Genomic DNA, 144,179 nt, shown 5'->3' with positions numbered 1-144,179 from the left:
CGTTTCTGGATCAATGGGCACTCACAATAGATAGGTAATAGGGAACCAAAACCTGAATCAGTAGCATTATCTGAGGGGGGCATGATGAGTGTTTTGGTTGCTTGATTGGTTTTTGGTGGGGGGGGCTGAGGCTTTTTTGGTGTGTGAGTTTCCAGAGACACTGTTTCATCAGCAGGTTTCATGGGGATTTTAAGCATTAGAGGCTCAGACAGGTCCAGTTTGAAGAGACTTTATTGATTTACTCAGTCTCCCAAATATGAGCCTCAATGATGAACTTGAACCTCTGCTGATCAGGTACATTTTGAGTTGCTTCCAACATTTCTCCTATGACTTCATCTATGTTTATAGTAAAGTTTCATGAAAACAGTAATACTAATCCCTTTAGGGGAAAAAAAAAAGAGAAAAAGAGAAAAAGAGAAAAATCCTTATCTTTCATATTGTCATATCCACTAGGCAATCACTGTGTACTCAGCAATGTACTCCAGAACCTGGCCTAAAAATAAGAGAATTGCAAGATCCTGCTAGATTTTATGCTAATTTATTCCTCAAGGAAGGCATGTTACTCCTTATGACTTCCCTTGTTATCTTTAACAATTTCCATAATTTAATTGTGGGTTTGGTTTATCATTTGGATAACATGGCTTGAGTGCGGTCTTCCCATATGCAAGAATTTCTTTGTATTTTTATTGTGTCAAGAGACAATAAAAGCAATGACTTCTATCTAAATTAGAAGCTTCATTTTATCTTTTAGTTTGAAACCTACAGTCCACTAATATCTCTTGACAGTCAGGCACAGGAGAGCTTAATGATATCAATCATGCATATACATATATATATATATATGTATCTCAGCCTTGTGACTTCCTGACTCAGTGTATCCACCTAGCCTGTGATTTGTGCCATGTTACTAATGTATCCTGTGTTTCTGTTTGTTACACAATGCAGGGCTCGCCTTGAAAAGGGAATTGGAAGGTCTCAAAACATGTGTGGGTTTAAGAAAAAATATGAATATTTATTACTATTATTTATGTATTTTTTTTTCTATGTGGAAAAAGGTGCTTTTCTTAGGGTTCTTTTACCTCTTATGGCTGAGAAAAAACAGAAAAATCTGCCAGCAGCTGGAGCTGTAAGTTTATGCAGTAGCTCACACATTAACAACACTGGAAATACCAGTGTATTTTATTATAAAATAACTTTCTTGGAATTATACCCTTACATGTTTGAAAAAAGAAATTGAGTAATACAGAAGTAACACTAAATCTTAAAAGGATTACCTGAAAAATGTTAGCTCAGAGGGGTTTTCTCCTTGAATTTGCTTTGTTTGCAGTCAGTGACTGCACTTCTCCATGGCAATATCTGTCCTGTGAGTATAGAGCCCTCAAGGGTTTATCTAGTCTGCTCTCCCTCTAGTGCTGATGCTAATGTATTCACACTCAGGAGATAAAAGGGAAACACATCTGATGGCACAACAGAGGCAACATTTCATTGTAGCAAACTTCTTTTCCCAAAAAAAGTCCCAAAGACTTCTTTCCAATTCTTGGGCACCACCTCTTACACAAGTACTACATGTGTTGATACCTTTAAAATGCTCAGTGCTCTCCAGCCTTGCTGAAGTCAATGGGAGCTGAGGTGCATTTTCTTCTAAGAGAGACCAAAGCCTGGCCCAAGGGACGGCTCTCCTGATGTTCAGAGTCATTACTGACACAGTTCAGGAGCCTTCCCCATGAAATGTGGAGGTGCAGACCAGGCACACCTTCAGACACAGAGCAGGAGCGTTTTCCTTCATGCTCAATCTGCCAGTTCTCAGCTCCTCAAGGCTCTCCTCAGCCTCTAGCTCAGCAAAACATGAGATGAGTACCTAACTCATACTCATACTCAACACTGAAATGTTTAGTATTACTGTATTATTAAGATGTATTCTCTCCTTTATCCTTTCATAGCTAAATTCTCCTCCACTTGCCTGAGACCCACAAAAAAAGGGCTTGGAGAGCCCTTGGGAGCTTCCCTGGGCTGAGAATTCTCAGGAATATTCATCTGCATTTCTAGCTTTATCCATCCTGTAAACATTTTTACAAATAAAACATTGTTCAGTTTATTCTCAAGGAGAAAAAGGGGGTCAGTAAAGTGGCAAGATAAGGTTCCACCTTTTACTTTAGATTTTCCTTATTTTTTTAATATCAATTAATTTTCTAGATCTGCTGTATTGTATTTTTACCAGAATATCCTACTGATTTTTTAATATAAATGGCTTAATTTCAGCTACAGGCTTCTCAATGTTATTAGCCTATTTAATACTATTTTGATTTTAATCTGTCAGTGTAAATCAATAGCACACTGAATATTTGAGCCATTATGGCATCTTCATTGTTACCCTAAGCAATTATTTACCATATTCTCAGATTTATTTCTTTTTTAAAGCAAATATTTTCTTTGTCTCTAGGATGTTCCTGCAGCTTGTTGATTAAACTAGAAGTTACAAAGTTTGACTTCAAGCCCTTGGGGTGCTCTGATCCCACACTGAGCAGAGCAGAGCTTTCCAAAATAAGCTTGCTAACGTCAGAACCTCTTGTTGCTAAGAGAAGAAGCAAGTGTAGCCTGGTAAAAGCACGTTGTTTCAACAAATCCATTTGAACTGGCAGCCAACCTGTCCAAAGACAATGGAAGTAGCTTTAAGCAAAACATACCAAATTGTTACATCAGCCTGTTTTAGTGGAGCAGGAAAATATTGGAAGGCTATTGAGGAAAATAGTGTGGGGGGAAATATTCTCTACTGAACAGAGATTGGACAATGTGTATGTGTTCTATCAGTCAGAAAACTAATGGAGGTGAGAATGACTTACCTCAGGCTAATAATGTACAGTACATGCAAGTTCTCAAAAGAATTTCCTATTAAACTTCTTTTTATTACCACACTAACCAAAGGCTCCACTACTGCATGGTACATTACTTTTGAGAATTAAATATTAATTTAGATCAGAGGTATATATTCCCATTCCAGCTAGGAGGAATGCTACACAATACTGACCTTCCCCATGAGCAGCACGTAAATTCATCCATACTTGACAATATATACAATTTACATTCGCCTGGTGGATCGCCTGGATGAGTCTCTGCACTGTGGTCCTTTATTTCTCTTCAACTGCTAATTTATTAAAATGAAACACCTTACAGTCTTGTGTTCTCACCTTCTTAAAGATACATACATGCCTGAGAAGGTGAAATTAGAGTCAAATATAAGAGAATTCTTAGCCTTCACAGATTAAAAATGACACAGTTTACTGGCTAGATGGAAAATAAAATACTTGTGACTTTTTCAGAGGTTCTCAAACTTCACAAATAAATGGTAGCTAACATATGTTTAATAAATGGCAGTGGAATACAAATTATTGACCCCTACTGTGTCATCAGACAAAGCAGAGGAAAATATCTGTGAGAAATCATATTTCTATGTTTGATTCATTTATCATGTATTTTATAGAGACAAGTTACATGTCAGTGGGGCTGGCTTGACTTTTCCATGCAAAATTATTGTATCTCAAAAATATTGAAAATTCAAAAGTGCAAGAAGAGCAGGTCTGCTTGTTTGTGTGTCCTACCTTTGCTGGTTTTGGTTTGTTTTTGTTTTTTTTTTTTCAATTTCTTGCATTTTAATTCCATTTAAATCACTGCAGGATGGAATGTCATCTTTTGATGACCAATTTGCATAGTTTTCCATTATGGATACACATACATATCCTTTATGGAAACACATAGATTTATACATTTATACATTTATACATTTATACCAAAATCATTTTGCTTTAAATCCCTAAAGTAAGAAGATGATATCTGTGCTCAAAAGAGATAAAGAATATTCCAGTTTTAGAAAATAGGCCTTGATTCAAAATCTCTTATTTTGATGCTCTTTATATTGGCTTAGGAGAATTGTGAATCCTCTCTTATGGAACACATACAACTGAGACTGATTTCAGGAACGTTCTCTCAGTTCAGGGCAGCTCTGCCTTGCTTATATATGTGATCATGCTACTTGTTATGAGGAAAAATCACATCAAAACCACCCCCAAACTATTGCTCTTATCATTCAGCCAGCACTGGAAGGCAAAATCAGTTTTTTATGACCCCCAACTAATTTCCCTGGGAGTCCATAGAAAGACTTGGGATTTCTCAGTGTTCTTTCCATCAGATGCAGCATCTGTCCAAGTAGAGCTTCCTGCTCTCTTGGGAGGGCATGTTCCCCTTACTATGTGTTTCTTCTGATTTTAAGACTGAGCACCCAACTCTCCCTTGATTTTCTCAGTTATTAAACTAACTAATTAGCACTAAATCTGCAAGGTGTGGTAGTGGAAATCTCTGTGTTAGCATAGTGTACTGTTATCTAGTATGATGAATTGCAAAATAATTGTCCCTTAAGTACGAGTTTAACTCAATCATGATCTTTTGAGATCACTCGCAACACATATCTGAATGAGACTCTAAGTACAAATAAAAGATTTAATAGAAAAAAAGTTTGTAGAGTTTTATTTCAAGATTTTATATACAAGACCTTGAAGGTGAAATGTACAGTTACGCAATCACAGGGCAAAGATTTAATGTCCCTCTAATTGTGAACATGACCAGTTCTGTTCATTTACCTGAAGGAGGAAAGGCTGTTGAATGAAGTGAGCATTAATCTGGGCCTTGGGAGACTGCAGCTCAGCTCCGTGCTTTTCCAGGCATCTCCTCTGTGACTATGTATGAATCATATATACCCAGATTCTGCCATTAAAATCTTGTTTAATCTCAGTCAATTGCCTAAATCAAAGAACTAAAAATAACCCTATGAAAATAACCAAGGATATTTGATATCTCAGAATATTCCCTGTCCCACTTAAAAAAAAATCTATATCTATAGCTTTGCTCACAAATGTCTCCTTGGTATTGCCTACTCTTGATCTGCTTCAATACAAAGCTCATTTCTGTCAAAACCTTATGCTACTCCTTACTTACACTTAAATCCTCATTTCTGTGTATCAGAACTAAAATCTTCCATGCTTTATTTATTTGCTTAAAAAAAATGGCTGACTTTAACTAAATTAGAAGAAAGCAATTCCATCTGAGAAATTTATATTAATCAAGTTTCGGTGCTGAAATCAATGCGCTTCATACTTGAAGAGTTTATGTGAATAACTAATCAAAACTAGCACTAAAATTCAGGAAACTTACAAACAGCTAAACTGTTTGTAAGTAACACATAAAGTAACTATCTGAAACATTTAAGCAAAGCCAAGTACTAGAGGTTTTTTGAATAAATCAAATTCTGTCGATGGCAATAAACACAATTTTTCAAAATACAATAGAATATATTACTCCATCGAATTTTTCTGAGAAAAAAAGGCCTAATTAGTTTATTTGATTCAGCTTTATTTGATTGTCTTCACAAACTCCTGTTACAGCAGTTGAATGTGAAAATACTACATGCAAAAGATACATCCCAAAACAAAAATACTCTGTCTACACATCAATGCACAACAATGACATTCTTTTCAAAATTAGGCTGTAGAAAAAGTGTTAGAGATGTTGAAAAACATGAAGTTTAAAAGCAGACATAACCTCATGCTTCCATATTTTTTGAACTTTATAATTCACAATTCATATCTTCAGTAAAAACTTTCTTTTTCAGATTCAGAATACAATTTTTAAATTTCAATTTTATGTTTATGAAAAAATGTAAATACCTAGAAAAATTGGAATTCAGGACTTTCAAACAATCAAAATGAAATATTGTATTGGTCAATTACAATTTTCTGATTTATTACTGGATCATGCAAATTCTTGGAAATTTTATTTATTGTCTTGGTGCAAAAATTAATTTTAGACTTGAAGTATGGGAGAGATTTTCTTCCTACTTTGCCTTCCTAATAACAGTTAAAATTGATGTTTTGGTTTTTTTCACTAAGAAATACCGGGTTTCATTTATTTGGCAGCTGGCATTCAAATAGCAGTTTAAATTCAGCAGCCATTGCACAAATTTTGGAAAAGCATGTTTACCTTTGTCCATGTTCCATTTCCCACAACAGATTTTAAAATTTAACACATGTGAGTTAACAAGAGAAGTCTTTCTCTATTTCTTGTCAGCATTTTATAACAGAGTAGGATTGCTGTTTCTGAGACATAGAATTGAACATTTACTCTGCACTAAGTTTGTTCAGCTGTAGCTACATCAGGGAAAACAAGAATCAGGACCTTTCATCACTGCCCATTACAAGACATGGAGTTTGCACTATAGCTTCATTCCCCACCACCTCTATAAGTGCCAGCTCTGTTCCTTACTTGTGTTCACCTGCTTTTTAATTAGCACCTTGCACAGCTGCACACCTGCAGCAGCTCTGTTCTCACTTCACTGCACATTGCCCATTATGTTTGCACAGCACACCCCACGCAAAAATAATTTTGTCACTACATCATTACACCTCCTTCCCTTTCAGGGAATCCCAGCAAAAGTCACCTGCTTATAACAATGTTATTATTGGGGAATGAGAGCTATTAACTTTCTTTTTGAAAACATTAAACCTTTTCACATAAAAATCTTGCATATCCAATATCAGTTTTGCAACTGTTAAGATCAGTGTAAGGGGTTGAAAAAAAAACCAAAACAGAAAGACACAGTTTTCTCTTTGGATCTCATTAGCACACATGTCAAACCACAGCCAAAGGTTTTGAAATGTTCCCACCGTTGAAACATATAATTTTGCATTAGGTGTATTTCTTGTAAAGTCACACCATCCCTGTTCTGTTGGGCTGATTGCTGCTGATGAGGGGTTCTTTTACTTTTCTGTGTTGCATCACATTTTGTGTAAATCACATGCACACACAAGCACATGTCACAGTCACCCATGAGCCCAGCTGCTCATGAATAACTTAACTGAGAAGCAGTTCAGCAAACCTCAAAAACCATGTGAACTCCAGGGGAGTCTGATGCTTGGTCACATTTTGAACTGTCGTAAGGAACACTGTTTTCCTATGCATTTCCATACAGTGGAAGAGCTGTGCTCCTCTGAGCCTCTCCATATGACAAACATCCTGTCACAGACTGTATTTTCCTCAGAGTCCCAGACAGGTGTGCACATGTTCATTTGTGTTTGTATGTCTGCAGGAAGTGCAGAGAATGATAATCTGCCCTAATACTATTTAAATCACTGTGACTATAAATGATAAATTACATGCAAAATGGAACTTTTCAAAAATGTCACAGTGGTTTTATTTTTCCTCTCCACTTATTTGGTATGTCTTATTTAAGTAAAAATAGTGAATATTCTGTGATTTTCTTAACCCCATAAGGTCTGTAATTCTGTTGCTAAGTGATTACTTAGGTCTCTCTGAAGCAAGTAGGATAGGATGATAAGTGCTACCCAAGCAAAACTATAATGTATTACAATCATTTTGTGGTCATAATAATTTCACCAAAGCTATCAAGGACTTCTTAGGCAATCATACACTCTAAAAATCAGAGTATTGCAGTTTTTACAAAACACAATGGAAAATTATGGTGGGGAAGAAACTGTGATCAAAATTACTAAAATGAATATACCTACAAAAAAAACAAGGAGCAAGGTTTATGTGGAATGACATTTTTTTACCTGAGCCATATCCTTTGCTTAGCAGGGTGTGTTTGTGATACAGTGGTACATCACTGATATGTCAGCTAAATTCTGGGCTGTTTACTGATATTTTTAAGAAAGGACTGTGCAACTGATCCTTGTAGAACAGAACAGTCTTAATTCATTTACTCTAATGGGAAAATGGGACTAAGAAAATATACAGGCAATTTAAAAGCAAAGACATCAAGGAAATTGCAGAATATTTGAGATCAGAACTTTCAGCACTGAAAAATCCTTTAAAAATTAAAAAGCCTGTTGAGGGGTGTAAGTATGCAATAAAACTTAACTGCTATACATTTATATGCAAAATCCACAGACATTTGCAAAGTAGAGATGATGTTGCATGTTTACAACTCAACAATAATCAAATATTAGTTTCACAGTATGCTTCTTCTAATAATATTTCTGTAGATTAGCATTAAAGGATTTCTGTCAATGAATACACTTAGCTAAAGCTCAAGATGATCATTCAACATAAATATGTCTAAGGATTCCATTTAAAATGTTATTTTAATATTAAATGAAAATAAATGTAGAGTGAAAAATTTAATGAATTTGAAATTTATCAGTTGAAAATAATACCTTTAGAATGGGAAAACTCCATTCTATTTCCTGTCCTAATTCTTGTTCTAACTTGCACAGAATATTTAGTTCCAATGATTGCACTACTTAGCAGATACATTCCTGCCCAAGAAACACAGCCAAGCATTGAGATTAAATCTTTATTTAAATTATAAGATAAAAATAGTGCCATGTGCTTTTTTTTCTCCACACCCTATGTTATTAAGACCTAGATATCAATCTCTGTAACAACGAATCTGTGATAGAAGCCAGAACTCTAAAATCCTGTTTAGAAAACACACATCATGTGGTCACAGAGTCACAGAATGGCTGGGTTTGAAAGGGACATCTTGTGGTCATCTGGTCTAATCCCTCTGCCCATGCAGGGCCTTCTAGAGTTGGCCCATATTCAGGACCATGTCCAAAGAAATTTGAAATATCTATGAGAATGGAGACTGCACAGTCTCCATCACAGTGAAAAGTGTTTCCTGATATTCAGAGGGAACCTCCTTGTTCCATGTTGTGTCCATTGGCTCTTTCTCTGTCATTGGGCACCTCTGAAAAACATCCTGTTTCTGTCTTCATTATAAACTCCCTTCATATACTTACACACATGAACAAGAGCCCCCAAAGTGCCAGTTCAACATCATGTATGACAAAGTTTAGCTCCAACCTGCTTCATCACTTGATCCATGTTTAAAGGCTGGAGTAAGGTGCAGACAAATATTGCAATACCTGAACCATGGGCATCTGTCCTTGGGAAGGTGAGTCCTGATACAGGTAAACAGGTGGGACTTATTAAACTTTATTTTTGTAACACTGCAAATCTTCCTGACAGCCCCTCTACATCATTTCTACTTCTTGATTAGTCAGTAGAAAAGCTCAGTACCAGTTTAAACGTGGGCTTCTCCCTATGTTTCCAGACACTCCAGAGAAGGAATAAAGTAGCTTATATATGTGTACTTGCCCATATTGTCAAGACTTCAAACACAGTTAGGCACAATACATAGAAAAATGTCTCTGATGAGGCCCTTCAGCAGTTATGCACACTGACGAGGAAGCACTAGCAAGGAAACTGCCTGAAGCTACCTGGTAGGATATGTTAAGCCTGTCCCATTTGGTGAATCCAAACCAGAGTCATGCCTTGGTTTTTGCCCCAAAGCGAGCACAGGGTCATGCTTTGTAAAAAGTAGGAGGATGTAATTTTGGCATGCATGCAACCACTCACCTTTTCAATACCCTAATAGTTGGAATACTTAGAAGAGATTCTTGTCTTTAATCAGTGATGCCTTCTTCTAGGGAAGTGTCCAGCAACCCAAATATGGAATTGACCAAGAGAGAGCACACTTTGCCTCTGTCTTATAGCTGGACAACTATATAGACAAGAGATAATATTTTCTTCACAAATATTTCTTCTATATCACTCTATTATTATTCATAATAAAAACTGTTTTAATTATACTAATCACATATAATTAAATAAATCTACTTGTCAATCTACCTCTATTCTTTGTTCTTTCTTCAACAAATGCATACTGAAATGTTTATATGAAGTCTGAGAAAAATTGCTTCTCATATGTCAAATAAATTAATCCTATAGAAGAGATAGATTATGAAAAGTACCACACACACACAAATACTGAAATGAATGTACTTATTTTGCAGTGCCAATGCAAGTAAGTCCTGTAATTTTTGCATACAGCCTTGGGAATGACAACATCAGTTATCATCAATCAGAGGAAAGAATACAACAAATACCAGTCTGTATAAAGAAAAATAGTCTGCACTGTTCTGACCACTACCAAAATAAAACACAATGGGAACATAGATAATTTATATTTCTATGACTTACAGGCTTAGATACATAGAAAATTTAGGCTTTTAACTGGACTTCATTGATTAAAAATAATGTCCCAGTAATTAGCCAAGACCTGTACTCTGAAAATTCATTCATAGTATCTATATAAAATATATTAGCAACAGAAGTGGGAGACTAGCTCTTAATAACCTATTTCTTGAAAGAGCTATTCTGCTAATGAAATACATGCCACATTCTCAAAATACTTTTTCTCTCAAATGCTTTGTTACCCTTTATCACCCCAGATGAAGGGGGGCAAAGGTGGGGATTAGATTTTGCGGACTCAGAGCTGACAATGAAAACTTCTGAGGAACAGTTGAGTGTTCAATCTGTTCAATCTTGCTCTTTTGGTTACACAATCTGGTTTCTGCATTGTAAATGGAAGATTTCATAGTCCCTGTTTGATTGAATTCTTATACCTTCAGGCATAAAAAGGACGCCTTGAACAGCAGTGCAAATAATTTCACAATTTATGGCAACCACAATTGACTAAAAGATACTCACACACACAAAGATGAGAATTTTTCTGTCAAAAACACAGCAAACCATTCTCCAGCACAGTAACACTTGAATCTATTGAATGAACTCATAATTTTAAAATGTTATTCAAGTTTCTCTGGTATCTCTGAAAAACTTGTGGAAGAAAATATGTCTAGCACCTACCTGTGAGTTTTTTGATATAACAGACTATGTTCTTGAGAACCTGTGAATTACAAAAATTTTTACAGACACTTTTCCTTGTTCATTCAGCCTCAATATGGTTTCAGTAGGTCTGAAATTGTACTGGTATATCCAAGCTCCCCTTATAAATAAATGCAGTTTGGACTGTTCTAGTTTTTAGGCTGGTGTTTTACAGCTTCTCTGTGAAGTGCTTTCTGGATATTCTTCATATTTTAGTTCTACAGAGTCATAAATACAGAAGGGAAAATGATAATGTAAAAATCCATGGATTATGGGCATATTCCTACTTTCTGCCAGTCAGTAGCAGAGCTGACTGCTGCAACTGGCAAAAAATGGGTATGGTTCTCCCAGGTTTCAGCCATACAAAATGGTGCACTCACATGCTCTCTGTATGAAAGTCATTTTAAATCAATTACCTTGGTCAAAGGAAAAAGAAATTTTATTTTCAGTAACATAGAGGCACACAATAAAAAAAAAATCCATAGATATCTATATGTAGCATTCCAAATGTGCATAAAACTCGTCTCTAAATCTCCTCAAAGACTGCGGATGGGCTAATATGTAATTAAAATATAAGAGTTTCTGTGATTTTAGTGTTTGGGAGGACCATTATTTTCTTTCATTATTTTCTCTACTGTTCTTACAGTGAAAAACTATTTTGATAAGAAGAAAGGGGCAAACAAAACAAAAAATTGATTTTATCTCAGAGTATTTCCTCACATATGAAACTGTTGTAATGAGTTGCTTATTCAGGCAGAACATATTTTATCTCTCCCTGTTTAAATTAGTGGTATTAATATCTATTGGGTGGGCTAAATATATAATTGCAAAGTGTACAGATCTACCCAATGTTTGGGGCTTTTTTAATAAAGGAAAATGAATTATAGCTTCACTGGTCCTTTAACACTGTAGATTCATGTTCCCTACACATCAGTGTGTTGGGGAAGTGTAAGATGCATTGTGTCTCCAGAAAAGCAAAATAATTCCATATTTCAAATCTGTGAAGTTTTATGGATGAGAAAACAAGAATAATCACTGCTGCATGCATTTGTGTCAGACAGCCTCATGGATACATATTTCTGCTGCTGAAATCTTTATTTTTTTAATGTGCCAGATTATTAGATCATACACAAGGCAAAGTACTTGAATTAATATCTGCTAAGCCAAAATAATTGTGGCCGTTGTTCCCTCTTAGAGGTCTGTTTGTGGGAATTTATTGTTCCTGAAATATAGTTCTAGTCAGAAAAAGGCGATATCAATTATTTCAAGGTGTCTCCTAAGAAAATGAATTCACATAATACCATAAGTACAGCTGAACAGATGTAGAAAGGGTAGTTTTTGGGAGTAGGCTAGTTGAAAAGTATTTTGAAATGAGAAGGCCACCATTTTGTTTCTGTGAAAAACAAAGAAACACAGAGGGTTCTACTGAAGCAGCACAGAGGCTGAAATGAGCTTTTTGACTACAGAGCAGCCAAATAAACAAACAGAAAACCCAAACAATCATTTGCATGTCCCTGTTCAGAAATGCCTCCCAGCTGTATAAATTCCTATGGGAGCTTCTTAGAATATGTAGAATGGAAGAATTAATCAGTGTTTGGTTAAGGTGCTTGCTTTGGACTTTATTGTTTATAAATAAACCAATCTATTTGTTTGTTTATTCCCTAATGTACTGTGTCTTAGAGCAAAACCTGATTAAAAATGTCTTAGAAATTAAGTACATGTGTTTCTATGAATGCTAAACATATTTTATAGCAGTTATTAAATCAGTTCAGATTAAGTAGATAACTGTTTTAGACAAAAAAATATTGTGGGAGGGTTTAATAATCCTATACTAAATGATGCAATTCCATTAAATTATGTGGAAAATTAACATAAAGAAGAGTCATCAGAGCTGAATTTCTAATACATTAAAATCCAAGTGTAGAATTTTTTTGTGTTTAAAAGAAACAATAGGATTATTATGCACAGGTCATTTTTCATTGAAATGCTATGTATGTTAATACCTACTGCAATGGATTAGAGGCGTTCTGTTGTTTAAAGAAGAAAAAAACTGACTGAGAATTTAAAAATACATCTGTCATGCATATAAGGCACAGACTATGAGTCCATAATAATATGCATTGCCATGAAAATGTTGTAACAGCTGTAAGGAGTTGTGCTGCCAGTTTGCCAAATGAAAAACAAAACCTATTCCAAAGCACAGAGGACTGAAAAATAGAGCAGGCTCTGGCATGCACTATGCATCACATTTTATACTTGGATTGGTCAAATGGATACTTGCTCTTACTTCACACAAATTTCACTGAATTAAGATTTCTGAAGCAGTGAAATAAAGGAATAATAAAGTGCATACAGACTCACAAGTAAGAATATTCAATATTCATTTCTTCCACAATTACTGAAATGTGAATATAGCCATTTACACCAGCTGTGTAAATGGAAAGATGCTGTACTTTTATTAGGCCTTTTCCTCTGAAAAATTTCTTTGGACATAGATGGAAATTTATAATTCTGCTTTGCTTCTGTAAATGTCATTTAATATGGTAATCACAGAATATTGCCTATTTTTTTCTGGCATTGTTTTTGCCATTAGAGGTCAGCAGTATTGTAGAAAATTTATCAGATTTTACTGTATTTCAAAATAAAGAATAACAGTATGAAATACTTATCTTAAATACTTTCAGAGAAAGATAAAGCAAGAATGCAGGAAATTCAAATAAGTGCACCAATAAACAAAATCACACTATCACTATTGTAACTGTAATATCCCGCTGGGATGTAATTGTCCTCTAATGACTGCAACAGTCTGCATAATTTTAGCTTAAATTTCAAGTAAGATCTACATTCATCCCTAAATATTAGACTGAGGCCATACTTTTTTTTTTATGCAATGTCCAAAATAATGCAATGCTACTTATGTAACATCAACCAATACCTATCCATGGAGGTTCAAACTGCTGATGAATGACAGTGAGTCCAACAACTGCTTTGCCTCACCTGTCACATAGAATCTACTGTCCCAATCTTAAATTTCACCTTTTCCTTTTATTAAAGATGTTTACTTTTAAGCTACAGTATTTTTTTAATTTCTTCAATATAAAAATTTAAGCAGAGCTTTTATTCAATAGCTAAAAACTTTGATATACCATTTTTCCCACCTAGTTTGTGCATGTCAAGGTCACTACAAGTGGTACCTTGTGGAGATGTAACACATCTCTGGCACTATTTATTTAAGAGAGCAGGGGGAAGAATGGAGAAAGGAGTGAGGGGGAAGACTTCTCCATTAAACTTTGCAATAAAACAGAATTAGGATTTGCCTTGTTTAGAAATACAGCTCTGTGCTTATTTAATTAGAGACAGTATTATATTTCTCAAGCAGGTAGAAAATTGAAGTTACAGCAGCCTACCTTCATCAGCGCCTTTTCTACCTTAGGGATTTATTTTCACTTCTTGTTCTCCGACAATGAATTTTCATTTTGTTTTTGTTTTTGTTTTTTGCACCAACATGGAGTGCTGTTACATCTACTTTATTCTGTGCTGAAAGCAATTTGGAATGCAATATAAATCAAATGTCATCTCGTAAGAGGTGACATAATAATGAAACAGTCCTCTTCTACCCAAGGACTTTTTGCCACACAGACATAATTTCTTTCCTTTAAATATCTCTTTCTGTGATTGCCAAATCAGCAGGCTAAAATCTTAGAATCCAGAAAGTCAGTTATCCCTATACCATAAGCCAGTCACCTTTCACCAAAAGAGAATTAGAAAAAAGAGATCGATTATCAGCTTGGCAAAAGGGCATGTACAAAAACTGTGGAACAGCTTGGGATGATTCCTGTTACATTCACAGGTTTAAAGAATGGTCTTATGGCACTCTTGTTACAGAGCTCAGGAGTGGCAGCATATGTCCAATTACTAAATTTTGTAAGAGGAGTTCCTGTGCTACACAGTTAAGTCCCCAAGTACAACATCTTTGAAATAGTCTTTTGAACTACATAACCAAAGTGTCCCTGTCTGTGGTCTTGCATGACTGAATAAAGGCAGCTTAAAGCTGTAGAAATAGTTGGAAAGAATGATCAACAAAAGTAGCAGAACACTATTTGTTAGAAGACTGGAAGGCTAGTTGGATAGCAATGAAGAGCAAATACAGAAGTAACCAAAAAACCAAAAAATAAACAAAGAAACAAACAAAAAACCACCTCCCCCAAAAAACCCGAAAAAGCAAAGCAAATCAAAAACAAAACAGAACAAAACAAAAACAAACCACAAAAAAACCCCTGTATTAAACCTGTATTTAAATGTCCAGATATATACATAGTTGAAAATGTGGAAATGTGAAAGTTCTGGTCATTTGATTTCTTATTTTGTCAAGAACTGTTAAGAAATACACACATATATACATATATGTGTATTTATATATAAGCATATAAATGTAAGCATGAAGGTAGAATGGAAGGGAACTCTGGAGGTCCCAAATCAATGAAGTTCTGAAGTGGGTGTCGTTGCTCTGGTTTCATCCAGCCCAGGTTAGAACAGCTTCATGGGTGGAGAGTTCAGAATCTCTCCAGGCAGCAGGTCTGGTCTTATGTTCTTAACCTCTCTGAATCTACAGACATGTACTTATTATTCATCTGTTACTGAAATATAAGACCTTTATGGCAAAGAAAAACCATCACTGTTGTCATGGGTCTTTGCTTTATAATGCATTGTTTATTTATATAGAGAGTAATTAACTCCCTGTGATACAAACTGAAGAAACTGATAGACACTATATAGGAAAATCTTTCTTCCTGTAGTTAAGAGTGGAAGGATTTGACTACAGGAGCTGGTACTGAAATTTTCCCAGGTACTGACAAGAATGAAAGCTTTGTAATCAGCTCTTTTTATCTAGCACTGTATAATATCACACTCATTGCAAAACTGGTCTCCAGTATCACAAGGACACCTTGAAATCCATGTTCCTCTGAGCTAAAGAAGTCCCTGCAATACTAGCAGCAATCTGTAGCAATAGTCCAGATACACACAAAAACGCTCTGGGACAGTCTAACCTGGATTCACCGTCATGGCTTAAATTGAGGCTATTTTTGTTCAAATTGCCCATCAGTCTATTTGCGTGTGCAGTAAAAGAAAACAGAAATAAAGGAAAATAATTAAAACAAAACCCAGAAAAGTCATGTAAAATGAAATTTGGGGGGGTTGTATATGATCTTGATCCAGAAAACTTGGGGTTTGCATGGTCTCTTTGAAGGGGCAGAGTGGAAATTTATCTACACGTTATCAGTGTGTAGGTGTCTGAAGACCATGATGAAAGGGAATTTATTTTTAAAACAACTTGCTGTCAAAACTAGCATATGTAATTGGATCAGGGACTATTTAATTACAAAGCCTTATGACATACACTAGCACAAAAATATCTATTAGAGTGATATTATCCCTTCTTAATTCATCAGGATGGCAAGAGTTTTTGCCTAAAGCTTTCTGAATAGCTTCCAATACAAAGTTAATCATGTTTATCATCTATTTCAGAATTAGCTGGATTTGTATTGTATTGTAACACAAATGTTTTGAGAATATTTTGGAAAGCATTTCAAAAGACAAACTTAATCCAATTCTGTCTGGCAGTGAATCCATATGCTGAACCTTGAAAAACCACATTACTGCATGAGTCAAGTTTCTCTCATCCTTTCACCTAATTTTGTTCTCTGATTTTTATGCCAGTTATAAACCTAGAAATATTTACAGTCAGTGCAATGTTTAATAGAAAATCAGTTTTCTATTCTAGTATATTCAGTGATTTAAATATTTTCTGTTATACACACACACAGTAAGGAAAAATTTTCACATAAATACACTTTAATTTTGATGTTAGTGAAAGATATAGTTAAAGACTTAGATGAGTTAAACACACTCGGAGTACCCTATTACTAATTTTTGTTCTTCTTGTGACTAGAAAAGGGCATTTAGAAGTGTCAAGACCAAGTGGTTCTTTTTGCTTTTTCTCTCAGGCAGCTGCAAAATTACACGAGAAGGAAAAAAGTAATTGAGAGTGTTATATTGAGAGATGTGCATGTTCGTGCATGAAGTTCAAACAAAATATGCTGGCAACACAGAACAAAGTTCACCGGCTAATTCCAAATACATTCTTTGGGTAATTTTTCAGAGGGCAGTGATCACAGAGTTAGCATAATAAAGGCTCTTTCAATAAGTAAACTTCTAAAGGAGCTAAAAATTCCCTTCTCTTGAAACCTGGATGCAATGCCAAGCCCCTGCCAGCACACTGCCTTTTTGGGTGTCTGCTATGGTCTGTGTGCCTGCTGCTACACTGCTCCACAAGATCTCCTGACCTGCTTTTTTTCTGTTTGTTTGGGTCTCCTGTGCAATTTCTTTCCTCTCCATGCCACACCTTGGAGAAGAGTGGGTCATCTACTCTGTCAGGCTGCATCCTGACTCTTGTTAAGAGTTCCTTTGGATAACAAGGATTCTCCTCATACCCCACTTCTGAAGGGCAAGTCATTGCAGAAAATTTTGATCTGCTGGAGTACTCTCATTATATTTCCAGGTCTATAGGTGTGGTCTGGGAAGTGAATGTATCTGGCACTGGCAGGATCAAGATATGCAATTTAGGTTAACCCCCTTGAAGACCACAAAAAAACAACGCTAATGCAGAACTCCAAAAGGAGAAGGAAGCTTGGAAATGTCCTCAAGTGGTAAGCCACCACCATAAAAATTAGAGAATGTGATTGATGCCATCAGGATTCAGTCCCGCTGGAAACGCTGATATAACAAAGTTAGAGTTACACTGGGAGAGGCGTATCAGAATATGCAAATTTATGCTAATTCAGTTTATTCTGGTACTAAACTGGAAGGAATAATGTGTGAAAATATGTATGTACTTAAACAGTCACCCTAATATCTTAACAGGATGACCATGAACTGATCAATCTCGTACCTTTGATGTGGTCTACCTGCCTCTACCACACAGCTATTTTCTAAATGACAATCTACACATCATGAATTCAAACATCCCTCTATTTTTGAGTATATTTTGCATAAATTTTTATATATTCTTAATGTGCAGTTTCTTAGGTCTTCCTGTTTTAATCGATGCAATAGTAGTTAGACCAAAAAAAGAGTATCTGGTGGTATAGATCCACTGTACATCCCCAAAGAAAACTTAAAGCCAAAACACATACACAAGAGATGGAGAGCAGCTCTACAAAATGCTTTTCAGTAATTCTTCATAGAACAGCCATAAAAAGCATTAAGTGTAGAGATGGGTGAACACAGCTGTGGATTCTTCTGTGATCCTGTATCAAGGGCTGTTCTGTGGATAATCCTTTTAGAAATGCTCTTTGGCCTGTGCCAGCATGTGCCAAGTTTCTGCATCAATCATGACATTCTGCCTTGCCCAGATAGAAGCCAGTCAACAGCTAATGCGATTACATGGCCAGGAGAGTTTTTAACAGGAAAATGGTTTAGAAACTTGCAATTGGATTTGAACTGATAATTCCTTGATTGAAAGGTAGCTTTTCATGTACTGATGCTGAATGACTATTTCTAGCAATGAAGACAGGGGACAAAAGTAAAAAAATATTTGGCTTTCTCTTTTTTTTTTTTTTCCTAAAAGCTTCAGTTTGTTGTACTTGTCATTTGGTTTAAAAGTCATTTAGAAGTCAAACATTTCTCTGAATACAAAGAAAGATCCATTTGGATGCAGTGGACATATGCTGATTGTTAGATATTGAAGATTAGATTGAAGATATTTACTGTAAATGGGCTGTGAGCTTTGCAATCCACATTGCAGCTCTATTAGAACAATCAAAGATATCCAAGAAAGTGTAATTATGGTATAGTGAAGATTATCCTATTTGCAGCTGAAAATTGCTTATTAACTGCATGTGAAAATGTAAAATATTATATCCTAGTAGTTTTATTCTATTTCATTTTAGCAGAACTAATTTTATCTCAATAGCCAAAATTCATTACTTAAGACCACAGGCTGAATGCAAATCACACTAATTGGCTAATTGTTCCATTTCATTCAAATGAACATCAACTTATTAAACACCAACTTGTTGACTGATTTCCCTGTCACAGGTCATTTCCCCGCCATTTTTTCTGAGTTTACTATGGAAAGACAGGAAACAGACCATGAAACCTGAAAGTTTTTCCCTCTGAACACAAGGGCCTACCCCAACATTGAGTTTGAACTGTCTCACTTCTCACTGATCAAGCACAAATTATAAACTTGGTTGGAGCATTTAGAAGGCACTGTAAATCCAGGAGAAGATGCAGCATGAGGATGACCCAAGTGAAAACTTACAGAGCCTACATTTGCCTATTTCCTTTCACCTATCACAAACAGCACTTTAAATGGAAAGTCTTGGAACTTTTCCTGAGTCATCTTACTACAATTTATCAGTTAGCAAGTACTTGATAATTTCAGTCAATCAATATTTATTTATTGACTGAAAAAAAATCTATTTTTAGTCTCTCTGCAACTGTAAGCACTTGCATTTTACCCACACTTCTAGCCGTGAGAACCTCTCAGGGAGTTAGCTGGCTGCCTGTGCTCTGAGGAGCTTTAGTCCTTACATGTACTTAGGCTGAGGCTTGCCTGACTCTCAGTATATCCACGCTATGGTGGAATATTTTGGCTTCTCTGCAGCACAATACATTGGGGAAACCCCTCATATTAGGTTCCATTCCTCTCTAAGGTTGCATTTGTCTGTTGGTCCTTCATCATTGGAGAAAACTAGAGCTGTTTTTCTATAGTGGCTTTTTATCCCTTGGACATCTCAGCATTCCTTGCTGTGCTACTGAAATTAATACTTCTTTCTTCAATGAGTTTGAGACAAGTATCGTTTTCCCTATATTTTTATGCAGGGTTTTTAATACTACTTATTAGGTTCTTCTCTTTTCAACTATTGCCATTAAATTTATTGTTGGCAAAGAGGCTGGATTTTTTGCATTAAAAACTGATATACTCAAAATCTTTTTTTTTAATAATAAGACAAACCCCAAGAGTACCTTAAAAAAACCCGAAACCATACCTCTTATGAATATAACACACCTGCATCCATAAGTGCTGATCACTCTCCTTACAACCTCATTAGTGTATCTGAACCATCTGAAGTGCCAAAGTAATGTATGGCCAAAGATTCAGCCAAACACATGTCAGCTCTAAGTGTTTTTATTGATTTGCATCAGACCTCAGACTACGTTCAAACATGATGATAAAAATGGGTTACCTCTTCTTAAGGAGGGGAAGGTAGCAGCAATGTGCAGGACTTTTCCTCCCGGACCATCACTGCATGTTGCCTTAAGAGATAATGGGAGAAATACCAGCTCAAACTAAACAGGGTAGGTGGGTAATGCTTAAGAGAAATTCATGAGATTTAAACCTCATCAAAAGTTTCAAAGGGCTGGTTCACATCCAAGAACTCTGTTTTGAACTGTTGCAAAACAAAATAGGGATCTAAAAATAAGACTCTGCATTGTGTCTACCATCATCTCCCTTGTTCTATTTTTTCCCAAATAAAATTTCAATGATACAATCCATTAGGAAACAAGGAAAATGAAGGAGTTTTTAGACCCTTTCCCAATGAACAAAGAGGTGATTCTAATGAGAAAGGGTAAGCAGACAATTGATTTACAGTCCAAATAAGCCAAAGGAAGAAAGAAAATAAGTCAAGTCCTTCTACCCTCCTGGCTTTCATAATTTGTTAATTTAAAAAAAAAGAGAAACAACCAAACACAAAAAAAAAAAAAACCTTTAACTAAATTAGGTTGGTTACTGAGGATGCCTGTTTCCTAGTTCATCTTAATAATTTTTATTTTCTTAATTAATTTTGAGAATATTAACATGAGCTTTAATGTTGAGGTTCCTACTTCTTTGTAATCAGATTAAGTAATTTCAATGTCTTTCATGTGTTTTCTAGTTCTTCTTTCAACTGCTTTCATAACTGCTTGCTTCTATTTATATTTCTTCTACCGCAAAGCCAATGTCACTAAGATACTTCTGTTCTTGCTTATAATAAATCTGCTATTTTTGGAAGGAGGCTCAGCACCGTTTGTGCTGATTAATTGCTTTCATCTCTTTCATCTTGTCTTCCAATTTCCATCTCTTTTATTTTGCATTAACCCCTTCCATTCTCTGGACAGACATCTAGTGGAGCCAGGCTATCATGATGCTGACAGCTCCCTAACAATAGCCAGAGATGCTGGAATATTTCTGTGTCACAGGCTGCAAAAAAACACCCCCATCTTCTTGATACAAACACATTCACAGATAAGCTGTGATGAGTCCCGTGTTTTTCTTTCACACTACTCGTTCCAGCCTAATTGAGCAATGGCAGCAGGGAGACATTTTTCTCCTAGCACTCATCAAGATGTAATAACAGGGTTCCTATTGTTAAGCAGGCAAGCGTTGCTTTTGTTGGCACCAATAAGAGTTTTAATGTAAACATCGGCCTCAAAAGATAATATACTCATAGTTAACAGAATACAAAAATGTCCAATAATAACAACATGCCTTAATTTTTAATTCTATCACATGATTCTGAAATTGTCAGTATTTTAAGCCATAAACTTAACATCATAACTTAAGTTAGAGGAATCCTATAAAAGACATAGACATCAGAATACAAAGTGGATTTCCCACTCATAAATCTTGTTTAAAGTGAATCGTGAAAACAGCCAGAGCCTTGCCACAAAGAAACGGATGTAAAACTAAAGGTCAGGAACCTGGCTCTCTGCCTCTGCCTTGGCCAGGAGAACCAGTCCAGCAAAGACATGGAAGCAGCTCACTTTTTGCTCCTTCCAAGAACAAAGGGACAGAAAGGGTGACATTGACATGCCACATGTAACCAAACACAGTGCCTCCTGTTCTTTGGTATTAGCTATCAGACTTCATTTATTTTACTCCAGGCCTGCAGGTGTACAAAACACTCTGGGAGTCCAAAATTCCTTTCAGCATGGTATATGCTGTCTCTACTCGTAACAACAGACCTCAATAAAAGATTTATCATGATTTATATATAACTATTAGTTGTTTAATAGTGTAAGTCTACCTATTACAACTTTCTACAGGACAGATAATTTTAGGGGTAGTAGGAGGTGACAATAAACTTTGGTATAGCGGCCTTCTCTCTCCTGGTTGCAGAAAATTAATGGAATCAAAATGTCACTTGATATTTAGTCACTACTATACAGAGCAAAATTATACCACAATGAAATGCAAGGCCAGAAATGAGTTTAAAAAGCAGCTCTAAAATGTCAAACTTGTTCACCTAACACCAGTTAATTATGCTCGTACACATAACAAGCCTGATCACCAGTTACTGAGGTCACGGGACCTCCACTGAGCCAAGTGTCTGATTTTGCAGATTTCGGTTCTGGCTTCCAGAGCACTGTCCAAATGTAAAGTTTTTCAAAACATTACTTAGTTCATTAAAAAAAGTCATCAGTGGCCTGACAATAATTAGCCACAAGATCCACAATATCATTAGTTCAAGAGAGGCTGGTCATAATGATGTTAATTTTTCTATTGCTCACATAAAGCCAAGGGTGATGATGGCCAGATATAGTCTATCTACTTTGCCTAAGTCTTAGGGCCAGAGAAAGTTTATAATATGATTACAGACCTGAGCACACTGGTGCATTATGTCAGATGCTTTTTTTTTTTTAAATGCCATCTTCCAGATTCACAATTTATATTTAAAATGCCTCTAGTACCACGGTTGTAAAGCATAAAATTTATTGTGGAATCAATGAAGCAATGTCTCTCCGAGTTTACAGTGTGGAACAATGGCTTGAAATAGCACAAATTGCCTTGTATTTCCTGGGGGGAATGTTATTGCTGAAGTCTGGTGACAATTCTCTTAACATCAATTATTCCACTACTGATTCTACAGTGTCACTACTAGGTAATGATCCACTCATCCACGCTGGATGTACCAACAGCTTTTGGCAAATGTTTGCTGAGTGAGTTTAAAGATATTCACTGCATTTCATGGTGCTTACCATACAATATGAATGCAATTTTTGTAAGAAGGCAGTGTATACCTGTTGTATTTAAATTGTCAGTGATGGCCATGTGTTTATACTGCACCAGAAGAGGTTACTGCTGGCTCCAGAGAGACAGCACATAAATCTTCCTCACCTCCCCAGAAAGCTTTCCAGCTTTCTAATATGTAATGAATACTGCAGCATAAATACAATGTGCCACAGTTATCTTTCTGTTTTCTGACAAATTTATGACCATGCTTTCCTCAAGAAAAGTTGAATAGATTACTTTGTTGTTGGGAGAAAAAAAGAAAAAACAGAAATAGCATTATTTACTAAAAACAGATGCTGCCACCTTCTTGAAAATAATTTTGTTTCATTTGTTTAACATAAGAAAAAGAGGGAGAAAGGATGGACCAAGCAATGTAGAATAAACTGTACCCTACCCTCTGAAAGTTGTTTTTGGCACACAGACAATTCACAAACCATTTCTTAGTAGTGATAATTAGCAAGTCAACTTCTGTCTGTTTATTGGTTTTCCCGTTCAGTTGCTTTATCTATCATGGTACATTCAATCATTTTCTTTGTTCCCACACAGTAAATTTACCAGCACTTGAATTATTCTGGCACTATTTATTTATTTAGTTTTTACTGTCCGCAGGGTTTTGATGTAGCTATTTTTGTAACATGAGTGAAATTGCATTTACACAGAGTATTTTTGATCATTTGTCTTGTCACATCCTTTGCAACCCTAATACTTGTGTTTGGTACATTGAATGAAGTAGTATACAAGCTAAATATAGTCACCAAAATAAAGTACTGGTTCATGATGTGGGATTACAGTTCCAGTCCCATGGTAGCAGCATTCCCAGAGGGCAGAGAGATGTTCAGATGAAAGAGGAAGACAATAAGTTTTGGATAGGATAGCTTTTTACAGCTTCCAGAGAACAGTTTTTTTGTTTGTTTGTTTTTTTTTTTTTTTTGCTAGTCTGTGTTTCTGATTTACCTTTATTGTCACAACAGCTTTAAGGACACATCATGACAGATGTTCCCCCAGTTGTACACAAGAATGTTCATGAAAGAACTTGTACACAAGAAATGTTCATGAAAAATTAATGTTGCATTCTGCAAATGTTGAGGCCTCCAGATATCAGAAAACCTCTTCTATTCCCCCTCTTCATGAGACACTATTTTTCACTAGGTGTCTTTCATTCCTCATCTGCACTCTTACTTTCTACTTGTTCTTACATTTTAAAGGAAATTTTCATTAATTTCTGCTATCTCTTCAATCAATTATGTTTTTTCTTTTCTTTCCTGTTTTTTTTCTGTCCTTTTTACTGAGGGGGTATGATGAGGGACTTTTTTCCCTAAGTGTACAGATAGATTGCTTCTCTCGTCCATGATGCTAGGAGGGCAAATCAAGGAAAAGTAAAGAATAAAGAGCACAATTGAATCAAAAATACCTGCTTCTCATTCGCAAATACAATCAAGATGCACATTTCAAGTGCAACTAGTAAAAACTCTGTAACTACAGCAATAAAGCTGTAAGAAGAATACAAATCAGCCACTAAGGCAAAATTATTCTGCCAGACAGAGTGCTCTGGTGAAAGTTGAACGAGAAAGCAGCTTGTAAAACACAGTGTCCTCTTCAGCCCCAAAAACTCAACAGTTCAACTGCAGAGAGATATTTATCAATGATAATTCATACTTTTCACAGACAATTTTACACTGCTGAATCTAAGGTCAAGGCAAAGAATAGTCCAGGCTAGAAGAACTCAGTGGATAAAACGAAGCTGTCAGAAAAGGCCGAGGAATTAAATTAAGGTCAACTCTGCCATCTTGATTCCGTCTCCCACCATATCATCTGTATTAGCATTGATGTTATTAGATGTTCATTATTCTTTGGCTACATACAACGAATAATTGCAGTACATAGTGTAGATTGTGTTTATTTAATAGAGATAAAGGCAGTAACTTTTCAAAGCCTCCAGCTGCTGTTAAAATAAAACTTAAGGCACTATGATGAAAATCACCTCCATTACCAGAGCAGACCCATGGGACCAGGTCCTGGGTCATGCAAATAAACGTAATACTTTAACATAAGACACAAGCCTCTGCTTGGTACCTCTTAATTTTGAGCACTTGGAAACTTTTTATTTCCTTTATGTGTCATTGTCTGTGTGTATTTTCTTAAATGTAAACTGAAGCAACACAAAATAAAACAGAAACTGTTGTATCATGGTGATGGTCAGTATGGGTCATCAATAGAAGGCTGACGACATTCAATGTGTGTCTACTTTGACCCTGATTTCTGAAGCACGTGACTGCAGTCACAAAGCCTTTTGCAGTCTTTACCCACTACTTTCCTCCTTCTCCAATTTTTCCAGAGCAGGCTTTTCCCCATGAGTTTCCTGGGTTTTTTTCCTTTTCAATTCTTCTTGACTCCATAATGATGATTTCCTTCTTTCAGCATCTCACTCCCAATTTGTTCATTTTGTCTCAACACTTCCCTAATAACCTGATTTGTCCCTGATGATCCTGGCTGACAAGTTTGGGTTCCTCCCTACGCTGGCCCAGGTCTGCTGGGCTCAATATCAGTCTCCTCCTTTGCTTCCACCTGACAGTTCAGGACTTTCCACCTCTGCATCTGAGGCTAGAAGTCAAAGACAGATTTTCATAAGACTATCCTCTCTTTCAGAGAAGAGGCCTAATACAGAAGCTTTCTCTCTTTATTAACTCCACAGAATTTTCCAATTAAATGGCTTTTTTGTCTTGCAAGCCTAATTCTAGCTGGTAAATGCATCATCTAGAGTGCCTGGGCAGTGTGAGCAATGATGGGAGTTCCCTTATATATCCTGTGATAGAATCTTAAGTTTTTTACTGATGAAATCTGGGTAATCTACCAAGTGGTTGCGTATGGCAGTCCTTCAAAATCTAAAATGGCTGGATTTGGAAAGGGACAGCAAAAGATGAGGGAAATTCAGCACAATGCACTACCTCTATTTTTACAAGCAAAAGTTCAAAAATTAACATTGTGAATATTGCTACTGTATTTAAGCAATTAGCCATACTTATAGGTGAAGTACCTGTAAGAAATAAATTTTACAGCATTGTAAGCATAATCCCTTCTTATTACTCTCATGCCCTATTACTAATTAATGTGTTGCTTTTAAAATATTGGTTATTTATCATTAAAATAAATGTCCCTTATGTTTTCTTCCACATGACAGAAGTTAATGGTAAAATTATCCTAAATATGTATATTAATGTGATCTTTCCTCATATATTATACAATAAGAGTGCACTAATATATCACTTATTCCATAAAGACCTCCACTCTATGAAATTATCATTTTTCCATTTATTCAGAGCAAAGCAACAATTAGATCCTTGTATTAATTATAACCCTGGCTATGTGCTGGTGGCTTCCATTGTAAAGTGCTAACTCTTGAGTGATGGTGTCTCAATAATTCATGACTGATGTTCACTTGATAGGGAGATGTAAGCAAAATTTTCTTTTTACACTGAAAATATTTAAGATAAAGAAGGCTCTAAAGTTCAGATTTTCCAAGAATTTAAATGAACTTAAGTCTCTCTTTGATATTTATGGTGTGTGGGGTTTTTTTATTTAGAACATTATCTGATCAACAAAGGTATAATGTCATATGGATGTATTTATATTCAACTAAATTAAAATTTATTTCTGATAATTTGCACATTTGATCACCATCAAATAAGATTGATAATGTATCACTCACAAGAAGAAATTTTATTTGAATGATTCATTTATAAATTTAATCTGAAGGTAGGCACTCAAGCGGAAATTACTGAATTTTAAATTATGAACATCAATGTGAACTCCCATAATTACAAAAATTTCAAATACCATGACGTAACTGAGCTATGTGATTTCATACTACACACTCAATGTATTTTCCATCTGATTATGTGGTTTCTGGGGGTTATACACTATATGTCGTGATTTATTAGAAAAGCTGGTAAGAGCAAAGAAGGCATAAAACTCACTCATGTATTCCACCACTACATTTTCCATGTATTTGAGCTAGTTTGTAGGTCCACTTTGAGTCATGTCAACCTCCTAAGGAGGTAAAATACTCTCCAAAGTCCAAAGTATTACTGCCATTAATAAAAAAAAAAAAACAAAACCCAACCTACCAACCAACCAACAACAACAAAAAAAAACCCCCCAAAAAAAAACAAAAAAAAAAAAAAAAAACAAAAAAAAAACCAAAAAACAAACCCACCAAAAACAACAACTGAAAAAAATCCCACCACAACCAACCTGGAAATAGTAGAATGGCGTAGGAACAAAAAAGTTATGAAGTTTATCTTCCCCTACTGAAGAAGGCTGGACCACTCTTAATGGAGGCTTTTCTACACTCTCTTTCAAAGCCTCTAATAATAGAAACCCTATTTATGCACTAGGCAGCTTGTTCATGTTATTAATTATCACTGTGTTTTAACTATTTTCTTTTCCCATTTAATGTAGCCCTCTCTTGTTGCAAATTTAGTCAATATTGTCCTTGTGCTATGCTGGACATGGAAGTCAGATGAAAACCACAATGCAACAACTTGTATATACTGGAGGATTTACCCTTAAACACTCTTATTTTCCTAAATTAACTCCGTGTTTTCAAATTATCTTCTGAGATCATACTGTCTAATTCATTTGGCATTTCTAGCTTACCCTGAACTTATTCTAACTTGCCTACATCATTCACAGAGAATAATTCCTAAAAGTAGACATGCTATTTTAGCTGAGGCCTCACCAGATCTGGAAAAAGCAGAAAAACTGCTATCTGTATTATGTACAACACAGCTGCTAATACCTCCTAGAATGAAATTCGCTTTTTCTTTAACCACATCAAACTATTGATTTACATGTATTATGCTGCATATGCACCCCTTCAAAATGCTTCTCTGCTATTCTCTTCTGCCTAAAGAGTGATTCCTTATTTTGTCTTTGTGATTTTTTTGGCTTTGGATTGATTTTTTTTTGATCCTCTAGTGTCTTACTATGCATTTTTCTTTATTGGATTGCATCTAACTGACTTCAGATAATTTCTCTAACTTATCATATTCATTAACTCCTCACTTTTTTTTTTTTTGGATTTGAGGTATATTGCTGTAGCAAAATTTAATTAATTCCTTACTTAAAAGTTATAGCTTTCTACATAGATAGTTATCCTTCTTTCATTCTATCTTCCCATGAGACCCTACCTAACAACACTAAATTTGCTGTCTTCTTTGCTGAACTATACTTCCATCTTTATCCTCCTCTTCCATACATGCAGCCTCTTCCTGGAATCACAAATACATCAGAATCATTTACATCACCATGTCTCCTGCCTTTGGATTTTCAAGTGGTATTGTCTGGCTACTTTGAATCACACCTAAAACTGCTGGTACCAACCATTTATTCGAATAAAAATATTGTGTCCATCTGACTAGTAATTATTCCTTGTATGAGAAGCAAAATTACTCTTTCAAAGATACAGACTTAATTAAAACCATCTCCCACAACCCTGCTATTTTGATGCATTACATGGCTGCACAAAAATAGCTTCGTCCACACCTACTCCTTCTGTTTGGCAGTTTACAGTATATCGTTACCATTAAATTAACCTTGTTTTTTTCCCCTTTCATCTTCACCCAAGTATCCAACCACACTGCCTCCTCCTGAACTTCAGAGCAGGTATGTGTACATTCTTGCTCCACAGAGCAACAGTTCCCTGTGTTTTTCCTTCAGCACGGGCAGGGCTTCACTCTATATTTAAACCAGAGAGAGCATTATAACTATTTCACATAAACTTGCCTGAGTGATTTTCAGGGAAAACAAAGAATGACCTGGTGAAGTGACCTGTCTGTGTACCAACCCAAGAACAATGCAGGCTAGAAGTGCATGCAAGGAGAAGCTGGCAGGGTTATGGATTAAAATGGATGAACATAAAAAGGCAGCATTTTATTAACACAACAAAAGGCCGCACAGCATGGCCAAGCGAGCAAACAAGAAAAATTGTTACAGCCCTATAATTATAATGTAAATTGAAATTAATAATAGTAGAAATACTCATCTCATGCTCTTCTAATCAAAAAATAGTAGATTACAGGGTAATTAGTAGGGAATTTATATATGATTATTAGGCTCTGGATTACATAGTGAGTAATTACAGTAGCAATGTGTAGGCTCTTCATGCCAAGGACCATAGAATCTTCTGGCAAAAAAGTACATAAGTTAAAGGTAGAACATGTCCTACAATTGTATACATGATCAGACATAGGTATTAAAAAAAAAATCAGTTTCTCTAAAATAAGGCAAAAAATAAGGCATCTAAATAATTTAAATATTATTTAAATATTAACTATTTTTAAAAAACACACAGTAACTTATCAACAGAAGTTTTAGCATAAAATGCTAGTCATGATTTATTGAATTACTGTGATAAAAATATCTGCTTTGTTTCTGTTAATTTGAAAAAAGGACAATTCAGTGAAAATTTTAAAGCCTAAGGAGTAGGATGAACATCATATTTTTACAACTGTCACTTCCACTTAATTCCAGTGATCACTGCATGGAACCATCTCTGTCCTTTCAAAAGAGGTCACATCCTTAAAAATTTAAGCCCAATGTGAATTATTTCTGAAAATGCAAAAATAAAATGTGTGAGATTTTCTAATTTAATCAAATCTAAAACTAGCTTCCTATATCCACATAGGAAGAATAATAATATGATTTTCTGGTGTTGTACAGTATACAGCAACTGTCTTGGGTGGAACTGGCAGACACTGAGCATTAATAAAACTCAGACCTTAATTTAGGAGCCCAAAGTGAATTTTCAGTCTTAACTATAGCAGCCTTAAAATCAATCCTCATAAGAAATTACCTTAAAGCACTATTTTAGTATGATTATTTTAAAACAAGGATAACTTATTTCCTGGTAAAACCAGATGAGTAGATAACTTCTAGGCATTAGAGGAGAACATTTTTCCAGCCACTGTCATTGCCATTCCATTTATCAAAGTCTGCTGCCTACTGCAATCCAAAGCAGTAACAATGATCTTAAAAATCAATCTAGACTCTGTAACAAATGTGAAAAGAGAGCAAAAGAGGAAAAGGAACACAGCATTCATTCAGCATAATTTAATCAGAAGAATATAAACGTTAAATGCTAGTAAAAATAAAATCAGGTCTGAGGGAAAGAGCATTTAATTAGAAATAATATGAAAAAAGTCTAGAACATTCTTGCAGCTGCCTAAACCAGCTTCACTTTTAAGTTCTAGTTATAAATGCTAAACAAGATCAAAAGAATTGTTCTCAAGCAAACAATTTGACATAGGCTTCATTCTTATATTAATAAGGACCTGGGAATCTGCTAGACAATATTAAACTGTCCAGTGCTGCTAAGCCCTATGGAAGATGTGTAAGAAATTGTGCCTGAATTGTACCCGAATTCTGCTTTTCAATTAGCATTTGTCAAAAACTGTGAAGAGCACTCATAGAACCAGGAAATATATAATTTGATCTGTGAATTTTCCATTACTCCAGGCAAGAATTATTTTTGAAACTCTACAACTTCTTGATTTCTTTTGAGAGTTAGCTTGGGAGGAGACCTGGCATGTACATTTCTACCTCTGTGCAGTGCACAAGACTGGCTTTGTTGCTCCTCTGACATCACCCAGCCTCTTTAATTTGGTACAAAAATGTCATAGTCAGAGGACTCCCACAGAAAAGAAGAAATAATTATTGAGTAGTCCGTTTTCTAACACTAGTGATGCTGGGATCAAAAACCAGGGCTGTTCTCAACATGAAAAGATTAGGAGGCCTGAAGCTCTTTCTCTTAATTTTTCATATCTTCTGTGCAGGGCTTTTCTTCAGGGTCTTTTGCCAGACAAAGCTTAGTAGTGAGGTGACTCCAGTCTTGTGAAGAACACAGTGAGGCCAGAGGGGGAAGTGGATACCTTGGGCTGCAAGATGCACTAAGCAGCTGACTTTATAATAACTTACATAGCTTTTAGCATACTCTGTCAGCATATTCCTATTCTTCAGCTGAATTTTTAATTAATATAGCTTTAATTAAATAATGATTAAATTCACCTGTTAAACACAGAAGCAGCATTGCTGCACTATCCATCATTGCACCACAGTCAAAAAAGGCCTGTCAGTTGGATATTTGCATGCCTTCACTGTTTCCAAAATCTTGATTAACGATACGTATAGATTCTCTTTCATACTTCACAGTGAAAAAAAAATTAAAACTTTTTTTGTATTTTTTATACTTTCTAGGAAGACCCAGCTGTACACTATGCTCATTTATCATCACTCAGAGCAATAATTAATCAACACAATATTCACACAAAGAGAATTTTGCCAAACAAAAAAATAAGGTTTCAGTTGATAATATACATATATGTGAAATGGATGAGGATAGAAGAGGACTGGGGCATAGAACTTCTGTTAAATATTTATATTCTTGCAAAATAACTAAAATATTGAATTATCATTACACCAACACCTTTTAAATACACATATGCATTACAAAAACTGATACAAATGTGACTACAGAAGGTGAAATAAATCTAAATCACCAGAAGGAAAAACAGTTGTGAGTGGGAATGAATGAAATATGCCAGAAATTGTTAGGGTTTACAGAACTGAAAAAAAGATGGAATGCAGGATAAGTAAGTTCTTAGGCTACCAAAAAACAAATAGTGACAGGTCTGCTACAAAATGTTTATATTCCAGAATAATGAAATAGACAAAAGTTTAAGGAGAAATATAGAGAAATACAAGTGCTAAATATTTCCTGAGGAAGAACATAACACAGTGAAGTTCAGATGGGTACCACAGGCTTTAGGCTTCAAATCAACAACCATGATAGATTTCATATGTCATGTTATGTTATGTTATTATAAATAGTGACATACAATTGCAGAAGAAAAGAGGTTGTTAAATCAAGAAAAAACAGAGATATTAAATAAGGGAAGAGGATTGAAAAATATCAAAAAATCCACAGGAAATATAATAGCACCTTGATAATGACTGTTGAAAAATTGATATGGATGTCCAATATTTGTAACAATGTGTTTCAAATGAAGTTAGTAAAGAACTACAAATAATAAAAAGAAGTCAAGATTAGCAAGATCTTAAATTTGAGATACTGCTGTAATAGAACTCCAGCAAAATAAATAGATGTAAAAACGTGAGCTTTCTTTTTCAATGACATGAAGACAGGGTCTTTGCAAATACTTTCAACAATAAGGTTAAAATAAGAAGAAAAATAAATAAAACACCATGTCCATGTTGCAAAAGGTGGATAATGTACCAGAGTAATGCAAAAGAAATACAATATAAGTGAAATCACTTGGAATTTGACAATAAACCATGGAGTTTATTGTCAAAGACTACAGTTTGCAATTCAACTGTGAATGAAGTCCTAACAATGCTAGAAATCACCAAAAACAGGTTTCACTACCTTTGTACCTTTTCTGACTATTCTTATTAATTTTGATGAACCAGATTATTTCCTAGGTACAACAACCAATTTCGTCACCACTGTAGATAAACAAACATAAGGTGTTCTGTTTTTAAGAACACAGGATCTTAAAACCAGCTTTGGATTACATCTAGACTTAGAATACAAATGTCCTGCCTCCACTATATTCTGTAGAGAGTCAACAGCAAGACATAGAGTGAAAAGAATGGTCTGTTAGGTCATTATTTTATGTGGGTTTCTTCAGCTTCAGCACCATCACATGTGGCTCACCTACCTCCTCTTTTCCTGATCACCTCTTCCATCTTTCTGGGAGTACTATTATTGTAAAAGTGTGGTGTCCCAAACCAAGGAACTGGTGAGGCTGGAACAAGCTTTCCCTTTCTATGGCATCGCTTTTCAGTCTGATGGCTTTGCCAGGACTCTTCACTGTGTGGCTGCCCAGCTGAGGGGACAAGTGGAAGGGGCTGAGGGAAAAAGAAACAATTATCTGATGACTGCTTAACTTGGCCTGAATCTCATTTTACCCCAATGGCTGAGATGACAAGGCACCTGCATTTCCATCTTGACTCTGTGCATTAATAATTTGCCAATCAAATGTAAATTCTTAGCCTCGCCCACACCACACTTGCCCTTGCCTTCTCTGACCTGCACTCCCTCATAGATGACTACTAGTTCCTTGCTCAGCCCACTGGGGTCTGCAACTCTGTTTTCAGTATTATGTTAGTGTAGTTAGCAGTACTAACTCTTTCTTCTTTTTATGCCACAGAAATAATCATGATCTTCAGGGACAAACAGACAGAATTTTACAGAGGAATAATAGAAAACAGGTAATTCACTTGCACTCACAAAGTTGGGTTTTTTTCAGAAAAATGTTTTCTATATGAAATAAATGTGCCTGTTTTCAAAACCCAGTGAAAAAATTCAATTCTTTTATGAGATTTCTAAAAGATAAACAAAAATACATCATGACACTATAGATCACAATTATATACTTTTTATAAGGGGAAAGCATAACTCAAAGAGACACTCAGGTAATTAATATATCTTCAGAAGGAAAATTTTAGACCGTTAATAAATGTTTAGTTTAAATTTGAAACATTTTGTTTCAAACTGCAACATGACAATATAAGTTGTGACTCTAATCTTGTTTTAAAGTTGCCTGGGTTGGGTAAATGAACTACTCTAAAAACGTCTCATTTTCACTAGCACACATCTAGATAACACCAGGAAAACTGAATCAGAATGAAATAATTTGTATACTATTTTATGTTCATGTTTACATTTTACAAAAGTGAAAATCTAAGAATAAATTGTAAGTTAATAATTTGAGTTATTTTTTGGAGGAACGTATAAGAATTTCATAACAACTATTATGTAAGCTGTTACTTACATTACTTCTTTACTGTAATGATATAAAACTTTGCTAAATAAAGACAAACAAAAATTAGCAGAAATCTTTCTGTGGTATATAGTAAGAGGTTTTGAAGGGCTCCAGAGGTCATAGTTTTCCCCACCTTAAAATAATTCCCTTCTAAGAATTTATGAGGCTTTATCACAGAGTAGGTATTCTCATGGCCTTGACAGATTGTCACAGCTTCAGCAGAAACACTGAGAATTCTCAGAATTGAGGCTGACCTCCATCTCATGCAAAGAATTTTTTCAGGATATTTTTATCACTGCTATTTTATTTTGAGATACTTGATGCATAGTCACTTCCAGTGACAAATTACGTTATATATGTAATGAGAAGGAACCCAGTTCCTTTAGATTATATTGATGTGTGAACTAATAGGAAATATTTGGGAGGCCTTAACACGGAGATCTACATGTGCCAGTGATGCATCATTTGCCAGCATTTTATTTCTGCACTGCACTGTAAGTGAATAGTTGAGCTAGGATTACTAGCTTGTGGCAAAGATTCGTTTGTGGTTGATGGGTTCTTTTTCTAGGTGGTTTTGGCTCGCTATAATAATGAGGGGGAGGAGCCAGCATGAAAGGACTAGCAGGGGGGAGGAGATTTGGTCAATGGATGTTCAGGGGGTTAGGCCTTTGTTTGGGTAATATGTTGGTATGAGTCATTGGAGGCTGACAGTGGCCATCAGTAGGCTGTATAATGTGATGTTAGCTCATAGGTGTTTGCGTGAGGAGAGGAGGGTTAAGGGGAGGAGAATTGCAGTTGGGGCGATGATTTGTAGCATTGTAGGAGGTTGAAGTTTTGTAGGTGATGGGAGCCGTGGGTTCTGGTTGAGGCTACTAGTAGGGCCAGCCCTGAGCCTACTTCGCAGGTGGAGAATGTTAGTATGAGGATGGGTAGGATGGTACTCTCATCACTCTACTCTCATCACTGCACTGTAAAGTTCATTTGGCAAGACATTTATTCCTATTTTCAGCAAATCTATAAACCCACAAAAATACAGATTTCTAATATCATATTTACTTTGCATCAATTGTTTGACTTTTTTTACTGCTTTGTAAAATCAAGATTTAGTACTCCTTTGGAAAATAATAAACTGGAGAGGTGCAAAATGAATTTTTTAGTTTGCAGCAATCCTGTGTCATGAGAAGACCTTTTCCCTCTCCTTAATCATTACTTGCTGTCAAAAACCATCACTGTGGCACTTAATTTCTATGAGATATTCCCTGCTAAGTGCTTATTTCATGCTTTTTGGATTAGCAAAAAAACAATTTCACACCCAGTGAAATTAGTGCTATGTGTAATAAGAATCTGTGGTTTGAAGCTTCATTCTGCTGAATTGGCCTGATTTGGTACAATAGGTTCCTGGAGAGCCATACCTCTTTTTTTAATGGTTCAGTGAGATCAAAGGTAATTTTTTTTCTTCTTTCACTCTAGTCTCATCGCAACTGGAAAAAAAATTAGAGGAGTTTTGTCACGGTCTGGTTGACCCAATTTGAGGAGCAGGGTTCACCCTGATTCAGGGTTGGCGCTTTATCACAGTCTGGCGATAGCGCTGGATCGCCGGCTCAACCAAGATGAGCATTGCCAGGGCAGCACTGCGCCTACCGGTGCAGTAAAAGGAGGGGGTACGACTGCAGTTGCCCAAAAGGTAATTTATTAAGGCAGATAACAAAAACAGAAGCTGAACACAGTAGCCCTAGGAGGTAACACCTTGTGGGGGGCAGCCAACAGAAGACCAATATTACAGGGAACAGAACATTATACAACCTTGGTAACAGAATGAAGGACCTATGAACAACAACGTGACTCTATACAGAAAACCAATGAATCAATCATTAACACATAACCTTGTATAGAAACTATGACTTAACCTATATTAACGTAACCCATAATCCTGTGCGTCTCACCATAACTTATCTAGATGTTTTCTTTCTTAGCATTCTGCTTCTTAAGGCCTTAAGTTGATGCCTTCTGCATGGTCAGCCAGGGCTAATTCACTACTGATTTCTGCCTGAATCACTCCCACAGAGTTTCAATTTAGTAAAGCACTTACTGTTAAGAATGAGCTTAACTTTTTGTTAGTCAACAAAGCGCTTTAAGGTTTCTTTTGTTCCTACTGACTCCAAATCATACACGAGTTTAAACAGAAAATGTATATAATTGATTTCATAAAACAAGACCAAACTGTGAAACACACTTTAAATGGATTTATCCAAGAAAAGCTGTGATCTGATTATATTACAATTAATTAAAGATTTTTCCTTCTTAAAGTCCCTGGGTATGGCTGGGGAGATAAAATTTTCAACCTTTGAACCTGATCTAAAGTTAAAATCTTTCTCTCAAAAAACTTTGAACAATTATCAAAGTTTTCATATTATGTTCAGCAAAATAACTACTGATTTGAAGAAATAAAAATCCTTTGTAATGTAATGAGATTAAGATATGCAGTATTTGTAATATTGCCAAATAAATGCTACCTGTACTCTTCAAATCATTTAGTGAAAACCACTTCTCACTGAATCTTGAAAATAATATTATCAAGTATTTTCACATTTCTCTCAAATGTGCAAGTCATCTTTGGGCTTTTTATTTTCCACAATCAAACACTAAAATGTAAATCTTAACAGAACAGCCCACTACACTAGTAAAGATCTTGAATATTTATAATGAGTGTAAAAGGTACCAACAGTAATGTAACTTTCACTCCATCCCAAGTTACAGAATAGAACAGTACTGAGTAAACCTGCAGAAACATTTGATGTCTCTATCGTCCCAGTTAACCTCTTTACTCCACTATCTCTAACACTGTCACAATATAATTCTCACATTTTCAGCTTTTAAATTCCTAACTTCTGAAAACCTCATGCATGCACCTTCATTAAATTCCTCATTCTTCCTACATAACAGTCCCTGGGGGCACAGGTTGGGGCAGTCAAAAATTACTAGATAGTAGTTTACTATCTAGTAATAGAAGAATTACTACTAGATAGAAAAATGAGGTGATCAGCTGTCCAAACTAAAGAGCATATGCTCAGTCAGAAACACCTCACCAGTGTTACAGTCATCTGTACCCTAAAACTTGCACCTTGGTATTTTTAGGGAAGAACTTTAATCTCTTCATTATTTCTATGTGAAATCCCTATATCACTTTACCCACATCTCTTTCTGCATTAAAATAATTTTCTTCCTTTCAATACTGTCCAAGTTCCATCTGTTCAAATGCAGATACTAAAAACAACTGATGAAGCTAGCTAGATCATTGCTAAAGAACTTCATTTTTTCCCCATTGGATTTAGAAAGAGATGTGTATAGTTATGCACTACCACATGTGCATTTATTACCCATTTCTCCTAAGGGACTGGAAAAGGACAGAGCTGTCCAGGAAAGTCATGGCATGAGCCATGGTATGATCAAATCCAATTTCTGTCTTCAGTGGTTTCTACAGATTGGGTTTCTCAGTCCCCAGTGAAATGTAAATAAATCTGCTGTTCCCCACTAGAAGTTCAGAAGGAAGCTGAAAAAGGAAACTCTACAAACACTCTCTTTCAAAAAGTTTTCCCCAAGGCTCAGAAGCCCCCAGTGGATTTACTCCTTAGCCATGACATCTGGAAGTGCTGCTCCAATCCCCACTATCCTGCCCACCCCATATGGCACTCACTTTTTCAATAGAAAACATTCTTTCTCCTTGGCCTATATGTCTGGTATTACTTATTCTTTACATATTTCATTTTTCATGTATTGGAGTCTCTTATAATGAATTTGGGAACCGTTTGTAATGGAGAATATGAGAAAGGTGAAGACATCTGGCAGAGTTTTCTATTAATTTTTGAGTAGTAACCTTTGCAACTGTACAGGTGTCATTGGGAGATATGAACATTGTTGAAAGCAAAAAGATTGCTTGCCTGCCTGATAAAAAAATTTCTAAAAATAGAAAAAGACAAGAAACCCACAATACATAAACACAACTCTTATACTCATGAAAGCAGCACCACTGATAAAATAGTTAAGGGAGTCAAGAATCTGAATAGTAACAGTCACAAAAAAGGAGTAACAAAATAAAGATCAAAACTCTATCACCTGTTACAGGCCCTACCAAGTAGTTAAATGCAGACCAAGTTAAAAACTGAGTTATTTTTCTTTTTAATAAAAATATATACCAGAGATATTTGAGTAAAATAAATTATATATATCTGACTTTCAAATAGAGAGAAAGAAAAACTAGAACTGGAGGGAAATACCAACTAAGATCTTTTTCCTGTAATCTGAAACTCTCCGAAATTAAATATTCTTTTACAAAATTAATATATATTTTTGATATATTATCCACTAATCTCAGACATCAGTAAGTGCATGATTCCTGTTAATTTCTGCTAGGTTGGAATCAGCATCTAAGCAAGCATTTTTCCAATACTTCAAGTATGTCTCTCTGAACTAATCACAACAAACAAACCAACCAATCCCAAGTGTATGCAGATTAAACCTGATGCAAAGCCTCTGTCATCACGGAAACATTCCTGTGACTATGAAAAGTAGATGAATGGATGATGAAAAATAATCACTGCAAAAACAGATAAACATATTGAGAAATTTTGCAAAACACTGGGTAAAAATTTTAATAAAGTGAATTTATTAATGATGAGATATGATTTCTAGATATGCTAAAAACAAAGCTGGAAAATAATGCTTGCAATTATTTTTAGATTACTTAAAGCATCTTTTCTTCCTAAATCAATATTTCCTCCGATTCAAGACACTGTCTTCCTCATTCCCCTCAGACTTGCAGGGAACTGCACTGACACTGTATCAATTAATGCAGTAAGCTATCACCTGAAATGCTATTGGCTCAAATTTGAATTCTTGGATTTTACATTTAATTAAATAATCCTAATTTCATCTGTATAAAACTTGTAAAACTATTTAAGTCTGAAACCTGAAAAGAAGAATGCCTGTGTGACAAATCGTGGCTTCATAAAAGTTTTGATCCTTCATAGAACTATGAATGAGTGATCTATTCCAGCTATGTAAAGTATTTATCCATTTCCTTCTAACACACACAAAGTTGACTCAAAGGCCAGAGATCAGCTGCTAAGTATAGTAGGAAAGTTATGTAATTAGTTGTTTTGCAAGATCAATGAACAATTGGGTTGCTCATCTGCTGCTGAAGTCAGCTGCATTCATATTCTGTATTGCTCAACATTCGTAATATTTAATATTTATGTTGACTACTTTGCAGGTTTTATACAACATCAAAGTAATAGGCAATGGAAAAAAATAAAATGTACCATAAAGGAGAAAAAAAAAGTGAGATCATTAAATGAATTCATACGTAAATTTATGACATTGCCCTTCTTCTTCAGGAGTTATTGTGACCAGCTATGTAGCATATATGCTTGGACATAACCTAGATTTTCACAGATCTATAATGATCCTATATTAAATCGACCCTTGACACTTCCTAAATGCCACAATGGTTTTATTATTTTGGCTGAAGGTCATACTTAAATGAGCATGATGCCTAAGAAATTTCATTTTATTCTATTTTCATTGTATATTTGACATATGATTCCTTCTCAGCTTCAGTGCTTGAGCAGTTTCATGCTTTTGGTTTATGCTCCCATTCATAGAGCATGTAAGTGTCTGCATGACTTTAACCATGCATGTAACTCAACAGCAGTTATTGAATCACTACACCTTATGACTAATTCCATTGGCTTTAACAGAATCTAGGCACTTGCATAAAACTAACAGAAATTAAGTAGGTGCTTAAATACTTTGCTTAATGAGTCTGCAATGGCTCTCATGTACTGAACAGTTCATGAACTGAACTGTAAACAGATGAATGAATCACAGCTAATATCACTTTGCAATTGTTCAGTAAAACATATTTGCTTAGCAGAAAAAGAGTTTGAATATAATGAAAAAATTTTATTTCACATGTAAGTGTACAAAAATGAATTCTAAGAAATCTAAAATCTATTTCTTCAGCTTTGGTAGTAATCAGATTGTAAGAGTTTAAGTAGAAATACTTGAAAGGCTTTTCTATCTGCTTTAGCCCATGTTTCTATGAGGATATTAATTGACAATAAAAGTATAAATTAGGTCAGCTTGAAGTGTTAAAGTGGTAAGCATGACAATACAGAACGAATTTATTCTTTTTAGTACTTTAATTACATTAAGACCAGATTAAGAATATATTACTTCACAACAGAAGATACTAGTTACAAATAATAAACATATAGCTGTAGATACAGATGTAGCTATCATGCAATCAAGCATTTTTCCTTCAATTAAAAAAAAAAAAAACAAGAATTGCTTACATTTACCCATGAATATAAATATTTATAGAACATTTTTGTATACAATTTGTAAAAGTTTGGGGGCTCTGATTTTATCTTTGTTTTAGAGATAAACTGCAAAGATCTGAAAAGAGTTGTCTAAGCTGGAAGTAAATAGATTTTCCTTAGCTGATTTTAAATGCTACAGATGTAAAAGAGAATGACATTCTCATCTGGAACCCATGTGAGTTAAATCTAACTGCTTTTTTTCTGATAGAGCTACTCAAAGAAAGGAATCCAGAATACCACCTACCATCTGACAATCTAAATGAGGTGCCCATCTCTTTCCTCTGATTTTATGGCCAGTTTCAACAACACTGTGAAGTGATTTAGTCATGCATAGCATAAAATCATTTAGTTTGCAAAAGATTTATGAATGAGGGTATCTTTAAAAACTATTAACGGGAACCTCAGCTGCAGCCATGTATATCTATGAAGTGTTTAAAGTGCTGATTTTTTTTTTCAAGGGTCAGTGTGTGAAACAGTAAAGGGATAAGCAAAAGAAAGTGTAAAAAGCTGAACCAGCTTGATAGAAATGCAGTCTGGCTCAGGATTCCCTACAGCTGTAAATGCCCTAAAACCTTGTGCATGGTGAGGGTTTGGGAAAGTGATTTGGCCAGAAACCCCAATAACTTTTTTTAATAAATGATTCCCTGAACTAATTCCTGAACTGGCTCACCAGGAAGCTCCCTGAGTGTCAAAAGCAAAAGCAAGGGCGTGGGTGCTGATGCGAGAGAGGGAGGAGAACAACAGAGCTGTGGCAGCCTGCATTTGGATCAGGTTAAAATGAACCACACCTGAAGCCCACATAAATTGTGACATGGGGAAAATTTGATGCTAAATCCATGCAGATACAATGCACTCTGAGGCCAGACAACATTCTCACCTTGATGCCTATGACTAGAGGAAGATTTTAGCTGTTTCTTTTTTCTCACCAAATCCTTAGTCTTGTACATGAAGATAACAATATGAAACCAAATAAAATTTTTAAAATGTTGAATTAAAAGGTTTATTCTATTCATGCATTAGATAAACATGCCTTTAAAAAGACACATGCAATTTCATTTAAAAGGCTTTTAATTATGCTAAATACAGGGGAAAAATATTTTGTCACAGAAATTTTACATTTACCTAAATGAGAACTCATTGTTGAGATAGTTTAATTCCCCACAGCTGGCAGCAACAGATAGAGTTTATTATTCTGTCTGACTACCCTGAAAGCTATAAAGTTCACATTATACATCTTGCTAGGGAGAAAAAAAAAGCAAAAAAGAGCTCAAAAGCTCAAACCAATTTACTTGTTTGTGGAATTTATTATTTTATACTAATTTTTGCAGAAATGTGGTAAAATTTGTAAAAATACACTACAGATACATACCATAAATTGTATAAATAAATGTGAATAGAATTATATTTGATATTCAACTTTTGCAGAATTCCACACAGCAATGTAGCAAACACGTTCTTTCATTGACACAGTAAATATGGAGTATTTGTGAAGTAGTAATGCACAGTACGGGAGAATAGGTCCTACAACTGCATTCAGTAGCTTAAACAAGGGAGGCTAGAATGAGAGCTCTTCTCATACAATTCAGAGCAAAAATTCTGGATTTCCCATTTTCTGGGTGACCGCTATAAGCAGCATACTATCCTGAGTATTCAAAATGAGATAATGCCAGTGTCAATGGACATAACTACTCGTCTGGGGAAAAGAATGAACAAAAAGATGTCCTAGTGCATTGGTACTTTATTCTGTCTTTGAACTGAAGCAAATATCACCACTTGACTTCAAAGAACTTGTCCAGCATGCTGACGCTTCAGGATCTTCTATCAGCTAAGACAATGTTCCTATAACATTTTTTTTTTGTATAAAAATTTGCCACAACTCACTTTTGTGAGGGTAGCAGTTTTGCATGTATGTGAGATATACCCTCAGAATGTTTAACAGAACAAGTTCCTCAGCAATCATAGGCAAAGCAACATCTTGTTTCCAGATCTCAATCTAGTTTTGGTAGAAGCTAGACACAAACTTGCTCAGACTGGGCAGAAAGTCTAGACACCCTAGTAACAGCATTTCCATGTATGAACTGGCTACACCAATGCATTTCCAAAGCAAGGAATCAACTCAGCAAGATTCATCAGAAACACAGTTTTGGATGTAGGCAACAACGTTAAATTCTTTGTGTTCAAATTCTCATTTGGATACTGCCACTATGCTCATCATAATTTAAATGCTTTCAAAAAAATGTTAAACATAATCATATTCAAATAAAAGTGCAATAGTTGCTGTATGAAGGTGCAGGTACATTCACATGCTGTGTGATTGCTCATTATACAGATAGGCTTATTTCCATACTATGAAGGAACTGCTTCAGATGGGTGGAATAATTTCCCCCTTCCTTTGTCACAGGCCGGGTTTTTTGCACAAAAGGGTGCTGGTTTACATCACAGGACTTGCCTGATCATGAACTTCTTTAGCAAAACAAAACAAATGAAAAACACATACCAGTACTAATTATCTTTACTAGTTATTCTTCCTCCTCAGAGCAGTCCCACGTTTTTAGGCACCGTATGTAATGTGACTAAAGGAGATGATATGGAGCTATTTATTAGTAATAACCACCACTGAAGGACTTCTCCATTTCCTCCCTACAGGTTTGAACAGGTTCTCCTGCAAACTTGTTGTAGTAGTTTTACTGTGATGGTGATGGTAAATATATATGCTTTAACAAGATTTGTAAGGAAAATTATATATTTGCAGGGAAGAAAGAAGGCGGCTTTCAGGAAGACAAACGTAAACCTCCTCAGACTACAGGAAAGACACTTTTGTCTGCAGCCATGGAGACATTTAAATGACTGATTCCTTTCCCAGAGAGTTAGGTGCTTAAATCATATTCCACTTGCACGGAATGTGTACCACAATGTTCCCCCAAAATGAAAGAAAAAAGATCTGCTATATCAACTCATGGATAGGTAGTAAGTTTTGTTATCCTTTCCATTGGTTTATGTTGTTAACGAAAGGTTTCCTGGGGGAAAATTAAAAGAAAACCTACAAACCATAAGGAAGGAATGAGAGGAAAGTTAGTAATTTAGGACCCAAATAAACATTTAACTAACAGTGAGGTTTTATGTGCTGAAGTTTGGCAAATGCACATATATGAAAGGCCACAGGGAACAACCAAATGTACACCTGGAACCCTTCTGGTCCCTGAAAATTCTGAGTTTACAAAGGAATACAAGTACACAGAAATTTTTGCAACTGAAATAGAAGAATAAGCCCTCACTAAAATAATGAATTGAGAAAACTATTAATACTACTATTCTCTGGTTTGGGGGGGTCTTTTTCTAAATAAAATCTCTTTTAAAAAGATCTTAATTGTCTTTGGAAAAATTCATTTCTAACATCTGGTAATTTTAAGAGACAATGAAAATAGAACTAACCCTTGGTGTAAGCACCTGTAAGGTAAAGGACTAGAAACATAAAGGAGGCAAATTATTTTAAGATGAAGAAATCTGGCATTAGGCACCTAATGCATGTGTGGGGAAAGTAAAAAACTGAAAACTATGAATTATTGAGAGCAAGGGAAAAGCCAAGATTATTCAAAAAGTACCTGAGACCAAAAGGTGACATTTTAAGTTAAAGGCAAAGAAGAAAGAAAAGAGGAATATAGGGCTGCAGGCTTCTCTATGAATTATGCCCAAATTGAGCAAGAAACTCTGTTTCATATCCACTATTGCAATCTAGTGGTCAGCTCTACTTCCACTTGCAATTTATAAAGTTAGGAGCTTTGATTCTCAACCTCATTGTATGTAGAAAGAATGACATTTTCTTTCCCTGAAGTATTGTGGATAACAATCAGTATCTGCAAGATAAACTCTCAGATGGTTATAGAGAGGTGGCAAAGCACACTAATAATATGTTGACATTCTAAATATAAACATTACAATTATGTTGTTACAACTACAACTAGGAAATGCCTTGCACACAGAGGAAGGAAGCAAACTTAAATCTTAAGAACAGAGACTGCATCAAATGGAACTAATCCTGTGCTTAGCACCCTTGCTGAATCACAGCTGGGTGATTTGAATGGGTGCTGTCATACAGGCCCCCAACTGCTGAAGCATGGCAGTAGGAGGCTCTTTACAAGAAAGTTTTATGGTCCTGCATGCAAGTAATTTAAACTTTAGGTCAAATTTGTAGCATAAATGGAAATATCAGTTGAAGATAATCAATACCTGAAGTAAAATACTTTATGCCCTTTTTAACATCTGAGAAGTGAATGATTTCTTAGTTTTAATTGAAAAGAAAAGGTTTCAGGAAGATCAAATATCAATATTCTTGGCTAGATTGAAGGTAAAGAACTCTCTCTTGAAAATAATTAGCACAATACAGCTTATATCTTTTTTCTCAATTTGCAATTATTTGGCTAGTAAAACAAACTTAGATTTTTAGACATACTAAGATTTTTAAAATGTTTTGATGTGTATTTTTCAAATTGCTATCTTAAAAAAAAATCAGTCATTGTTAAAAGAGCTTTGTTGGCTTGCTTGCCTTTAGACCAAAGAGAAATTAAATTTACAGGTTGCCAGAACACTTACAATTTCCAGTTTAAGGAATCTTCAAAATACATTATTCAAGGCCTAAACCATGGTAAATCTGGTATAGAATGTACAGAACATAGTCGCAGACTGGGTAAGATGGGAAAGGACCACAGTGGGTCACCTGGTTCAACCTCCCTGCTCAAGCAGGGTCATCCCAGAGCACATGGCACAGCATTGCATCCAGATGGTTTCTGCATATCTCTTGTGAGGGAGATTCCACAACCTCTCTGGGTGACCTGCTCTAGTGCTCAGTCAACCTTGCAGTAAAGAAGCAGAAAGGGAAGTAAAACAGTAAAGTAGTAAAGTAATATAGAAGGGCAAAACTTGCATTCCAAAGAGTTAACAGATGAAATCTGAAATTTTGGAGGAAAAGTGATGTAATCCTCGTTGACTGGTGACTTTTCAAAGGCTGACAGGAAGCAGAGATGACCTAATGATTTTTTGAGTTAGTCATAGCAGCCCTTCATGTCAACAAGCTACAAGATAAAAATGCATTTTATATCCTCTGATATTATGACTATAAACTGGACTCTAAGGATACCTTAAAATTCAGGATAAATGTACATATATTTGTAATTATTATTAATAATTTATATATTTGTACTCATTTAATATACACACAATTATTTCTCAATATTATTGAACCTACTCCACACAGAAACTAATAAGCCTTATATTCTCATGATGTCGCATTTAATAAAAAGGAGATGCCAAATGCCACCCCCGTGACTTCATTTACACTCAGCTTTGCAGACACCCTGCTCACAGGAGCAGAGGGTAGTAGCTGTAAATTGAGCAAAACTGGGCCAGAAAAAGGCATGGAAAATATTAGGATTTCCTTCCCAGTTTTGATGTGTACGCTTTACAGTAACTTGGTTCACACACCAATTTGCCTTGTCTTTCAGCATAATCGTCAGCAGCTTCTTGGCTGCTCTGAAGGAGCTATATTCGGTACTCTGCTGCTGCTGCATGGGGCGGGTGTGTGCTCGCCTCGGCCGAGCGCAGCCCAGCACTACCCCCAGCCAGCCCCAGCAACACGAACACACGGCAGGCTGGAGCAGGACGCGCTGTGACCGGTGCAGAATCCACACCTGCTCGGAAACGGGGAGTAAAATAAGGCGTGACAAACCCTTTGGGACGTGCGGGGGGAGCTACTCGAGCGCGCTCCCACGCGTGGGGAAGGACCAGCTCCTCCCAGGGCTGTTACTGTGCAGCCGAGGGGACCTCACCGCTCATTTTTAACTTTCTGCGGGGAGCGCACGGGACCGTCCCAGGTGTCCCTGCAACGCTGAGGGAGCGCGGGGCAGGCGCGGCAGCCGCCGGCACTTCCCTGCACCCCGCTCCCTGCCGCCGAGCCGCGCAGCCCCTCGGGTGGGACGCAGGGTGGGGAAGGAGAAGCAGAGAGCACCGGGGCTGTCACACGGTTCCGGGCCGTGCCCGCGGCGAGGGGCGAGGGCCGCGCTCCCGCTGTGTGGCGGGGCCGCGCTTCCCCCGGCCCCTCCCCGCCCCGCCAGCCCTCAGCGGGACGGTGCCGCAGCGGCAGCGGCAAACCCCGCCCTCCGCCCCGCGTGTGGCGCGGCTGGGCGCACCCTCGCCATTGTCTGTGCGGCGGTCCTTGCCTGCTGCGGGCACCGGCGGGCGGCGCGGCGCTTGTGGCCGCGATGCTGAAGGGCTGCGCGCCCCCTCAGACGCGGCAGCGGGCTCCAGCCCTGGGGAGCAGCCACCCCGCCTGCTGAAGACTGAAACTTTGCGTCCCCGCCGCTCCCTCTCCTCCCTCTTCCTCTCGCCCTTCTCCATGCGCTGAGCGGCCGCGGGACGCCCGCTCGGCCCTATGGACGCCTTCAGCGCTGCCAAGGCCAAGATGGGGGCGAAGAGCGGCGGCGAGGCGGCGGCGGCAGGAGTGGCCGCGCCTCAGCCCGCCGTGCCGGCCCCCAGCCCCGCCGGTCCCGGCTCGCCCGGCGCGCTCGAGCCCGCTGCCTTCAAGCTGGAGGACCTGGAGACCCTGGCCACCGTGGGTGAGTGCGGGAAGGAGGGGAACAAAGGAATTTTCGAGGTGCCTGTCTGCGACCGTGCCCAGCGAGAGGAGGTGCCCGAACGGCTGGCTGCCCCCTTCCCCAGCGCCCTCTTTTTTTTGTGTTTTTTTGTGGGTTTTTTTGTGTTTTTTTTTTTTTTTTTTTTTTTTTTTTTTTTTTTTTTTTAATTTCTCTCCGCCTCCCCCTCCCTCTCCGCTGGCTTTTCTCCCGCCGCGCCGCCGCTGGCCAGTGTGAGGGCAGCTGGGCTGCCTGCGGTGGCTGTAGGTGCCTGTGGGCGGCTGGCGGGGACGCGCCGCAGCCTCCGCGCGGTTCGGGAGCCGGGCTGCGGGAGGCTGTGGGCATTGTACGCCCCGGTGCTGCTGTGTCACCGGCTCCGGCTCCGGGATGCTGTGGGCATTGTACGCCCCGGTGCTGCCGTGTCACCGGCTTCGGCTGCGGGATGCTGTGGGCATTGCACGGCCCCGGCTGCGGGATCTGCAGCGGAGCGAGCCTGCACCCGGGCCTGGGTTTGGCTTGTCTCTGGGATGAGTACTGCCACTGCTGAAGCTGAAAGACCTTTTAGTATAAAACCTGGTTTATCTGGTTTAACTTCATTTACCTGCATCATGATAAAAAATTCATCATTTAAATTAGCTGTCGGGCCAGGGAAGAGATCAAACAGGTTAACCGAATGCAGGTGAGTGTATGTCAAACCCCCGACACGCTGTTGCCCTGAATATTGATGCACAGATATTTTGCGTGTGTAGAATTTTGGTAGAAGGTAAGGTCTCATCTCACAAGTACCACGCTTACTAAAGCTGCCTGTAATCGGTGGCATTGCAGAGTAAGTGTGCCTAATAGACGTGTCAGACATCCGTGATGTTCATGGTGTTCATGTGTGCTGTATCTCTGTATTGTATTTGAACATACATACTGATAGTTGCATATGTTTTTGCACCTGGTTTGAAAGCTTCAAGTTGTGTGTTCAACTATATGGAAGTTTTGTTCACTTTTTCATTATAGGACTGTGAAATTATTTTGGATAGATTTATTTTAGTAAGTAATGTAATGTAAATCTTAATTTCCCCTAAGCTCTCTTCAGCCAAAAAGGTGTGATGTAAGCCCTTTTTTAGTGAAGGTAATGGCTTTAAACATGGAATTGGAAAGGCCCAGGAGTGTTGTTGTTAATGAAGAATGCATTATCTTCTCTTGAAATACGTTGTGTTTTGAGATAGTGTTCCAATTTGAAATGTGGGCAGACATTTTACCGATAAATTATTTGAGATTATTAAGAGACTTCTTGAAAGGTTTGTAATTTTTTTTTCCCTCCAGAAGTGGTTGCTTTTCTTCATTACATCATGACCATGTGGATACGGTAGTCATCAGTGAGGATTAAGACTTCGAGTGAAACACAGATTGCAGAAAAAGAGTAATTTTTAAAGAAGGCAGGGTAGTCATGGAAATATTTCTGCAGCCAATGAAGAAATCCTGGTGTCAACCTTAAACAGTATACCTTTATTAGAGTGTCCTTTAAGATGCTCTTTAGAGGCTGAGGAAAGGGAAAATTGTGATGCCATAGGATTTAAAGAGAGACTTAAAAAAAGTGAGACACTGCCTGTTACGAAGAAACAGAGAAAGAAATAAAAGGGAAAAGGAGCAGATAGCTACCTGTCAAGACACTGACAGAATCTGTAGTGTCCCTTCATTCTCTGTCTTCCCCAGCTTGATTTTTTTTTTCTTTGTTTCTCAAATAACTCTGTCTCCAAAGATAACAAAGATAACTTGCATCTCTTTTGAACTGTGTCATTGGTCATTTAATAGGGAAAATAAAGATAAAAAAAGAGAAAACTGGAAAGGTATAAAACTGTGCACAGATAAATACATAAGGCCTTACATTGCCAAAGAAACAGAGCTGGCTTATTTTAAGTTGGTTGAAAAATGAATTTGTGACATGCCTGTGTATCTCGCTCCTGACTAGGAAGCAATGTTGCAGCCTTAAAGTGATACTGAAACTGAGCACGTGAGTACCTGCTCTGAGTGGCCGAGTTTATAAAAGATGCAGTGCCCCTCTAATGCCTCTGTAGTGCACTAGTCAGGGCTCTGAGTCAGATCTGAGTCTGCCTGAGGCTGGGCAGCTCTGTGTGCACCTGCTAGCATGAAGCATTGGAGACCTGATTTAAACGGGCTGCAAGTTAAATCAGTGCAAAATACTGCAGGGTAGTAGAGTGGATTTGTTTTTTAGCTTGAGAAACTTTTTTGCTTGGCTTTGACCTTTTTAAATTAAGTTAGTTAAGCACACTGTAGGTTTATATCACATGTACTGAAAGAGTATATCTGCAGTTCTTTTTAGCAGCGGTTTAAGTCAGTATTACCTTATCCTCCATTTTGATCTCCCTGCACAAATAGATGGCATTCATGTCATCAGTTTCACTACAGCAATTTAGAGTAGTCTGCAGTTTGACTGCTCTGATAAGGATAACCATTTTCTTTCTGCTGATGTTCTTGAAAGCTGTATGCTCTGAGATAATTGGAGATGTTTGGGGATGGGAGGGGAAATACCAGAACTTCCTGTTATGTAATTTTTGGGTATCTCCTTTTTACTAGAATCATTGCTTATAGATATTCCCAGGCTTAGAAATAGTTATGGCCATGGAAACTATCAACTTGAGAAAGTTGAAAGTCAAAACAGGGAGGTAAGTTCCATGCTGTGGGAGCTGTTTATGATTAATATTTAAGGTAACAGAATTCTGTTGGTGTCTGTGAGATTGTAGTCATCTATGACTTTAAGCAACTTCTCTCTGAGGATGGAATAAAATCAATGTAAAAAAAAAAAGTTGACTGCAATACCTGCTTTGAATATAGCAGCTACTGTTTTAAGTATCCTTCATAGTCTCAGAGGATTAAAATCTCTCTGTTAACCTCACCACCATAATGCAGGCTGGATTTTCTGTGGCATGTGTTTTCTGTGATTTCTGTTGGGATGTTGTGCCTGGTTTAGCAAAGAACTTCATGTAAAGGTGGGAAGAGCAAAAGGGAAGTACAGTTTAGTGTGATGAGTCAGAGGACATTTATCTCCCCCAAACATCCCAGGACTCAGCCTTTGTTTGGGTGTTTGTGGGCTCTTTGTTAAAAGGCAATTGCAGCAGAGTCTGGAATACAAGTTTGCTTTGGAGGGAAGTGCTTTAATACTTAGTTGATAAAGTGAAGTTGGGGCTTTAGGGAGGGCACAGGATTGGGACACATACTGGTTTCTGGCACTAAGAGAAGTTAAACAGGAAAAATATTTCTTTGAAGGTACTTCCTGAGGGGTTGAACATGTGGCTTTGAACCTTTGAAGTATATGGGTTTTTTAACTAGTCTCCTTGTATGAAAGTTGAACACTCCTGCTCTGGAGCCATTGAAGGTGCTTGGTTATCCTCATCTTGTTTTGAATTAATTTTCCTTTCAAAGGAGGTTGAAATACAAATGTTTGCTCAGCACACTCAGAAACTGCTGTTCAGGCCAGGCTGAATACTCTGTGAATCTCAGTGAATCTATGCACTCACCTGTGCCAAGATTGAGGTAGTTCTGTGCTGGACAGAAACAAAAACAATTATATGCCATGACCACCATGTTCATTCAAAGTTCATGACCTGTGCTCACCTGAACCTATTTCAAACTTCTTGTAAGTCAGTGAAAAGGGGAGACTGAGCACTAATGGCAGAGTTTCTGAATCATCCTTTGTTGTGATGGGCATTTAACATGGGCAGCCTTCCTGTTCCAGAAGCCAGAGTGCCTGCAGTTGGACACCTGACACGTATCTTGAAATAGAGACACTAAATTTTTAATTGTGCCATAATGAAAAAGTAATTCGGGTAAACTAGAGTAAGTAATAGAGGGAAACCAGAAGGTACTTCTTCATTTTTGGGTACATAAAGATGGGAAAAGTGTTACATTCCCAATTGAAATGCATAGTGATGGAAAAGGGAGAAGGAAGAGAACACCAGGAGGAGAAAGATGACAAATTTTTTCTTATCCTCTCTCCTTTGAGATCTGTTTCTTGTCCATTTTTCAAAGTGCAGTGAATTCCATAGCAGACTATGTAAATGTAAGTTTGGAGTTGTGAATCTGTTCAATTGATTGAAATATTTTAATTAGAGTATTTTTATGCAAAAAGATTCTTTAAACTACTTTTCCCATTAAGTGCTTTACACTGAACAAATGCAGAATAAAAATTGGGCATAGCAGTATTTTCATTTTTATGCACGTGGGAAAATTTTAAAAAGTTCATGGGAAAAATGAGGTGCTACATATTTTCAAATACTTAATTTCTCTATGTTCGCACAGAAAATATACTAGCCAAATATATTTCAAGTGGCATTGTATCAGCATGACAGTAGGTACACAACTGTAGTCTAATGCCAGGGAATTGTCTAAGTAAGAAAGTGTGCCCCAGAGTAGCTAAGTTCTTTACTTGAAAAGAACACTGGTGGCTTTTTCCTTTTCTTGGAGGCTTAATTTAGTTCACTTTCTTACCAAGTGTTATTTTTGGTTTCACTACCAAGGTTGTCACCTATTTTAAATTTTCTAAGGGATGTATGAGCATTTTTTCCGTGTTTTGTCACATTTTCTTGATACTGAGATGATAAATAATAATCCATTATTTTACTTGGCAATGTTCTTGAATACCACAAGTTTTGAAAGAAAACATGGTCTGAATGTTGTGACTGTGATGGTGACCTGAATTCACCATTACGTTTGTACATCTTTGAGGCTTTAGTCATAAAGCTAAATGACTTGAATTTTGTTTTCAGTCTCTGTATTTCTTACTTCATTTTTCCCTCCTACAAAATGACACTTGTCCCAAAATAAATCATTATTATTATAGCTGCTGTCTAGAGAGAAATGACCAGGTGTGAGACTCAGCTTTCTTCCTTTGCTTTTCCTGTTATCCACTGCTGAGGTGAATTTCAATACCATAATGTTTATTGTAGTTTAGGCAGCAACAGGTTCTTTCCCATAAGTTTCTTGTTCTCTTTAGGATGGAAAAAAAAATGGATTGAAACAAGTATTCTCTTTTATCTTTCAGAGAGGTCAGAAAAGTGAGAGTGTGTGGAAGAAGTCTGAACATGTGAAAATTCAAAGTTCACATTTCTGCTTTTCTATCTGCAGTGTTTAAAATCAGTCTTGAGGTAAATTGTTAGTGTTTGCCTGTCACCTGTTTCTTTTGTCTGAATCTAGTTTAGATATTTAATTGATTGCAGAAAGCATTCTTTATCTGATGTTGTGAATTTGACAGTGTGTCATAGAATAGGCTTCAACACTCAAATATGCTTCTTAAAGATGAGTGATTTGTAAAGTCCTATAAATAGCCCGGAGATGCCCAGAAGTGCTTTTTGCAATGCAAATAATCAGATAATCTGGGACACAACTGGTATTAATATTTCAGAAATAAGAAGCATGCAAAACTCACCCACAAAATCAAAAGCACCCAACACCATACCTTTCCCCTGCCAAGTTTACGCTTAAAAAAACCCTGATTTTCCAGGTGAAAATACTTTGGGAAAACTCTGTTAAGTGTTGTCTTAGCCCAAACTGAAGAAGATAAGAAACCTGCAGAGAAATGGAGATTTTATTTATTTTTTTTTTTTTTAGTTTTCCTTTTTCAGTGGGAAGAAACAGGAACTTTAAAGTGCTAGGGGTTGAAAGCATGTAGGCTCTTAGGGCTTGACTCAATTTTTTTCTATGTTTAGCTTCTTGAGCATGCAAGTCTGGACTGCTTGTAGAGGACAGAGAGAGCAGCCTTTTGGAGATGACTGCATTGGTATTTTGGCTTTCATGTAATGAAAACTTAGCAAAACAAATCCCTTCCCAAAGTGTGTTTAATCCTGGTTTGGTCCACTTTTAAAGGTGATAGTCAGTATAACTAGACAAAAAAAGACAAGTGTGGTGAAATTTATATACTGTTTTGTTTATTATGAGAGACATAGAGGTGTATACAGCAGAGAAGAGTGATTTTTTGTTAAGATAGGAGCCTGTGTTTACCTTCCAAGGTCTTGTCTGGGCATAAGCTGTTTTTAACCAAATTATTTAGCTCAGTGTAATTCCCCTACTGTTGACACTTAGCAGTGTAGAACATTTTCAGTATTAGCCTGTACTACTCAGGAGTAATTTAACATGTTATGTTTACTTGGGAAAGCATCCTTTAAAATCTGCAGTATTTTAGAGGGTTTTTTAGCAGCTTCAAACTGGTACATAAAATTTTCTGAATACTGTGTGTTAGTGTGCACCTGGGATATTTAGGGTAGAACAATTCTCAAAATTAGACTATTCATGCTTTCCCATAGAAAGACTGTCTTCCAAATGACTGAACAAGTGTTGATTTCTTTGTTTAGAAAATAAAGAAGGGAGAGATATATGATACAACATTTTTTGCTAATAATATTCAGTTTGTCAGCCGCACTGTTTGCACTTCACATTAAAGCACTGGTTCGTTTTCTTGTATAAAATATGGATTTTTTTAACCCTTATTTTTAATATTGGAGTGAATCAAAGATGGTGATCTGTAGAATTTGGTCATGAAAACTTTTCACTTGGCTGCCCTTTTTCTTCTGGCCTGTTTCTTCACTCACATCCCAGCTTGGAGCAGTTGCTGGCTGGTCTGTTGATTGACTGTAACTTTTGTGGAAATGTGTTGTCTTTTTTCTTCAGGGAATCAATTGGTCTGCTTCGACACGTTTCAAATCAGACAAATCGTGTGTGTGTTATTTATTGCTAACTGATGCACATTAAATATAAATGAAGGAAGCATCCTTTTCATGTCACTGAGCTGTATGGTGCAACCTATTTCTGTGTGCTACTGGTGGTGATGGAATGTGAGACTTTCTGCTGGGTTGATCTGGCCAGTGAAACCATTCCCATGGTATCTGATTTTCTAGTCTTGTGATTGTTTGTTTGTTAGGGAGAGTATTTCATAGCCCTTATGCCAGCCCTTATCTTGTCTGTATATCAAGAGACTAATTTTTATGGGAAATCTTTGCTCTTGTTTCTTTCCTGGATATTTGGTTTGAGTATCACCCACAGCTTTCTGTATTGGATATATACCTATATACGTTATGTATGTAAATATGTATATCTATTTAAGTTTACACAAACTCGTAAATTTTAAGTTTTACTATTCTGCAGCTTGATAGAGGAAGAGTGAGAATATGTAATTCTTCTGCTCATTTTCTGTCAGCATATTTGAGCTTCTAAATGGCTCTCACACCAGATATTTGTTTCTGGAAACTATTCAAATACAGTACCTAAAATATGTAGTAGCAGGTTTTTTATTTAATTTTTAAGCTGGTATATTTTTTACTTCCTTAAAGGATTGGTTCTGAGCTAATTTTGCATGAAAGATCATGTACCTATTATTTGTTAATTTGATTCTAATATGCAATTTGTATATTCAGGTGTAATTATTTATATTTTGTGTTTATTGGAGTGCTGGAGAAAGGGAACTCAAAGCAGAAGAGCTATATAATAAAAACAATTATCAGCAGTTGTGACCTGTGACTTAGATTTGTTGATTTTTGTATATAGTCTCGATGTTGTCTAAGGCATATTTTTAAAAGCATTAAATCTAACAATATGGTAAATAATTTTGCCTGGAAAATGCAATTATAGAACCTCTGACATTGTCTAATACAAGAGGAAATCAGGTGAAGGTGCCAAGGTGTGGGATTTTTTTGTTGTGTTTTGTTTTCTGTTTGGTTGGTTTCTTGTTTGTTTGTTTCTTCATTATTTTTCATGATTCTTTCCAGAGAGGTAAGGGCTGATTACCAAAATCCTGTAAAATGACAGTTTGAGTTGGCCATTATGCTGTGGTTTTTATGAGTTTTGGACTTGTTCTTTGCTAAAATGTAACTTCTTACAGAGCATTCTTGGTATTTGTTCAAGTGTTGTTATGTTTCTTTAGGGGAATATGGTGACTCAGAGCAATTTGAAATATTAATAGAAATGACCCTGCCATTATTGTTGAAGGTGCAGGGTGCTCTCTGGATGGAAACAAAATGTCTAGTTAGTACTGCCCTTTATGCCTCTCAGGTATTACTCCAGTCAGTAAATTAAATGCTCTGAAATGCTTTAGGTAGATGTTAAGGGAACTGTCCCTCTACAGACTCTTCCAGAAACAGGCTAAACTGGTATAAGATTTTTACTTTGCTGATGTGCTAATGAGGATGCCCTGTAATAGCTGTATGTATGGCAAATAGAAGGATTTGGAGGGGCTGGTGGCTGACTGTGTTCATATTCAACTTTGGGTGCTATAACAGCAGACTCCTTGTGCCCCCTGCCCCAAAACTGATGACAGACTTGGAGCCTCAGAGCTCTTCCCTGCCACCTTGGACTGGCTTCCTGCAGCTCTTGGGTGCAGGAGATGAAAGCCTGTGCAGTTTCGATTTGCATGGCCTGCCAAAAGTAACTTCAGAGTATACATTGTAAAATTTTTCTTTGTTTTCAGGAAAATTAGTGGGTAACTTGTTGTCTGTCCCCGGAGAACAGTGAGAACAATGGTAGTCAGTCTGTTTCTAAATTGGGATTATTGTCCCCTCTTTCATGAAAATTTTTCAAGTTGCATGTCACTATGTTGAGTTTGTGTCCTGAGGCCATTAAATTCTCCCTGACTTCTGTGACTCTCAAAGGCCTTTAAAAACTTTGGCAGTATGTCTTTATTTAAACCACCCAGCTGTCACACTCTGAAGTGGTGAATTTAGAATTTATGGTGATCAGCAATGGTTTTTTTCCTCCTTTTTTTAGTAATCAACACATTTTAATTCCCATATTTGTAGAAATTGTTCAGTCTTTCATATATTTGGAAATAGTGGAATTTGGGTTATAATAAATGTAAAAAACATTTCTAAAATTTTCCCATTATTGCACCTTAATTAAAATTATTTTGTTTGAAAGCTTTTATACATCTATTGTAGTACTTTTACCTTTTACAGTGAGTAGCTGTGGTTCCTTGGATTTGTTTATGGAAAGTTTTTCTTGGTTAAAGTTGGGTTTGTTTTGTTCTGGTTGGTTTTTTTTTTTTTTTTTTTTTTTTGCTACAAATGCCAGCTGGGAAGAAGCTGTGAGAAAGAGTGTGTCCTACAAGAAAGAACCATTAAAGAACCATTAGAAAGAAAAGCAAAAGTAACTGGGAAGAGAATTGGAAAGAATCTGAAAAAAACCCCTAACAGTTGGTGCAAAATATCTTCAATTACATGAAGATATATTTCTGCTGGGGGGAAAAAAGAGGTTTTGTAATTTTTTTTTCATTTCAGTTTTACACATTCATTCAGGTTTTATACATTCATGAGTTGAAAAATAGATACAAATTGGGGTACATCCAGTCTTGATGCTGTAAAGCTTATGACATCTATCCATTTCAAGTATTTTAGGAAAATAAATTTTAGTCTTTGTTCTAATAAGTGAAGAGTTTCTAGATTTATCTTAACTCCTTTATCTGCAACACCTGACTTACTGTAAAGTAAAAGATGTATTGTGGTGGCAGTGGTGATAGTTTTTTGCTGCCTCGGTTCTTAGGCAGACCTAAATTTTTCAGTGCTCCTAGACTGCTGTTGGTTGAGGGTTAGACAGAGTACAGCCCAGTTTGTTTGATTTGGCACAATTATGTGAAAACAATTTTTTAAAACAATTTTGAACATGAAATACTTAGGATTTTGCTGTCTACAAGGGATGTTTATGATCAGTGAATTCTTGATCTGTCGAGAAGAGCTTGCAATACACAGTAATTGTAGGAAGAGAGGCAACACTGTGAAATGATAAATGAGGAGGACAACTGGTTTTGTGACTATTAATCAGTGTCTCAGCAAGCAGTCTTTTTTTTTCTTTTTTTTTTTTTTTTTTTTTATCCTGACACGTTTGCAGGTAAACCCAGCTATCTTAAGGATAAGTCAGGAGTTGGTTTCATAATTATTAATTTCATAGCTTAGTGTCTACCTGTTTCACATTGCTTTAAGAGTTTCCTGTGAGTGTACCTGGGTGATAAAAGCTTGTAATACAGTTAATTTTATCTTTGAATTGCAATTGAAATGCTTTGGCATAGTATTTAGAGACAGGGTTTACACTTCTGTGTTAAATATTCTTTTAGAATTTTACTGACTTTGTGTGGTTGCTATTTGCATTTTAGAAAAGAGGGTTCTTGGTGAAATGGGGACTTAGCAAAATAAATTAATAATAAGAGAAGGTTAGCAGGCAGTGGAGATGAATGCATATCTGAAGCTATACCTTTGGTACAGAATGTTCAAATTCCTACTAAAAATGATTTTGGAAAAAGAAGGGAGAAGGGGGCTTAATGCTGTTTTGAGACACTTTCATTTTGTTTAGGTGGGCTTGTATTTCCTGGATAATTGCTTCTTTTCAGAGCAAAACCAGTACAACTGAGTGAGAGTGTGGCTAGAAGCACAGTTGGATATTCTAGATGATTGTAAGTGAAGAAACTGATGTCACCAGTTCTAGATTTGATAAGTGAGTCTGAATGTGTAGCTTTTGCTAGGTCATACTGTGAGTGCAGTGTCATCTATTCATGTGGAACTGAGCTGTGGTGCTTTTTTATAGATTTTCTGATATGTTCAAGTTGGGCTCTCCTGAGTGAAATGTGGATGATTTATGTCCTGTAATAAAATATATTGATAAGCTTCTCTCTAATCTTTGTGTGTTTTGTCATTTAAAATATTTCTACAAGGGAGAAAAATCTCCTATTAGCAGTTGGGTATAATACCTATGGCGAGATTCAGAACTCCAGATCCTCCCATGATAGTTGAGATTTCTAGTCTGATTTGCTATCATTTTTGGTAGAAATGTTAGGAGCTGCATTGTTTGAGAACAAACACAATTTTGTTGCTTGGCCTCCTCTGCTTCTCTGAAATGTGAATCTTGATATAGAATTAAACACTGATTATAATAATAGGACAGGAAAAAAAAAGCCACCTAGAAATAAGGCCACTTGAGGGAAGGAGAAAAGCCATACTGTGTTTGATCACTTCACTTTGGAGAGCCTTCCACAGCATAGTTATGTAAGTTTTATAAGCAGACAATTATATTTTTTTTTTGGTGGGAGGGAAAAGGTGGAAACTATTTAATAATTTGCCATAAAGTGCAGTCATCTCTAAGGAGTGTTGTATGTTGTGCACAGACCTCATTTTAAAGACTGAAAGTAAACTTGACTTCAAAGGGCACTATGGTGAAAACAGGTGCTTAGCTGTTTAAGCATTGATTATACTTAGCTTGTGTACTGGCATGTCCTACAAAGGATAACATTTAGGTTTTATGTCAAGAAGTTTGAAATTTTATTAGTCATTGTCGGAGCTTTCCTCTGGTACCTTGTGAGGAGGTGTATTTTAACAGTGCAGTGCAGGTTTCTTCCATTAGCGATGTATGAGGACCTCGTTTGTATGACGCAATCATTTCATCAGTCTCTCTTCTGTCTCCTGAGACTTGTTCCTAGGAAATCTGCAAGCATCTGAAACAAGCTCTAGTGACAGTAAATACCTAATTTGCCTGATAAAGTTTCTTGTTTGGCTATTTCATCTGTCTTCAGGGAAGAAATATGCCTTTTAGCTTTGCTACCAAAAACTTAACATGCTTCACCTTTTGTAAAAAGTGTTAATGGATAATAATATAATCACCATCAGATCACCAGTAGCTTTCAGTTACAATTGATTTAAATATGAGCTGGTGAGCAGGCCCAGATAGATAATTTGTGTTTATTTCTGATCTTAAATTCTGTCCCTGCCTTCTAAGTTTAGCAGCTCTGAGTTTGTGTTCTGTTTCCTTAAATGTAGATTCTGAATTATAAATTATATTGAACTGTTTGTTCTTTAAATTGAAAACAAATATATTTCTGTTGAGCTGTGTGCTGTGTCAGCTATAGTAGTGAGTGACCCTCAGCAATGATGTTTCAATTTTGGAGAAACACAGTCTACCAAGGGCATATCAAGTACTCTTGGTGTGTGAACTATAGCTCATGAATTCAATTAGCTGTAATTGAATCTGTCCTATCAAAGTGGTGTTGGATTTGCTATTCATTACTTCCTTTACTACTGGCTGTGGTCTTGTTTTAAGTGTATCAGATGAGGTGCAGCTAATTCTGAGGTTGTTTGGGGTGAGAGAATTGTAGAGTAGAAGTAAGAAGCAACTATGGCAGTAAACAACAGAATAAATTAACCTCAGTTTTGATAAATGGGTGCATGTGTATATGTCTGTTGCTTACCTGAGAAATTCCATGTATGATGAAGACATGCCTAGGATGAAGAGTGAAATAGCAGAGTCAAATAACAGAAAATATGAAAGGAAATGTTGATTCTTAGGGTAGAAGTGGCCTTGGTTTTATTTTCAAGATTTGAGTAGTCATAAAATCAGAGAATGCTTTGAAATGATTGAAGGGGACCTTAAAGACCATCTAGTTCCAACCTGTCATCTCTGGGCAGCTTTCTTCACTAGGTTGCTGAAAGCCCCATCCAAGCTGGTGTCAAACACTTCCAGAGATGAGGCGTTCCGAACTTCCCTGGGCAGCCTGGGTAATCCAACCCAACGTCTGGCCTAAACCTACCCTCTTTCAGTTTGAAGCCGTTGCCCCTGTTCTGTCACTATCTGCCCATATAAAAAGTAGCATTTTATTTTGGTTTTTTAAGCCCTCTTTAACTGCCAAAAAGCCTCAGTAAGATCTCCCCTGATCCTTGCTTTCTCCAGGCTGAGCAACCCAGCTCTCTCAGCCTGTCATTACAAGAGAGGAGCTGCAGCCCTCTCATGACCTTTGTGTCCCTCCTTTGGCCCTGCTCTAACAGGTCTGTGTCTCTTGTGCTGAGAGCCCCAGAGCTGGGTACTCAAGTGGGCTCTTAGAGGGGCAGGATCCCCTCCCTGGACCTGCTCACCCACACTGCTTGTGATGCAGCCCAGGATGTGGTTGACCTTCTGGGCTGCAAGCATGCATTTCTTGTTAATAATTTCAAATCTGATAAATTCTTGTTTAATCACATATATTTACTCTTTAAATATATTTGTTCAGGGCAGCTAGTCATTGCAAATGAGCTTTATTCTGTAATCTTGTATGTCAATCTTCCTTTTGTGTGGAAAATAAGGTATTGTGTAGCGAGTTCACTTCTAGCCTCGCCTCTTTGTGGCATGTTACATCTTTCCACCTGTCTCTTCAGATGTATGAAATTTGCAAAGTTTTTTTAAAAACTGCTGCAAACAATTTTTTTAAAAATAAATATTGGACCTCACATGATGTTATGCTTAAAGAAAAACAAAAGGAAAGATTGTACAGAAACAGTGTCCAGCACAGAAATGCTATCCGGTTACTGGCCAAAATATCTTTCCTTACTGTTGCAAAATGAATGATACTGTTACAATATATGCCATGGCCTCTGAAACTTACTCTAATATTGACTTGATTTCTTTTTTCTTGTGGAGTTGCTTTCTTAAGAGTAGTTTGGAAAATCAGGGTTGTTTTGTGAAAGGAATTTACTTGTAGCGTGTTTTGGTGTACTTTCTCATAAATTCCCAAATGTTCTCATTTAAATAATGGTCCATTTAAATAATGTCAGTTATGTACAGTGTTCTATTTAAAGTCTTATTTATTGATTTGGATGGGTTCCTTGTGCATGGTATTGATAGGTGTAATAACAGAGAGAGATTGGATCCCAGTTTTGAAACAAGAAGGAATGGAAAGTGTGTGCATAAAACTTGGGGGAAGGTGAAACTGGGAGATTGGTGGAGTGGCTTTTCTTTCCTCTTAAGGAACTGCACAGTAAAAATAGAAAAAACTACTACATCCATTCTGTGTTTCAGTCACATAGTTGGCTTATATGAAGTTAGAACAGAATTTAAGTTTAGCCTTACTTTTCTGCATTGTAAAGAAAAAACAGTGGCTGGTCCATACAGTCCTGAATAGTATGAAAAATTCAGACCATAGTCCTTTTCTGATAGGGTATTTAAATGTTAAATTGGCATTGGCATGTCTTCAGTAACATTAGGTATTAATACAAGTGATATTTTCAGTCTTTATTCCATTAGTAATGTAATTCTTGGACACTATCAAGATTTTTCCCAATATGTTTAATTGACATTTGAGAATGCAATTTGGAGACTGGGATTTTGAAACTTAATATTTGTGTTAGGGCTTTTGTTCCAGTTCCATATCAAATACAACTTTATTTGGATATTCTAGACTTATTTCCTCTTTCTTGGATAATAGCTCTTTATGTGGAGAATATGGTGATATTCATTCTAGTGCCAAACAATGGTGATTTCATCACCTTATCTTGTACAGAGTTACACTAATTTTGTAAGGTATACTATGTGAGAATTTGGAAAGGTAATGGAACACATGAAGTAAATTCTAGATACCTAAGGCATTGTTATTCTTTAGTCTCTTAGGAATATCAATTGATACTGCCTTCTGAATATAAACAAAGCCTTCCCTTTGAGGAATGTTTTGTTCCACTCATGGGTTCTCAGTGTATTAACATTTAACCAAATAAAAGTATATTTGCAATACTTCTTCCAGATTGAGATAGTGTTTTAGGACAAAATTCTTGTGGGCTTGTAGTTTTTTTGTATAATCTCATTTACAGAAGATAGAATGCAGGGTTGTAGTTGCACTGCAGCAATTATTTGGGTCTTTTGGAAAGGCTTTCCTTTTGCTGTGGTTACAGTGCTGAGTCATTTGTGCATATAATAATGAAATCTCTAGTACTCACTACAATCCATTTAAAACAAAGATCTAACAAAATAGATTTTTTAGAAATGGTCATAGTTAAATCAGAAATATTTTTCTCTGTCAGTATAATAGCTCAAGTTTGAGAGTAGTGTTTTAAATACCTTCTAAGACTATTGTGCTATATAAACTTGAATAACATATGTAACATTACAGACTACAGAGATAAATTCAAGCTTGCAAATCGGATGTGGTTTGAACCATGATTATTTGTATACAAGGTATCCTTTCCTGTGTGCAATGTTAAACTATATAAATATTTTGGAAAAAAATGCCAGGTGAATGAACTGACATTGTGAATACCACATTTGTGACACTGGGTCAGTAAGTTAGGTAATAGTACTGAAGATTATAAGGAAGTATAGGTATCATTTTGTAGGCACACAGTTTGTGGTAATTTGGGGTGGGGCTGCAGGTGAGCCTCATCCCCAATGGGCTACAGCTGTGAAAAGCAGGTGAGCAGCACTGACAGCAATGAGCCTTGCAAACATTGGAAGCAAAGAGACATGAAGGGCCCAGGTGCACTGACCAGTCATGGAAGGGAACAGAGGGCACACAGGTGCAATGCATGAATATGAGGGGTATAAAAGGTTGGGCTGAAGAACAAGAAGGGCAGGTTCCTGAAGTCTTCTGTAGTGGTGTGGTGTTACTTTGTATGGGTTGGAGCCTTCTGAAATTCTGTGGTGGTGCTCTGTGGCCCTCTCAACTGCGACCTGTGCTGTACATTGTGATATCATTTGGTGCAGATTTCATGACATGGAGCCTGAAGAATTCATTGAGTTGTCAGCAATTCTTTTTCAAGTCTTGCAAATTTGCATACTTCCTTACACAGATTAGCATATTCTGTTTAAGTAGTTTCTGTGCCATAAGTGTCATGCACTTATCAGGCCATGTAACTTTGAGGTGGTCTCTTCTGTCTGAATGTAGACTTATGCATTGTAAACAACTAACAAACCTATGTGTGTCGAGTCAGCAGGGGGAAATAGGTACTTCTGTGTTCATAAACTGAGTGTGTAAAACCAATCTATTGAATACAGAAGTGCCTTTTTCCTCTTCTGTTAAATTGCAGGGAATTCCACTTGGCTGGTCCAAAGTTAAGCTGTGTAATAAGTGAAGACATTCCAGCTCTGAGTGCAGAGACTGTTGATTCTTTGCCTAAAAGATGGGAGAAAATGTGTCTCTCACCTTTTGTTTGGGTTGCATATATATGCAATAACAGCTTGCATACTCATAGCCTGCAACTTTGCAACTTTAATTTTTTTTGTATTGTGCAAAGAGTTTTTATAAGTTTCTACCATAAATTGGAACAGGCCCGGAATAATGGTATTTCTTTCAAAACATATGCTTACTGTGTATTTTAATGTGCAACCATGAAGAATATGGTATGAGTTACATGGTGCTTTGTGGTAATCTGTCTTTGAAAGTGGAAGTTTTACTCCAGTTTTCAAAAATACCAGTCCTAAGGTTTTAAGATATAATATGAAGACTGAGCTTTCTGATTAATTGAGGTCTTTAACTACTACTCAATGGTCAGGCTTTGTCTTCTGTGGGAATGTCCAGAGGTTTTGTTTGTTTTGTTTTTGCTTATCCTGAATTAGCTCTACATCAGTTTTAAATTTAAAAATGAAAGTGAAAAGTTTGATTGGAAAAAAGTATTGAAAAATAGTTGTTGACCACGGCTGAACTTTGATTTCATTTTGCTTTCTTAATATTACTGTATCAGGTTTTCAACCTGGCCTTTCCAGCTTTCTCAATTGTGTCTGTATGTTTCTGGATTAGGGCCTTCTGTGTGGTAACACAGATAATAGCAGGGGATAGGAATCCTGGAACACTATTCTATTAGTTGTCTGTTTACTCATTTCCTGAAACACACGAGAGAAATAAAATGTCCTGAGTGCAGGACTTTAGGTCTTAAATGCCTTACTTGTCTTCAAGCAGAAGCTCTTCAACCTAATTCCAGTCTTGTACTTTACAATCATTGTAGGACATGCTAAGTAATAAATAGACAATCTGTTTGAAAAGTGTTTAAAAATACAGTTTTTGTGCACTGTGTGGAATCCCTCCTCTTGATTTGTATCTGGTTTAGCGCTGCTTTTGGTGAAGATGGAAGTGAAATGTAATTGAAAGGAATGTATTCTAAGAGGAACTAGTCCCTCAAAAGCTTCTGTCCAGCACTGGTGAAGGAGGAAATCGGTCAAGTACAAACAATGTGGCTTTTATTACCTTGGGTCAGCAATAATAAACCTTTGTACTTCACAAGACTCTATTGTTTGCTTTTTAAAAGGACACTATCAAGGGTATTAAGCTCATGCTTTCTTTGCATTAACATGGGACTGACTTGCCGCAAGTAACTGTTTAGGAAAAGCTGAGTTTCAGGACAAACCAAAAGACGATGATTGTGTAAAAATCATACAAGTAGGTAGATACAAATATTTCTGGGTTGAAAAGAAAGGTTTTAATCATATACCAAATACCCCTATTTAGACTTACCAAGTTCAGAGGGAGTTGCTAAAGTTTCTATCTGTGCTCTTGCATGGATTTGATTTTTATCAGACTCTATGTAACATGAACTTCTTTGGAACAAAATGCTTCTAAATCCTGTATGGATTATTACATTAGTTAATATTGGTTAACATTACATTGTTACATTTGCTTCTTAGTCATCAAAATTTTATTTTTTATTTATTTTTCTGGGATGTAAATGTGAGTTTTGAGCCGTGTTTTGTACTTGTTTGGCTGGCCACTTTTATTTTAAGGTTTTCTTTTTTCTTTGGGGGTAATTGTAAGCTTACAGTGGTGATGTGTATAATTCTTTGGTGGTCATATATGCAACCTCATAAGTTCAGCTGTTGCATCTGAGAGAGCAAAATATGTTGGAACAATATTTCAAGTACCTGAACAGTTGTGTATCTCCTCCAGAGGTTCTGTTTTAAATTTAGAAGACCTTATTGGCTGCTTCTTTTAGTTAAAGTACCTGAAAAGGATTTTATTCTGCTGAAACTTGTTATTGCTATGACATGGCAATTTATTCAGGTTTGGATGTTTTATTTTGTTTTGCAGATTTTAATTTTTTTTTTGTTCAAAACAAACTAAATTTCTTTATGCTGAATTTTGAGTAAACCAGCTAAAACAGTTCTGTAAACACTTCCTGTCACCAGGGAAATTGAAGATGAAGGTAGAACTGCTGATAAATTATGAGAGAGAGCTTTACTCTCCTTGTGGGTAAAAATTTGATTATGAGGATAAAACTTAGAAACTGAGCTTTTTTTATTTTTTTTTTTTCCAATATGAGCTGTCCCTGTTCAGTTTTTTTTTTTTTTTTCTTACTTACCTTTTTTGGAAGGGGAAAAATACTGGGAAACACTTCTCATTAACTGAACAGAACACATGTAAAATGGTGTGTTAATTATTTGCTTGAATTGATTCTTTATGTACTACAGAGGTAAACTGCAAGTTATTCATCCTTGCAGAAAATGAGAAGCCTTTTGGCTTAGACTGGTTCTGGGACATCCAGTTCAAAATACTGGGTGTACTTCTAATCCCAGCTCAAGAAGCCAGAGCTGTGTATCACAACTCACATCTGTTCACAGACACAAAATCAAAGAGGATCTGAAGAAAGATCAGGATTCATTACTTTGAATTGTATTGGAAAATGTATCTGTCATAACATTTTTTATTACTTCTATTAAACAATCAAGACAAATCTTGTAGACTAATATTTGGGGTTTTATGATACCTGGTGTTGTTCTTCACTCCTCTTGTTGATTTTCCTTCTTTGCTGGAGTCTGGGTTATTTTGTATCTAATTTTGTTTGTGGTAACTGGAAGTGTAACACACTTGAATTAAGTGGAGTAACTTTAGTGCTAAATGTCTGTTTGTGTTAGTTTTCATTTTAAGGAAACTGTTTCATAGTGGGTTTAAACACTTAAAGATAATTAACACCACTGGAAAAGATTCACTTTGAACACATTTGTTTAGCCAGAGTCCTGAATTACTCAAAACTTGATGGGAATTTTAAGCATCAGTCAATGTACAGGAGGCTAGGTGTGGGATTTGCCTGCCTGGCTTTTGTTGTTTGAGAAATTATTTGGAAAAAAACCAATAGGTTAAAAATTCTTCCCTTTAATATTTACATTCCGAGAAGTAGTTCATATGCTTGTTTTAACCTCTCCCTACCTGAAAGAATCAATTCTATGAATAGGATTTGAATGCTACAACTTTTTAAAATCCAGAAAAGATCTTTTCTTCTTGTATAATTTCCGATTTACAGATTTTTCTCCAGCCATTAAAATGTGACACTTTTTGATAATGCTTTAATTACCTGAAATTCTCATCAGATGGAAGAGAGAATATAATGATTCTCTGAGTATCAGTGTTTGGCTTGGCAAGTGTTACTAGCTAGACAGGTGCATGATTCTTAGCTTAAATATACTTGTCTTTTAAAACATGGTAGAGCAAGTTTTTAAAAATTATATTAATACAGATTGATATGCTTCACTTCTAGCAAGTGTTTGGTATAATTTAAAATAAGCTGTTTGAATATGCCTCCTTTATTTAGTTGAGGAAATAGTATAAAACTTATTTTCTAGATGAAAAAGGATTTCATCATTAAAGGTTTCTATTTCAGCAGTTTTTATAAAAAACCCAGTTTTGAAGTTGTGATCTATCTGTACTTCAAGTGTAATATTTAAATAGGTTAAAGTAGGAGAAATAATGATTTTGCAATGTCCTAGTTTCACTATGAAAGAAAAGCTTTATCATCCACTCACGTGTTCATCTTCTTTTTATCAATGTTCTTTTTTCTTGGTCATTGTCATGAATTGCAGGTTTTGGAAGACTATAGAAAGAGCTGTAAAAATACCATTGAAGAACCAAGTAGGGAAATACTAATTTTATTAGAATTGTTCTGAAGATTGTGGATATTAAAAGTTTTGAGAAGGGAAATGCATTTAGAATCAGTGTTCTAAAAGCTGCTTAGAAATTGAGGGGATTTATGGCTATCATAATCAGCACTCTGGTTACTTTCTGGTTTCATTGGTCCCTAGTATTTCAAAATAAATTAGAAAAGAAAGAATGAAGAGACTGAAGAAACTTTCAAGAATTCTGAGTGTTTTGCTTAAGGGCAGGGCACCCTGATGTTTACAGTATTTTTGTAGAGAGACAATAATTTGTGAATAAAAAAAATCAAAAACCTGACATTATAGAGGAACTTGCATCATTGATGTTCAGTTGATTGGCACTTTCTGGAAATCAGAAATGTCTCTGAACTATGTGGAAAAACAGGAAACTTGACTGATGGGTGTTAATTAGCTTGGTGATTCCCATGTCCTTAGTTCTTAAGGATTGTAGTTCAGTCGGATTTAAATGAGTGGGTAAACAACAAGAGTTGTTGACACAACTTCTTGGTATTCTCTGGCATACTTGTGTGAATCTTGCATGAAACTGAAAAGAGACTAAGCTGAATTCCAGGCAGTTAAATGTAGTTTTAGTGGTGTGTTGTTACAGTATACCAAGTAAGAAAGAACCTAAAAATTGCCAGGGCTTTGGGATCTTTGGAAATTTTTTGCAGCATCCCCTTTGAGTCAGAAGCTAGGCTGTACTTTGAACATGCATTGCTATTTTCTTTTTAAGTTCAACTGAGGTGGGGTAAAGAATTAATGATACTGAGCTTTCAATTGATTTGATAACAGGTATGGCTATCATGCAAAACAAAAGAGAAAACCAGTGGTATGCCAGTGCCAATAAAATTTGTGGAACAGGTAATCCAATGATCTTGCCTGGAATGTGATGGGCATAGTTCTTGCTGTGCACTCTCTCACGTTATTGCTAAATAGAAAGTCATTTTCTTTCTTGAAGGGGTGCTTGGTGGAAATGGAATCACAGCACAACAAATGAATGAGAAGCATCAAAGCAAGCTCATCTGGCAGGGCTGCCCATGGTGAACATACACATGCATCTCTGTTTTCTGTGCTGTTAAGGTCTTAATCAGACTCTTTCTGATTTCAGTGTGTTGAAGGATACAAAAACTTTACAAAAATTGTGATCAGATATTTCTTTTGTTGATTCAGCAGTATGAGATGCCCAGTTCTAGGCAAAAAAAAGGCATCCTATAAAACCTCCTCTAACTTGTTATTTCTCTGATTTTCACTGTTTTTCAATGTTAAATCTGAACCCTCTAAAGTAATAAAGATCTATAAAAGCAGTGATCTAAGATTTACAGTGAACAATCCACAGCTGGCTTGCAGAACAGTGAAGACACTGTATTTGGCATTTTCAGTGACATTGGGTAATGGGTTGACACATGAATGAAAATCTAAACTTCACTACTTTGATGTCCAAAATCATCATGGTCCTCATTTTGAGTTGTCCTATTCATTTGCCAGCCACATCTTTTGTTGTAGAAGCCCACAGTTGCCTGTGCCTTGTGGTTTCCCTAAATCATTCTCCCAAGTGTTAATCTTCTGATTACCAGTCTGTTTGGGCAGGCTGGTTTTCCTTTGCTGTGCCACTTTTCCACTTTTTTGTCAAGAGCTGACAACCCCCATTTCCTAGTCTAGTCTGTTGAAGTTAAATCACAAAATAAGACAGTGATTAAATGGCAGACAATATTTGATATTTAGTATTTAGTTTGCAATCTGATACATATCACTTAATGTCTGATATTTAACAGAATAAAGTCTGTTGTGTTGTGACTATTAGTAAAGACTAATGTGTCATGTTGCGGTGTGCTGTAATGTCCCATGTTAGACTTCCAGGTCACCTCCCAGGTGTGCCTATACCTTTTCCCCCTAGTTTTGTTTAAAAAGAAGAGGACTGTGTTTGTGGTGCAGAATGCTTGCCAAACCATGGTTGGTAAATCGGTTCTTCTTTACAGGAGGGTCAGTGTTTTCCACAGAGGCTTCCAGGTCATCCATTGGAGCACTGAGGGCTTCCAAATGGTAGACCTCAGGAGGGGGGGATGAGCTTGAAATTAACTTGAGAACCATGTGTTTGATTAGTGAAAAAACAATGCTAAAAACTACAATAACTATAACTAAAATAAACAGCACTAAAACCACAGTTTTCAGAATAGATCCCAACCAGCCCGAGAGTCCCCAGCCTTTGAACAGTCCATTCAGCCAGTTGTCAGTATCTCTGTTGATGTCCGAGAGCCTTTGTCAAGGTAGTCCATATGTGGTTTGGGCTGAGGGACTATGCAGGAGATCGCAGGTGGGATGATCACGAGTAGGACGAGAAGCAGGCTCAGTCTCAGGGTGTCTCGAGGCTACACACGAACCGTGGGATCTAAACTGGTACAAGAACTTGAGACAAACATATATTACAAACTATTCCAGATAGGAGGCTTAAATGGAATTTCCTCCAGAGAACGCGTACGGCATTTTCTTCTCCAGGCAGCATGAGCAACCTGGGGTGCTTCTTGTAGATTTCTGAGACCTTGGGAACATAGGGCTTTACCCATTTGGAAGGAACCCACCTTAAACCAGAGGGGGTGGACACACAGGCGTATCCATGTCCCCAAGTAACCAATTTGTAAGGTCCCACCATTTTCCAAGTCTCAGGGTCCTTTACTAAAACTGGAGGTTTTTCTTTCATCAACCTATGACTGCTCCCCCCAAAGTGGCATAGGATGGGTGGGTTCAGGCTGTCAAAAGAACAATTCAGAAAATTGATTGTGAATAGCGCCTTGGATAACCGGATGTGGGGAGGTTCTACCTTCAGAACCTGTTGTTGCTGGTCCAGGACCCTTTTAATAGCACGGTGAGTTCTTTCTACAATGGCTTGACCTGTAGTGGAGTAGGGGATGCCAGTTTTGTGCTCTACTCCCCATTGCTGCAGGAAGCTCCCAAATTCCTTGGATTTATAAGCAGGCCCATTATCAGTTTTCAGCTCCTTGGGGATACCCATGAAAGAAAAAGCCTATAAGAGGTGCTTAATAGCATTGATAGATGATTCTCCTGTGTGAGCAGAAGCATAGACCGCTCCAGAAAAGGTATCTACACTAACGTGAACATATTTCTGCCGTCCAAAAGACTGTATGTGTGTTACGTCTGTTTGCCACAGTTCACAACTGTTCAGTCCCCTTGGGTTTGCTCCCGTACTCACTGTAGGGAGTGCATGTTGTTGGCAATTTGGGCATGTGGCCACAATCGCTTTGGCCTGTTCTTGAGTGATGTTAAACTGACGAACCAGGCCAGGTGCATTTTGGTGGAAAAGCTGGTGGCTGATTTTTGCCTGTTCAAAAACATTTGGGAGAGTGGCCATCACTGCAGGTGCAGCAAGAGCATCTGCCCTTCTGTTGCCTTCAGCGATAAACCCTGGCAAGTCAATGTGTGACCTGACATGCATCACATAAAAAGGTTGCTCTCGGTGAGTGACTAACTTTACCAGTTTTGAGAGCAATTCGAAAAGTGCGATGTTAGACACTTCTTGCAGTATTGCTTGATCTGCCCTGAATACTACTCCTGCCACGTATGCAGAGTCTGTAATCAGATGAAATGGTTCTGAGAACCTTTCAAAGGCCCTAACAACCGCAGCCAATTCAGCAACCTGAGGTGAACCTTCCACCTCAGCAATGTCTGTCTCCCACTGCTGGGTTTGAGCATCCTTCCAAGTCATAACGGACTTGTGGGACCTCCCGGATGCATCTGTAAAGACAGTCAGAGCCTTTTGTAAAGGTCTCCTACTTAGAGCACTTCTCAATTTTAAAGTAAATTGAACATCTTGTTCGAACAATTTGTGAGCGGGCCGCGCTACCGAAATTTGTCCTGAGTAGGAATCCAGAGCAAACTGCAACACTTCATTTTCTTGAAACAATTGTGTCATAGTAGGAAATGTTTCTTCTAACTGTAAATAAAAGTGAATGCATCTGATGATTTTTGTAGGCATCTGTTGAAGTCAGGGCCAACCCTTCTGGGACTCAGAAAGCAGCCCCCAGGGTCACAGAGCTCACATGACCTAGTTTATTCCTCATTAAAACAGATGGTATCTATCTGAGCAAGGCAAACTTGGTTTTAAGAAAGAGCTGGGGATTAAAACAGCTGGGTCTGATTAATGGGAGCAAGTAAAGAGGCAATCTAAGCATTAAATTAGTCATCTACATCAATAGCAAAATAGTCACTTCATGACTACTCACTAAATTGTTTTAGCGGATCAAAAGTTGTAGAATTGTTTTACCTAGCATCAAAAGTATCTGAAATTGCATCAGAAATGTTCCCACATTCTTTATTCTTTTCTGCCAGGCTTCAAAGAGAACAAAATGGAAACTGGCCATGGTGTTTTTGAATGGTATTAGCGAATCCAGCTTGTTTTGTAAGACTGAAAATACCCTACTTGTCTTTGATACATAGCCCAAGTTGGTCCTCTGCAGATTTTGGCCTCATCTCTTTGTGTTTAACATGAGAAGGTTACCTAGTGGAGAAGATTGCAGGTATTCCTTCAAGCTCTGCAAACACATAAAATTTGCAATGGGATCCAAGAATTTTGTTTCTGTTGTAAACAGATTATACTGGATTAGTGTTTAGCATTTTGCATATTTTATTCTGTTTGCCCATTTAGTCCTGAAAATCCTGAATTTTGTTGCTAACAGCACAGGCACCATTCTTGCTGTTGTTACTGGTGGCCAGAGACCTTCACTTACCATATGCCTTAGCAGGGAGAAGGGGCCTGTGCAAATAAACTGCAACTCTGCCTTCAGACTTGGTAAGAACAGCTGTTTTCTTGTGGTATGATCTTATCATGTAGGTGCTTTGTTTTGCTCTGAAACTCTGGTAACATGCACTAAATTAAACAGACAGATAGGGGTATATGTGTAGGAAGTGTATGAAGCATTGCTCTTCCTTCAGCAGGATAGTATTAGGTAGATCCCAGGGCTAATCCAGAATGGTACCATGTCCCTCGAGTTCTCTTGGTTTGAACTAAATATGAAATAAACATGAGTAGACTAAAGTGCAAATCTGTGAACACTGCTTCCCTTAATTCTTACAGACAAGTGTAGAATATTTCCATTTTAAGGTAAATATAAGGAATATTTACTTATCTGTCACAAGAGGTCAACTTCATTTGGTTCACACAGATGAACTCTGAGGTGATCAGGGGAAAATGTTGAACAGTTCTTTCATAGGGATTAACAGAAATTGTTCCATGATTTAGGTGTCTTCTCACCTGGAGTGGGGCTTTGATGGAAGACTAATAACACTGCCTTTTTGCTGCCAAAAATCTTCCCTCAAATTTATGGAACTGGGCCTTTGTCTTGCTCAGTGCCACTTACTGCTTCAGGTTTTTAGTTTTCTTTTTATGAATCTGAGGGGCAGAATTTCCATCTACTCACAACACAACAACCTGTTCTTATAGAACAGATATACTTGCCTATGCTAAACAACCACAATAACATCTTGTTGCAGCCTCCTACCTTCCCTATCAATTGCAAGAAGGAACACCTAAAGAATGTTAGCAGAAATGGCTAAAAAGTATGAGCAGGTTTGAAGTGAGATTTTTAATTGCAGTAATTTATGCAAATTTTACCTGGTTATTTGAAGACTGGCTAAGCATAAAACAAAACAAGAAAAAAGCATAGCAATTAGTCTCATGGAAGAGTGGTGAGTGTGTGGGTACTGCCAGCTAATGCAGGCTTAATGGATTTTCTGAGAAGACTTGATGGGGAGAAAATGCATATTTTGAGAAGACATGTCTCAAAACAAGTGTTAGATGGCTTCTCGGTCTGTATGGTCTTGATTTTCATAGTTGCTGGCAAGTGTGCTCAAGATGTTTAAAATAGCCTGCCTGGGATCAGTTCAGCAATAAAACTGGTTAGGGAGGTTCTGTGTTCTCACCTGTCTGTGTGGTCGTCTGGTTTTCCCAGAGGCTTTGTAGATTAGGCCTTGCCACTATTCTGGAATAGCCTGCCAGGCTTTGCTGTTCCTGGCAGAGGTGTTTTTACAGAGAAAGTGTTTCCAAAGTCAGAACTATTGCTAAGTAGAACTATTACTAACTCTGACAGGTTCTTCTCTGAAATTAGGTGGAACTTGGGATTTCTGTTATTATTGTTGTTATTTTTGACCAGTGGTTTGTAAAGAGAAATTATTAGCATAAGGAAAAGTAAAGCATTCTAAAATAAAAATTTCTTAAACAAGTAGAACAAGTCCTCAAGCATGTAATCACTAGAGATCTAGGAACAATTAGATATGTGTTCACTTTTGACTTTCATGTTGGATATGTCTGTGGAAGCACTTTGTTTGTACAAGTATCAAAATGCATGTAAAACCACATTTGCTTATGGGGGGTTAGTATTGTTAATTTCCCTGAGTCCACATTTGGAAGTCTCAAAAATCAAAGATGGTTTCTAGTTTTAGTGTGCCATATGACTATCATTATTTTTCACAATGTTTTTACTCAGAATTTAAATTTCAGCTCCTAATTCAGAAATAACTGAGTTAATTTTCTTTTTTTTTTTTTTGTCTGTAATGATATGCAGTGTAAATGTAAGTAATCCGTATTTCAAGTAGTTTGAACAGATGTGTCTGTTTGGAAACTTTTGGGCCATTTTTGGTGTTTGTTGGGTTTATGTTATTTGTTTGGGATTTTTTTACTGCAGAAGCCTGTCCCTGAGCAAATAAAGTTGTTTGCAGATACAGTCATGTAATATGAGTACATTGTTAAAGGATTTCATTGCATGATAAATTTTCCAGGGTAACCTGATGGTTTACTTTGCTATAAAAGCAGGCTTTTTCTGAGATGTAGTTTTCATGGTTAAAGAACTGTAATTCAGGACAGGTGGGAATGTAAAACTTCTTTGATAGAATCTTTTGTGCTTGGACAATGGTAATGCTTGATGTGTTTGTGTAGTGAGAACTTTTATCTTGAAAACTGGCTTTGAAATCTGTATTGGTAGTGGAGCTGCAAATTCCATAAAACTGGATTGCTGGAGTTAGTAGTTTTTAGTGGTTTTTAGTAAATGCTGTCTTAAACAACATTTTAAGTGATTGGAAAGAAAAACTGTTAAATAACAAAATATTTTAGCTGAGAATCCACATACAGAAAACAAATACTTCAAGCATAAATTGAAGCTAGCAGAGGCGAAAATTCCCTTATTTTTTCTCATCTCCCCAGTAATGCAATTTTAGAAGTTCATTTGTTGGTTTCTTGCTCCTACCTATCTCTCAAAAATGTATTTCCTTTCACGTACGCACTCCTTTCCCTGTACCTATTGCACATCTTAGGAAATTGTCTTTACTATAAATTGGTCATAACTGATCAACACAATCTGAAATCAAGTAACAAACCAGTTAATAATACTGCAGCAGGTCTGTGTGCTGCCTTTCCAAGGGTGTGTGCAAGTAAGGGGATGATAGTGAGCTGAAGTATTAAGCTTTTGACTTTTCTGGAGAGAGGGACCTTTCACAAGTTAGGTGCTTGGTTTTAATGCCAGGTGTCCTTTATAGTGGTACATATTGCTGTCTGAGAATGGGATTCAAAAGATCAGGTGCACTGTTGTAATGGAACCTTTGTGTCATTGTTTAATGAGCAGAAAAACAGTAAGCAATCACCTAATGAGCTGAAATTTGTGTTGGTCTTCAAATGTGTAAAACTGCTGCGCAACAAATAGCAGTCTGGCTAAATGTGCCAGTTTTAACTTTGATTTCAAACTAAGAGATACTCAGTTCAGTTATATGATTGTCTTGAGTGCAATGCACTTAAAAGGAACTTTAATGACTGTTGAATAGAGAAATGCCTAATGCTTTATTTAAAATTCACTACGTTTTTATTTTCCTTCTTTATTTTTTAGACTGAGTTCAAAAAGGAGTACATTACTTTAAAAAAATAAAAGGGGTGCCAGACAGCTGCTGTTTCCAAGTGATATAGCACTGAGCACTATAAGCAGATTTTTAAAAATGTATTAATTTTTAGAAGGATCAGCAAATATTATGTATTTTTTCCCATCACTTCCTTGTCCTACTGAATCGCTTTGCCTCTTTGTGCACATTTAAGTTTATAATCTTATAATCTCCGCACCTGAATAACTGCAGTTCTTGTAGGTTTTAATTTAGCAAATTATCTTTGTTCTTTTTCCCTTTTTATGCTAAGTTGATGTTTCTTCTCCAACTTTTCAGGCACAGGTACCTTTGGACGTGTTCACCTGGTGAAGGAGAAAATGGCCAAGCGTTACTTTGCACTGAAAGTAATGAGCATTCCTGATGTCATTCGACTGAAGCAAGAGCAACATGTGCACAATGAAAAGTCTGTCTTGAAAGAAGTCAACCACCCTTTTTTGATCAGATTGTAAGTTGTTTTATTTTTTTAATTCATTTCACTCATACAGGAAGTGAAGTTAAAGTACTCCAGAATCTCATTGCAAGTTCTTAGGTACTTTAATGACACAGAGTATTTAATTTCTCATATGTAATCTAGATTAAAATGGACTTTGGAATGAAATACATATTTTAGAAGAATCAAGAATTTAAAATAAAGAGGCATTATTTAAACATTGAAACAATTTATTATAAGGTGTTTTCTCTCTTATCTTCGCACTGCTAAAGAGACATTTTTGAAAGTGAGAGGAAAATACTAATGAAGAATTGTTAGCTTTGGCTCATCAAAATAACTTCTAGAATGATTCTTGATGTTAGAATTGTGATGAAAGTATTTCTACGTGTATGTGCTGTAGATATTGGTAAATAGCTAAAGATATTCCCAGACTTAATAGCAAGTTTTTAAAAACTTAAATGAACTTCTGCAAACTTTATTTTTAATGAGTTTAAATAACTGCAGCATTTCTTGGACTTTCCTGTATTTGAAGTTAAGTGATGGAACCTATTGAGAAGCATTTCAGTTCATGAAGAATACTTCTTTTTTAGTGGAATTGAGGTAACTCTAATGATCCCAGTGGTCCCATTGTTAAATGGAGAACTTTTCTCATACTTTGCTGTTCACAGCACCACAGTGCTTCTTGTGTATCTGAGTCTGTATCTATTAATGGCATTACTAAACCTCTGGTAATTGCAGGTTAATTTCCATTTATGGTTTCTCATGCACGGATACATGGCCGGCTATTAACTAAGATTTGTTTTCATTTACCTGCCTTAATCAGTTTTACATAGAATTAGACAAAATTAGCATTAGTTAATCTAGCTGCAGGGAGTGCAGCTTCCTGCCAGGGTTAGGCAAGTATCAGAGGGAGAAGAAGAAGAAGGGAACAGCATGGTCATCATTCAGAAGATGGAATGAGCCCTGCAGGAGGAGGCTTTTTCCCTGGTGTGGTGTTGGCTTTCCCAGCATCATGATGCTGTTAGTTTCCAGCTAGTGTTCAGAAATCCTGTATGTGGCATAGTATCAGTAAGACAAGTTCTAGAATATGTAGAGATTGAGATTCATGGAAGAAAGCAAGATGGAGAAGCTGAGTACATCTGGTTAGACTGGTTGAAGTATGGATGGAATGGGGGGAACAGGATTTTGTATATGTATCTGTGTACATCTTGAATTTCTTGAAAGGAAAACCCTACCTAACACAACGAACAAATTCCCAGACAAACCCCATCCCAGTAGGTCTGTGTGTCAGGAACAGTGGGAGTAGAGAAATTTGGGTGACATGTCAGAGACAGGGAGGATTCATGTTCATACAGAAGTGATTAAAAATCCAAACTAGGGGAGTTTTCCTGGATTTCATTCACACCTTATTTACAAAATATCAGATTTTTCAAGTTGCCAAAGGACACAATTCAAATAGTTCTCTTTGTATGCAAAGAAAACATCTTTCATGTCTTCTAGAGCCCTGCTTTTTCTGTTGACATGTCCAATGGTATGTTGCATCAGCAGCTATGTTCATATAATTGTCCATGTGATGTCTTTTTCCCTTGTCAGAGGAGACTCCAAGCAACATAGCTGAAGTGAGGTAGTTAAAATTTAAGTCACAAAGATACTTATGTGCTTTAGGTTAAACAAACGTTTGTGAATGATTATCACTAGATGGTATGACAAATAACACTTTCTGCAGCTTTTTGTGTGACTAAAAGATTTTTTCAGCCACCTCCTGCCCAATTTGTTTGGTTTTTTATCTGTTATTATTTTACTGTAAGTGTTTAACAAAAACGGGGAAAAACTATATAGTTCAGCTTTAATGCCTTTAAAGTATGTGATCTACATGGTCTGGTTTTTATCTTTTCAGTTAGCTTCACCATCTTTAACACAGATAGCATTTTCCTTTGGTGTCAGTGCAGCATAGTATTTCAGGATTTTATGATGAAAAATTATAAAGTAATGCTGCACATAATTGTATGCTGGTGTTTGGAAATTCCATAAGTTTTCCTATATGTAAAGAATGGGGTTTTTTTTCCTTTACCTGTTACTTTTGACAAATACCTATTCTAAATATAGTGAGGTACAGTTTTTCTGTAGACACTGGCGTTATTTATCTATGTATTTTTTAAACAATTTTTTTCTAAACACTTCCTAAGTGCTTCTGCAACAACTGATCACTGGAGATTCCTAGGCAATCTTTACTGACAATTGAGTAATGTGTCATATTCACTGTGGTGCAAGTCTTCTTAGTGAGATGTAATGTTGACATGTTTTTGAAGAGAGGAAGAATTAATAAAAATCAACTGTGTCTTGTAGCTGTATAAGCTGAAGCAGGTTGTTAGTCTGTAGGATTTCACAGTGGCATCTCAAGTTTATGTAGCAAGCTGAATTGTAGAGTTAATGACACCACATGTTATTCTAATCACAGCTTCTGTGATTTTTTTTTCTTTTAGTATTACATTACCATTTAAAGCAGTCTGAATTGCAAGTACAGAAATTCTTAATTTTGCTCTTTTTCATGTATACCAAATAATGTGTCCATTTTTCTGTGGATAGACAAACATCTAAGAGTCAGCTTTTTAATAAATTAATTCTTGTAAAAAATTCTGTGCCTAATGATGCAGAAGTTCCATTTTTTCCCCTCTGTATTGTCAGATTTTGCTCTTCCTCTACTATATATAGGTGTTTTGCTTTTTTCACCCATTTCTGCTCTTCTTTCATTGTTTATTGTAGGTATAGCTTTGCCTAATTGCGTAAAATACATTTTCAGAGTGTTTTTGTGTAGTCTATAAAGATGCTGTGAACATCATCAATAGCCAATTAATGATGTTGATGACTGTGATAGGGAAGAAGTTCCATAAAAGCAGAAGACAAACTTGGGCTCTGCTTTCTCCTTCACTGAGGGAATCAAAGAGCAGTAGCTCATGTCTGTTAGTCTGTCTTGTTTCCTTGGTTGCCTCAGTGCTACTGTGAAAAATAAAATCTTCTGGACTAAAAGTCATTCATGTGTTGTGGAGCTCAGTTCCTGCTCACCTTTCCTGAGGCTCTGTGCCCTGATTAACCATGAGGTACTTGTGGTACTGCAGAAGCACTGACTAGAGGCTGAGGTAGCTTCTGTTCTTGTATCACTGTACCAATAAGTAGGTAAGGATACAGTGTTCTCTATCTTTTATTATGGAATTAGGGATAGTTCTTTGTTTTAAATGGCAGTGTTCTTCAAGATGTTACCACCTATTTGTTTTCTTCTTAACTGTTGAGCTACATTTAGGGGTAAGGTGACTTGTTTAATGTAGATAGATGAAATAAAAGATAATTTAGGGCAATGTAGAAGAGAAGATTCCTATATTCTGTAATGAAACATTTTAAAGCCACATATAACTATTTTCTTTCCTCTATACCTGTTCTTTATGTTTCTCTGGCTACCCCAGAAATAGCTCTTAAATTAAAGGTTGTAGTCTGAGGAATGGAAGGTACCTATCCTTGGATTAATTCTGAGGTACAGAAATGAATCTTGTTCTGCTATCATTTTTGTTATTGTGAAAGATCAAGGGTTGTCATCTGATGCTTTAGTTGGGATTGTGTATCTCCAGGGAGGAAGGCATAGGACAGGAGGAGAACTCTTTGATGTCTGGTTTTGAACATATTGTCATGAAAGTCTTTACAAAAGCAGATTCTGCTTACCCCCATCACTTTGGTAATGCTTGATAATATAAAATGCGAGGTGTGTAAAAAATATCTGGTCTTTATATCGGGTCAGTTATTTGGTGCTTTGAAGAGACCTGTTTGGCATGATGAAACAGAATCTATCAATTAGAGTTTTTCCTGTGCTGTACTTACCCTCAGCTATCTGGTTTTGTAGTGTAGTTTAAGGTCGTTACTCAAGTGTATTACATAATCCTGCTGGATTCTTGGAGGTTTTAATGTTTGCAGACAAGGAATCAGAAATTAGTTATGTACACAGTTGAGGTAGCAGAGGCCATTTTACAGACATTTACTCGTAAAGCAAATCAAAGACATAATTTCTTTATTCACTAAAACAATACTTTTGTTACAGATTTTGGACCAACCACGATGAACGTTTTTTATATATGCTAATGGAATATGTGCCAGGAGGAGAACTTTTTAGTTACCTGCGCAACATGGGGCGTTTCAACAACAGCACAGGACTGTTTTACTCGACGGAAATTATTTGTGCAATAGAATACCTGCACTCCAAAGAAATAGTTTACAGAGACTTAAAACCTGAAAATATATTACTAGACAAAGAAGGACATATCAAGCTTACTGACTTCGGATTTGCAAAAAAACTGGTGGACAGGTAGGTCGAGTTTTGTTCTGGTAATTACATTTTGCATGCTAAACAGTTAGAAAAAATGTTTGATTTCAGGTGCTCAGCATTTGATTTAACACTCCATGTGGTTCACACGTATCAAATCCCTTAATATGAGGGAAATGATAATCTTTAAATGGCTGAATGGAAAGCAGTATTATCCCTTAGGTATCACCAGGAGCAATATCACACATAAGCAATGACAGGAAAATATTTTTATATGGCTGGTTTTGTATATTTAAGTTTTCAGCAGTCATGTTGGAAAAAGGGAGTTAAGGAAAATAATATGAACCAATACGAAGATACACAAATTAATCCTCCATACATACTGAATATGTTTTATAACTCAGGTTTCCTTCTAGTTTCCTTTTAGAGATTTTTGAAGAGTGATTTTAAAACTAGATACAGTGTTTTCACTAGCCTGTGGCAAAAATGAAACTGTGAAAGCCTAGACAGAAACCATAAGGCCAGCTTCAGCAGCACTGATTTATTTAAATCTAGCTTCTGTATTACTGTTAGCTTTAGTTACATATGTGAGTTTTGGTGATGCAGAGGCTCCCCTCCAGTGATTTCTCTGTTCTCTCTGTTTGGACTACTCTTTCAAGACCATAATACATGCTTTTAAAAGTAAACAAAAGCATTGGGATTCAAGAAAAGGGAGGTAAAAACCAGCCTGTTGTATCAGAAGAGTGGTGTGACAAGGCTTGATGTTATGCCTTTGAGTCATCTCTTGAGGGAGACTCTATTTGATTGTTCAGATTGAGGCAGCACGGTGCTGAGTTAGGTGCTACATGGGTGCTCATCCTCTTCACTCATCAACCTGTTTGATGCTGCTTTAGCAGCTACATACTTTTAAATCATAGCAAACATAATTCAGCCGCCATACACCATGATGTGAACACACCATGGTTACATAACTTGTTTTTCTACCCCTAATTCAGCTGAGTCTCCTTCCCACAGTCCTTTTCTAGTTTGAACCAAAGTTACAGGCCTGAGCCATGATTTTACAAGGCCTTCCTTTTGTAAGGTTTTACTTATCAGTAACAAGAAGCTGCTTAATGCATCCATTATGAAGTAAAAGTCAGATGAGAGCAATGATATCTCAAAATAGAATCAAAAGTTCTATTAACCTTTAAGGTCTGAAAATCTGTTTTAATACCATAGATTTTTATTAGGAGTATATTAATAAGTTTTCACTGGGCAAGTAAAAAGGCCTACAAATTCTGGCCTTTCATTTTAATACTTTGTTTTTAAAGCAAAAAAACTTTTTGCAGGAAGAGCTAACATATTCCATGTAAGAAAGTAGTAGAATCTCTTTATAAGACATTTTCATACAAGTACTCACAACTTGCTCTTTATATGTATATACTGCCGCCTGGTGGTAATTCTTGTTTTGTGCTTCTGTGGGTTTAAGGCACAAGAGAAGTAACCCTTCATTAAATAAGGTTCATATCAGAGTATATTTTTCAACCTGGTAGATGAATCTCTAGGAGTAAATTTGTTCAAATATATTTTAGGATATCAAACTTGATTATTGCTACTGGTTTTAATTGGGTTTGTGTTCTCCATATTGCTTGGGGGCAGTGGAGTTGATCAGTTTTTGTTGAATCATAGAAGAGTATAGTAGTTTTGTATTCATAGCTGATCTTCCTTCAAATGTACAACAGGTAACATGAGTGCAGAACATAAAATTGAAATAAGCAAAAACATTATCAGTTAGAGCGCAGGTGGCAAAGACTGCACATGTTGCACCTATGCAAATCTGGTTAATTTTTTTGTGTTATTGGGTTTTGGTTTTTTTTTTTTTTTGAAACTACATGGTATTCTCCCCACTAGCTGAAGTCATTTTCACAATGTTGGTTTTGTCACTGTAAAAATATACAGTTATAAACCCTTTATTCACTAGTGCCCTCCAGTAGGTGCTTTTCTTTATGGCATAGCCTATTTGATCAAAATTATAGGAGATGTTGTCATTTTTATGCATGGCAGATATCTGTACTAATGAATCTTATGTGTATGGGTGTCAGTGAGTGTATAGATGTGAGCATATACACAGCATACATGAATGGCAAGAAGAAGACCTGAAGTATTTGTGTTCTTTAAACATTGTGAGGTAACCTGCTCTCAGGATCAGCAGAGACATCCCTAGAAAGAGGACACTTTACATAAATGAAAACATGGTCTGCAGAAGACTTGGGATACGATCTCACATTCCAGATACATAATACTTCACCAAATGATTCTGTAGCTGCTTAATTGGGGTTTTTCTGTAGACGTTTTCCTTTCTTACACACTGCTGTGTGTAAAGGGATGAAATTTTCACCATGTCCCTCTAGAGTTAAGCTGCTCTTCAGAAAGAAGGTTTGGCTCATAGCTCACGTTCCCACTGTGGAAAGCAGCCTGCACCTGTACCTTCTTGTTACTACAATTTCTGAAGGGCTAGACTCTTAATGTTTTTTTTTAGAGAGACAGAGGAGGTTTTCTTTGCTCCTTCTGTTCCTTGTTGGTATGTCCTTCTGTTTATCCTTGTTCCTCCCTTTTCACTCATAGTGTATGTTTAAAAACTCTGAATTTTTCTCCAAAACAGTGTGTCTTTGCCTCAGCTGCTGTTTATTTCTTCTCTTTTCCACCTTGATGTTGCTTAACTGAAGACTTAATAACCTTTTCAGTTTCTTGTAAGTACATTCATATAAAATAGATGTGCCACTACTTCTAAAAAAGGGCAATGTCAGGAAGGAAGTTGGGGAGGGGGTTTTTATAAATTACTGTTACCTGAAGGCTGTAAAAAGAATTTCCTTTGAACTTTACAACTGTAGCCCTTTCTCTTTCTGAAATGCATATACCACTTTTTGGGTATAGTACTTTTATTGAAATGTTTTTCTGTTCTGATTTCCTTTTTTTTTGTCTGGTTTTTGGTTTTGTTTTTTTTTTTCATTTGGGTGTTTAGTGTTTTTTGGGAATTTTTGGAGGGTTGGCGTTTAATTCCCATGTTCTTTCAGAGAAGCACAAGGCTAATCTGCATGGAATTTTATGGGGTTTTTTATGGACAGATTTAAATAAGACAGGTAAAAATAAGACTTGAGTGATCTTTTTTCTTTTTTCTGGAATGTTATTCACTGTTAATTTGAGTTTATTCAGTTTACATTCCTAAAAAAGAAATTTACCCATGAGTCTTTCTAGAAAGTTGAAGTGATTAATCTTAAACATATTGGGGGCAGTTCTGCATTGTTGCATGGGCTGGATGTGCCTCATGACTGTTCCACACAGTGGACTAAAGAGAGAAAGGCTATGTAAGACATAGTAAGTCTAGTTTGCAAAGTGTATCTTCTGTCACTGTGGAAGCAAGCAAGAATGTCTTGCAGAATAAATATTTGTTGGCTGCAAAACAATCTTTGTTAAATATAATTATAGAGAAACTGCCAGAATACCAAAACAAATCTCATATGCAAAAAGCTTTCAGGTACACAGATGGATGCTGAATGGTGTAGAATGCTGAAACACATTAACCATTGAGACTGAACTTCTTCACACAGTACCCTTCAGCAGTTTCACAAAATTATTATGTAGCTTACCTTTTTAACCAGAGTAGATTCTATATTTCATGTTTTAAAATTACATATTCAAGCTTATGAATTACCACTTTCTTGTATTTCAGCTTTTATCTTGAAAATTCAGAAGAGTGAATATTTTGTAGCCATTTGAAGGGAACAGTCTATTCTTACCTTTTTCATTGTAATTTATCTTCAAATAAGTTATCTGGAACTTCAGATAAATATGCAGTAGCCATAAAACAGTAATGATTAAAAAAATAATTTAACATATTATCTTTTTGTAGCATCTACTTGATGTGTTTTCCAAAATACTAAATAGTATGTTTCATGGCCAACAAAAGAGGAAACACAAGTCGCGATCTTACGGCACAAATGCATATCTTAAAAAAGAACACGAGTTCCAAGTTTTTGTGTAATTAGTAAACATACATTTCTTGATTGAAATTAAGGAAGTAGTTAATGTGGTAGTAATAAATTTTATTTCCTAGTGCAGCTAGGAAACTTCAAATTGCATTGGCAAGTTACATTCACAATTTTCCTCTTGGTTGAATAAAAACATGGTAAAACTGTCAGCTAATTTATTTGCAGTCAGCTGATTTCATTTCGGCATTTGCCTAAATCAGTGTGATTAAGTCACATGACAGATACAGCTTTTTAAATTTGGGAGAGGGAGAAGTACTTTGTTTTAAAAGATGTTAGTCTTAATTCCATAGTCCTGATCTAGGTAGCTGCTAGATGGCAGTAGTGTAAAGCAGCACTGTATGTAAAAATTCAGTATCCTTGATTTGGAAAATGAGAGTTCATATTTTTTGGATAAATTCATGATAAAAATGTATTATTTACACTTAAAAATGTCATTTCAAGAACCTTGAAGTGCATTGGATGCAAAATGTGCCTAACACTTCTGACAGTTTAGCTGGAATAATTTTGGCTTTTGCCTTAGTAAACTGAAACTTAAAGAAATTCAAGTTATAATTCTTCAGCTAAAGCTTTAACTGACTGTACAGCTTCCCTTCCTTTATCTTAATTTTATGAATCAAATGTTCAAGGCTTAAAAAAACCAACCAACTGAAAAAAAAAACCCAGAAACAAAAGCTCCCTTTAAAATATTGCAAGGAGTCATAGAATATGCTGAGTTGGAAGGGACCCATCAGAATCCTCAAATCCAACTCCTGGCCTGGCCTAGGACATCCCCAGGAGTCCCACCCTGTGCCTGAGAGCATTTTCCAATCACTTTTTGAACTTTCTTAGGCCTGGTGCTGTGATCACTTCCCTGGAGAGCCTGCTGCAGTGCTCAGCCACCCTCTGGGTGAAAAACCTTTTCCTGATGTCCAAACTGAGCCTCCCCTGACTCAGCTTCCTTATGTTTCTTTGAGTCCTCTCACTGGGCACAAGAGTGAAGAGATCAGTGCCTGCTCCTCTGCTTCCCCTTGTGGGGATGTTGAAGACCACAATGAGGTCTCCCCTCAGTCTCCTCCAGTCTGAACAGACCAAGTGCCCTCAGCCCCTCCTCATAAGGCTTCTCCAGACCCTTCACCATCTGCATTGCCCTCCTTGGGACACTGTCTGGTAGCTTAAAATCTTTTTTACATTGTGGTGCCCAAAACTGCACGCAGGCTCAAGGTGAGGCTGCATCAGCACAGAGTAGGGTGGAACAATCATCTTCCTTGCATTCTCAGAAAAAAGAAATTGAATTAGTATTACTTCTAAGGGTGATTGCTGTTCATCTTAATGCATTTGTTCAGGAGCATGTTACCAGTTTGATTGGAGGAAATTCTTCCTCTCACAAACACTCAGAATTTTTTGGTGCAAGTTAGAAATCATGTGGTGACCATTTGTGATTATAGTCTTTGTCATATTTTACTAGAGCTCCTTTTAAAATCTGGTACAGTTTTCTTTCTTATTCTGTGCTGGGATTTCAATTTCTCTTGAATAGGTGAGCACATTTTCAAAGTTTTATCTTCTGACTTGCCAGGGATGGGTAATTTATTCAAATGAGAGGACCTTTTTCTCTCAAGTATATTTAAACCTAAGTCAAGGGAGTGAAGCCAAGAAAATTCTACATGGATATTTTTACAATGAAAAGTTCACATTTCTGGAAGAAATTACATCAGAATATTCTTATTTTCAATTGTAATTTGGTCTTTGTAAACATAATTGCTTAGCTTCAGTTTTTCTTTTCTCTATAGAACTTGAGCTTCAGTTAGTTAGCAATATAAGAGTTTTATTTTGACCTTACCATAGAAAGCTACAATTAAAAATGACTTAAAAATAGATCAAAAAGTATTGCCTACTTATCTCATACTTGCTTGACTACACCTTGTAAATATTTAAAATAACTAAAAATACAAATATTTCCCTTTAATGAATATTGTGGAAGTGATGACAGGTTAGATTTCAATACTATTTGAAAAACATTACTTAGATTGTAAAACAAGTCTTCATATATGTGCTATTATTTACTGATTTAAACTACGACTGCTTTAAAAACTCCCTTCTTTTCTTTTTTCTAAATGAAACTTTGTTTTTCTGGAAAAAGCCGTTTAAGCTTGTCTTCTGCTGGGCCTGTCAGAAGGAGTCCATGAAAAACACTGTTAATAATTCAAAACAATGTAGAGTCTTAATGAGCAGAGTACCACAGCACCACCTGGGAAACTCTATGCACAGGTATTTTCTGAGACAGGAGGTTTCTTAATTTGCACATATCTGTGTTCCAGGAGAATTGGACAGCATCATCAAAGTAGTCTGTTTAAATCTTGTACAGGCCTTTCTTATTTCTCTATTCCTTTGTATTGTAAATACATAGGTAGGTATATGTTGGGTAGTTCTTACGTGTGTGTTTGGTTTTTCCTGTAACTGTTATTTCAGTTTCAATTTGATCTGCTATTGTTGTTTGTTTTGTGCTTTTTTTTCCCTTCTTTTACAACCAGAACGTGGACTCTCTGTGGCACTCCTGAGTACCTTGCACCAGAAGTCATACAAAGTAAAGGCCATGGAAGAGCTGTGGATTGGTGGGCCCTAGGAATTCTTATATTTGAGATGCTGTCAGGGTAAGTGATAATTACTATATCACAGCAATATTATGTAATACAGAATTATTTGCTAGTTCTGTTTACAATATTTGGATAAGCAAATTTGGGCCAAATTTATTATTGATTTACTGGTTTAATTTCTGCTTTTGAAGAAAGGAATTGGGAAGCTTTACAAAACTACAGATATCACTTGTTGTGGGAATGTTTTAGGGTTTTGAGTTTTTTGGTTTTGTTTCTTGTTTTGAGTTTGTGTTTTCTGTTTGGTTTGGGTTTTTTGTTTTGTTTTTCTTAATACTTTAACAGCTTCTCTTTTCCTTATGTGTTTGGAAATTCAGGTTTTGCTGAAGTTTATATTTTTATTTACGAGGTCCTTTACATTTAAAGGGCCAAGAACAGGACTACTTCTGTAATTAATTTCCAACATAGGGAAATCCTAGTTACAGTGGGAGCTTTAGTCTGTAAAAATGCACAGTGGCAAGTAGGAAGACTTTTATTAATACAATTTGTATTATAATGGAGCACTGGTTTTCTTTAAACCAGAGGAAGAAGAATAGTGAAAAGCTTTATAGGTCTGTTTGAAATCAGTTTGCTCAAATGCTGCTTTTGCTGTTCTGGAATTTTTTTGATAAAGCAATGTTTTCAGAAGATACAAATTCAAACTGAAGAAACGGTTTCTGGCATTAATATAATAATCTGTTCATTACTTATTGTGGTTTTCCTCTTACTTGGTTTTGTCTTGGCTCTGTTGTTTGAGGGTACTTGAAGAAAGGTTTGGATTTTTGAAAGCAATTGGCTTTGCCGTGGTGGGTGCTATAGGACAAATGCAGGTGAAAGCAAGGTTTTCATAGCTTCTGAAGAAACATAGGGTATTTTATCAGTTTGATTTCATAGTTCTACCTTCTTCATAGTTTCATACCTTCTGCCTGGTACCTGGCTCTGCGCTCTACACCTTCTTGGTCCCCAGGTGCATCAGGTGTCCTCTGTGGCCTTTCTTTATAAATTTGCAGCCTTGTAGAATGATGAGAACAGTGTCCTTGCTTGGATTTATTCATCCTTTTATCTGTGTATTTCTGTAATTTCAAAGTGACTTTGCTGACTCTTCCAGTGTTTGGACAAGCTTGTAGTTTTGCCTGAGCAAGTAGCTCCCCTGATGAAAGGGTGGTCACTTCAGAGCTCTAATCCATTGTGGGGGACTGCTGTTCACTCAATAGCAACACAACTTTCCCTAGCACAGCATTGCTCCCCACTGCTTGCTTTCGTAGTGTCCTGAAGGCTTACATATGCATTGACTTTAGATCTATGGCAATTTGTAGACAGAAAAGCAATAAACATAGTTGCTGGCTGGCCCAAGTTGTTATTTATGGAGGCTGATTTGCAGAGACCAGGCTCCACCTTTTTTCCATTGCTTCCTGCAAGGTGAGCAGCCCAAGTTGGTCAAAAGAGTCCTTCTCAGAAAGAAAAAAGAGATTCCCAGCAAGCTTGTTGCCACTAATCTTAGCCTTGGACAGCAAGAAGACTGTAGATAAAAGTGTCTGGGCTGTAATATGAGCTCAGGTGCTGCAGCCACCCAGCTGTGATTTACCTTCCTGCCAGGGGTTTCAGTGTGGCCACTCTCTGTTAGGTCTGTGTGGTCTCAGTGTTAGTGGATATTGGACCTTATTTATTTGCATGCCTTACAGAGATGTTGGGAGGATTCTCTCCACTAGACCACTAATAGAAATGTAGTTTACAAAGTTAACAAAGACTACAGGTGGCCATCAGACAAGATATTTGGAGTCATTGAGACCTCAAGACTGCAGGGTCCTAAGTATGGCTTCTGTGTGTTCCATTGAAACATGACTGGTATATATTGTTCATTAAAAATGGGAGCAGCTGCTGTTGTTTCTATGTAGGATCTTCTGTGTCATGACACTGTCTGGCTCAGGGAATGAGACCTGGATTTCAGAGTGGGTGGCTTAAAATGAGCACTTTGGCTTGTAGAGAATTTTAACCAATAGAGATAGCTTACACTGTCCTGACAGTCAAGTGAGGTTTTATATAGGCTGACTGACAGAGCAGCTGTCTGTTGTGTGTGATTTGCTAAGGTTTTTTTATTACAGTGCTTATATAGACATGCTCTTTATAATGATTGAATGCTGCTTTGGATAGGGATTGCATCCAAGACTAAAAAATTAAACACAGCAGCATTCAGTCATTTTCCAAAGCTGGAATAGGGACTCCATACAAATTTATATGTTTGGGGTGATTGTGTTTTGAGGCTTGTTTTTTGGGGTTTTTTTTTGTTTGATTTGGACTTTTTAAAAATGGAGAAATGCTACTTTCTTAGGGTGTTTTTTTAGGGGATTAAAGAAGGATAGAGATTATGGCTTGTATGTGTTTCCTTTAGATGGGAAGGTTGTCACAATGAATGTATGCTTTTAGCATTTTATAAACTTTTTACTGTTCTTAGCAATAGTGTTTTGAAGCACTTTTCCTCACCAGCTCAAGATCTGGCTAGATATTTACTATCAAATCAAGGCTTTTATTACAGAAGCAGTCCTAGTTAACTTTATAGTTCAAAATTCAAAGAAGATGTAAGAAATCTGAAAATATTTTGAAGGTGACCAAAACCTGACTTCAAGACTAAGTTATTGTCTGCAAGTAAATTAATGTAAGACATTTGATAGTTATTTCCTGAAGTTAGTCTCCCTGAAGCCCAAAAGCAATTGAAAAGAATTGGTAGGTGTGCGTGTAAGGAAATGGCCTCTCTAAAAACAAACAAACCCACACCTTCCTGTTCCACAGTGTCTTGTTTCCCTAACTTAATCTCTGGAGGCCCATTGAATTCTTCTTCTGCACAAACTAGGTTTGAGGCAAGGTCTGTTTAGGTTTAACATAGCAAGATACAGAAGGGGGAAGGAACAGGGAGAAGCAAGGGTGAGAAGAAAACTTAACAGATGGATAACACCAAGTTCATTGAGTTAATCTAAACAAGATAAGCAAACTGTCAATACAAAAACATCTATTTATTTTGAGTAAATGAGTTCTGTTGCAATTTAATGGAAAGAAAAATATGCTTGTTATTTAACATTAGGTAAGTTAGGTTGTAATTGTACTGTTATCAGATATGCAGCTAATACGAATTTTGTGTATTAATATGGATTTGTGGTTTTACTTTTGTTTTGGTTGTCATGTGTGATGTGGTGGTCTGGCATTTTAGGTAGGTTAATGGTTCCTGTCTGCAATTTCATATTCTCAGACCTGTATATTTTCCCTTGAGATTTTACAACTTCTCTCTTCAGACTGTCTTGGAAACTTATGTCCGTGCCATTGTTATGCTTCAGTTAGCAAAAGGAATGGTTTGCAGCTGTTCTCCCATTTACAGAGATGATATTTTTTGTATCTTCTTTTCAGTTGGTGAAAAGGCAGCTGTTTGGTGGTGTGAAGAAAGTCTGAAACTCAGGGGGATTTTTGCTGATTTATTAAGTAGCTTCCAGCACAATACTTGTGTTGTTTTGTTTAAAATCTGTGCTGTGTTGAAGATTGACATTTATAAAAAGCATCAAAATCAAGTTACTTGGTTTGTCCATGAGAAAACTGCAGTGTTTCAAAGCTGTTGTCATTTTGCATAGAGTTCAAATGCACTTTTGTTGCAATAAAATTATTATATAGCCAACTGTGATTTAAATTTTTCACAAGAACTCTAGACATAGTAATTTTGGATTTTTAAAGTGGGAAAGCAAATTAAAACAATGCAATATAAATATGAAAAAAATTATACGTACTTCTGTTCTTCTTAATTTCACACCTCAGTAATGTACAGTAATCTGCTTACTGCAGCTGGTAGCTTTGTAATACATAGTTAAAAATATTCTAATTTCTTTATGCATTTATAGATTCTAATAGGTAGTAAGTAGAAAATTGGGTTTGTCAACTTGCTGTGGAGAATGTGAATGATATTTATGTTGCTTGACTAAAAAAGAAACTATATGATAGTCTTTCTTGTGGTGAAAAAACCCGTGCATGCTAAATAGCAATCATGTTTTCCTTGTTCTTTAGTGTCAAAGCAGGAATTTTTAATAGCACAAGTATTATTCCTGAGATTCTTCCACTTTTCAGTTAGCTGGGAAGTAGTTTTTCATAAAGTACTCTGACTTTGTGAAAACCGACAAAAAATGTCCTTTAGTCTTTCCCTAACCAGATAGTTTAGTCATGCTTTTCAGTGCTTTGAATTATTATGTTTTTTTCACCATAAGCCTACAAATACTTTTACTTAATTATTCTGATGGAATTTGATTATTCCTGTGGCCGAAATTTACAGTATTTCAAAGGGAATGCTAATCCACTTGATCATCAGCTGTATAATGAAGAAATTAATATTTCTGAAAACATAATGGAAATAATGTATATTACTTGCTGAAGAACAAGGTAGTTTGACTACCATAAAATTTTAAAAAAGAGCCTGAAGTGCAGAAATGTTGTTTTCATCCTTCAGTTTCAATCCTATCAGTGATTTCCAAAGCCACAGGCACTGTATTTGTGTGCGTATGCACAGAGTTAAGTTCTCTGAGAAAGTAATTATGTTAGGGAGATGTGAAAATACTTAAATTAAACTGTAATAGTGGTTGGATGTTTTTGATATGATCAGCACTCAAAAGCTGCAGGTTTTTTAATTCTGTGGGGATTTTGAGGCAGAAGCATAGTAAGAGGGTTGTTTTGGTCATATTACAGAGGGCAAAGCAGGACTGAGATTACTGAATGAGCCATTCCATTCCCTTAGAAGGGTTCCTGTTTAACTTTCAAGAGCATGAGTGACTCTCGGACAGCTGTCAGCTCTTGTGCTCAGCTGCCTGCCCTGGCTGTACTGATGCACCTCTTGCAGCCATCAGGGATGTGCTGTACTCGTAAAGGAAGCACAGCAGAAAACTTTCAGTTCTTACTGTAGCTGTATGACAAGAAGTAGTCTCTCTGTTAGCTCATAACTTCATGAAGAACTTCATAGAAGACATAAATGTAGAATTTTAATTACATGTTGTTTACTATTCATCGTGGGGAGGATTTTGAAATGAAAACTTTATCTGTCCCACACAGAAAGGCAGCTGCACTTGGAGAGTTGTGAGCAGTCTGACTGTTTGAAAAACCTTATCTAGCAAAACACATAGTTGAATTCAAGATGTACAACAAATAACTGAACTGGATAATGTATTCATGTGAAGGTCCTTTAACACTTTAGAGAGAAACTGATAAATAAGGGTGTGCTGGCAGTTACAGGACAAGATCAAAAACGGTAATGCTCTTTTGGACAGTATATCCCTGGGTTTTAGAGATAAAAGCAAAGCATTTTCTACTTTTGAACTGAATTTTTTTTTCATAAGTTATATTTTTATGGCAATTGTGTAGCAATTTTATATTTTTCTATTCTGTTGTTATATTTAAATTCTAATTCTGCATTCAGTGTGTTGCATACAAAAATGTTTTCTGTTTTACAATGGCAGCCTTAAATTATTCTTCAAGATAGTACTTGATTGGTAGTGTCCTAGCAAAAAGAACAACTTCATCAATTATTTCTGAGGGAAATTTCTATAACATAATATTGCTTATAAAATTTTTAGAACTTCTTTTCTAACCTCTGAAAATTTTCTATATTAAAATAGGTTTCCTCCATTTTTTGATGACAATCCATTTGGTATATATCAGAAGATTCTTGCTGGCAAAATAGATTTCCCGAGGCATTTGGATTTATATGTAAAGTAAGTCCATGACTCCCAACACTGGCTTTTCTATTCTAAATACCTGCTGAGCACTATTTTTAAAAATCTTTTTAGAAGACCTGATTTCAGATTCTGATTTTCTGAAACATCATGTTGGAAAATATTTGATATTACATTTACACTTTCAGTCCAAATAAGCTTACATATTTTGTAGACTTCAAGGTGGTGATACAGTTGTAAGATAGTATCTGCCTATCTTTTCTGTTTATTATGGGTTATTAAATGCTTTTCCACCTTCCACCCATTGGCATGTCCTGTAAGAAGGTCAAGAGGAGAAATATGAGGAGATAATCTGAGCAAAAATTAGGAGAGCAGGAAGAGGACACTAAAACTGTTTCTATCCATAGATACATACCACTTAAATCACTCTCAGCATAATTACTTGAGTGAACTGTGGTACTTCAGAAGTTCTAGTGTAAAGTCAACTTAAATTTGTGATAGCAGGGGCCCAGTTCAATATGGAGTATTACATATACATATAAGGTGGGTTTAATTTTCAGTATTTAGCAATTGCTGAAAGTGTATTGCAGATGAAATAAGGTTTTTTTTTCCTATTTGAAAATTCCGTAACTGAAATAATTTTTAGTAAACATTGGAACATGAGGAAATGCGATTATAAACATGAAGTTTCTTCTAAGTGACAACTGAGTGAGTGATGGAGTGAAGACAGGAAGCTACTCCTTTGTTAATCACTTGTGATGTTTTGATGGTGACTTCAGAGAGGCACTTGCTTACTGTCACTACTGGGTAAACATACAAGCAAAACTAATCATTTGAGAAAGTGTTGTGTTGTGTTTCGTTTTGTTTTTGAGTTTCCACTGAATCACTGAGTGCACTGAATGAAGCATGTCTGCTTCCCCTTAGGCTGACTTGTGTCTTTGTAACAGTTTTCTGTCAGTAGCTCCACACAGTTTACAGTTTAGTGTAGTTTATCCGGTCTTTCTAATCCAATTGGTCTGGGAAAGAAAATTTATTATCTCTTCTAGTATTCTGTGCACTGAACTGTAATATTGTGATCAGGAGGAGGAACACCTCAAATTCGGTTATCATCTCTAACAACCCATCCAATATAGTGAAAGCTGTTACAGAGACTAATAACCCATGAGCCTCCTTTTATCCTGGCTAAACAATCCCAGCTCCCTCAGCCACTCCTTGTAGGACTTACCCTCCAGATCCTTCACCAGCTCCATTGCCCTTCTCTGGACTCACACCAGCATCTCAATGTCCTTCTTCAATTGAGTGGCCCAGAACTGGACGCAGAAACACGAAGTGTGGTCTCACCACTGACAAGTAGAGGGGGCCAATCACTGTTCTGTCCTGCTGGCCACACTACTCTTGTGGCTTCACTTACTTTCTGCAGTGAATTGTGAACACAGTGTCTTGGATGTCAGCCCCTCTTCCTTCTTTTAAACCACAATATGCAGAACTGGATAGTCCTTGAACATCTCTGCATCATTACCTTAAAGCAAGTGCCGAGATTATTTTGTCTAATGAAGGCAGTCTTCTTCTCTTACCTTCTAACCCATCTGTTTTCTCTCTTCTTCCAATAAATCAGTATTTCAGCCAGAAAGAAGACTGTCTTGGGTCCTGTCAGATCCAGACTCTGTCTGAAGTATTAGTGCTATATAAAGTTTTAACTCTCTGTTCTGAGGCAGCAAAACTGTTTCCCTTTCTGAACTCTGAGAGCGCTTCTCTCCCTAGGGATATGTACTGCCTGAGCTTACAGACATTTACATTTTTTACTCACCTATCCCTTATCACCCTCCTGTACTCTTTATTTTCTGAATTTGTACCACTTCTGCTTTCCCTCCTGATGCATGAATGTCACTTTTCCTTACTGCTTTTTTAAGGTTTTCTTTGCAAAGCCACTTTTGGAAACCTCCAAACGAAATGTCCCTGTTACACCATTTTACTGACTATTGCTCTGCAGAGACCTTCATGTAGAATATGGTTCTCAGAAACATGCACCAGCATATCTATCAAATTAATTTTAACATAATTTTTAAATGAGTATTTAGAACCAATGTAATAAAGAACTACGGAACTATTATTGGTTTCAATTCAATGGATATTTCACTGGTCAATGCAGCAAGTATCATATTTAGTAACAATACTGTATCAGCAAGTAAGCTCATCCCTTACCTGTTTTATGATGAATTTTTGAAGCAAGCCAAGAATGATCCATGAAATGTTTTCTGGTTTTATAGGAATGGTAAAGTGTCTTTGCCCATAAACTCTGTGAATCTCTTTTTGGGTTTCTGTATTTCTTTTCAGTCCTACTTCTGTTTTCAAGTGTGCTTATAGTCCTCCTCCGTGATGAATGGTCTTTTTGAAGTAGAAAGGGATCTTTCTGCAAAGGTGACTGTGAAAGGAGTTGGTCACATGATTTAATCTAATTGAAATATTGATTGTCTGGAATAATCATGAGAGTTTTAAAAACTGCTTCCTCCATGGACTTTTTTTATTCATATATCTGGTGATTTAATTTTTTTCCAGTTGAATTTTAGAATTGTGTTTCTGCCAAATGCAACAGCTTTTCAAACAGTCTAGCATATTCAGTTTATATGTTCATTCTGCACACACTTTTGTGATATCAAGGATAGGTGACACTGCTATTTTTGGGAGGCATAGTAGACATTACAGGTAGGGATGGAGAGAGGCAGGTGTGTCATTAAGTTTGTGTTAATTTCTGTAAATAAAACAGTTGACTTTTTTTAACCTTTGATATTGTTGAAAATTTGAACTAGCCATACTCCTTAATCTCCGTTTCATGCTGTATGTCATCTCTCAGGAATAATTGAGATTATAGAAATAAGGATGGTTAAACTTTTGTTCTTTCTTGATATTTGGTACTTCATGCAATTAGTCCAGAATGCCAGTTTTCTAAAATCAAATAGCAAAATAATCTTTGAGATAAAATGCAACTGCTTATAGAAATATGAAGCTGTATTTTTCTTTCAACTTGCAAGTAATGAAGCTAATTCCATAAATTATGATACTTTTGGTTTATGTCATAGTTGTTTGGGGCTTAATATTTGAAGTACTTTGCTATTAACATGGAAGAGTTTTCTGTCTCTAAACTTCTTTTAGTTGCTTAAAATGTTGATTTAGTTTTATGTAGAACTGTTTAGTGAGCCAGTATCTCAGTGAGACTTTATGTTTTCAGTTAAATTATAGATGTTACTAGTTTTAAGCAGATGACTAGCTCTTCCATGGTTTCCCTGGATATTTAGCAGAAAGATGAGGGTGCAACTTTATCTGCTTTTTTAATACATTTTAGTGTTGAGTTCTGTCAGGCAGATTGGAGATCTGTTGGAGAAAAAACATTGAGGTTTTGAGATTAGGCATGCTGAGCAAAATGAAAAAATACAAAGAACAAAATGGTGCTACTTGGCAAGTGGCAGGGGAAGAGAAAGAAGAGGGTTTTTTCCCTTTGTTTCTTGGAAGAATCTAAAAGAAATCTGCAAGAATTCTGTTAGATTCTTTTTTATTGCTTACTCTTAAATGTCCTAAAATATGAGGAAATGAATGGTCAGAGGGAAGCATGTCTGTATTCTGTAACACTTGACAATCAAATCTAAGTTACTTCTGTTTAACAGAGAACATATTTTCTCTACTTCAGAGACCTTATTAAGAAGCTGCTTGTGGTTGACAGAACAAGACGACTTGGAAATATGAAGGTCAGTGTAAAATCCTTAGTGTAACACACAAGGTTGAAAGAATTCTGTAGGAAAGATATAGACCAGCTCTTCATAGAATTTTTGGTTCGAGAAGCATGAAACACATACATTTTCCCATACATTACTTAGGTTATGCAATCCTAAATGCAAATTTACCTCTGTATTTCTGTGTTTCTGAAAATCATTCCACTATTTGAATTAATGCTACTCTTGATGGTGGTTTTCCTCTCTCCTCACCACCACCTGTTCATTAATGTGAAAACCTAGATTAGACCAGAAACATGATATTAAGTCCTGTAGTGGATGGTGCCAGCTCATTTGGTTCCTTTTTTGTGGCAGTGATAATCCCAGAAGGGCCACTAATCAAACTTGAAGTTTAAAAATTATTTTAAAAATATAAGGATTGTAGTGATACCTGGTCATTGTCTTGGTGGTGCTGATTAAGCACAGTCAAATACTCTTCCACCAGGAAGAATTATTTACCCTAATCCAAACAGTTTTATGAAGACAATAGATACTGAAATTACCATGTATAATCTTTCTCTTAGGAGACATCTAAAATTTTTATTTCTCTGGGGAAGGGATGTTAGAGGTTTGCTTTTTGGCCCAAAGCACCTTGAATGGTAAACATAGGTGAAGATGGTAAAAAGTGCACAATCATCCAGGGTTTTCTTAACATATTAATATAAATGCTTTAACCAGCTCTCCGGTGTTTTCTTTTGGAGCTTTTTTATGGCACAAAGTTAGACTGGTAAGAAAAAACAGAACATAATGTTTTTCCTTATCCTTCAGAATCCTTTGTAGTCTTTTTCAGGAGAATTTCTTAAGCTGAAAATTTTTCAACTCATTTATCAGTGAAAACTTTTATATCTTTAGACAGTTTTGAAGGGAAACAAAAATAAAAGCAAATCTTGACTTGTTCAAACATGGGCTTTGAACAAATGTGTTTGGCTGAGTTTTCTGTTTTCTGGGGACTTTTTTAGTCCATGGTTGCTTAGGTTTGTTTTGGGGCTTTCCCTACAATTGACTAAAATTCTTAAATCAAAACCAGTTCTAATTAAGAACAGATTTTGGAGTGAGAGCACTAGGTCAGACTTGTGTCTGATCCTTTTCCATTGTCATAATTGTTTTAAAAATATGTAAATCCCACAAAACATTTTCTGGTGAAACATTCAGTCAGATCTGCTTTTGAGGGAACTACGTGAACTGTTCTCCTTGATGCCTCATTGGATATGAGCATGGATATTTCCACTCCACCTAAATCTGAAAAAACCTAAATGTGTGATAATGCTTGGTTTTGTGGAGCTGTATGTGTTACAGTCTTGAGTGCTGTGCTTTGATCAGGCCTGAGACAGGGAACCAGCTGTTTTTCCCCAGTGCTTAATGCCTCAAGAACAAGTCTGTGCTTGAAACAAGCTTAATCATGAAAAAAAGAGACATTTTTGTTTCTTCTGCACATAAATAAAACAGGCACCCCAGAGAGAATAATCATTACAAGGCAAATGCACCTTTAGCTGTATATCTAAAATGAAAACAAATGTTTTAATATATTTACTTTTGTAACAGGACTGAGAACCTCTTGCTGTCAGCATTAAATGCCTGTAATATTTAAAAAAGCTATGTGCTTCCCAGACATTATTTTTATTTAAAACACCATCAACCCTCAGTTATTTTTTTATAGCACAAGGATTAGAAAGTATATCTGAATATAAGGCATTCTCTAAAATGTTGGTGAAAACAACAGTAAATAGGACAGTAACTAATGCTTTTGTGGGTACTTTAAAGCCTGTTCTTGATCTCCATCGTGTCAGAAGAATGCTAAAAAAAACCCAAATCAAAATTACTTGGGTTTTATTGCTGGAACTCAGGACCTACTAGGGAATTAACACTGTGAATTTATCCTTTAGAGTCTTTTCATGATTATCACCTGAAAAAAAAAGAAAAAAGGATAGACCTGTTATTACAGTCCTTGTAATGAAATACATGGTTTGGCATACATGTAAGCTTAAAAAATAGTAATTTTGATTTCTTTCCTTAAAGAATGGAGCCGATGATGTGAAGAGACATCGATGGTTCAGGTCGATAGACTGGGATGCTGTACCTCAAAGGAGACTCAAGGTACATTCTGCAAATACTGTGTAGGACATCACAAGGAGAAATCATTGTTCATTTAAGCTGATCTGTTGAAGGTTTGTTGGCTGTTGCATCTGTGTGTTTGTGTGTGTATAAGCACATGTCTATATGCACACTTAGTAATTAAGTGCATATTGGCCTTTTTGCAATGTGGAGTTCATTGTATGAGGGGCTGCATTTTTGTCTGTATACGAACTGTCTAAAAAAATCCCTGCTTTAGTTTGCTGAAGATGATTTGTTAATGCAGAGTTTAGTTTTCAGGTTTAGGGTTTTCTAAGTGATTACTTGTAAGCGGTTTTTTTATTGGGGGACGTGGAGGGGATTGCTCATTTGTTGGTTTGATTTTGTTTTTCTTTTTTCCTTGTCCTTATATATATGGAGGCATTTTATTCTGGGCTTTAAATTTTTGTACCAAGTTCAATTCAGGTAAATGTTTTAATAAAATGTAGAGCACATGGGAGTAGGAGGAATAGGAAAGGTGAAAGAGAAGGATTTATGAATGTAATTCCAACAGACTTTTATAGCACTGAATTCTAGTATTATATGAGGGCAGATGTTTGCAAAAGCTACCAACACTACAAAATACTTTTAAAGTACTTTAGAAGTAAAACTGCTTTCTTTCTTTCCTTCCTCAAAGTTCTAACTTGTACAATTGCTTACAGCAGTGGTTTTCTGTAGCAGAGGCTGAGTTACCTCATGCAGTCAGTCAAGTACAAATTAAACATTTGTTTTTATTTTCTTTGCACTAGTTTCTTCCACTTAAATTCCAGGTAGATACCTTGAGTTCTTGCAAAAAAAAAAAAGAGACAATATTAAAATCTTCTTGATGTATTCTTGTAAATAATATCTAATACAAAGCTATAGATGGCTTTTCTCTTTAAGAAAAATAAGTTTCCAGTATTTTAAATGTGTGGGTTTGTTTTATTTTTAATCATTACTGCAACCAGTTGATATTTTTATGTATATGCATTGTAATGAAGTCACATTTTTCTAGGTATTTACTCTAAATTCTGTTTACCAAACCTGCAAAGAACACAAACTAGATGATAACCTGTTTAATAATATATAAACTCAGACGTTTATGGCAACCTAAGCAATAAAAAACAAATAGTACTAAAAATTATTATTAGATGTACAATCAAATGTCTCAGGTCCAAACATCCTTTATGTGGCATTTTTGTTTTAAAAATTAATCAAAAAAGAGTCACCATAGCATTCAGATTACTATTAAGGTCTTGGAAGATGAAGTGATATTTAATTAAACTTTAGAGTAGGGATGTGAAGTGGATCAGAATTTTACTTGGTTATTTGAAGACTATAGCTGCCTCTATAGAATTTGTTCTCATGATTTCATACTGATGAAGAGATTGAAAATATGAAATAATGCACACAATGCTCCATTTTCCTAGTAAAAAGCCTGAATTTGTCTATTGTATAGATTATGCATGGAATCATGGTCTGAATAAGATCCTAAATATCAATATCATATAAACAATAGCAATGGCTGAAAGGGAGAAAATTGTTTCATTAATCATCCTTTCTCTCTTGTTTTTTTCTTACTACATGTCACTTCACAAAACTTTTTTTCTGCCAAAATGCTTACAGGGAGGAGGGATACCAGGCACTGCCCACAGTGGAGCAGACATTTCTCAGGGGCAGAGCAGATTCTGCACATTTTCCTCAGCATCTGGGCAGTGTTACTGTGACTGCCAGACACAAAATTAGCACTCTGCTTTTGGCTGAAGGTTAGAAGTACTGTCATACAGGGACTTGTCTTTCCCATTGAAAACCAACTGATGATGACACCATTTTGAAAAGCCCAAAAGATCAAATAAGATCTCATGAGCTAGTGGAAGCCAGACTTTTATCTTTTTGAGGATATGTGGAATAGCATTTTGCTATACTTTATAATTCTGTCTTGGGTGTAAATTGGAGCCAGTTCAGTGATCATCCATAGGGTTTTCTCATTCTAAAGTGTTCTGTTGGATTCAGCATGATAGTTAAGCTCTCAGTTGCTGACAAGAGGATAGAGACATGAATGTCCCTTGAGAGAGGAAAAGGGGTTTGCCCTTCATTAATGCCTGCAATTAATGAAATGTTCCTGAAGGGATCTTTATCTCATAGTCTGTGGCCAGAAGCACAGTGCATTCTCAATGTTAGATTTCAGACAAGTAAAAACTACAGGTACTGTAAAGCTGATGAGCAATGCTAGAATTTAAAAGGATCCTCTGTGAAAAACAAACAAAAACTGATACTTGGCACCTTCAAGTTTCATAAAAACAGTCTATTTGAATTAAGATGCTTTTATAACCATGCTTTTGAAATGAGTTATGGTGAAGCAATTTCTTTACCTGCTTGAATTTATTGCTAGGTTAGGAAAAAACACAGTTGGTAGACAGAAGTTAGTAATTTCAACCTCTTTAAAAGCAATCAATCTATTTGAAAGCAATGAAGAGGAGGCTACCTTCAATATGGTAGCAGATTCCCATGCTGATGTGAAGATTCTTAGTTGAAAAGAAGCTAGTGCTCTCAATAAAATAGGTATCTATGTTAAGTGTATTAATTATCTAAGTGTCTTTTAGCCACATAATTTAAGTGTGCAATTGACAAAATGTAGGAAAGTGTATGTGTTGCTGCAAGTTTCTCTCTCTCGGTGCCATTCATTATTAGGGAACAGGTGAAGGTAAATCTGTACTGCATTTGTTTAATAGATCTCTTACAGAATAGTATGATGGAGAGGAGCTCATTGAGGAAACTACTAACGTTTTTGTTGTACTTCTTCTGACCAGCCTCCCATAGTGCCCAAAGTATCCAATGATGGGGATACTTCCAATTTTGAAGCTTATCCTGAAGATGACTGGAACAAAACACCTCCGGTACCTGCTAAAGATCTAGAAATTTTCAAGAACTTCTGAGTGTAGTGTCTACACTCAACAAGGTATGTCCAAGTGTCAGGAGTGCCCTTGAAAGCCTTGCAGACCTGTGAGTGAGAACCATATGCAGAATTACATTTTCTGATTTATAACGGCTTGAGGTGACAAAAATCACCTCACAGGATTTGGTTTTCTACATTCATGAGGGTTTATTTGCTTACAAATATTTAAGTCCTTCTGTCCTTAAATTTTTTTAAATAGTGTGTAAAAAGAAACACCTAGAATGATTTGACTGATAAGGAAATGTGATAGTTTTTAACTGTAAGGTTTTACTACTCTATAGGAATAAGATTGTCAGATTAGTTCTGTACCCTGAATATTCTCTCTTATAAATGTGATAGGTTGATAGTTATTACTGAGTTCAAATAGTCCACCTTGAGTTTTGTGTTCTCTTTTTTTGTCTTAGAAACTGGAAGGAAATTGAAGTGCTAAGAGCAAGTCTGAAGAACAATGGAGTTCAGATATAAAGGAAGATTTTCTTTGTGGCTAAGAATGATGCTGCATTCAGATATGTGTATCAGTAAATGTCAGAAAATATGGAGGCAGGCAGGAATAATTTTTTGCTGTAAACATTTGACCTTAGTTTATTAAATTGTAATAATGGTAGTCTGCTCTGAAGTAGACTGATTAAAATTATATTTTTAGGATTATTTTTAACTTATGGTTGAATTGAGTTTCCTGCCATTCCCAGATCCTTTTTGCATAATTAACTCATAGACTTAATTTTATAAGTTTATACTAAAGTTGTGTAATTAAAAGCACAAATTAGTATATATGTATATAATGGATACAGTACAACTAAAGCACAGGAATTGTGCAAAGATGTAAATTTTTGTACTTTGCAGAGTCTATGATTTTTATTTTTCAAACAATGTTTTTCAAGAAGTTCTTTAGGAATAAAAGTCTTAAAAAAGGATAAATGAGTTTTTCATCATCTTATATACCTTTTATAATTCTTTGTAAAAAACAGAAATAATTACGTTTTAAAAAAGATTTGTACCTAAAATTTCCAATGCCTCACACTTACAACCATAGTACTTGAAAGCAGAAAGACCAGGGCACGTTTTATTGTTGTTAAAGATGTATCTTAATGGCTAATTTATGAAGTTCTGTTACAATTATGACTTTTTGAAAACCAGAATTTTGAGTGATAATACACTGTCTGAAATGAGATTCCTCACATGAAAACTCACTGTAAACATGCAAGTCAGTCCATCCTGATAAAAGGGCTTTAACAGGCTCTGACAGGAGTTGTTCACTCACAAGTTTGTTGTCTTCTCCAAATGTAAAGCATGAGCCATAACAGACCTTTTTCATTAGCAAAATAGTTGTTGTTGTATGCTGAACACTTCAGAATATCAGAGGGAAGACAGAATATTTATTACAGCCTTATTTTTCTCCTCCTCTGTTTTTGAAAATGTCCTAGTCCCTGCTGCCAGCAATTTCATATGTACTGAGTTCAAACCTTAGATGCACAGTCTCTTTTTTCATCCTGTGTTAACATCTTTCTAGCAGCTTGAGCACACTTTTTTAGAAGTATTTGCAATATTGCTTAATTTTAAGTAGCACTAAATATCGGTATGTGCATAAGTATGTATCTCTATATATGAATGCACAGAAACATGAAGGTAGATTGAATACTAGGCAGAATCTCTTTTTTAGGGTTTTTTTTCATGTTACATATGGTGATGCTTGTCTTAATATAAGGGAGTTGATTTTGAGGTGCTTCAATTAGAAAAAACACAATGACCTTTTTTTAGGATGTTGTCAGTTTAGATAACTTCTAGTGAAATTACCATATTTGGACCTTCTTTTTTTCTCAGAACACATCAGCTCTCTGAAGTTCTACTACTATGACTTATGGCTCTACATAATACTGTTTGATTAGATCATACAGAGAGTGTTTTTCAAAAACTACTCTCCACATTTTTGATCTGAGAGCTGTAAGTGCAGGCCGAAGATTTGTTTTTCTAAACTAAATCCTGAATGTCTACCAAGTAGGCATTCTAGTAATTGCTACTGAAATTACCATATTTATGATTTTATTGCAGATCTGTTACTGGAGTCTCCTTGTGGAAAAGTGATCTCAATTTTTTTTGTTTAAACAGTACAGAAGTGCTATTGAGAACCTGTAACATCTAGGATATTAGATTATTTCTTCATAAAGCAAGTCTTACTACAAGAGGTTGTATAACTCTTGTCAAAAATGCACAATGTGTAACAAAATCAGGATATTTCAAAATGAAAATTCTGGAATAGCACAAAGCTGTCTTGATGTTATGCAAGTTGATGGCCGCAGCTGCCACTCAGTGAATATTGTGTAGGAATGTGTAATGAAATACAGGACAATCCATAGGAAATTACAGTTTTAACCTAGTGCAAGTACCTTATTCTCTTGGAAAAATGAATCTGGCTCACTATGTTTGTATCTGTGGAATTAGTTATTCTAAATCAATTGAAAAAACGGAATTACATTAAACAAAGCTTACTTTGTGTAAGGGGGAGCAAAAGCAGTTGGGGAGTTTTCTTGATGTGTGAGTGTATGGTATTTTATGGACTCTGAATACATACATCAATTTCATATTAGGAAATTTACATACTTCAAGAAAGTGTGCTAAACATAGGATTTTTCTTCAAATTTCAAAGCTGCTCTGTGTTTAAGTCTTCAGATCTGAGGAAATTAAGTTGAAATTGAGTAATTTGCCACAGTGGCGGTTAGAAGTTTTGAATGCTTGAACAACAGGAGATAGTGAATTTTCTTTTTATGACTTTTATCCATTGCTGGCAGTGGATGCACTGACACTCATTCTGATGGAGACTAAGGAAGTGAGTACAATGTTATTAATAATGGTAATCCATTGACTTTACATTGTTTCCGAGCCATGTGTACATACACCTAACTACTGACCTCGTCAGCATGCTTTCTAGTACAAAACTGCTTTCAGTTTTTTTAAATTAAAATACTGAAGTAAAAAATAAAACCAAAACATTTTTTAAGCATTATTTTAAGCGATCAGTTATTTTCTTTACAGTCCTGGGCTTAATGAGGTGTTATTACCTGGCTGTTTTATTTATTTGCACAAGTGAGTCTGCTTTAAGTCTTTACTGGGACTTCATGGCCCGCTAATGTAGTTCTGTCTGAGTGCTCATGCAGGTAAACACTGCACTAGGAATTCTAGATTTATGGGTTTTTTTAAAGAAGACTAGAAGATTTTTTTAGTTCCTATTCAAGTAGGGTGTTCTCTGAAGTTCATTTTATTTTGATTCTTTCTGTTAATGTGTACTGTTCCATATAGACTGTTGCATAAGGACTGTTGTCTTGCAAGAGAGCCCATAGGCCTTTGATATTCTACATCAGTGAACAAGAATGTTAAACATTAAAGAAACAACCTTTATTTTTGAGTTTTATATATATATTTTTTTAATTGCCCAGTCTGAGGTTTTAAGTGATAAACGTGAATTGTAAACTCAATTGCCTTGTAACCAAATGATATAAATGCTTCATGATTGAAATGAAGAACATGCTGTAGATTTTCCTGTAAATGAGCTTGATCAATGAATATGTGTGCTACTGAGCTTTAACTCATGTGATCTTCCACTGTAGAAAGTCATTGTTATGGATCTAAACTATGTTTAAATGAATAAACAGGGATTTTACAGTTTTGAAAGCAATGAAGATATGGCTGTTCCTCAGCCCATCTGCTTGCCATTCAGAAGAGTTGTGATGCAGTGCTTCCTATGCTATAGAATTATTTTTCAGCTTTCAATGACTGTAGCATGATTTCTTCTTGTACTGTACTGTGTACAGACTTCCCATGTTTTGCACTTTTCTATGGCAAACCTTGACTGCTTTATAAATACTCTGTTGTGTAGAAAGTAGTGATAGTGGTAGCAGGCATTTGTGTGCTGCATAATCAGTTTGGACTGCTCGACTTGCGAGGTTCACTTGGGCTAATGTTGTGTGTTGCTGGTTGCTTGTTGTAGCTCACGTGTAAGTACTGTTCAACTTACAAAGTCAGCCCTCATTGCACAATGAAAAATCACTGTGATCTGTACATAAACCCTAGTAAAACTTTATTGCTGTTTAATTTAATGTAATATCTGTCAAATCTGGATTCATTTAATAAACCTTTATATCTTTTCAAATGTTTAAACCTAGTTTGCTTCCATTTATGCTGGAAGGAGATTGGGGTTCTTCATCCAAGAAAATGGTGAAGGGGAGATAAAAGTAGCAGAAAAACAACTGTTCCTTCTTTTCACATTTTAATCCTTTACAGAACAAGATTGCAAGTATTGGAACAGATTTCAAGTGGTGTCGAAGAAACACCAAAAAGTACATTTTCTAAACCATTTCAGGTAGTGCACCAATAATCAAAAGTGTTAATTTGAACTTCTCGTTAAACTTTGATTATATGACCCTAATTCCTTTGGCATTTTAACAACTTAATGACCTGAACACTGCCCAAAACACTCAGTTCAATCAGTTTCTTTAAGCATTGAAAAATATTCTTACAATGTCTACCTGAGTTACCCATTATTTCATCGTCCATCAAAATTTGAAAAGTTCATTTTTAACAAAATTTGTTTAGCTGTTTAAATTCCTTCTCTTGGGTCAAAGAGAATTATTTTTTCAATTATTTCTTACCACTTAGATATCATAATATGGTGATAATTACATAGTCATAGAACCTACTGGATACAGTTTGGGCTAGTTATGGGTTCACTTTTTAAAGATGGATTTTTTTCTGCCTGGCTTCATTCTAAATTCTGTGCATTGATGTTTTTCTCTTGTAAACCACCATGTCGTGTGCTTCAAGAGACTGCTAATGGAAAGTGAAGGAATACTGCAATGAGCCCTGGCAAGCTTTTAGTCATGTCTTTGTCATGAATCAAAAGAACTTTTCAGTTAAAACACAGGAAATTTTTTAATGGCAGCAAGAAAGAACTTTGGTATCTTGTTCATACCCCAGCCATGTGGCTGAATTTTTGTTCATTTGTCCTGAGTGCTACATCTTTTTTGAATGTACATGTAACTCTTTTTATCTTTTCCAATAGAAGCCATTTAAAATACACTTTTTCACTCATTCAGGGCAGGTAGGTTTTGTTCACTACCCCCAAATCTCTCACTTCATGCTTCATTAGGCCTTTTTAGGGCAAAACACTCTTAAAACCACATTTGACAGTAGCCCACTGTTCTGTGACCCCCTGTTAACCACTGAAGGTATGATACTATAAAGAATGGTGGAAATCAGCTGGCACTGTTACATCTGGAACCTGCCCAGTACTTTGTGAATTCTTACATAATTCACAAATCAAGCCCTTCCACATGCAAACCCCTGCTAGCTGCTTCAATCTCAGCTGCAGAATTCAAGTGGCTTTTCACAGGGAAAGTAAAAGGCTCTGCTGCTGCTCTCAGTAGAAGACAACTCCATTCCCTTTCTATCTACCCTTCAAAAATCACCACATATGAATGTGTGTCAAGCTTTGTATTTATTCTTGAAACCAGAAATACTGTAAAATTTTAATGAGCTGAATTGTACAATTTTCCATGTATCTAAATTTTTTTCCAGTTTTGTGCAATCATATTTCAAACTATTATTCTGTGAAAAGTGCAGCGGTCAGCGGGGCTATTGCACCAACTTTGACTTAAGGTAGGTTTATCTGATTCATGACACTTGTTTCAATGCTAATAAGTTGCTGGGGCTGTTGAGAGTCTGACATCTCTTACTGCAGCTGTAGTTCAGGCCACTGAAGTCTCTGAGTCGCATCCCAAAACTGATACGTGACCTCAAAGACCAAAATTGCAGGCCTGTCTTACTTCTAGTGTGCAGAAGTCTGAAGTGCCATGTAGGTGGGTCTCTACTGTACTTGTTTTTACATAGCCAGAGTACAGATAGATACATTGAACAGTGTAGTTGGTGTCAGTTTAAACAACTAACCAAATTCAGAGTTTTAAATTTTTTTTTTAGTTGTTTGTTGGGGTTTTTTGTTTGTTTGTTTTAATTCTTCTTTAGAGTATATTGTCTCTATTCTGGATAATTGCAATAAAGCAGGCAAATTAATGTGAGAAAAATATTTGGGGTGAGGGGAAAGCTTGATTTGGACTTTAATTCAAGAAAGAACTTGATATGCCTGGCAATTACATACTTGCAAATGTAATCTATCACTAAGTGTTGTAGTTCTATCACTAAATGTTGTAGAAAAGATGGTGCCTGCTTAGGTTTATGCTGGCTTTTAAGCAAAAATTCCTGTTTTTCTCAATATCAAAAAATGTAGTTTTGGGAGTCAGAGTTTATTTCAATTTAAGTCAGTAATCAGTGTAGTTTAGAGAATCCTTGGGACTAAAATCCCTTGGTTGGAGAAGGACAGTCTTTACAGTTGTCATGCTCCTAATTTTCTGCCCAGGTGTAAGCTGTGCAGAGGAGGTGGCCGTGCTTTCATTGCCAATACTGTTGCAATTCGCATGAAGAAAACAGCAGCTTGCTTGAGCCTGCAGAGCCTAAACTTAAATCTTTTCACCTTGGAGGACCAGGTTTGAGAGAGTATAATTGAGCAACTTAACAAATATTAAGACTGAGGTATAGAAAAACTCTGCACTTTACAATGGCAACTCTTCAGAAATTAAGCATTAGAGAGCTCAGTTTTTGATTTGGAATACAAAAGTAAAATATTCTGTGCTATTATGTGCTTCTGAAGTTTGATGAACAAATGCCAAAAAATATGGAGTGTTTCAAATTTTGTATATAATATCTAGTAGCTTCTTTGGCCTGGTTTTATTTTATCAGTTACAAAGAAATTGTAGTTGAATTTTGGGCCCTCTTCTAAATCAAGATGCTTGTGAAGCACCATTTAAGTGAAGCAGTGCTGCTAACCTGTGTTAATACAGTAAATAAAACATTCACAAGTGGCATGTCTTCCATTTGCACTGATAACCAGTTTCCTTGATGCATGTTAACTAGATGACTTAACATTCTGTTCTTAGTTTTTGGTCAAGCTTTTACCTATTTTACTAGCAAGTTTTGCAAAAAAATAAGCAGGTAAGTAAACAGAAGTAGGTAATTTTTTTTCCCCTGTTAATAAAGCTGAGCTTTCAGTTGATAATGGAAATGCATTATCAAGGAACAGCAATCTCATGTAAATGCATTATCCATAAACAGTAACCTCTTCAGATTAATAAATTCCTGCTTTGAATGTGTTCAGATTTAGAGTTCTTATTTTTCTTTTATTTTTCTCTTATTTTTCTGTGAATTCTTACTTTTTATATTTCCAAGTATAAAATGAGAAGATTGAATGATCAAACAGTGATTATTTTTTCAATGTATTTAAAAATTAAAGCTAAATTGACTTTCTTATCGTGCCAGTGCCAAAACCATGAGCAGTACTGAAAGTGACTTCATTTGTTGTGGCCTGTGTTCTGGATTTTCTATTTTCAAAGTGTCAAGAGGAATAGTAATTATGCAATAAAAAATTTAAATGAAGGGTCATTTTCCTTGTATTGTTTTTAAGCTTCTAGTATATTCTGTACATTGAGTGGAGATGTCATCCTACTTGAAATAATTAGTTCCATAAGTTTTCTCTCTAAATCTCTTTAGTTGATCTGAGATTGGCATAACTTCAAGCAACTGAAAGAAGAAAATCTTCAAGAGGAATATAGAAACAGTCAATGACATTTAGAACATATGTTGTCCAAGAGTGTGAGGGTTTTGTTGGGTTTTGGTTTCTTTTCTCTGCATAGGGCCATATGCATATGATATATTGGAAGCTAAAACAAAAGCCACCTTGAGACACAGCTTTGAGTTATAGTATAGTTTCATATATTGCCAATAAAGTTCTTGCATTTACTTTTCTTAGCTAGTTCATTTTAAAGGCATCAATAGTTGTATTTTCCTGTAATGTTTTGTAAGTGCTTGCTTCATGTTCAAGCTTGTTTCCCTGTTGCCCTGAGGGTGACATTCAGTGGAGTTCACTAATGTTTATTTTATTGAAAAAATCTCTGATCCTGGTTTGTTGGTTTTTTTTTTCTCAAAGTATTATGAGTAATAGCAGCAATACATTACAGATTCAAACAATGAATTATCGTGGAAGACAATTAATGAGGAGACAAACAAAAGAGAGACCACATCCTATCATTGTAGAGTATTTAAAAGGATTTCCAGTAGCATGGTAATTAAAATTCTTTCAAACAAGACCTTACAGATGTAAAGTTTAAGAAATAATAAATAAGGTTTCTCCTATTAATGTCAATAGTTCCATTTACCCAATTTATCTCGGTTTGCATGTTTTGAATAGTTTGAAGTTAGTAGGGCTGTGTGTAAGTGTCTGGGAAAGCAGAGTGTCTGGGTATGTGAAAACCTTACCTTCTACAAAATGCTCTAATAGAAATGTAACACTGCAGAACAAATATTTACCTGTGGCAAAAAGCAGGAAAAAATATATCTGCATTGCATTTATTGCCTGGTATCACCACAGCACATTTAGGCAGTGTACCTTCCTTTGCTCAGGGGTTAAATTTTTTCAAATTGGAAAAAGAACTGTGAAATAAAAATCTTCAGTACTCATTTCCTTTGATACTGTATCCCTTTCTATGAGAATAAAACCAAAACCAACTAAAAAAAACCCACCACCCATGCAGTAGTTGATTTAAGGCAGATGCAGTTTCTAGGGGTGGAGAGAGGACTTGAAACTAAAGAACAGCAATGTCTTGGGAATGGGAGAGGAAGTGTTATATCCTTGGGTTTGAAAGTATTCTGTCAGAATCTCATGCAAGTACCTTATGTTACACCAGAGGAGCTCAGGACTTCAAGGATCAAATTAGGTGGATTAATTTGAAGCAGGGGAAGGAAATACTTGGGAAAAGTTTTGACTTTCGCTTGACCATCTCACAGAAGCAGAGGGTGGTTGAGGTTGGAAAGGCTCTCCAAAGGTCAGCTGGCCCAACACCCCTGCTCAGGCAGGGCCATCTGGAGCCAAAGCAACAAAACAAAATTTTGTACTCATTTTAAGTGACATTCTTAGAGCCATCCTCAAAAGCTGAGAAAATAAAATATACACTGCTCTTTTCTTCCTGTATTTCACTAAAAAATAAAGCATTTATTTTTAGATTTATTTTTTTTCCATTTTAAAGTTTTCTAAGCAGCCACTAATAAGTTATTATTTATTACTAATATAATTCATTGTTCTCACAACTTAAACTTCAGTGGAGTTGAAATTACAAAGTGTGAATTTTGTTCAGTTCCTTGTGTTCTCAAATGCTACAGAAGGACTTTTTAACCTCTCTGGACTTAATTCAGGTCTGAAGTTGTGAAAGAGACCATGTGTTGGTGCCAGCTGCTGCACGCTGGTTGCTCATGACAAGCAAGTCCTGATTAAAAGTGGTGCTGGGTTTGCTGTCTATAGACAGCTTTGAATTTTCATTTGGAAGAAAAATTATTTTATTAGTCAGCAAGTTCATGGTAAAAAATTGCTACAGTGCCTTCCATGTGTAGAACCACAGTTTCCAGTAGTCACTAAATCTTTTTCCCTCAGAGGTTTTCTAAATGGCCATGCCGTTCAACCTCTGTTCTCTCAAGTGTGAAAGCTGGTGTGGCCTTCCTGTGGGTTGCAGAGGCAGGTTGAAGTTAATGCAGGACTTGATTCTTTGCAAACTGAGAAACAAAACCTGGTGTGCTCACAGGTGGCTGGGTGTGCACTCAATCCAAAAAGTGCTGCTTGTTGCACAGAACACGCCTCTATCAAACAGAGAAATTTCACAAGAAACTAACTTGCAGCCAGTTCTTTCTATCATGGTGTGACAAGCTGACAAATAATCACATCTTGTGGCATGGTGCTTGCATTTTCACCAGACACAGTCTGTCGGATTAATAAATGCTGATCCTACATGGCTGGCTGGAGTGTGGGAAGGGAATGTGTCTCCACAAAAAAGAGCCCGAGCATGATCCCGGTTGGCTCACCAGCCAACATTTATCCCAGGCAGATGGGAAAGAAGCACAGCAAGACTGCTTGGGAAAGAGGTTTCCTGGGTCAGGGAAGGTGTCCAGGACAAAGGCTGGAGCAGCCCCACGTCTGTTCCTGGGGCAGGGGGACAGAGTTGTGCCATAGGCCTGAAGACACAGACTTGCCTGCTCCCACCTGGTTTTACTCAAGCACCCTAAATGTGTAACTTCCATATTGATCATGCAGGGGCCCTCATGTCAACAAAAGAATTCCCTTTAATATTTTGGTTTTTGCTAATGCACAGAGTGCATTTTCTTTTCTCCTCCCCTGAAAGCTGTGCCATGGGAATTGGCCTGGAATACATGTAATTGAAAACAGAGAGAAACTGATGCCACTTCCAAGTCATGCCTTTCTTGTGATATACTCCTCATTTACTTAAGCATCAGTTTATGTGCATACATTAGTAACACCATATATTTTTAATCATTCTCTTTTGAAATACCATGTAACAATTTAATAAATCATTTCAAAGTCAAGGAATGTTTTTCCACTGTTAATTAACAGAGCCTGAGTTGTTCTTTGTCCTTTTGGTGACAGAAATATAGAAGAAGAATTGTTCTCCCTCTAAATTGAAAAAAAAATTAAAAGGAATAAAATAACCACAGAAGTACTTTTAAAGTATACTCTGGAGTCATATTTATTTTTAAACAATAGTAAATCATGTAATTGTTTCAACTAGGCTTTGTTCCAAGCAGTTCTAAATTTGGAGTTAAAAGAATTGATCCTAAAAAGATGTGCAGGAAAACAAAACTCTCTTCCTCTCATTTCCTGTTTGAATTGATGGGAATTTGGGATCTTTAGTTAATTTAGCATGCATTGCTCCTCCATGAACCCCTCTAGTCAAGGATCACTGAATGTCCTCTACTCACAAGCAAAGCATGAATTTGTAATCCAGTGTGTAAACTTTTTTTGTCTTTAAAAAGGAGCCTATTTAAATGAACTATTAAAAACATTTCAGTAGTTTTGTACTACTGGGTATGGAATCAGTTGTACTTCCAGCTTGCATTGTGTTGAATGTGTTTTACATTGCCCTGTAATGCTGCAGATCACAGTGCTGCAAGTGTAATACACAGCAGCAAAATCACACCAAGATAACAGGAGCATCAGCTGACACACACCAAGAGCTCTGGTTCCTCCCAATGGTCCTGATTTGAAAAGGAGGAATGTAACCAGATCAGGAGATGGGAACTCTGCCCCAAGAATTTAAATAAATGGCCAGGGAGCTTCAAAATGTCCTCAGACGAAAGGAGATTCCACAGTTCTGGAGGGGCTGTGTCTGCTCGCTTGGGGCATCGCAGGCTTAGGACATTAAATGTGGACTTGGAGTAAAGGGGGTTTCAAGAGTTTTTATCATATTCTTGTGAGTCTGAAAAACTTCACAGAATTGAAATATATAGTTTATGATATATCTGCAAATACAACATCACTGGGTCAGAGAGGGTAATAATACAAAACATAGTGAATTTAACTGGGGGGCATCTCATGGGACTATTTTATAAAACAAGGGTAATTTTGTTTTTCTTTGGGGGTTTTATTTCTTTTTTTTTCTTTTTTTCTTTTTTTTTCTGGTGTTTTCCGAGAAGTTCTAGACTAGAGTGCCACTTGTAGGTTTATCCAGATGAAAACTCTGCAACTCTTTAACTGAGTAACCATTAAAGGCTGCCTATTCAGGTCAGCCAAGATCATTAAAGTAGTTCAGTTGTGATTTAAGAGGGCTGTGATGTTGCTATGCTCTGCTATCCTTTTAGGTTGCCTTTACTCACTGAAAAATACTTTTGTCATCACATTAATGTCTAGAATTTTGGCTAATACTTGAGCATGGTCATGAGATTGGAAAGATTCTTTCCCCTATAATAGTTTAGGAGTTTCCAAACACTTAAAGAACATCAGTTTCTTTGTATGTCTACAAGTCTGTCTCCCTTAAGCCAGTTATAGGAGGTTAACATCATAATATTTCTGTTTTAATTGAATGCAACTGTCATTATTAAATTGAATGTATAAGTCAGGTATTTTGAGGGGAAAATGGTATAGTATGTGGACTAGCACCAGAGAATGTGAAGGAAAAAATAAACAAAACAAAGTTGAATCAAAATTTCTATTTTTTTGCTTTAAATAGTCTTACAGAGAAGTAGCTGGGAGAGAAGTTAAGGACAAAGTGATTCAAGTGATTTGATTAATGAGAATGCCTCAACACATGATTTCACAGACAAGAAAATCTTTTACTAATACACCAAAATATTTTCAGATCCAGGTCCCGTATGGAGTCTTTAAAAGATGTGATTCAAGAGGCTGGAGATGTGTCATCTTCACGTACAACAAGTGTGCCACGATCCAGTAAAGAACTGCAGACCTGTCACAATATGATCTTTCCACATTATCCTACAAACACATCCAAATAGTGGGAGAAGCTCTGAAGGGCTGCAGTACACTGGATTTTTGATTGTTTTCAGACACAAGTGCAGGGAGCCTGGCACCCTGAGTCACCTATTTCAGCCTGAGCCAAGGCTTTGTCCTTCCAGGTGGTTATCCAGCACAGTCACAGCAAATGACCTTCTGGGGTCAAATCAGTCCTTAAATTAGTACAATGAGTACTTCAAATTCTTTGATATTTTTGTCTCTGTGAGTGTGGTGGAGGAGTCAAAGCACCCTGTGTGCAACATGCAGATCCAAACAGCCACACATCTCCTGTGCCTCTGCAGACTTTCTGTAACAGCAGCATAAACACAGGAGTCAAGATGAGGAGTGGTCTTTTTCTACTGTGTTTTAGTAAGACGAGAGTCTGTGAGCACAGTCCAAGGGGAGGAAAGGAAAAAGAGCTTGTGGGGTAGAGTCAGTGATCTGGGGTTTGCACTGAGAAGTGACAGCCAGAGAGTAAAAACAGAGCTCTGACAGCTCGTGGGGGGAAAAGTGAGATCTGAAAGAGCAACAGGACAGGAAAGGGAAGCTGTCACAGAGCCAAAGTTAATTTAAAAAGGAATGAGGCTTTGATGAAATGAAAGGACTTGAATAGAGAGATTTCATTTGCCTTACATTGGCTTCACTCAGATGAAAAAGCAGCCTCCTTAAAAAGCAAAAATATTTAAGGGTTTTTAGAAAGTTGCTTCTACTAATAAGCTTGTTCTTATAGCCTGGGTCAGTCAGCAGAAAAATCCCCTTCCCCTGAGAGGACTGTGGAGTGAAAACAGACCTGGCTCACCTCAAGCAGCTTTGCAGAGCTGCAGTCCTGTTCACTGCACAGGCAGGGCTCCTGCTCCTGGGGGCTGCTGCCACCATTTCATCATTTCAGCAAAGCTCATTGCCTGCTAGGAAGTCCTGATTTTTGCTTTGGAGGATGTAAATATAAATATACAGTTGTTTGTCCTCTCCTTGCAGTCCTTTCTTTTTTTTTTTAATTTATTTTTTGTGGTTGTTGTTGTTTTTTGTTTTTAGTGAATACTATTCTATTATATAGTGAGTTACTTAAATAAATTTATCTATTACTGTAACTTTATGTGAAATAGCATAAATTTTAAACTGGAATAGTGCAGAGGAACTTACTCTCCTTTCTTGAGCTTAGGTAGACAGACAGACGTGCTCATAAGATGCCTCAGTCTGATTGAGTGAAAGCCTCAAATCCTCTCTTACAGATTGACAAGGCAACTACAAAGTCTCCCAATTAGGTTATTTTCTGTAAAATAGTAGTTATTTAACCAGAATATAAAAAGGAAACAGAAGTTAAAGACCACTGTTTACTTTCTCATCCCTCACCATGTTTTTTCTTGAAGCTAGGTGATGCTATAGGGGCAAGGATCAGGTATGGATGGGGTTTTGCAGCCTGGTAAGCAGTCTAGCATTCCATCCCCAAAGCAGAGATTATTGCTGTGCAAGGTAAACCAGTCCAGTTTGGAAGCACACTTCCCTTATTTCTCAACATCCTACCTACTTTTCTACTAGTCATAATTTGTAGTTGAACGCTTACGAATTTGCTCTCTTTCTATTCCTGAGCCTGTAGGATAAAAGACCTTGGAAATACTGTGAGTCCCTGTCTTGGCTTATTAAACTTGTTTTGTTCTGTTCTTTCCTGAGAAAATTGAAAGGATAGGGAATAAATAATGAAAACCAGATTATTTTTGTAATTATATAACAATCAAGTAAATAAACAAAATGCAAACAGCTCAGATAATTACAGCTGTGTTGCCAAGCCTTGGCATTCTGTCTTAGTGAGTTTGAGTGTCTCCATCCAGTTGAGTTTGCAATGAGACCTTGCTCATGGAAAGGGGGCTAGCTTGCCTCTCAGCTCTTCCACACTTAACAGTTTCCAAGAGGGAAGGAAAAGCAGGATGCCAGCACAAATCCCATTTCCTTGCTCTCCATGTTTTTTTAATCCTCTCCCAAAGCAGGAGCAAACAGCTGTGAGGAGAATGTGGATCATTTGTGCTCGGTTGTGTGTGGAAGGGTTGCTGTGCCCTTCCATGGCTGTGAGCACAGTGATGATTAGCACTCACATGCTATTCTGCTACAGCTGCAGGTCCTGGAGTGCTGCAGGTGAGGTTGGTCAAAGCCCCTTCAATCACAAGGCATTCTCCAGATCAGGGGTTTACACTTGTATTGTGTTACAAAGGCCAAACTCCTTTCTTCCCTGAGGAAACTCAGCACAGCTCCCTCACCCATCACAAAGTCCAAATCAGAATCACATTTCTGGACAATGAGTTGGACTCCTGGCCCCAGGCCCAGCTCCTAGGTCTGGCTAGGGAATCATAAAACAGCCTTGAAATCTGCCCTGAGGACACTGTGGAGCAAGACAGAGAGGAAAATGCCTTCTGCCCATCCAAAAAGCAGTAAGGGGAGATGGATGTGCCAGAGCTGGATGGAGCTCTTGATGGTGCCTAAGTTAAAGGAAACATAACTCTCCTCCCACTCCTCAAATATCTGCTACATTGATTTTGTCTGATTTTCCTCGAGCATAAGAAATTTAGGGGGTGGAAACTGAGATAATTTTCGGATAGAGCAAAAACATGTGTTAACCTTGAGTGCTATCATGTTTGCCTCCAGCGGCCAAGAAACCTCCATTTCTGCTCCACATTATCACTGGGCAATACTTTGATCAGCAGAAAAAGTCCAGGGAAGTTCTCTGTGGAGAACAGAGGTTTGCTGGTGTAAATTGGAGGGGTGGCTGCTCTTGCTCAGCTGTGAGGTCCCTTGAAATGCAGGTCTTCTGTTTCACTTGCTTGGTGAATAAGCTGTGCATGGTCAGTGCTGGTCATGGAGGGAAGGAAATTCTGATAAATCAATAGGAAGTGAACAGATGGCAATCCAGTGTCTTCTCAGAGTTATTTTCAGTGACAATATTGGCAGGGTATTTTTTTTTGTGTGTGTATACAATGATTCCAGCTGTCACAGCATGGAATTTTTGCCTTGTGAAAGAGAACATTTGACTAAACAAAAAAGGTTGAGTTTTTTCAGTTTGAAATTGTCTGTGCAATCCTGTACTTGTAGGGATTAAAACTGAGAGTTAGTTACACTAAGAAAATAACAACAAGAGAAGTCTTCATTTAGGGTATCTGTGACAGTCATACCAGGTGATTCTCTCTCACTTGAAGGGTGGACTCTTCCAGGAGCAAGGCAATCTGTACTCTGCCTTTGTCTGTGTGAGAGAGTGGCAGAAAGGCTTAAAACTTGCATCAATTTTTTTTCTATATCTGTTCCTCAATCTTACCTCTAAATGACCTGAGATGGTATTCATTTTTCTGAAGCCTGGGACATGGATACTCCCCTAAGTATCTCTAATCAGAAACATTTGTCATTGATATCTGTTTGTGTACTTTTGGTCATTGAGAATGTAGAGCAGAGAGACATCTACTAAATTATTTTGATTAAATCCTGGATACTGTGTTCTAAATGGAAAATCAGACATTTTGCAGAAAGGTCATTGATGTCTAACAAATCACCAATGATGTAAGTAGGATTTTCTACCTAATATTGTTATGGGTATGTAGTTGTAACTCTTTGAAGGTTCTTGAAATACATCTCAACAGGAGTGTTGACAGCTGTGGATTCAGGAATAAAGAATGAAATTACTATTCAGGAGATCCAACAGAATTTGGAAGGTTTCCTTCCAATTCACTGTAATTATGTCACTGGAAGAGGTGCTTTTAAATATGTTAAGGGTCAATGAGAGAAAATTTAATTATATCATGCTGACAGTTCTTTTGCTTTCCATGCATAAAGTATTAAGTGTTAAATCCTTGGACTGATTAGTAGAAAAATGAAGATTAATGTCTTATATTGTAAAGAGAAGGAAATTTGCCCGTTGATAGCAAAAAATAAATCCTGATAAACTAGACGGCTATAATCCTTTTACGGGAAGTACTAGGATAACAGAATATGACATTTGGCTTTGTGAATGAAAAAAGGCTTATGAAATAACACAAAACTCAGAGGTTTGATCACTTCAGGGTGATATCATGTAGGCACTCACTGCCTCCACATATACTCACTGAACACCTTCCATGCACAGTTCGCTGTGGAGGGGGATGACTAGAAACAGCTGCCTTGCCTCAGATATCCCAGACAGCAGCTTGTCAAAACAATCTGCTGGTGAGCAGGGAACTTGTTGTGACTAAGTAATTTTTAGTGGATGTTTTATCAATTTGTGCAATTTTCAAAGCTCTGCTTCCATCGGGATTTTCTATGAATCATGGGCAAGAGTCATAAAAGACAGCTAATCTCAATGTTATTTGCCATTATGGATTATTGTTACTCTGCCCCTAACACACAATTTTACAGTCTGTATATGTGTGTTTACCAGTTTTGTACTGTGGTCAGTGCAGATGAGTTTACTGTGTGACCAGGCCTCTTAGATGTGAGTCATGCAAACAATTAATAAAAGTGTCATTTACCCAGAAATCTCAATGTCCTGGATATTACAAATGGCAGTTACAATGGAAAACTGATGTGCAAAATTAAATTACTTGCTAGGGGTCACTTAAATGGTCAAATTCAGCCTGCCGTCCAAGACTCCAGACCTCCAAACCCTGTTTTTTCTCGAACTCATCCTTTGGTAAAAAATTATGCAGGAGCACAGCAGGAAAAAAAGGGCAACGTGTAGCTTGTGCTTGTGTCCACCTAAGTTATAATGAAAAGCAAGAAATATGATGGAGCTGAGTTAAAAAAGTCTTCAGGACAGCTGAGATAATTCTCCTAAAACAGCCTTCTAAGAAGGTGCTCTACAGTGGTAACAATGTTATAGATTTTTTTGAAGACAAATCCCTTGCATTTACAGGCTGTCTGAAAACATAATTCAAAAGATTGAGGTGAACACACACTGACTTTTTTTCTCACTTACAGAAAAACAAACACAAACTTTTAATGTTTCTTGACTTTCTTTAACTATGCATTTGAGTATGAAGTATAATTGAGAAAAATAGTGTTTGAGTTTAATGGAAATATTGGGCTTTTTTTCAACTGTAAAGTTATACAGCTTCATAATCCTGAATGTTTTTTCAGTATCCACCTGACATTTTTTCAATATTGTGATTATTAAGTATTTCATCAGCTCCCCGCAGCTTTGTACTTACAGTATTTTATCCAAGCCACATGATGAAAATGTTTATCATTTGGATGAAATAATGAAAATGACCTTATTTGATTTCCTCATGTATTGCTGCCAAAGTCTGTAACAATAATGAAGATAAATACAAACTCAGAATATTTTAGCCAAGACTCTGTAATGAAAAAGCATCAAAGACATTATATTCAACTGTGTAATTGCTTGTAAGGACTCTGAGACAGAGCAGCTGTTTGGAAACAGAAATAGTTCATTTGCCTCATTAGGGTGTGTGTTTATACAGTGAAATATTCTTGATTTGTACATTAAAATTGTTCAAGAGTATAAAGACACCCCCAAGGGACCATACATGAGGGTGTAAAACTGCAATATTGTACAGAATAGAGCCACAGAAATATTTTTTCAGAAATAAAAATCTCCAGTTCTAAGAACAGAATACCCTTCAAAATACCAAACTGCAACAATAGCTGTAGCCATTTCCATGTTTGTCCCCTAAAAAGCACTATTCAGTCATGCAAATCTATGTGCCCATTAATATATCCACACAAACCTCTGCTCTTTTCTGGTATTTGTGTGTCAGACATTTAAACCTGTTTTAGTTGCTCTGTTTGAGACTGTCTGCAGAGGAAGAAAACAGGAGCTGTGGGAAGCAGCCCACCAGTGACCTATTGGGTTTCACTGAAACTGCTGTGTGGGATTAAGCAGAGAGATTGCAAATAAAAGGAGAATGGAAAAATCTATGCATCTTTGTGTCCTGAGGCAATGTCTGACAGTTAATTCAAGCCTTCTCAGTCCCATATATGCGGTGCTGTATCAGCTGAGAAGCAAGGTTTTGCTGTGAGTTGGAGCTCCAGGATTGCCTGGCTGCTGGGAGGACATGGGAATTACTGGTGCTCCCAGCTGACTTGATAACAGCAGCCCTGATGCCTTCTGCTATTGCCTTGGTTTCACAATAAATATGTCGTTGGTGGGTGGGTGTTTCCAGTCAGTGGTGTCTACATTGCTGCGTTTAGCAATAGTCATGGAGCTGTAAAAATAACCATGCCAGACTTTCCCAACAGCTCTCTTTCCCTTGCACTGAAAGGCAAAATATATTGCTTGAACTTCCCACACCCTGGACATAATTTTAAGGATTTTCTTTTTTAATCTCACACATTTTACTTTCCTTTCACCCCCTTTCTACCCAGAAAAATACTGGATGCACAGGAAAAGTTTTAGGCAAAGGCATGAGTGATAGCAAGTCTGGAAATAAATATCACAATCCTGTAACATCTTCTTTGGCCTATATGAGGTGTCCTCATATCCCTTGTTTGGCTTTCCCATCTTTGTCACTGTCAACTCAGCTACAGTTTCCAGTAGCTAATAACATATATTAAAAGGATTTTTCTTCTGAGGGTAGCAGAAATGGCATGAAGCCTTAGATTTTGGAGTCTGGATCTGTTGTGCTTGGAGCTGTTGTCAGATCCAAGGGTGCTATGGATGGAGAGAATGGGGTTCTGCACATCTCTGCCAGGCAGGCGTGTTCCCCACAGCACATTTTCTAGTGTTGTCTAATTTTAAATGTGGTTTCCTCCACCTCCTTGAACTAGTCTTTCATACTGAGTTGATCTCATTGTCTGGCAGCTTTTCCATATGTTCAAGTGTTTGCCTTCTCAGTTCCATCCTATTACTCCTAATAAACTCCCTCATACCATGTTTAATAACTTCTCCTCTTACTACCTCCAACTATATGCAGACGATTATGTTTCCCTGTAGTCAGAACTTAATCAGTTTGCACATGCTGAACCCATTAGGAACTTCCAGAGTTTTATGTGTAGAATGGCTGGCCACATCTCACCAGGATTTTCTGAAAGAGGCCAGTTCCTCACGTGTGCCAGTAACCTGGGAGCACAAGTCCTTGGATCTGCTGGAGGTTGCTCTGGTGGGAGAGTGGCCAGGGGATGTCTGTCCAGGTAGGAAGGGAAGCAGGGGGAAAGAGAGAAAGAGAACAAGAAAGAGACACTTCATCCCCTTCCAGCACCTAGAGGAGAGCTTGGTGTGGGTGGCAGGAAAGGAATTTTATTACATACTTCCTCCATCTCTCCCTGCCTCCTGGTGCCTAATCTTTATTTACCATTGCCCATATATTTTAGTCTTCTAACACCTCTAAGATGTGTGTTCAGCTTCAGCTGGGGCAAGGGGCCCTGGAAAAGTGCAGTGTGACCCAGTGGTCAGTCCTGTGGGACCTGTTTCCTCCCAGCTGTGGAGGAGAAACAGGCAATAGAGAAGGAAACAGTGAGAGGGAAGAGGATGTTTGGATAAGGTCACTGCTAATTCACTAAGTAAAAACAATAAGGACTCATGTTAAATTTAGATGTATCTAGACAATGCTTTACTATACTATTTGTCTGGAGAGATTAGGATAGCAGATCTTATCCATCCCATTGCATACAGATTTCCCTAGCCAGCTTGCACCTCCTTACCATGACAGAACTTACACCAACATCATGTGCTCTTGAGCTGTACGAATCTTTCCTTATCTCAGACATGCAACTTCCACTGCCTAAACAGGGCAGCTACATTTGGTCCATCACAGCCCCAGCAGACATAGTAATCAGTATATTTTTGCTAATGCTGTCCAAGGGAATGATTTTATAGATGTATGCTGAGTATGTAGATTAAATAGGACTGTGCCCAAAACAGTGGGTCCTAGCTTTCCTAGTATTTCTGTAGAGAGAATATTCATCCAGTTTGTGCAGGATCCATTCAGTGTCTTCTTTTCTTGTCCAATGTGAACAAATATCATCTCTTCTCCCACTAAGGAAATTCCTTTCCTGCTCACAAATTTATGCTATTTACACTTGATATAAAATTCTTTCATATTCATAAAAATGAGGAATGGAGTCCAGCTTATTTGCTTTTATGGAAGAAAGCTGGGACAGGTGCTTCCAATGACAAGGGACAGCTCCTTGGTGTTGGGTTTGATTCCTGGGTAGCTAAATTAGTTCACTGTGGGGCTGTTTGGATCTCCTGCTCGAGTGTTTGTGCTTTTAGGAGTGATCTTTGCTGGGGATATGGATTGGGCTTTGCCACCTGGTACAACAAATAAATCACTGGCTAGACTCCTGCTTTCCAGGTGAATGTCCTGTCAGGGTGCCATAGATTCCCACCTTCACTGTATCTCTCTGCTTCCTCTTAGAGTGAGCTTCAAGGGCCTTCCCTGTGCAGCTTCACTGGAGTATCTGAGGCAAGTTCCCACCCCAGCTTCACGGGAACTTTGAGTCTGAATCCCCCTAAGTGGACAGACATTTTCACCGCTCCCGTACCAAGTGAAATTCTGTACAAGAGAAGCGCTTTTTATCTTCCATGGACCATTCTTAATGAAAAACTGCCTGGGCTCACATTTAGCAGAGTCTTTTGGTTTTTAATGTTTGGTTTGGTTTGTTGTTGTTTTTCTTTTTGTTTTCTTTTCTTTTCTTTTCTTTTCTTTTCTTTTCTTTTCTTTTCTTTTCTTTTCTTTTCTTTTCTTTTCTTTTATTTTTAATAAAAAAAGGCACTTAAACACCAGGAAGCAGGACTGAAGATACCTTCCTACTTAACATTTTCATGTAAATACTTTCCTACTCACTAGGTCAGATTTTTAAAATAATTTTATTTCAATCTATTTTTTCCCTTGCACAATGGAGGGAAGCATTAGTATTTTGCTCCCTGTTCCATTAGAAAGCAAAGCACCAAAGTCTGTCTGACCTGCCCATAGATATTGGGTATTTCCACCTCTGCTAGTTCATCATAGAGAAAGCAGTGTGTTGGGGTTTTCTTAATATGAATAAAATTTAAATTAATATTAGGCAACAAGGTGTCCATGAACTTGTGAGCCCTTGTGGCCAAGAAGGCCAATAGAATCCTGGAGCGCATCAGGAAGAGCATTTGGTCAAGGGAGGTGATCCTGCCCCTCTACTCAGCCCTGGCAAAGCCACATCTGGAGTCCTGTGTGCAGTTCTGGGCTCCTCAGGGCAAGAGAGCCATGGAGCTCCTGGAGCTGGTCCAGCAGAGAGCAACACAAATGGTTTAGGGACTGGAGTGTGTTGTATGAGGACAGGCTGCGGGAGCGGGGCCCATTCAGCCTCAAGAGGAGACACCTGGAAGGAAAACTCGTCAGTGTCTGTCAGTGTCTGAAGGGAGGTGTCAGAGGATGGAGCCAGGCTCTGCTCAGTGGTGCCAAGCAATGGGACAAGAGGCAATGGGCAGAAGCTGAGGCACGGGAAGTTCCACCTGAGCATCAGCAAGGACTTCCTTAGTGTGTGGGTGACCATATAGGAACCTCTGTGGAGCAGGTTGCCCAGAGAGGTTATGGAGTCTCCCTCACTGGAGTTGATTAAAAACCATCTGGACACAATCCTGGGCCATGTGCTCTGGGGTGACCCTGCTTGAGCAAGGAAGTTGGACCAGATAATCCACTGTGGTCCCTTCCAACCTGACCCATCCTGTGATTCTGTTTGTGTAATATAAATAATCTCTATTCTGTTTTTCCTTCCCTGAAATACATGTGTCAGAATATGAAAGGACTTGAGGCACGTTATACCTTTTCTAAAAATATATTGATATTAAAAATATACAGATGTTTGTTTTATAGCTCACTAATTTGACTGGCCAGTTGCCTAGTGTTTTACATCATAATGTCTCCTGGGTAAGGAACATGCCCTCTTTTTCGTATTTACCACACTGGAAGTTTGTAGTTTATTTTCAGGTAGTAATTCTAGTAAAGGGATAAATTCAGAAAGACAATCAAGAAATAGATGAAAAAGGCTACCAAGAAGCCTGTGTTAAAAACGCTTCCATTCATGACATCTTCCCAGAGCTCATTGTTTTTCTAGCATAACACTGAGTAAAATGAAAATAATTTATTACTGCTTGCATTGTCTTGAAGCCCAGAATGTGACTTAGAAAAACAGTTTGGGATCACAATGAAAATGGCTCATTACTGAAGAAGCTGAAGTAACACCAGATTTAATCCATCATCTATTTGTCTGCCAGTAAAATTGTGCCTTGCATGAATTTACTGCTCTGCCTTTCCAATTCTGCAAGTTAATACATATGGAAAATTTCCTTTAAAAGATCGTAGAAATATTGTGCTGGCATTAATCAGAGATATTTCATCCTATTGGAAAAAAACCCCATCACCATTTCAGGGGTGCTACACTCAAAAGCCTTACAATAGTACTGACATGCTCTGAGGGTATAGGAAATATCTGAAAGTTGTTCAATGCAGCCTGGACTTCTTTTTTTTTATTTCGAATGAAAGCTGAGCTGTTCAATCATGAATGAGAACAATAGTGGCTTTTAAAGGAATGTAGTTGGGAAGGTTGGCTTTTATTGGCAGTTTGTGCAAGGTCTGTGCTTCCAGAGTGCTGTCAGATACAAGTCTGGAGTGACTGAAGAGCTGGACCCACTCTTTTGTGCTGCAAAAACTCAGATTTGGTCTTGTGGTGCAGAGCCCATGACAGTGGCACCGGCCCAGCAGTAATCAAAGACAGACAGGAAAGAGAAGAGTCTCCTCTGGAAAGGGCACTGTAAAAATTGAATTATGAAACAAAATGTGCAGATTCCACTTGACTGGGTGGAAAAGTCCACTGTTTCTCTGTTGCAATAAGGTTTTAATTAAAGGTAGGTTCTGGTTATAAGTATTACAGAAACTGCATCTGGATAGTACTTAGGTAAGTGACTAAAAGTAGGACTTTCCCAAGATTTCAGGGGGAAAGTTTTGTATAGGATTTTATCTTGACAGATTTGAAGCTTCTGTGAAACCAAGACAGAAAAAGAAATATTAGGCAATTCATTGACTGCTGCTGACCAAAAATTGGGTCAAATCTGTTCAATCATTTAATGTCTCTCCTAAAAGAAAGTCAGAAATATGCATGAAGGAGCAAATAGTTCCCAGAATAGGGAATCAAAAAGCATTAGGCAGGTGAAAGCACATTCAGATGCGTTGCAGTAATATCCTGAAGAAGGAAGCCTGGCAGGCAGAATTGTTATAATTTTATTATTATTTATATTATCATCTCCCCCAAGGAGACCCCATTGTGCTGCAGTTCCTCATCTTGGAGCTTGTGACCTGTTCTCCACCAACCTCTTTTCCAAAATCATGTTCTGCAAGAAGGACACTGCAAAAAATATGAAATACAAATTAGACATATTGTTACCAGACTCTTCCATGTAATTTGTTTTTTAAATAGAAATGACCACTATAATGAATACATAGCAAAAAGGTATGAAAGTCAATACTGCAATACTGGAAACTCAAACCTATTCAAAAGCAATTGTTTTTAAATAGAAGGAATGTTTAGGTGATCTGAGTACATTGCAAGGCATCAAGAATTTCCTTCCTCATCTTGACATTTTTTTCTGGGACTTAAACTCCAAACTCAGTAATCTATTCTTTCCTAGAAACCATGTTCTCCCAAAGCATCCTTTGATGTTATAGAGCTTTTCACCCAGTCAGTACAGAATGGTATTTATGAGGACATATTCCAGATATGCTGCCACATTTCCACCACATGTGTGTGTATTGAACTATCTTTCTCTTCTAACATGACAGCTTTATCTCAGAACAAGTTTCTGAAACTCCCTCTTACCTTGTAAATTCCTTAGATGCAGTTGTATGATGTTGAGTTTTATGTAAAGAACCAGACATACATTTCAGGATTTAAAAATTCCTTTTATCCTGTTGGGTTAAACACATTAAATAACTTGAAGAAATCAAAAGCAACCTATCCTTTACCGTAATATTTCTGGAATCTCAGCACATGTAAGAATATATATGTCAGAGATGAAAAAAAATTATCTGTGGTTGCACTACATTTGGTAAACAGAATAGTCTATGAAATCAATTTCTCGGTTCTTAAGTTGGAAAATTCAATAAAATTAAATTATTTTATTAATAATGTTTATTTTCCTTACAGTAGAGCTACAAATCCTGTCTAGACCCTCTTCTTCTAAGTTTCATATAAAAATGGTCTCACCCTAGAAAGTCCACAGCCTACACTCATGCACAGATAAGAAAGCTGCATAAAGGGAGCACATAAATATGGAAATACTAGTGGAGAAAATAAACAGAATACACAGAGGAGGCCAATTCTCCATAGGCATTACCTTTAAATCCTTGCTTGTCATTATCTGTAATTAATAGACTCAATTACAGGGTAAAAGAAAGTAATTAATTTTAACATCATTATAGTTTGATTCCTGATGTTTGTCTGATGTTGGCTGAATGGGAGCCTGCTATGCACAAAGGCTACAAAATCCTGATCAGGATTTTGGGAATAAGTTGAAAGGAGTGCATGCTTCACAATATGAGGATTTGTTTAATTCCCTTCCCTAGATCCTCTGTATCTGCGGGCCACTTGCCAAGTGGGATTATTGAACTAATTCCCTCCTTAAGCTATGCAAGAGAAGCCCAGGTGTCCTCAGCTTCAAGCAGAAAGGGAAGGGCTCCTTACCCAGGTACTGGAACAGGGCTCAGAGAAGCTGGTCTCTGTCCCTGATGGGATGAGGCTGTCACCTCTTAGCATTCTGTATGGCCTTGGGCCCCTGATCCTGGACATCTCTTGGATTTACCTTCCTACAGAAGTCAGGCTCTTGGGAAATTATATATACTGTATCCTTTTCCAGAGTAGAACTAAGGTACCTCCTATATCTGAGAACTGACAACTGTTTTTTTAATATACCAGATATTAAATCAAAACTGCCTTTTTATTAAATAGACATTCTGACTCTTTATTGAGCACAGAAGCTGTAGATGTCTCAATAGTTTTGCTTGTTTTTACAGAAACCAAAGAGAAAATCTCTTTTCATTTGAAAAAATATAAATAAATTCAAACAACCTGAGTTATAACCTCTGCCACTAAAGTTAGGAATGTTATGTAATGCATTAAAAATGAAAACCTTTATCCAACAGAGATGAATATTTTATATGAACATTAAAATAGGTGTGGTTTTACTACATTCCACTGCTTTAATAATACAACAGACCCCAAAACATACTGGAGTAGGGTAAGTCAGCATGATGCCTGCTTTATACTGCTGAAATAACTCCCAAGAATAGTAATGAATGTGATCTCAGTGGATGCACTATAAATCATATTCTAATGAATTTTCCCATTTGAATGACCAGTTGGCAGATGAACGTGGCTACATCAAGGGGAAAGCTGGGGCAATGAAAGTACAGCAGTCTGTTGTTAGGATATTGTTGCTAGCAATAAGTTCTTGCCTGTTTTATATGAAGCCATCCAGAAAATGGTATTTTAGTAGAGTGTACTGCTTCACCTTCCGACATCCCTTCATTGAAGCTTGGGAAATTGGAAAGAGGAAACAAGGCCTCCAAAAGAATAACAAAAGGAATGAGAACATTTACAGTCTTCAAAATCCAGCAATTTTCATACAATTACCTCTGATGATCACTGCATTTGTTGATTTTCTGGGAGTATTCCCTAAGTAGTTTCTATCCATAGTATCTATCCCTAAGTAGTTTTCATCCACCCAGGATCTCTGAACTGTCATTATGCAGTAATTCTCTCTTATTTGTGGAAAGGTACTCTCAATTTTCTGTCTTAGTTGTCATATAAAAATTATTCTTCATGAGTTGTTAAAAATACTGTCACATAAGTTGTTGATCTGCATTCCATGACCAAGTTCTCTGCTCTTGTAAATGTGCTGAACTTCACTGCAGACACTGAAATGCTTCCAGTTAAACTTAGTTTGAATAAGTTTGGTAGGACTCAGGGTAGGTGCTCATATAAACATAGAAACAGTAGTGCTTTTCTCTGAAAAGCTGCATTGTAGTTTCAGATATCCTTACTATGTGTGTGGTTAGGAACCAGCAGCACCTCTACTGATATTGGATTAAATAAAATTGTTCTGATGTTTTTAGAGGAAACTGAAGGTTTGTATTCCAGGTTAAGAAAGTGTGGCTAGACAGAGCTTATGATAGTTTTGCCATTTGGTACTGCCTTTGTTTAAAATAGTTTTTACTGAGAGTGATGCTCAATGAACATAATACCTTGTTTTACAGGCTGTTTCTTAGAACGTTTATGTGCTGACTTTCTTCAGTAGAAGGAAGTATTTTAGAATTCAGATTATTATTACAGGAGACAGAAGTGGTTGTCTGATTCTGAAAATTTTAAACTGAGGTTTTTCCTTTTCTCTCTTGTTGTTTTTAAAAGGATCAATATCTCAAAAAGCATGTGGGAGAAAAGATAAATTACATGGATGTTGGAGTTTTTGTATGACTTGTTGCTATGATTAGGGAAGTAGACCATAATAAAATGAGAACAGAACTCACAATTTTTTTCTACCAGTTCAAGACCACCATAGCAGTGTGAGAAAGCAGGTATGGTTTGGAGGCAGCATTTTGTAGAGAAAATAAATAGAAAGCTAAATTAAAGCATACAAGTTTCTTTCTAATTCTTCACAGACATAATCTCCACGCCCTGTAAGTCAAAGGAGAAGATAAGAGACAGAGCGATTGGCATTCATCCCAGGAACTGAGCTGCATATAATTGGATTTCATTAGCCTTCCTTTCCTAAAAATTGAGGATATAAAAACAAAAATCCTGTTCTTTTCTTGTAACATTTTATTGTACATTTTAGCAATCTGAAAGTTATCTGTTTTCATCTCTTTTGGGTAGAGCTGTGTGAAGTTATGCGCACATAAGCTAAAATCTTTAAGACGCATTAAAAATTTTAAGGAGGTATTAGATTAGAAAGATATTTGGACACAAAGGTTTTATCAAGAATATAATTCTTAATAAGATGAAAAGGAATAAAAGCTGTATATTTATGAAGTTTGGTTTCCAAACAATTTGTTTTGTTGCTTGTGTTAGTGTTTGAACAAATAAATACTTTATTGCCAAATTTTGGTATTAACTTCTTTTAATATGGCCTCTTCTCCTGACTGTTATGTGGACTGTCTTTTGTCTCCTCTCCTGTATCCTGCCAATGCCTGTACATTTTTTCTTGACAAATGCAGTCAGTGCAGTGAATGTAGAGGATGTACTATCTCTTGAAAAAGTGTTTTAAAACACCCTGGAACTTCTGGAAAAACTGGAAGCAGCTGGTTTTATCTTAAACTGGACCCTATAAATTTTCCTGGAAGACCTAGGCTCACTGATGTATTATCTGTCTGGAAAAGATATCACGACTGGTCTTTCTTGTTACAGTTTTGGATATTTTGATATTAAATCATTCACTGAATATGGAGAAATGGCAACACCCATTTAGGCAGTTGCTGTGGGTTTTGCCAAGTGGGTCAAGCCTTAAAACTATGGGAACCCCTATCTGTATGCACAGGTCATATAAAAAAATCATGTGCTCACCTCAAACTTGCTTTTGAAAATATGGAGAATTCTCACAGATAATTTTTCTTAGTGAGCCTGGCCTATTTCAACAGTTCTTTGTGTGAGTCTGCACTTCCAGAGAACTGTCTGGGAAGTAAGATAAGGATACAAAGACATAAACTGACTGCCCTACTGCAGCACCAGTGCTGGGGCCAAAATCTTATCAGATGCACCACATATTTCTAGCAGTTTTCCTCCACACATTCTAAATGATCAAGACAGTGATTCTCTGTCACTGCCTTTCATGGTTTTTTATAGTCAGTTTTCCCACTCTTTTTTCTTTCCTTTTTTCCTACAAAATCTTACTTCTTCTAATACATTGTGATAAGGAGACGTTTCATTTTTATTAAAAGACAAATTATAGAAATGACACAAGTTTTTAAAGCCTATATTCACATGGCTGAATCTAGAGATGTGAAAAGGCGACCTAAAATGAAGATATTAAAGTGATATTGTTGCCTTTTTACTTGGCTTATATTTAAGGTTAAGATTCTTGGTTTCTTCTGTGGCAAACAAAGACAACACTAACATCTAAAACACAGCAAGGAGCTGAATGACTTAGACAGATTTGCATTTAAAGAGGAACATCTGGCAAGACTTCCATATGGATTTGACATCTACATGAAAAAAAGGATAAACCAAAAAAAATCAGAAAAAGTTCTCCATTCCCAGATATCTGGGATCTGTGCTTACATTTACAACTCAGGCCCATTACTAAGACAAGGTGATGGTGTGAACTGAATTCAAGAAAGAAATAAAAGATATTTGTTTTTAGGACTGTAAATGTTTTACTGGGATGGGGGAAAGGAGGCAAGAATAGAGAAACAGAAGTGATTTTTTTTCTCTGCAATAAGCTGCAGAGGCAACCTTTTCATTTCTTTATTTAAAACAAAGGAAAAAAATAATAAAACATCTCAGAGCAGAGAACTTTTTTGCAGACAAAAGCTGTCCCTTTACTACATTTCTGAGTAAAAGCTGCAGAGGCATAAAGAGGAGAAATATAGAAATTCAGAAATTCTTCCTAATCTTGCAAAATAAGGAAAAAGACAAAAAGGAAAAGAAAACATGAGAAGTCAGGAGCCACACTGTATTTTCCTGTACTCTGTCAGTCTCAAGACCACACCCAAATTTGCTGAATTGTTCAATAAACACCCCTAGAAGTGCTGATTGTCAGAGAACCCCTCCTGTACCCAAAAGGCTCACCTTCATAGCTCAGACTGTATTCACTGTGAATGTGAAGTAATTAGAATAAACTTTTAATGAGCAGCATGAATTTACAGTCTCTTCCTTCTGTTTTAATGTGTTGGCTTACTGATTTATTTTCCAATCCAGTTCCAGATTTGGATTCAGCGTCTGGACTGAAGAAGCAGCAGCAGTTCTTCATTATGTTTTCTTTCTCATTCCTCCCTTTTATTTGTGATCAGCCCTTATCCTTTCCTCTCTCTGATGAAGCCCCAAGTGCAGAGTGAATTGTTTCAAAGCAACAAAGAGATTATTTGACTGAATTAAAACATACACACACAAGTCTTGCTTTATTTATTAACTTCTTGGGTTTTTTTTTACTTTTTCTTTCAGGAGATTTAAGTTCATTTTGCCTCAGACTCCACAAGTGAATTATAATTAATTGCTTTATTCTTTTTTATTCAGTGTCTTTCTGGAGCAAAGTGAAGTGCAGTTGCTTCTTACAAACCACAATTTTCTCAAAAGTCTGCTCCATGATGATGTTTTGGAACAGGAGGACCCAGTAGAGGTCTGCCCTGCTGGCTGAGGTATGACAGCTCAGTATTTTGTAAGATGATCTTTTGCATAAAATCTCAAGCTGTTCCAGCTGGCTTTTTTGTCTGTGTCCATATGGGAAGGGGAAGGAGCAGCTCTGAGAACAGGCTGTTTGCGAGCCTGCTGTGTGCTACTGCCGAGAACTTGGCCGTACCTGCTGAGCTCCCTGCTGCCTTTTCGTCTGCCAGTGGTTGTTGCAGATCACTCCCATGTCCCTGCATGTCACAGGAAGAACAGAGTGAGGTTTTGGAGCGCTGCAGTAGCTCCTGAGAGACACTAAGCAGTTTAGATATGAGCATAAGATAATGGCAAAGTGGGAGCAGCTGGAGGAAGAAGACTGATCTCAGTATCACCCACAGCTCACTCTAGCACTGCCCATTTTTCTTTCCTGATACAGCTGGCTGTATGACTGCACGATAAATTTATTGGAAACTGGCTTCTGCAAGAGGGACAAAGCACATTTTTATGGTAGTCTGTCAGTTCAGTGGTGATCTAGATGAATCTGGGTTAAATTTAACAAAAGCCGTGTAAGCAGACTCTAGAACTTCAGTTCCGTACAGATAATATGTGTGTCAGGAGAAGCCAGTCACACATTGCACAAGCTCAGGATTTAGGTTAGATTGGACCTAGGAAGCACTTGGGTGAGATTTAACCTAGAAGAAAGCTTAGAAAGTTGTGTCACTTCTTCAGAACTGGCTTGTTTTCAAACGTCTTCTGTGTTGTTGTAGGACCATCTGATGTATTTGGCACATTGCACCTTAGCAGACTGCACAAAACAGAAAATTGACTTAACAGGAATTATGAGATTACCTTTGAAAGAAGTAAATGCTAAATAGATATATTTTTGATAGTAAATATTTTGTGATGTTTTTGAGAAGAAAAAAGCATTCTTCATTGTTCTCTTTTTCATCCTCCCACAGGCTGACAGAAAGAAATCATTATAACTCTGTGGAGGTGTTGTATAGCAGCAGTTGTGGAATATCAATGGCCAAGGCTCATAAAATCATTTGCAGCTTTCAGACTAATATCTCAGGAGAGGTTTTGTTTTCACTTTTGGATTTTAAGACACTGTACACTGCTAAGACATGAGGGAGAGAATGAGAAAGGCCAGAAACTTTTCTTGAGAATAAATTAACTTATTTTTTCTGTTTTCTCAATACTAACACTCAAAATATAATATGTAAATGAAATGTACAGTGCTTTGGTTGCATAATAAGACATTTTAACAGGGCTTAAACATAGATATATTTTAAACAGTCAAGGCCTGAAGTAAACCAGATGTGTTTTTTTCTTTCAGCATATATGAACCCCCAACTGTGTGCATTTGTTATGGCAGAGAAAGATGTTGACTTATTGTAATTTTTAATACATATAAAAATTTTATATAGCTACTACTATAAAAATTATATATACTACTACTATAAGTCTCTTACCAAATTGGATTTTACTGAACTTCAATTAAACAATGATGAATCAGAGTTTCTCTGTATGGTAAATTCTGAAATTCTAGTTTCATTCTAAGGATGCTGAATTTGAATTTTCATCCACACAGCCCTCCCAGGCCAACACCGGTAACTTTGCAAAAGCATTTTCCATAAAATGTCAATTTTGTTTATGAAGTGAGACCTTTAGCTGAGGAGGGTGGCAATGCACAAGAATTGTTTGCCATTGAAGTTTCTTGTCTGTGGCAACAGCTACTGTGAATTTGGCCAGCACATGGCTTTCAGAGCTGGTGAAGCTGATGATGTGTGACAGCGTTCCATGTTATGGCTTCAGCAATTAGGAAGGTGACGTGCCCAGCAAAGAATGGGCTACGTGGGATTCTCCTTGCACTCCAACTTGTGGAAAATAACAAAGCAATAGCTAATAGAGAATTCTTTCAGAGATATTTCAAATAAGCATGGTGGACTGATGGTCATTTGATCCCATGTTTACGCCTACCTGGAATAGCCATTGCCCCACTCAGCAGGAAATTCACTGTGCTCCTATCATGATTCAGTGGTGTCTGACACTTTCTGCTTGTTCATTTTAAGTCACAGTACCATAGGATGGAAAGCAGGGCGAAAAAACAGGTTTTGTGCTTTTATTTATAGAAAACTTAATAGCATTTTTGCACCATAAAATTTCTCCTGTGGAGTAGATTTAAGCCATCAAAAATTTATTGTATATGTTTGTTTAAGTTATATTTATCTTTACCCCCACTCTGCTTTTAAACAATCAAGTTTGTATTTTTAAGATATTGGACAAGAAATAGTAGCAAATGGCAGGTTGTGAAAATTACAAGGCCTGGTCATGCATTTGCCCTCAGAAACTGGGTAAATTCGTTAAGACTCAAAGCTTTTTGATCAGTACCTCTAAATTTTATATTTTTAAACATAATAAGAGTGGAAGCTAGATTTTCAGAGAAGTCTTCAGTATTAGCATTTCTGTGTCTGTGTCACTGGACATTTAAATTTGGACATTTGCAAATACAAAATTCATGTATAAGCAGACACACCCAGACACTTCAGACCAAGATATTTTTTCTGAGCAAGCTTACTGAAAGTGATTGAATTTCCATTCAAGGATGCCAGAAACATTTTCCACATTTCCTAAATAGTGAAGAGACCACTTTTGAGTTATATGGTTCAGCGTGCACTAGAAACCTAGTTTACCAGTAAGTTTCTGAATCTGAGCTTTTCCTGACTGTTGATTTCAATTTTTTGTTTGGAAGATGCAAAGTTATAACGCAATAAGCAGTTACAATTTCATTCAAGGTATGTCCAAAATCTGATTTCTTGTGTTTCTTTAAAAAATTTGGATATCCTCACTGGATTTGTTTCTGTAAATAACTCAGGGTAGTGACACCATGGGCTATGGCAACAATACTTTTTTGAAATTGTTACATGATTTACTGACTTTCCTCCTAATGTGGTGCAGGGTAACACAATATGTATGTTCATTTAGTACAAGGGTTAGTGAGTATATGAATTGATCTCAAACATGTTTATATCCAGAAAAGGCTTATATTTCAGAATAACTGGAGAGTTGAAAAAGAGAACTGATGAGCATTTCAGAGTGTTCAGGACTCAGGGGTTTAAAAGTGAGTTTCCTTGTGAGGATGTATTTATGGAGAAATTGATAGCCAGTATGGACATATGCTACCTACAAAGATAATTGATTGCATATATACACAAAAAAAACCTCAGGGAGGAAGAGGGTTCATTGCAAGTGAGGCAACTGAGCAGATATAAACAGACTTCTCTAGTTCTTTAAAAAAAAATAATAATGTTCACCCATTTCTGCAAATGGGAGGTGGGAAAAGAGAGTGGGGGATGTCAGGAGAGATGTGGCAGCATTGGCATCCTCTGTACAGGGCTCTGCAGGTGACCAACCCCTCCAAACAGCAGCAAAGACATGGCCAAGGCCACCCCTGGGCTTCCAGAGACAAAGTCAGGGCACTCATGCCTCAAAGTAAAAAGCTCCAACAGACATGAACCCACTGTGAAAGATGCAGCTCTCACAAACTTCCCAGGGGCTAATTTTTGTCACCTTGCCAAGGGCTGAAAAAGTTCCAAGGTGCCATAAACAAGTTGCCACTTGTTTTATCTCTTTTTTCTAAAGATAAAGCTTCAATTTCTCAGCACTGTAGATCCCAGTTGAACAATCCCAGTTAATCAAGCTTTCCAATCCCTTAAGAAGATCCAAATCTACAAGGACACTGATGAGTTAAAGTTTTACTTTAGAGGTCACAAAGACAAGCTTTTTTATATTAAAAAGTCAGATCATCTGGTTTATTTATAGTGGGAAAGTATGTGAATTGTTGACCTTTATTGTTAGATTTTTAAATTTCCTCTTCTTCTGTATATAGGGATATAGCAGGGTCAAAAAAACTTAAGGAGAGATACGTGGAAAAGGAAGGTAGCAGTACGTAACAGAAGGGGCCTTTTGAAAAAGAAAAACTTGGAGGACAAACATTTGTTTGGCACAAAATGAATAGGACAGGAGTCCATACATGGAAGTCTAAATGATTAAGATTGAGAGTAAAGAAAAGAAGGAAGAGAGAAAGCTCTGACTGTCTCAGTATGAAGGACCCAAAAGGTTTAGAGTATGAATGCAAATCTGGGATTCTGCAGACCACAATGACATGGAAACTGGAAGGGGAAATTCCTGAGGGTCAGCATGCAACTTTATGGGATTATTCTGTTGCTGTTCTAGGATTTATATGCCACTGTCATTACAGCTGTCTCCTGATAACAGCAGCTTTCAGAAATATATGGGACAGTCAATGCCCAGCAGATCAGAGCTCAGTACAAAGGCAGTAAATGATTTGCTGTTTGGCGTGCACTGAGGGTGACATTCTGTCATTCTCTCTGCAGATGAGTTTCCCCCCATAGACACATCTCATTTCCCAGTTTATTGTTTCACAATTATTCATTATATCTTAAATGCCATGGAAACGATTCTACTGTGAAATTAAATTTTTAGTTATTTCCATGTTGCAGCTCTGAAATTGAGGTAATGGTTATTGGAACTAGCAAGATAACTAAAGATGATTTTACCTGCTAAATATTCAGTAAGAAAGCCTTTTGAGAGATACCAAAGATATACAAACCAGCTTTATATACAACCAATTACAAAGCCACAAATATTTCAGAAAAATTATGAATTATCTGAATATATTAAATGCCTACTTATAAAGCACTGTAACAGTCAGTTCAGGACATATCACATTATTTTCAAAGCATTAATTGGTCTACAGCAGGCAGCAGGCAGCAATAAAGAATGTATTTTAAAGCATAGGAAGAATTTTCACATTGTTGTATGAAAATAATACTGTTGACAAAAGGATCAATTTTGAACACAAATGTTCCCACAGCTCAGTCCATTCAATTTGTTTCACTGCTTTAGTGCCCAGTATTATAATGATCATACAGTTATGTTGTTTATTATCTTCTTGGGAAAGAATTTTTAAACTAAAAAATATTTGTCAGTCATCATAAAACAAGCAACCAACCAAGGCAGAAGACGTCCTATAATGTAATCTGCAAGATCTGTAGTTACAGATCTGTAATTTGTTCTTCTTATAAAGATCTCCGACACATGAAGGATTCAGCATTAGGAGACAAGAGGAAATGAAAGTGGCTCTTTACAGAGCAACTCTAGACCAAGGCACAGCTGAAATGTTCATGGTTGGTGTGTGATCCTCTTCTGCTTCTCAGCACCACAGGACACCGGTGACTCTGGGGCTGCCTCAAACCAGAGTTCTAAAAATCCTAAAAATGCATAATGTTAAAGGATTTAAGACTCTCCCAAGATTTATGCACCTCTAGAATGAGATGAGACAAAACCAAAGTTTGAGGATGTATACTTGGACTTGGAAGCACCAGCAATGTTTTTATATGTAACTATTCTCTACATTGCAATAAGCTCAGAGGGAGAAATATCAAAAACCTATTTGAAAGGAAGATGTTTAGAGCTAAAACCTTTTGAAACTGAACTTAATATTCTTATCTTTTTACAAGGATGTTTAAATTAAGGAATTGGATTCAAGCTAATCTTTGATTTGAATATATCTTTATATACATACTTATCTATATAAATTTAATATTTATTTATTTATGGCATGCTTCCTTCCAGAAGATAAACAACATCAGGCACTTACATGCAGTTGCAAATAAACAAAGCTAATAAATATGTCATTTGCACTTACATAATATGTATGAAATAAATCATCCCAATAAGCATGTTTTAAAACATGACAGCTGTCACATTTTGGTCTGAAGACAAGGGCCACTAGGGGCCACCATACACCTCAGAAAAATTGGACTTATTTCCCAGGGGAAAATCTTAAAACACATTCCACTTGTAGGCAACTGACTTTACATTTCTCATGAAATTTAGTTTTAAAATTTGCAAAATTTGCAAAGAAATGTTTTTCAAAAAGGCAATAAGGTAATTAAGTTCTCCTTTCTATCTCATTCCCTTCCATTGACAGAGATGTATACATCTGCATGACAAAAGTCAGAAGGCTGGGAAGCACCAAGTGATGAACTGACTCCAGGTGCTTTCTCTGTGAATTACTTCTGGATAAGATGAACTGTGTTCAGCATTCGTTTTTAAAGTTATGAAAATAGCAAAGTAGTCTAATTCGTGCTTTCAAATAGGTGTATTTTGAGAGAAGGCCATATGATTTCAGCAAGGAATCACTTATGCTGAAGATGTAATTGGAGTTACAAGGCATTGCAACTACTTTCACTGGAGTTGGGTCTTCGCCTGAGGCTGTTATCAAATAAATATTTATTTCCAAGTAAAATGTCTGGTTCCATCACTCTGCTAACTACTTATAGTAGTTACAATTTCTGCAGGAATCACAGCAAAAAAACCATTTTAAAAGTTATCTTGTTTCTTTGGCAGAGGCTGCATATACATAATTTCCATCTCCACCCCTTCTCTTTACCTGCACAATAATCCCAGTTGAATTGTAATTGACAACACAGAGCATCCTGTAAGATTGAGTCATCTGTTAGTGTTAGAAACAGCAGATCTCTGAAATCCTGAGTGCAAAGAATTTGTTTTAACCCGTAGACCACTTAGCATTATTATATCTACATAAATAAGCACAGTTGCATACTTGGGCAGATATTCAGCCTTTATGAATATTGACACTATGATTCCATTCGACCCAGGAAAACTATCTGTATGGATTAAGATTTCTGATTACTTTTGCATTTCTTTATGAGTTTCATGTGAGAAATTATGGCAAATTTCTGACATAAGCTACTAGAATTCAGACACCAGATAAAATCTTTTTTTCTTTCCTTTTCCTTTTAGTATATCCTGCAGAGACTTTCCATTCTCAGAATTCTTACACTTAGGGCAAGATCTTAGCCACAGTGGAAGTTTTAAAAGTACTAATTTATATCCATTAATATTTCTCAAGTAAGTTCATGTGGCATTCACTGAAGTCATAATGAGACTTCTATTAAAATGAGGCTGAACCTTGAATTTTTTAATTTCTTCCTTTCCTTTCTTTTTTCTTTTCTATTAAAAATAGTTCTTTAACGAAAAGCTACCTGCCTTTCTTCTGGTTATTTCTTGATCTCTATGTTCAAAGAACTGCTTTGCAGAACAGAACAGCCTTCAGTGCCTTTGCCTTACTGGAGAATCCTGGAGACAAAGAATAATTTATTTAGGGACCTAGATGTGCTGTTATGCTGATTCTTACTTGTACAGCATCAGTTTTCAACTGCTACTCCTCTGACAGTGTGAGATGGCCAAAGAGGGTAGTGAATTTTCCTTAATATTTATTGTGTTTCTCCTGATGTAAGAAAAATTTAATGCGTCAAATTAATGACAATTCTATACTTATACAGAAGGTTTTAGTCACTAAGGCTTTGTTAAGTCACTGATGATCTCTACGATGCAGCATCCTCACATTTGTGATCCCTGCTCTCACAGGTAAAATTCAGGGATCAGATATAATGAAAACAGACCGCCTCTAAGAAGAGTGGGTGATTCATGAGAGGGAAAGAGATCAAATATCGCTTCTGCATGTTCCTTATTGTCTCAAAAGTCAGAACCTCAGTGCTAAATCACAGCCCAAGAGTAAGAAGTATTAAACTGTTGCCAAGTGGATTAATCCAGGACAATTACAGACTGGTGAATTCTGGCATAAGATAGGGTTCAAGACATAAATCATAAGGGGGAGGGTAGCAAAAGCCTTTATGATTTGTTGTAGAGTAAATGCTGTTTTTCAATGGGATAGTACATCTATCAGAAATTATGTCCTGGACTTTCAAAGGATCCTCTGGATATTAGGCATCAAGTTTTTGAAAGTGCCCAGCAGGATTTGAGGATTGTACTCCCCTAAGAACCAAATGTTGCTTGCATATTGGAAAGGGTATATATGTGAGGGAATAGTTGTGGGAAAAGCAAATAACAGAAATTTTTCTCACTAACTTTTCCAATGCCACCTTCTATCTCTTGTTTTTTCTCAACTTCCTGCAGCCTTTGTTTTTAAGATGTTTCTTACAGACATCATTTTTCAGTGAATTTTTTTCTTCACATGAATATATAACCTCTGCTATTTAGCAGAACTTTTTGTTCTTTTTCTACCCCCCGCTTACCAGAAACTGCTCAGCTCCTTTACTTCCTTGACATTCCTTTTTCCCAGACTGACCCTTTGGTTTACCTGTGTACACCATTTTGTGTTTCTACTAGATTTTTTCTTTCTGATTCCAACAACTTGCACAGGTTTCATGTAAGGATCAGTGAATGGCTTTGTCTCTTTTCCCCCATTAAATAACTCCTCTGCTCAGTGTTTCACTGCTCACCATTTCCCCCATCCTCTCTCTGCTGTTCCTGAAGGGTGAGATGACCCTCTGACCCACATGCAGCAAGCTGGAGCTTCCTTTTACACAATCACAGCAAAACATTCCTCTTTCTGTTTCCCAGAGGAAGTGAATGGGTTATAATAATGAAGGGAAGGGAGAAGCTGCCAGTTGTTTCCACCTCTGGATATTTTGGTTGGAAGGAGGGGGGTTACTATATTGTTAGGAAAGGATGCTGTGCTATTCTGAGATGTCAAAACAGGAGGAGGGTAAACAATATAATTTTCATTTCCATATTTACAGATATGGGAGACAATCTGTCTCATTAGTCCTCTGGGCTCAGAAGCTGGTTATCAAAATCCACATTTTTCCAGGGATTTAAGTTTGTACTTTAGACTGGAAAAAACACACACTGACCTTTCTGAAGTTCAGTCACCTGCTTCACTTGTGGCTGCATCTCAAACACGTCTGCAGGGTGTCTGTATTTTTCCATTGATGAACCCAGGGGCCCAAAAATCAGCTGCTAAGGTTGTTTGTAGGCCCATGTGAGCGGACACTGACAGTGCTCACAGTGGGAGAAAGCTGTGGAGCAAGGCCATGTGTGATACAGGCAGGGGCTGACAAGATACCCTACTGTTAGATGCAGTTTTATCTCTGTTGCGTTCACATATTCTCTTAGCATCGCTTCTCAATTTTAGATAGGGATGAGGCCCTGCAAAGTAACAGTTTTCTTCACATTTTTGTAGAGCAGATGAATCTGAGATTCAGCTCCTTCCTCCCCTCTGGTGAGGTAAAAAGTTCAACATTTTTCTCCTTTTTTCCATTCACCTCTGCACAGATCAAAATCTGATTTATCAGTTCCGTACCACCGCAGCCAGCCTTCGGGCCAGGTTTATTCCATTGCTGTCAGAGCAGCATGTGTTCCCTTCACCTCCCACACACTGATCTGAGCCCCTGCTGCTGTGGGCAGCTGGGACCCATCAGGTACCACTGCCAGGGCTGAGCAGCCGTAACAGGACCTCTCCCAGGGGGAAAAAACCTGTGGTGTTACTTGATTCAGGAGGCCAACGTTGCTTTGGCTCTTTCTGCATTAAAAACTAATAATAAATTGTGGTATTCCTTCAAATCACTCTTAGAAAGAGGCTATCAGAAAGAAAAAGGGAAAAAAAAGGTTAAGTATCCTAATGCAAAAAGCATGAAGGTAAGACAGTGAGAGAAAGCAACAAAGTAAATCCCTTCCCTTCCCTTCCCTTCCCTTCCCTTCCCTTCCCTTCCCTTCCCTTCCCTTCCCTTCCCTTCCCTTCCCTTCCCTTCCCTTCCCTTCCCTTCCCGCTCATCTGCAGTTCTACTCTTGATTTTAAACTCTTTTTGATAAAAAGTCACCTACAAAGTGTGTGTGTGTATGGCAGAGGTTATGGTCATTGTGGCTATGATGACTGCTTACAGCATCTGCTTTATGCTGATATGTTAGCTCATGTCAGAAAGAACCACTAAAATTTATATTCATATAGCATTGAATAAATAAAAACACAAAAGGCAGAAATAAAAAAAATGGCACACCAACAAATAACAAATTTGCTCACCCCATCTTAACTCTTGGGACCTGAAATTGAAGACAAAATTTGCAGCTTTGAAGAGTGCTGAATTCTGCTGTTGAACACCATGTTCATAACAAGCTGTTATGTTAAGATGGCATGATCTTGTTATCACCTGGGGAGTGAACTGTAATTCCTGTGCATTTAAGCTGGCAGACAGGATTAATTATGTCAAGCTATGTGCCTTCATCAGTGCTGAAGGATTACATATATTTATATCAGACTGTTTATGCCAGGTTAGTTTTCATAATACACCATGACATGAGACTCTCCTCCTCAATTAAGTTTGGTTGTTGAACTAAACTGGTTAGAGATTAAATAAAAAGGTGTTCCCAATGTTATTTTGATCTGGAGATAATTTTCACTAATGAATTTCACATGTTATATGTTGTACCTAATTGGTGTTTATTTTCTACCCTGGGTTATGGTACATTTTCTATCAGTGTATTGAACAGCACCAATTATTAGCATTATGCAGAGGGTGGGCAGTTGTGTGATTTAAGGACTGCACATATGAATGCAAATACTCAAATAGGACCATGGTCCCTCTCAAACAGTGGGCAGCAAGAAAATGCAGGTTGTGCCTGGGGCAAGAACTAGGCTGTGAGACACTTCAGTCAGTCCATGTATTAAAAATATCATACATGTGTGTAACTGGCAAGGGTTGCAGTAATCTTAGACTTGTTGCCCTGCTTCTGACAACTCCATGGTTATGAACTTAACATGTGGTATGCTATTCATAAAACTATTCTGCCATTGTGAAACTGCTTTGCACAGACAATGAACAAATTTATTGGATAGACCCACTGAGCATCAAAACTCAGTCTCTAGGGATTACTTTTTGTTTGCCAGAACCTGATCTGTTTCCAGGACATTTGAGGACTTTTCACAACTGGAAAATATCTAATTGTGGCTATGGGATAAGCAGGGACAAGAAAAATACCCCAAACCTAAAACTGTTAAAATTTCCACTACTAAGATTGAAAGCTGGGAGTAAATGTGCCTGGGGTGGCAAAAAAGCATTTCACAGAATATTGCATATCCAGAATCACCTATTCTTTTTTTACATATAGAAGATTTGTGGCACGTACAGGACAAAATCCCTTGGTATGCATAGCAATGCTTACTGCAACAGAAGGAGCACTTAAATAGATATCATGAGACTTGGTTCACATTTAAAATTTCAAGGGTTATTGCTTTTTTCAGTTGCTGATGTAATTTTTCTGAGTTTCAAAATTTTGGGACAGTAGAAGTCACTGCTCAAAAAGAGCATTGGGAATATAAGGTGGTGTAAAAAACAAAGGAATGCTGTATGAGCTCCTGTTTTCAGGCTACACTTTGGGTTCATGAGCTACTACTCTTCATTTGATGCATAAATGTCTTTATGGGTGAACTCCTCCATATCAATGCTACTTACTTATTAATTTACTGTTTGGCTTCTGTAATTATTCTCATAACAACAATAATGCAAAGTCCTCAAACCTTCAATTTTACTTTACAAAAAGAATAATCATTCCAGTTTTACATATGAATGGACAAACAGAAAGAAGTCTGAATGCCAAATCAGCATAACTAAGCAAAATATTGTTTTCATTGCAGTTGTGCAGCCCCATTGATTTGATGAGATTAAAAGAAGATTCTGATCAACATGTAATTTGATTGTGCCCTTATCTGAGGATTCTAATTCTTAACAAGACTTTTTTTTTTTTTTTGTCTCAGCTAATTAAATTTTAGGCACCAAAGGCTGAGACAGTAATGCAAGCAAAAACATGATCCAAAGACACCTAGCACAGAAGTCACCTGAAATCATTAAGCATCTTTCTTCTTAGCCTAAAAATTCACTTGTAGCTGAATTTCTGCTGCTGTGGCTACTCAGAACTGTCCCAATGTGAGCACACAGATTCCTACTTTTCCTCCATTCCATCCTGGGATCAATGCCTGTGCTGTCCTGGCAGTTCAAACACTCAAAGAAAGGGAAGACTTGAGACCAGATCCCTGACTCCAGTACAATTTTATTTGCTTTTCTTCTGCTTCCAACTCATGTTTGTATTCCGTCCCTGTTTCCAGAACCATTCACAATTTTTTAAATTGAACAGACATTGGAATAAAACAAATATTTTTTTATTTACATTTTCTGATATCTGGATTTAGATCTCAGAAGTTAGGTCTTATTTCCTGGGAGAATAAAATGTGCATTTTTTACTAATTTAGATAAAAAAGGCATTGAATTCTGGCTTGTCACTTCCTAAAATACTCTTACCAAGGGCTTTTGAAAATAAAGGACATAATTTTCTATTGCTTTAACATCAGTATCTTAGAAAAGAGATCACTGACTTTTTCAAATAATGTTTTATAGTGTCTACACCTATAATATCATTGTATCCTGATTAGGCAGTATAACCTCTCCCACAGACACTGAAAAAGGATATGATTTTAGTCCCATTTTCAGCACAGCATTTCTCAAGAGATGCAGATAGTCCTCTTCCCACTTCTGTTATGTGGAGTTTGTTCTGTGAATCTCATCCCTTAAAAATCCTCAGGGTTTAATTATGGGTTGTCAGTTCAGAGTGGTATAAGCGAACCAAAAGGCAGTGTCAGGCTGGTGGTAATTGGTAAGAACTTAAGTCCAAAGTACCTAGGAAAATCATAGGCAGTCTGCCCTTAATTCTGAAGTATGTCAGAAAAAGTTGTTCAGCCTAAGCTGGTTAGGCAGAGAGACAGAGTGACTTTCAGAGAAAACACAGAGAATTGAAGCCCTCCTTGAAAACAGATACTGGAAAGGAATATAAGATGCACATGCATAGTTAGATTTAATTTCATGAAAGAAAGTCAAAAAAATTGGCCATTGAGTCTTGACTTTTACTCCATCATTAAAGAAAAATAGGGTTTCACAACATATGCAGAGGCTGAATGATAATTCTGATATTTCCCCCTTGTGCCTCAAAAGAAACTGTAAATAATCTGTCTAATTTGCTTATAAAGATATCAATTAATTAAAGCAATATAACTTCCTTGCACACTTTATTATTTTTATGTGTTCTTTTTTCTAGGATTTTTTTCCTAGCTGAATGTTTTTGTAGCTGAAATTCACGTTTTCCTGTTTTCCTCCACTAACCCAGAACACGGGTTTTTTTCCTTGCCACTTGTCAGAGCAATGTGAAACAGTTTTTACTTTCTTGGGAACTTGTATGACAACCTCCCTCAATTCTCTCTTCTTTAGTCAAAACAAGACTTGCCTTAAACCAGATTTTTCAGCTTCCAGATTAGTCCATTTTTTTCCTCATATGCCCTATCTATAACAGGACACATTATAGCTAAGGCTGTAACAACGATGGACTGGCTGAAGAACTACTTATAATTATTTTTTTTCACATATCTCAATATGCTCTATGCCTCTCCTACAGTTAAAGTTGACTCATGTTAGTTTCATATTTAGTCTTCACAAAGAAAGGCTGACTTTGTTTTACAGTGTGTCTCTGCTGTTATAGAAACCCTAAGTGGATTTAATCTCGTCTTTCTTCAGTTGTCAAAAAAGTGAATTGTATTTTATCATCTAGACATCTAGAATCTCTCTGCAATCAGTAGTGAGAAATATGTCCACATAAAAATGAGTATAATATAACCCTGGAGACTAGGGTATGGGTAAGTATGGGACAGGACTCTGTGGAGCCACAGTAAAATCATACACAAGTAAAGATGCTAAATAAAGAACAATTCTTGTTAGTGGTTGTCAATGTCAGAATTGGGAAATCAGTAGAGAGAGATGAGAAATATTACTGTTTCCAACATTTAAACTCAGGAGCAGCAGAAGTAGAAGAAAATTCATAAATATGCTGTATATTGTCTAGAGCGAAGATGCAAATTATGACCAGAGCTTTCTTATCATGCCTACAGCCCAAAGAAAGAGGTAACTGCAAGCCAGAAGGACAAGAGTCACACAGTAAATATCACAGCAAAATTGTTCATGCTTGAAATATTCTTGAGTTATTCCAGTTGTAAATGTCCTAGGAGCTCTGTTCTAGTCCACTGAGGTTGTGCTGATGTCTGGAGACTACAGAGAATAATAGTGAATTAAAAAAAATTACAAGTGTTTTGGGACATCAGTAGCAGTGGGCAGGTTCCCTGGAGCTTATTCCAGTTGCTATTTGTAATTATATATTTTTCAGTTATGAAGGAAGTTATAGGATATATGTAACCCTTAATGCCCCCACAGGCAGGGGTGGATAAACTGAGGTGACTGGATACAGAGCTACTATCAGTCCAAGAGGTGAAGGCTGTAAAATCCTGTTCCTACTTAAAGCCTTGCTTAAACTTGCCTTCTTTCAGTATCTCAAGTGAGATATAGGCTGTTTACATGAATGAATGTACTCTCTATATTGGCACATCTGTAAATGTTCAATTGACAGACACCTCAATCTAGCTGGAATTACTCAGACTAGTGGTACAGCTCCTTATGTCTGTCTGAGTTAAGGGTATTGTCTGTACTAGTATAAAATGAGACTAGAGTGCCAGCTAAAA

General features: G+C 36.8%; 1 protein-coding gene across 1 annotated transcript; it reads left to right on the top strand.

Moving 5' to 3' along the window:
- Nucleotides 1–46,382: 46,382 nt before the first annotated feature.
- PRKX (protein kinase cAMP-dependent X-linked catalytic subunit) lies at nucleotides 46,383–104,177 on the top strand. The gene is made up of 9 exons (XM_058824766.1): nucleotides 46,383–46,627; nucleotides 74,477–74,645; nucleotides 78,715–78,978; nucleotides 85,472–85,591; nucleotides 91,207–91,302; nucleotides 94,946–95,003; nucleotides 97,044–97,121; nucleotides 99,926–100,074; nucleotides 100,476–104,177. Exons 1-8 carry the CDS (start codon nucleotides 46,444–46,446, stop codon nucleotides 100,049–100,051), a joined length of 1,095 nt encoding a protein of 364 aa, XP_058680749.1. The 5' UTR covers nucleotides 46,383–46,443; the 3' UTR covers nucleotides 100,052–100,074; nucleotides 100,476–104,177.
- The last annotated feature ends 40,002 nt before the right edge of the window (nucleotides 104,178–144,179 follow it).

Source organism: Ammospiza caudacuta, chromosome 2 (assembly GCF_027887145.1).
Source record: "Ammospiza caudacuta isolate bAmmCau1 chromosome 2, bAmmCau1.pri, whole genome shotgun sequence".
NCBI classification, from domain to species: domain Eukaryota; kingdom Metazoa; phylum Chordata; class Aves; order Passeriformes; family Passerellidae; genus Ammospiza; species Ammospiza caudacuta.
The sequence above is the reverse complement of the archived record's forward strand: the minus strand, read 5'-3'. Positions and strand labels throughout refer to the sequence as shown.

What these genes read in the sequence shown, in the direction of transcription:
- PRKX (XM_058824766.1), top strand. Translation starts at nt 46,444, where the DNA reads ATGGACGCCTTCAGCGCTGCCAAGGCCAAGATGGGGGCGAAGAGCGGC. An exon ending in GCAAAAAAACTGGTGGACAG is followed by an intron (nt 78,979 to 85,471) that starts GTAGGTCGAGTT and finishes TTTTACAACCAG; the next exon opens with AACGTGGACTCTCTGTGGCA. An exon ending in CATTTGGATTTATATGTAAA is followed by an intron (nt 91,303 to 94,945) that starts GTAAGTCCATGA and finishes TCTCTACTTCAG; the next exon opens with AGACCTTATTAAGAAGCTGC.